General features: G+C 38.3%; 4 protein-coding genes and 1 long non-coding RNA gene across 7 annotated transcripts in view; 3 read left to right on the forward strand and 2 right to left on the reverse strand.

Annotated features, from left to right (window-relative positions):
• Positions 1-2840: 2840 nt before the first annotated feature.
• LOC136256062 (hemicentin-1-like) lies at positions 2841-65607 on the forward strand. Its single transcript, XM_066048984.1, has 11 exons — positions 2841-3056; positions 42589-43902; positions 47626-47898; positions 55469-55774; positions 58340-58615; positions 58664-58954; positions 59018-59329; positions 59377-59667; positions 59745-60062; positions 64925-65197; positions 65259-65607. The coding sequence occupies exons 1-11, from the start codon at positions 2987-2989 to the stop codon at positions 65420-65422; spliced, it is 3888 nt and encodes a 1295-aa protein (XP_065905056.1). The 5' UTR covers positions 2841-2986; the 3' UTR covers positions 65423-65607.
• Positions 10912-13259, forward strand: LOC136256801 (E3 SUMO-protein ligase ZBED1-like). The gene is made up of 2 exons (XM_066049840.1): positions 10912-11953; positions 12044-13259. The coding sequence occupies exons 1-2, from the start codon at positions 10967-10969 to the stop codon at positions 12980-12982; spliced, it is 1926 nt and encodes a 641-aa protein (XP_065905912.1). The 5' UTR covers positions 10912-10966; the 3' UTR covers positions 12983-13259.
• A 9887-nt stretch (positions 65608-75494) lies between the features above and the next one.
• On the reverse strand, positions 75495-77266 carry LOC136256072 (uncharacterized). Of its 3 annotated transcripts, XR_010701302.1 has the most exons (10): positions 76969-77265; positions 76779-76822; positions 76551-76728; positions 76441-76501; positions 76223-76389; positions 76032-76172; positions 75901-75981; positions 75778-75849; positions 75671-75724; positions 75495-75619 (listed from the first exon to the last, which is right to left on the reverse strand). It is a non-coding gene; the product is annotated as an uncharacterized lncRNA (long non-coding RNA). The 3 variants fall into 3 exon arrangements; XR_010701301.1 differs by having other exon boundaries at positions 75671-75849; positions 76445-76501; positions 76969-77266; XR_010701300.1 differs by having other exon boundaries at positions 75671-75849; positions 76969-77266.
• Positions 77267-90862: 13596 nt separating this feature from the next.
• Positions 90863-128982, forward strand: LOC136256466 (hemicentin-1-like). Its single transcript, XM_066049435.1, has 15 exons — positions 90863-91034; positions 99370-99708; positions 100762-101151; positions 101204-101497; positions 102064-102336; positions 102394-102657; positions 102701-102964; positions 121342-121635; positions 121719-121991; positions 122047-122340; positions 124522-124839; positions 127614-127904; positions 127963-128280; positions 128332-128604; positions 128662-128982. Exons 1-15 carry the CDS (start codon positions 90959-90961, stop codon positions 128823-128825), a joined length of 4125 nt encoding a protein of 1374 aa, XP_065905507.1. The 5' UTR covers positions 90863-90958; the 3' UTR covers positions 128826-128982.
• A 6140-nt stretch (positions 128983-135122) lies between these two features.
• The window catches only part of LOC136256838 (uncharacterized), a 173569-nt gene continuing 164512 nt past the window's right edge, over positions 135123-144179 (reverse strand). The window contains exon 34 of the mRNA XM_066049883.1: positions 135123-135319. The gene's annotated coding sequence lies outside the window, so the exon portion shown is untranslated. The remainder of the gene's footprint in view (positions 135320-144179) is intronic.

Raw genomic sequence — 144179 nt, forward strand, 5'->3', positions numbered from 1 at the left:
TATATACAGCTCCTCCATCATTACTGGCTGTATTATTATCAAATGTTACACTTGAGTTACCATCAAATGTGATATGAGATGAAGACCTACAATATACAGCTCCTCCAAAATTGGCTTTGTTATTATTAAATGTTACATTTGAGTTACCATCAAATGTGATATGAGATGAAGACCTACAATATACAGTTCCTCCGTCACCACTGGCATTATTATTATTAAATGTTACACTGGAGTTACCATCAAATGTGATGTAAGATGATGCAGGCAGCATACATTTTTTGACGTTAGGGTGTTTAATTCTTTTGCATGCTCCTATTCTTGCTCCCCACTGCCAAGGTGCTATATATCAAGTTCAAGAACAGGAGAAACGTCAAGCACATGATGAACGGATTCGGGAGGTGGAGAGAGCTTGCAATTGTTTTTCCCCATTAGTCTGGAGGCATGGGACCTACTACAACTACCGACTTTCAGAAACTTTCCTCTATGTTGGCTGAGAAGTGGAATGTGAATTACAGTCGTTTATTCTGGGTTCAATGTCGGTTGTGTTTTTCTTTGTTAAGGTCTGCTGTGATGTGCTTACGGGGTCATTGACTAGTCATCTGATACCATCTACGGTCGATCTGGCCTATTCCAAGTGTCACCTTGAGTCTGGCACCCTCAATTGATTTGTTTCAGTAGCTGGTACCCTCCAGCTGTCCAGCACTTGACAGCCAGTGCTGGGGGTGGTAGGCAAGTTAAGGGCAGTCCATCTAGCCCAGCTACAGAGAAAAAAATTGTTGTCTGAAAAATGAAGTATCCATTATGCTTCAACCCGTTACACAGCAGTACGGATCAAGAACTGTTTGAAATGCATCTCTGCTTTCAAAATAGCCACCATGAAAAATACGGACAATTTCTGTTATGAAGGGAAGCCCTCAGGTGTTATCACCAAATTGACACTTTTCACTGTCAGCAAAGATGAATGGGACACAAAAGAGGACACTGAAGAATGCATTGCACATACAGCGGTATGCCAAAAGGCACCTGTCGGACCGAAGCGACATCGAACAATGAAAAAATCAAGCCCATAGCCTTAGCCATTATCGAGTTACACTTGTCTGAAGGCATCAGTCAGTCAGTCAGTAGAAAATTCCGTTGAATAAAAAAAAATTAAAATTCTGTAGCAACTTGTTGAAAGCGTTTCGGGTTGATCTGATAGCTTGTTTGGGCCTAGTTTTACCTAACCAATACTGCTTCATCGTTGTCTGGGAAAATTGAGGCTGGTTTTTGGGTGATGTTATTTTGTGGATCACGCCTACTCCTGTGTGGTCCCTACTATACAGTACTGTATGATAACCCTTTTTCTAGCTCAGTAGCATTTTTATGCTTCCAGCATTGAGCTTTCAATAACATTTGCAAATTTCATTCAAAATTACCACCCTATTCAATCTCTTAAAGTTAATTTCAAAAAATTTCCTGGGGGAGTATAGCTATAGCCTGGACCTTATACTTCTAATTCTGCATCTTTTCTTGCTCAGTATAGCATTCATACTTCCCAGGTCAGTGTTGAACTACATATTTACAAATTTTGCCATGCACTAAATTTAATCTCAGAATGTAAATTTCTTTAGAGACTACATACTATGACCTATAGAAAGCACATTATGCTTTTACTTGGTTTTTTATACTGTATGGTCAATTCTACCAGTGTCTCCTCCTAGCTCCTAGCAAACTTCCAGACCTGCACACATGTTCCTGTTGAGACTAGCTGCAAGCTCACAGATGCACACAAAATAATATTAAATTTTCTCTGGTGAATACACATGCTGTTCAGTGTAGGCTAGCTATACCCGCAAAGGCAAATCCAGGGTTTGGCAAGGAGGTGAACCAAGTATTATATAAGTGGGGTTGCTGCTACCCTTCTCCCTCCCCATGCAGAAGCTATGTTTGAGGACTGAAATTTTTTATGTACAATTGTTAGCTAGTATCATAATCATTATGTAAAATTTAATTTCTATGCTTTCTAAAGTGGTTTGCAAGCTTTAGAATGCACATATGTAGAATAGCATACAAAGAACTATGTGCAAAAATATCCTATAGCAGGTCATGGGATAGTGTTTCAGATGTAAGCTTTCAGACTCAGTCACATGTAGTGGAAGATTAAATGCGGTGACTGTTCTATTAGAGTATTTGACTGCTCTATTAGAGTATCTCGAATTTTTTGGGGTTTCCCCAACTCCCCACCCCTTGGACCCACCACTGTTATAAGCCACCTCTTCATTCATGCTACTACCACCTGATGAATATATCATCACCTGCATGGCTGATGTATCCATAGCTGGACTGCTAGGCATTGACGGTTTTGCATGCCGATGTACTTTTACCGGCTTAATCTTTCAGAATGAGGCGTCAGTAGTTGGAAAGATCATCACTGTTGTATGAAAAAGTCGAGAGGCCTATGCATGCCTGCATGGCTCACACATCGAATCTTGCGAATTCTTCAGTGTCTTTTAAAATACTCGGGCAATCACTGGATATCTAGCTAGCTTCAAGAAGACTTCTAGCTGAGGAGTCCGCAACTAAACTTACGGGTTTTCGATCGATGTGATTCGGAACCACACTGATTCTACAGCGGATTTCTTGCGTTCGAATTTCCATGCACGTGCCAGGCTTTAAAAGTGAAGGCACGTGCACAATACGGAATACGAAGATTCGAACGCAAGTGAAATCCGATATACAACTGATTCTGTAATTTCACCATTGAATCCTGTGATTCTGAGTGATTCCTGGCGCTAATTTTATTGATTCGTTTCCAAATAAGGATACAAGCATAGAAATACGGAGAAACACAAAGATTTACAGGAAAAGTTAATAAGTTTGTGATTCCTAATTCCAGAATCACCTCTGTTACCATCGACGTGATTCCTAGAGTTGCGGACCCTGCCTCGCTTCTAGCAAGATGTAGTCTGGCGCCGTCCATAGGGCGGACGGCGCCAAACTGAGCAAGATGGTGGCAGCACTCAAGTCAGCTTTGGTGGCAGTGATCTTTCTTTGTTTCAACTTCTGTTCAGGTCAAAGTGAGTACGTATTAGTAATGCACAGCTTTTTCAAGTCTTAGCGTAAATTGTCACTTCTTTGAGACAAGAGTCACTGCATCTGGGGACCAGGGGACTGAATTCAGTCCTAATTATCGCCTGTGACAATAGGTTCAATTGACTTTCACTGCAAAATATAGATAGCCATTAAACTGGCAAACCATTAACTTCACTGTGTAAATCAACAGCTAGCTACTTGTGCTTTTCAGTTTGTAGCCGACAACTTCAGACTACAACTATCACGTGGGTCCAAGGGCCTTTAGATTCTGAGAAAAATCCTATTAGAAAAATTTAGAAATCCTGAAATCCGGAAGTACATGAAAGTATAATTTTGTTTCACAAACTCAATTACAAAGTTCAGAAGTTGGACTTGCCACATAGTCTTCTTGAGTCACAATTTGTTACTAAATCGTGGTGAAGGACTCAACAAAGAAGATAAAAGATTGCTATGAGCAAGGCTTCTAGTCGAACCAGTGGCTGGCTAATTACCTGCTAAATCTATGCGAAGTGCACCAGTGTCTCCGTTAAGGTTCCTGTGGTCCCCTAGTAATTGCCAGGCTGTGTCAGCCACCCTCCCTGGGTGTTTCCTGCACAATTATATAGTAGAGAAAAGCTATCATTGTAAAAATTACATTTTATTTACAAATCATTTGAAATACTTGAATACTGGGACTCTTGTACACAATTTTGCTTTTTTCCGTGAGTATTGGTAACCCCTCACATGAGGTTTATGGCTATTTACTATACTAGTGTTGTCTTTTGTAACATTTTGTTAGTTATATACATATTGTTGTTTGTGTTTGTCAGAGCACTCAGTACATACACAAACAAAATAACAAGTGTTCCACATGTACCTAGGCTGAACACTCTTATAGGATGACCTTTTGTCATAGTACTCTATGTTAAGGCTCATTAAGGTTTGCGCTTTTCTGGCCAAAAATATAACCCTAAAACCAGCATCACAATGCCTTCATGGCACCTTGTCAGGTATAATCAAGCCCAAAAGTGCTTTCGGTACAACCTGAAACACTTCAAAAAGTTGCTACATTTTTTATAATGAATTTTCTATTTACTATAACTGCCTGACTGACTGATGCCTTCAGACAAGCATAACTCGACAACAGCTAAGGCTATGGGCTTGATTTTTTCACTGATTCGGTCCGACATGTGCCTTTTGACATATGTGGCACTTACCTATGTCCTCGTTTGTGTCCAAATTATCTTGCTAGCAGCAGTAGGTGTCAATTTGCAGTAGCTCTGCATGATGCAGGGCTCAAATATTGTTGACAGTCTGGTCAATATTGTGCAATGGCTGGCTAAGTTTATTGTTGTTGGGACATTGTGGCTGGATAATTCAGACAGAATGCTACATTCTGTTGGAGAGCAGCCTTACAAAGGTAGCAATGTTTAATTATGGTGCTCTGTACAGTTTGCATAAGGCTTCCCAAGTCACATGGCAAACAGGGTTATCTTTTACATTGATGGAAATATTATGGTCGTTAATTAGTCTGTGGCTTATTTAGCACCTGTGTGTTAGGAAACAGGCATGCCCCTTGCTATTCTACACTATTATGTTTAACATAGAACTAGTCTGTCATTTTTCACCCAAAAGGCATAAAAATTTTGGATGAGTTACTGTAGTAATTTTGCTCAAAAAGAGCGCTTGCGGTTTTTGATAGCAACTTCAGGTGACAAATAGCATGGAAGTGAAAAGAAAGATTGGTGGCAGTATCAAACCGGAAGTTAACCGGAAGTTGAGTATCTGATGATTGAGAAGCTAAAAGACAAAAATAAAAGCGCACAATAGTTTGTACTGTTTTGTATAGTGTATCATGAAAGTATCAAGGCTCTAGTGTGTAAACTGTAAGACTAGTTCTAGTTTAAAGGGGAAAGTTATACCGTATAGCGGAAATTTTTGGCGGGAGAAAATTTTGGCGAATTGATCATTGGCAGAAATTGGCGAATAATATTTTGGCGAATGCATGGCATTACTTTGCCCACGCAATTTTAATCTGACAGCGTTGGCGACGAAGCTTTGCGATGTCTACGTACAAAGTACTACAGTTCAATGCCTCTGATTCGAATCGACGCACTCTTATGTAAATAGCTAGCTGAAATAAAAACAACGTGCAACGTCAGTAATCGAGACTGGAACGCTGGCATGTGGCAAGCGAGGCAAGGCATTTGCCCATGATGGGCACTGAGCTGAATCGCTCGAGTGAATTTCCCATCTGCCTGAGCTATTAGTCTAATACTGGCTGTGGATACTTGCGGAAGATTAACCACTCACCGCTGTAACAGTATTCACAGAATAAATTAATTCACTCACCGATGAACAGCGTCTACTGCACTTTCAGTGTTTATAAAAATGGCGAATAAAATTTTGGCGAATCCATGCATACTCGCCGAATTCGCCAAAATTTTCTCCTGCCAAAATTTTCCGCTATACGGTAACTTGCATTCTACAGCAAATTTTAAGTTGGATTTTGAATAAAGTGTGTTCTAGTGTTAGCTTATATCCAGTAAGAAAATACAGTATATTTGCCCAAGCCATTTGTGAGTTATGGTAATTTCATGGGAGCCGTACATGAACTGTACATGAACTGTACATGAACTGTACTAAGCTGTTTGTTTATGGTTTATGGCCACAAGCTTTACCTCAAGCCAAAACAGTGATGTTTGAATACCAGCTTACTTGTACTTGTCAGATATGTATATATGAATGTGCAAAATGTATTTATAACCATGTTATCCAATGTTACCTTTGACTTGTGGGATGCATAAATTACTGTTGTACTGGAATAGTAACTGTATGTTACATTAATTTATGACATGGTTACATTACTCATCTTAAAGCTTAACACTGGGTACCAGTACATTTTTGTGTTTTGACGGGACAAAATCCGTGGCAGTTTGACAGTACACTCAAAAAAATTACCAGGAGTCCTCATGATGGCTGCCCTACGTTTGACAGGAATTGTCCTAGTTTTCCATTGTGACTGAACTAAGTATAGAGGTCCTTCTTCTTTATTTGTAACACAGTGTAATGGCAGTGGTGTAGCCAAGGGTGGGCCTGTGCCCACCCAATATTCCCTTGGACAGCGTGCCCGCTTGGTAATGATTATTGCGAACAAGAAACGAATAGTGCATACCTTGACGGCGTCACATTTTCATTGTAAATCTACAGCTAATATCGAGATAAGTTCAATGATCACATCAAGTGATCCGAGTAGTTTAGTGCTTTCTATTTAATGCACAGTATCACGTGATCCAAATTTTAGGCGGGGAAAGAGGAGCACGAGAGGAAGGGGGGAATCCAGATATGGAATACTGAGTACGGATTCTGTTGTTGGCAAGGTTATAAGTAACCAAAAGTGATAAATGAAAATTGAATTCTCTGGTGTTAGCTACCATGTTGATGAGTTGGTTGGAGATGAAAGATGAATTAAGTCATACGACTATCTTGAGAGTCAGGCTGGAGTAGAATGAGTTGTTTACAAGTGTTAAAAGAACAAGACGAAAAGGTGTAATGAGTTAATTTTCATTTTTAGCTTCTATATCATTCATGCAGTAGCATTAGACTAGTGAAGTATGCTGCAGGAACAGCAACGTAGTGTATTATTAGCTAGCTAGATACATTTATGCACTTTTGAAACAGTTTTTAAACCAAATGTTCGTGGAATCCACTAAGGATGGACTTGCATTTTGTGCTCATGGGGTGAAATGCGTGGGTGAGTGTGCCCACCCATCCCTGAAGGGCTGGCTACGCCACTGTGGAATGGGATGAAAATAGCTGAAAATGAAGCGTGATATACCACTTCGCTATTTCAGTAATTGAGTGCATTCAGATGAAAACAATAATAAGCCTGGCACCAGGGTTTTTGATAAGTATTTCAACTCTGAACCAAACTGGCCCAACCCAGACATCTACTGCTCCACCAGTAGTATACCACTGGGCCAATCAGCTTGTGTTTGATGTGTATTAGTCACAAAGCTGGACTAGTGCTGAGATAATTGGAGCAGAGACCATGAGTTGTGTGGGTCATTTTGTGTTCACACTGGGCCAATGGAGCACCATATTGTCTTATCAAATACCCTGCCTGGCATCAGTCTTTGCATTCTAATGCGGTATACATCCACCTAATCTGCTTTGCTAGAAGGGGTGGCAGTGCCAGACTAGGGTTCACCAGCAACAATGTTACAGGAAACAAGTATAGCTAAATTTTTAGGGATCATAGAAATAAAAGTAGTGAAACAAGGGTGGGTGCCTACTAGTGCTATGAACAGTATCTTAAAAAACGGTTATTAACTAGTATTGTCTAAGTCAGCCAATTACTCTTTAAACCAGTTTTGCCCACCCACTTGGTAAACCATAAATTACCCCTGTTGACAAGTGTTACCTGTAGCGTAAATCGGATGGCTGCAGGTTTGAGGCTACTTAGGTCCAGTTATGGATTTTTTCTCCTTTCTCCAATTTTTCAAACACACCTTATATGGCTAAAGTCTTTGAGCAGGCTGTAGGACCAGGTGTCCTACAGACCTTCACCACTTGTGCTGTAAAGCATTAATAAATAAATAAAATAAATAAGTAACATCATAATCTAACCTCAAAGCATGTATAAATATGCGATATAATAACTGTTATTGTAAGACAGGATGTTGATGGTCACTGGTACCACCTTAAAGCTTCCAGCAGGCTTGTTGAGTACCTATTATGTCTGCCAATATCACTTTAACTGATTAACTGCCAGTTATTGGCAACCAGTTAACCAGTTTTGAATTTGTTGTCAGTAGTGATGTGCAATATATTGATAATGTCATGTATCGTGATAAATTTGTATATCGTGATTAGAAAATAAGACTATATATATTGTGATATTTTCGTGACACATAATGCTGTGGTACTTTACACAAAGTTTACTAGGAAGTGATGTGTAACACAATATTGTGAAATAGTAGCAGGAGCAGCCCCCCCCCCCCCCCATTTCAGAATTTTTTATAGTGTCACTCAACATTGAACATAGCTAGGTATCTTAGACATAATTCAAACATTTTTGATACAGTTTATGACTATGTGATATAATAATCATGTCTCTAGCAAATTGTTACCCATATAAGCATAACACAAGGGTAACTAAACTAGAGCACCCTCTACATTTAGAAATCGAGATGCTCTAATAGAACAATGATTTAGTCTAATAAAATAGTCAAGAGTAGCATCATACAGTATGATAGTACTGTATAGTAGGGACCACAAAGGAGTAGGTGTGGCCCACGAAATAACATCACCCAAAACCAGCCTCAGGTTTCCCTAATAACAATGAGGCAGTATTGGTTAGGCAAAACTAAGCCCATACAAGCTTTCAGATCGACCTGAAATGCTTTGAACAAGTTACTATGGAATTTTTTTTTTTTTTAAATTTAATGGAATTTTCTAATAACTGAGTAACTGACTGACTGACTGATGCCTTCAGACAAACGTAACTCAATAACGGCTAAGGCTACAGGCTTGATTTTTTCACTGTTCGACATCGCTTTGGCCCGAGAGGTGCCTTTTGGCATACCGCAGTATGTACAATGCATTCTTCATGGACTTACCAGTGTCCTCCTTTGTGTCCCATTCATCTTTGCTGACAGCAAAAAGTGTTGATTTGGCGGTAACATATGATGGCTTCCCTTCGTAACAGAAATCGTCCGTGTTTTTCATAGTAACTATTTTGATTGCAGAAGTGCTTTTCAAACAGTTCTTGATTCGTACTGCTGTGTAATGGGTTGAACATAGTCGAAAACGAAGCGTAATGGATACTTCACTTTTCAGACAATAATTGATATAACTGTGGTGCATGGCACCATTTCTTTTTTTCAGTATGCGTGGATTGCAGAGGGGCTTTTCGAACAGTTCTTGATTTGAAATGCTGTGTAATGGGTTGAACATAGCTGACAACGAAGCATAATGGATACTCACTTTTCAGATGATAATTGATATAGCTGGGGCATGCGGCGTCTTTTCAGATGCAGTATGCATGGGTTCACCAGTCATATTAATTATTTACAAAAAAGTTAACAAACAAGTACACAAAAAATTTGGAAATTTAAACTGGAGTAGGGACCATAGTACATCGATAAAAAATACTGAAACAAGTTGGAGTAGTCCATGATATTAAATCACAGTAAAACAATAAGTTATAGTTATATCCCGGTACGAGGGTGATATCATTGTTATTATACGAGTCCGAGGCGGAGCCGAGGATGAGTGTAATAACAATGATATCATCCGAGTATACGGGATATAACTGTTTTATATCCCAGTGCGCGAGAGTGCGCAGAAGTTTACGGATAGTAAATTAAGTTCCGGTTTGAGTTCTTGTCACTGTGCTCAAGATTTCGTCCGAATTGTGTGGAGATTCTACTTCGTAGCCACAAGAGAAACCTTACATACTGCCTACAAAACTGTAGCGAAGGGCGGTGTTATGAAGCAGCGGTTCCAGGTACGATTCGCCTTAGTCAGAAATTGGTATGGTGGTGTCGCGTGGTGTGCAAGAGAAAAATAAAGACCAACAAGTGGCTACCATAGTCCAAGATAGAACGATGAAGCTAGAGGAAGTTAGTTCTTCACCATAGTGACCGTTGGGAGTGATTGCTGGAGCGAAAATCGTCACGTACTATTCTTGACATTTGTTAAACTATCGTATTGGTAACTTGTAGTGTTATTGTGTAAAGGATTAACAGTTTTCTTGTAAGATTTAGGTAGTTTTAAGTGCTGTATTGGTATGTTTTGTATCAATATTTCCTTATTTGGCTCTTTGTTCCATTGGTAAACAATGCCATTCGCGGTTATTATGATGTCACGAAAGGGACTAAGTGGCTCCGCAACAGGGTGATAAGTTAGTTATCACTGGGTGATAACTAATATATCGTACAGTAGCAGCGCCGCTTTGTCTAGCTGTATGGTAGTTATAACCCAGAGTGGCGCTTTGATACTCCCACGCACTGGGGTTTAAGAAGTGTTATATCCCTATTGTGCTCACGATACCATAATGGAAATGCACAGTAGGGATATAACACTTCTTATTGTTTTACTGTGATTTAATATCATGGACTACTCCAACTTGTTTCAGTACTTTTTATCGATGTGCTATAGTAGTTGAAAATTTCAATTTTTTGTATACTTGTACTTATAAAACACCGTTTGTCACTTTAAACAACTAAAACACTCATTCTAAATTGAGTTACTGACCCTATCCACACCCTAGTGACTACAGAAATTCTCTGAAGATGAAAAATCATGTAGCTGCACATAGCATTCCAGGATTATCTATATCAACTTAATTTCAGCCAAAATTACTGTAGCTCCAAAATCATTCTCAAAAAGTCAATTTTCAAATTTTTCTTATAGACTGTATAGCTACTGCCATTGTAGCTCAGTAGCATTCATGCTTCCATCATTGAATTGTCATAAACATTTAGCTACATATTTTAGTCAAAATTGCCACCAAAGTAATATCAGAAAGTTGATTTATTTCACAATTTCCTTGATGAAACCTAACACTATACTACGTAGCTAATTCACTACTATTAGCATGCATAGTTGAACTCAGCATTTCAGTCACAATTGCCACCAGATTCTGGTAATCTCAGAATATGTGACCGGGCCTGCGATAATAGGGCATGTGGGCACATGATTTTTGCCTACTTTTTCACACTTTCATCACTCATAACTAGGGGTGGGCGGTATACCGGTATTTAGTTGTTGTGCAATATATTTTTAAAACCGATTAACTAAATATTTAACATTTAAAAATACCGCATACCGATATACCTAAAATACCGGAAATAACCGGTTCTCGAACGGTATACGTATTATTCCAGCTGGTGCTAGTTGCTTGTACGGTATGGCAGAACTCGTTAATAAAACCGGAACGAAGAGTGTAGCATGGGATTATTTCGGTGTAGAGAAAGGTGCTGATGGGAGAGTGGTTGACGATGGAAGTGCCGTTTGTCGTCTTTGTCGTAAACGCGTGTTGGCTAAACATGGAAACACCTCGAATTTGTTTTCACATTTAAAGAATAATCACTCAATAGTGTACAAAGAGGCTATGGACGCAGTGAAAGCTAAGGAGGACTCCACTGAACGACGAGCAAGACCGGTTAATCAACCTACTTATCAAGAAGCGATGGTCCGCTCACAGCCATACGATCGGAAGGGAAAGAAATGGAAGGAACTAAGCGATTCTATTACTTATTTCATAGCCAAAGACTGCTTACCTATTAATACCGTCGAAGGTGCTGGCTTTAGAAAAATGGTTAAAACTTTTGATTCACGCTACGACATTCCAAGTCGCAATCATATTTCAAGAATAGCTTTACCAAGCCTCCATGCCACCGTGAAGCAGCAAGTTAAGCAAGAAATTAGCTCGATAAGCCATTTTTCATCAACAACAGATATGTGGTCAAGCGTGGGGATGGTACCTTATATCAGTTACACCATACACTACATCAATGATGAATGGCAGCTGTGTAATAAGTGCTTACAGACCCAATACTTACCTGAGGATCACACAGGAGCTAATTTGGCAGAAGCAATGAAAGCAGCATTGGAGACTTGGAGCTTGGATGTTGTTAACCAAATTTGCATTACAACAGACAATGGTAGCAACATCATTTCTGCTGCGAGGATCTTGGACTGGCTAAGGCTTCCCTGTTTTGGCCACAACTTACACCTTGCTGTCACTAAATCTGTGCAAGATGACAGTCGATGCAGTCGGGCACTTGGTGTGTGTAGGAAAATTGTCAGTTCTTTTTCAATGAGCTGGAAGAGGAAAAGGGAACTGACAAAAGCTCAGATTAACATGGATGTCAAGCAGCATTCCTTAGTTGCAGTAAGTAAGGCAAACATGTGAAGTATGTTTCAATGTTTGTACAAACATGTTTGTACAAATTAAAAAATGAAATATTTCTCTTACCTGTAGGACTGCCCTACCAGGTGGGGTTCAATGTCAAAAATGGTATCAAGAATTTTGGAACAGAAGGAGCCTATCAGATTAGTGCTGAGCAGTGACCGCACTACTAGCCATCTGGTACCTACTTGGCAGGACCTTGATGTTCTGGAATCAATTGATAGTGCAGTCTCACCACTGTCTGGCTTGACAGACATCTTATCAGGGGAGCAGTATGCTACAGTGTCAGCTGTCATCCCAATGCTGTATTTGTTGGAAAGTGACTTGCTGAAGGAAGGTGCTGAAGATACAGCATTAACTAGGGATATCAAGCATCGTATTGTTGATGACATCAAAGGCCGCTATAGCAGATTAAATGACACCGTGAATGAAATTCTTCAAGTAGCTACATTCTTAGATCCTCGCTTCAAGGTAAAATACTTTGAACATGTGCAAGAAGTTGAGTTGATGTCCATTAAGCAGAAAGTGACTGATGATGCTTTAGAAGTTTGCCACGAACTACAAGAAGTACAGCAGAATAGTTCTAGAGCAGAATCATCTAGAACACAAGAAGTTGCACACTCTTCTCTCCAGCCATCAGCCCCAAAGAAGAAACGTAACCTTGGAACTTTGTTCAAGGACTTTGAGTATAGGATTAGAGAACAAGAACAAGAGCATGCTTCCCCTGTCAATCAAGAGGAGCAGCATAGACAGATTGTGATGAAGGAAATAGATGGATATCTGTCAGGACACAGGCTAGATTTTGAAGAGGATCCACTGATGTGGTGGAAAAGGCAGCAGTTTAACTTTCCAGTACTTGCAAAGCTTGCACAAAAGTATTTGTGTGTTTGTGCCACCAGTTCGGCATCAGAGAGGCTGTTTAGCACAGCAGGAAATGTTGTCTCACCGTTCAGAGCTACTATGAAACCTGACAAGGTTGATATGCTAGTCTTTTTATCAAAAAACTTGTAAGTTTTTCGGCATCTATAAAAGTATTAGCTTTTTATTGTACAACTTTTTGATGATGAAAGACTAGCTTATCAACCTTATAGAACTCATCAAGACAAATAATATTGTTAATTGTGATTGTATACAGTTTACAGTATGACATTATAATTGTGAATAATTAAAACTTGTTCAACTGCATTCCAAATCCTAAAAAGAAGAAGAAACACAGTTAAGCATTATTTGTGGATAATAGTCAGTATCTTGCTTGTACATATTTAGTAGGTATTTAGTAATACCGCAATATTTATAATCAAAATACCATGGTATGATATTGATCAATACCGCCCACCCCTACTCATAACATTTTGTACCATTATGGTATGGCAATGTAATTTTCAGCTCTTAGTAAGCATTTAATTGGTATCACGATGCAAGGTACAGAATGGAAATATACATTTCCAATACTGAGATATGACCTGTAGAGTGATGGGGTGTAGTTTGTGCCCACATGCCCTGTTTTCGCAGGCCAGGTCACATATTAAGTTTTCAAAATTTCCTTAGGGAGCAGCCTAGCCTTTTATAACACTAATTCTGGTTTTTAACTACTCAGTAACCAGAGTTGGGGTCGTTACACTAAAAATGTAACTAGTTACATATTACTCGTTACTTTTAAGCGATGTAGCACGCTACAGTTACATATTACATACTGAAAAAAGTAACGAGTTACATATTACTCGCTACTCTGAGGGCTGTAACTAGTAATAATATTAAATATTACATTTGTTCATTACAAACTATAAAGTAAGTCCAACCTTCTAAATACAAGCTACCAGCCTGCAACTACTAGTGACAAGAGGGAGACACGTGTTTCTCTGGTGTAGTTCAGCCACAAATACCTACTTTGTTGTTGTATCTTGGCCTCAGGGCACTCCCCATACACTATCATTCTTTGTCCATGCCTATAATGCTATCTCCAGTCTTGTCTGGACCCAAAATTCAATCAATCACGTGCCTGGATACAATGCGCCTTAAAAGGAAGTAATGCATTGTATTCATTACAATTTCCGGATGTAATATCCGTTACATATTACTCGCTACTTTTTCATGTAACGTGTTATATTACTCGTTACTGTAAAAGTAATATTATTACGTAACGCCAACTCTGTCAGTAACTATACTATTAACATTCATACTTCTAGTGTTGAACTATCAAAAAATTTCAGTCAAAATTGCCACCAAATTCAATATCAGAACGTTGAATTTTCAAAATTACCTGGCATGCCCCGAGACTCCCCTTAGCTCATGCTTCACATTTCATGGATTGTGCTTCACACACTGTGGAGTGACTTCTATCTGTGTGCCCCCCCTCCCCCTCTTAGCAAAATCCTGGATCTGCCCCTGAGTAGAGTGTGCATAACAAAAATTACAACTGTAACACATAACAAATTTTACCATGGAGTGTTAGAAAAGCAAATATGTGGTGTGTAATTGGATTATTCATGGTGAGGTTGAGTGTCTTTCATATAACTATAGTAATAATTTTCATATAACTATAGTACTAATATTAGTATATGTAACTGTCTCAGCAAAAACCCGTCTAGTTTGCACAAGCATGCGTATTGAGAAATCGAAATTTTAAAATAATTCGTAAAATTATGCATGCTACAAGAAAAACCACCCAAGCTTTTATCGGGCCAGTACTCAAATAAGGAAGACTCAAATCAATTAAAACTATACTTACCTACTCATGGGGAGTTTGAAAATCTTTGTTTCATTTCTGCAGCCCCAATGGTTTGCATGTCACGTGCGTTTGTTTACAAAGTGGTAGACTTAAACAAAAGTATCGCCATTTCTTCAACAAAACCGCCTTCATATGCCTATGCACAAGTGACTGCAAGGCTAAAACTACACCTTGGTTGATCTGCCAATCCATGGTGAACATTGTAAGCCAAATTCCAACTTGTAGACTAATCCAAATGGGAGTTATGGCTGCGAATGCAAGTGCCTATATTTTATTTTTAGTATAGTCACTGTACAAATCAATTCCCTTGTTCTCCCTACTTTCTAGCGCTGTAATTCCAAAACTACTCACAACAGAAGGCTGAAACTTTGGTGAACCATTCCTTGGACAATGCAAATAATGCTGAAATATATATTTTTTAAATTGGAGTTAAATTCTCTATTGCAGTAGCTGAGTATATATACGAACAGAATGATGATCACGATAACAAGCAACAGTCAATAGTACAATAGCAATAGAGTTACAAGCAATAGCAACAACTGAAAACATATGCACAGCCAGAACTATTTATAGTGTACAATTATAATCACGTGAGCATGCGTGTATGCATAATTAGTTCAGTCAAATACCACATCTCCTCCCTCACTACTGATCAGGTACCCATCTTTGAGTTGGTCTGCGAACTTGGGAGGATCTGCAAAGAGGACGAGGAGTGTCCAGAACAGGTCTAGCATTTGTGTCAAGATTATTGTCAATGTTTACAGGCACCATTCTGGTGTGAAATTAGTTTACATGTCTTCGCCAAATGACATCAGATTGATCTTCTAATTGTACATTACATTGCCAAGACATTCAGTGACAGTTGCTTGAGACCAATGCAGACCTTGAAAAAAATTTCAAGCCCAAACAGCATCGCCTACTCCAAACTGACATGGCTTAGTGTGGCTGTCATAAATTGACTTCTGTGACTCTTGGCAGTGTCAGTTTGACATGGATGTAGCAGATCAAGAACAGTTCGTAAACGTCTGTTGTTCAGTAATTCAGATGGTGGGCTGTTGGTAACTGTATGTGGAATTGACCGATACTTAGCAAAGAATCAATGACTACATCCTGAAGCTGGGAAACAGTCTTCGGATTGGCCTTGTCTATACTCTTCTTAAAGGTCTCTACTAGTCGTTCAGCTTCACCATTGGAGCCGGGATGGTAAGGAACAATTGTATCGTGTTGAATACCCCTTGAGCTACAAAACTGTTCAAATTCTTCTGACACAAATTGGGTACCGTTGTCTGAAACTATCATCTGTGGTAAGTCATGTGTGGTGGAAATCTTTCTCAGCTGCTGAACTGTGGCTCGGGCTGTAGTAGCAGACATGGCATAGACTTCTGGCCATTTGCTGTATGCATCAATAACTAACAGCCACATAGTATCTTGATATGGGCCTGCATGGTCAGTGTGCAGACGTTGCCAAGGATTTCTTGGAGTATCCCACTGATGTAAAGGTACTCTAACTGGGTCTCATGCTGATTCTTAACAGTTTGAACATGATTGCACTGTTTTTTCAATGTCGGTATTGATGGTAGGCCACCACACATGGAGTCGGGCTAGAGATTTCATGCATGTTATCCCTAGATGTCCTTCATGTAATAGCTTCAAAACAGCTGAGTAGTATTTCTTTGGGATGACCACTTTCAGGCCCAACAGTAAGCAACCATTGAAAGTACTCAAATTGAGACGGTGTTTGTAAAATGGCTTGATGTCATTGCGAAGTGAATTAGCTGAGTTTGACCATCTGCACATTGTAAAATTGTAAACTTTGACAGTACAGGATCTTTAGTGGTTTCTTGGCGAATATCTGAAGCCTTAATAGGTAACTGAATCAATTGTTGCTGTTCAAGTAAACATACAGTGTTTTGTGTTTTGTCAATCCATTCTGTGTCCAGCTCTAATGGTAGCCATAGGTATAGGTATAGGCTGACAGGATAATTTCCCGAAGTTGCAGTCTGCTTAAGATCATTTCAGGAATTCCTTTTCAGGATCAAATATTGTGAGCAATGGCGTGTGGTCAGTGAATAGACAGAACTTAAGACCCAACAAATATTGGCGAAACTTTTGTACGCCATAAACAATGGATTTAGATTTGTGCATACTTTTTCTCTGTTGGACTCAACTTGTGGGAAAGCATAAGCCACTACTTTCTCTGTGCCATTGGGTAATGTGTGGAAAATGACTGCTCCCACACCAACAGAACTGACATCACAGGCCAGGCTCAATGGCAGCTGGGGGTCATAGTGGCTAAGTGAATCTATTGGAAGTCAATGATGCCTCAATTGCATTCATAGCTTGGGAGCGTCTATTGGTCCACTCCATTTAGCATCTTTGTGGAGCAGGTCATTCAAGCATGCACACTTGGAAGCTAAGCCTGGTGTAAAGTGGTCGTAATAGTTAACTATGCCCAGAAAGGAGCAAAGTTCTTTAGGATTATTGGGCTTAGACATGTCTACAATTGCCTTGATCTTCTCAAGTATGGGCCGGATACTTTCTTTGTCAATTATGTGGCCTAAATACTGTACTTGGCTCTGAAAAATACTTGCATTTCTCTCGTTTGAGATGAAAACCTGCTGTCTTCAGTCTCTCAATAGCTTTCTGGAGATTAGCAATGTGTTCCTGGTCAGTTTTTACTGTCACGATAATGTCATCGAGGTAGCAGACTATGCCAGGAATGTCTGAAGTTGTCTGATCAATTATCTTTTGAAACAATGCTGGGCACAGTTTAAGCGAAGGTTTAGATACTGGCACAAGCCTTTGTGTGCATTGACCACTATAAGTTTCTTTGGTTCTTCATCTAGTGTAATTTGCAAATAAGCATCAGCTAGCTATAGGTCAATCTTAGAAAACTTACTGCCTTTATTCAGAGACTGAAACAGTTCTTCAGGCAGTGGTAGTGGGTATATGTCGGTCTTCAACACTGGGTTGATTGTGATTTTAAATCTCCACATATACGAACTTTGCTCCCTGGTTTCCTTACTACAACAGGTGTGGCCCAATCAGAATGGAAGACTTTCTTAATAACTCCCTGGTTTTCCAGCTGGTCAAGCTCATCCCCAACATTTGGCTTTAGAGCAAAAGGTAATTTGCGAGGTTTACAAAACTTTTGGGGTGACCTCATCATTGAGCACTAGATTGGCTTTTAAGGTAACACAATGTCCCAGTTCAGGACTGAAAAACTCTGCATTGACATCAAGCACATCCTGGAGAGTTCTAGGCGAGGGGAGCTCTACCACTGAAACTATGCCAAATTTGGAAGGATCAATGGAAACATTTAATTTTGTCTGACCATAGCATCCCAGAATGTTTATGCCATTCTTAGACACATAGATGGAGTCATCTAGTCTCACTACTCTGGCTTCAAAATAGCCTAATGGATTGATTGGCTGGCCCTCAAACACATTCAACAATTTAGTCAAATGACAAGGGTTGCACAAACAATTTTGTGGTAGACTGTAGTCTGGGTTTGTCTAAATCAAGCCATGTTTTGGAATTCACAAAAGTGAGAGGGGAAGCTGAGTCAACAATTAATTTCAATAGTCTTTCAAATTCAGGAAATTGTAAGGTTTGAAATTGTTGGAGGAATGTTATTCTCCTGTTGTGGATTTGAAAGTGGCACTACTGCAGAATCTGGAGATTGTACTGTGGGCTGTACCACCCCAGCTGTATTCTGATACACCTAGTGTATATGCCCATGTTTATCACAACTGTGGAACTTAGCATTTCTGAATTTACATGTACTACGTACGTGATTACCCCCACAACTTGCACACACATTATTACCTGATCACGCTGGAGGCAGACAGGGTAGAGGTGGCTTCTTCGACACATGAGTGCCAGATCTCTGCTTGACGTGTTTGTTTTTGGTAGCTGTCACTGAGTTGCTGTTGCTAGTTGAACTTCTGTCAGCTCTTTTGAGCGGTTTCTCTCTGCAGCTTCAAACATCAAGGCCAATTGAAGTAGGTCTTTAATGGCTTCTTGTGGTTGTTTGTTACTAGCTGCTGTAATAGGCATTCATTCTTGAGACCCACTACGAATCTATCACGTAAATTATCAACTAGTTGCTGTTCTGTCCAGTCACAGGTAGCTAAAAGGCGATGCAGTTCTGCAAGATAATCAGTTAGTGATTGGCTGTCTGACTGCTTGTAGTTGTAAAAGGGATATTGCTCTACTAGCACTAGTCTTTTAACTCCATACTGAGCGTCTAGCTTTGTTTTGACAGCTTCGTATGCACACTCCTCTGGTTTCTTGGGAGCACACAGGCTACATAACACCTTGAAGATGTTTGAACCAATAAACGTGCAGTAAGCAGCTCGCATCTTGTCAGTGGCGTTGTCACCTTCAGTGCATGGGCTAATCTTTAACCATCGATCAAATTGACGACTCCATGAGTCCCATTCCACTTTTGACTCACTGAACGGTTGAATTGAAATGGACGTGGCTATCCTCGTCGCCAATTATGTACGTAGCAGCGTTGAAACCGGGTCGGGTCAACTGGGTCACATTTTCTCTGGGTCATCCGGGTCCGACCTGGTTTACAAATTATCCGGGTCTGACCTGGATTGGATCACGTTAGAAACGAAATTGTTCGTTTGATGACGTGGAAACTTATAAACGCTATCGCGTTACCAACATACGCTCAGCCATGCTCATTTATTAGTAAGTACAGTATGTAGCACAAAACTGAGGGTATCTATGGTGAGGGGTAGCTATTGTCAGTAGGTGATGACCTTTTTTTATTTTTTTTTGGTCTTCAACCTACAGCTAGGCTGAAGTTGCAATTCCAAAGCGGAATCCCCCTTTTTAAAAGTCTCGATCCGCCCCTGTTTACTCAACATGAATCGAACGCTCAAAACGTAGTCTCGCTCGCTTGAGACTAGCCAAAACATAGCTCTTATCACACGTCTTGGCTTTAATTAATCCGGGTCAGTGGGTCATCCGGGTCAGCAGTAGTGACCCGGTTTCAACGCTGGTACGTAGTAGCCGAGTGTATATACGAACAGAATGATTATCACAATAACAAGCAACAGTCAATAGTACAATAGCAATAGAGTTACAAGCAATAGCAACAACTGAAAACATACGCACAGACAGAACTATTTATAGTGTACAATCACAATCATGTGTGCATGCGTCTATGCTTGATTAGTTCAGTCAAATACCACATCTATAGTGTAACTTGTTGTGTCACAGTTGAAAGGTGACTTGTTATATAACTGAACTCGCTACAGTAGTGATGTACCGATAAGGGATTTTGCCAATTATTTGATTAACTGATATTTAAATTCACATAATGTTGAAACCAATAACTGATCTGATGTTTATGTTTACCTAAATTTCACACGTATTTTGTAAATTTGCCACTTTAAAACTTTGTTTCATCTTATTGTTATGAAAACAATAACGTCAGGATCAATAATATACCAATACCAATATTGTTGAAATTTGGCTGATAACCTGATCTCTGATTATTCATCGATTAATTGGCACATCACTACTCTACAGAGTGACTTGTAACATATCTTTACAAGGTGTACAGAATGATTTGTTACATAGAGCTGTAACTGAGCTGTTCACAATGTGACTTGTAACATAGCCGAAGGTTCTCATTAATGTACAGTAGCTACCTAATTGCTTCAATACGGTGACTGTACAATTAGAATATCTTGATTGCGCTCTTGCTACACGTGGTTGGTTTTCACATTATAACTCAGTAGATTTTGTTCTGATTCTTCTGTACCACTGAAGGCCTTTTTCTGTGATGATTTATATCCATCTACTTATCAATTTTTAGCCCATTTCCTAAAGCAGTTTGTTGGTTAGCATGACAACAAATTAGACCGTGTACTTGTTACACATTGTTGAGTGTTTTGTATTATTTCCATGGCTATTATCCTGATTACTTTCAAACCACTGAAGGTTTGCACTATGATGGTTACATATTGATTTTCAAGTTTTTCCTTCAAGCGAAATACTCTGTAGGTGTGACAATGAATTGCATTTGTGATTTTTAAAAAATTACATATAACTTACTTGTTCTTTATCTACCCTTTTCCAACTTTGAAGTAATAAAATCAATAATACAGTTAGCTCTCATGAGTTATAGCAATTTTTCTAAGTGGTGTAATGAAGAAGAGAAAATGGAGAGAACATGAACTTTGAAGTAACATACAGGGATGGCTAGGTGAATTTAGCTCAAATTTGGAATTGAAGGTGCCCTATCTGAAGGGAGTTTACACAGAAAGAGTGGTTAGTTTCCGTTCAGACACTATCAAGGTACGGATTCATGAAAAAGGCATTTTTTCTCGGTTCCTGTATAATACAAACATGTCTATCATGTGCCCATACTGGCTGTACCTGGCCACATGACATGACACGTTGTCTTGTGTCCTGATATCAAGACACACGATAGTGTGTCGTGCGGCCCAAAAAGCCGGCGTGCCACACCGTGAGTATATTAACAGGAAGAAAGAAAACGCAATTTTCACACCTATGTAGCTCTGTGATCCCTTATCCGATTGGAACCAAATTTGCTAGAGACGTGCCGCCCAGTTAGGGGAGGCTACATACCAAATTTGCAGAAAATCGCTCTAGCCATTTCCAAGATACGAGCGAACAAAATTTCGTTTTAATTTCTTCATTTTTTTCTTCTTCATCTTCATTTCGCACACTTCGCAAAATTCGCCATAAAACACGAATGTGTGCTCAGATTGGGCTGAAATTTGGCACATTTAAAGGGCTCATTAAGGCGGATCTCTGTACCAACTTTGGTAGGAATCCGATGAACGTCTACGGAGTTATGACCGATTATTTGCGTAAAATAAGGTCGAAGGTCTGTCACGCCTACAGGGTAAACCCCTTGGAGGAATCAGTTGAAAATTGATATGTAGATGGAGCAACCATCGTAGGAGTGCCTTTTTGTGGTTTGAAAGGAATCGGGATAAAGACCATGGAGATATGACACAAAACCCAACCTGTGTCAAAATTACGCGATCGATTTTTATGAATAAAAAAACTATTAGTTTTCGTATCTACCAGGCAAACTGCTTAGAGCAACGAGCTAAAAATCAGTATGTAGCTGGAATAATCATCATAGAAAGTTCTTGCAATAGTACAGAAGAATCGGATTACAAATCTCTGAGTTATGATTCGAAAGGTAACTACATGCAGCAAATGCGAGATCGAGATACTCTAATAGAGAACAGTCACCCTAATAAAGCATTCAGCCGCATTTATAATTTACTCAGTTATATTACATTGCAAGTTATTCTGTAGGGAGTTCAGCTACAAACAAGTCACCCTGTAGTCAGATCAGCTAGAAGAAGATACCTAATAGAGAGTTCAGCTACAAAGAAGCCATCATGTAGACAGTTCAGCTCAAATAAATCACCCTGTAGAGAATTCAGTTACAAACAAATTATGCTGTAGAGAGATCAGCTAGAAAAAGTTACCTTGTAGAGAGTTCAGTTACAAAGAAACAATCATGCAAAGAGTTTACCTCCAAACAAATCACCCAGTAGAAAGTTCCGCTATGAACAGATCACACTGTAGAGAGAAACAAGTCATCCTGTAGATAGATCAGCTAGAAGAAGTCACTTTGTAGAGAGTTCAGCTACAAAGAAACTACCATGTAGAGAGTTCAGCTGCAAACAAATCACCCTGTAGAAAGATCAGCTAGAAGAAGTTACCTTGTAGAGAGTTCAGCTACAAACAAATCACCCTGTAGAGAGCTCAGCTAGAAACAGGTTGCCTGTAGAGAGTTCAGCTAGAAGAAGTTACACTGTAGAGAGTTCAACTACAAAGAAACTACCATGTAGAGAGTTCAGCAGCAAACAAATCGCCCTGTAGAGAATTCAGCTACAAACAAATCACCCTGTAGAAGGATCAGCTAGAAGAAGTTACCTTGTAGAGAGTTCAGCTACCAACAAATCACCCTGTAGAGAGTTCAGCTAGAAACAAGTCACCCTGCAGAGATCAGCTAGATACAAGTCACCCTGTAGAGAGTTCAGCTAGAAGAAGTTACATTGTAGAGAGTTCAGCTACAAAGAAACTACCATGTAGAGAGTTCAGCTGCAAACAAATTGCCCTGTAGAGAATTCAGCTACAAACAAATCACCCTGTAGAAAGATCAGCTAGAAGAAGTTACCTTGTAGAGAATTCAGCTACAAACAAATCACCCTGTAGAGAGTTCAGCTAGAAACAAGTTACACTGTATAGAGATCAGCTGGAAACAAGTCACCCTATAGATAGTTCAGCTAGAAGAAGTTACATTGTAGAGAGTTCAGCTACAAAGAAACTACCATGTAGAGAGTTCATCTAGAAACAAGTCACCCTGCAGAGAAACAAGTCACCCTGCAGAGAAACAAGTCACCCTGTAGAGAGTTCAGCTAGAAGAAGTTACATTGTAGAGAGTTCAGCTACAAAGAAATTACCATGTTGAGAGTTCATCTGCAAACAAGTTGCCCTGTAGAGAATTCAGCTACAAACAAATCACCCTGTAGAAAGATCAGCTAGAAGAAGTTACCTTGTAGATAATTCAGCTACAAACAAATCACCCTGTAGAGAGTTCAGCTAGAAACAAGTTACACTGTAGAGAGATCAGCTAGAAACAAGTCACCCTGTAGAGAGTTCAGCTAGAAGAAGTCACATTGTAGAGAGTTCAGCTACAAAGAAACTACCATGTAGAGAGTTCAGCTGCAAACAAATTGCCCTGTAGAGAATTCAGCTACAAACAAATCACCCTGTAGAGAGTTCAGCTAGAAACAAGTTACACTGTAGAGAGATCAGCTAGAAGAAGTCACATTGTAGAGAGTTCAGCTACAAAGAAACTACCATCTATAGAGAGTTCAGCTGCAAACAAATTGCCCTGTAGAGAATTCAGCTACAAACAAATCACCCTTTAGAAAGATCAGCTAGAAGAAGTTACCTTGTAGAGAGTTCAGCTAGAAACAGGTCGACCTGTAGAGAGATCAGCTAGAAACAAGCCACCCGTAGAGAGTTCAGCTAGAAGAAGTTACATTGTAGAGAGTTCAGCAGTTTAGCTGCAAACAAATCGCCCTGTAGAGAATTCAACTACAAACAAATCACCCTGTAGAAAGATCAGCTAGAAGAAGTTACCTTGTAGAGAGTTCGGCTATAAACAAATCACCCTGTAGAGAGTTCAGCTACAAACAAGTCATCCGGTAGAGAGATCAGCTAGAAGGATCACCTTGCAGAGAGGTCAGCTCCAAAGAAATCACCCTGCTTCATCTTTTCTCCTGTAGTAAAGAAAAAATGACAGGTTAAAAAGCCCTAAAGCCGATAGGCCGGCTTTGGGGTATACAAATACAAAAAGAAGTGAAATCTAATCCAAAACAGCCAAGCTGTAAAAAAAGTGTGCGGCCCTGAGAAAGGCTATGGTGAAAAAAGATGTGAAATCCAAGGTGGCGGCCAAGAAATGGCTTTGATGGTAGGTTAATGGTAAAAATTTTAATAACAACAATTCAGGTGAATTTGGTGCCGCTTGGTCTTGGCACAAAATTCACCTGAATTGTCGTTATTAAAATTTTTACCATTAACCTACCATCACAGCCATTTCTTGGCCGCCACCTTGGATTTCACATCTTTTTTCACCATAGCCTTTCTCAGGGCCGCACACTTTTTTTACAGCTTGGCTGTTTTGGATTAGATTGTATCTACACAAAGCAGCCAAGCTGTGCAAAAGATGCTGCCTTCAGAAGGCTGGGTGACAAAACTTGTAAAATTAAGAATCTGGCAGCCAAGAAATGGCTGCAGTTATGTTAATGCTAATAAATTTTAAATATTGATTGTGGGCTAGAATATTGCTAATAAAGATTTATTATATAATAGCAAAGTTTAAATTTAATGCTGTTTCCATTTGGGTCTGATATTTCCTGACTTGAACAATCCTTTGTTTAGTTTCTCCTTCTCTCAACATATTATCAACACTTGCATCAGCATAATTATTTAGATAGATGCTGTGGCTTGTACCGATAGGTGGCTCTTATGATAATAACCGATAAGTGGCTCTTATGATAATAATTCAAGATTGCACTTTGACTACTATCCTGGTTAACTATTATACGAGCAAGGGCTATTCACTGGTGAAATACAGTATATTAGATAATGGCATGCAGCGTTTCCTTTGATGTGTGGAGGTCTCTTATTTATGAAGAAAGTATCAGGTGTCTTACTGGTAAGACACTTGACTCAATAGGGCAGTTGTTTCCAACCATAATGTGGCCCACAGTAATGCAGTTAGCCTCTTGTGGACAATTAATATTTAGCACATCAGTAAACACAGGTACACTGTTATCTGTGGCTAGTTCAGTGGGGATTAGACCATCGTGGTAGCTGGTTAATCAATAAAAGCCATTAGTTCTGTTTGTGGCCTTTGCCATATTAAAGCATGCTCTGTAGAGTTAGATAGCCATGTTGGCACTGGCTATTCACATTCGCTGCCATTCATATGTATCTATATTGCCTCAAATACACTTTTATCGTCTTTACAGACCTTTATTCACACTCCATGGCTTGTGCAACCTCACTTCTTTTGCTCGCTGAAATACCGTCGGTGTTTACAATGGGAACTCTCTATACTAATTCACTGCTTCTACGCCATTGTCTAAAACACTTAGACACTCGTATTAGGTGTCTGAGGATTAAAAAACCTGAGGTGATGTCAATAATTACCAAGGCACAGGGTTCATGAAGTTTTGGGATTTTCTTGCCAAAAAATACCACCTAAGACCAGCCTCACTATACCTTCATGTCACCTTGACAGTATTGGTTAGGTATAACTAAGCCCATTTAGTGTGATAAAAAAAGACACTTCCAAAAAGATGCTACGGAATTTTAAGTTGTTTAATGGTATTTTCTGTTGACTGACTGAATGCCTGACTGATGCCTTCATACCAGCGTATCTTGACTATGGCCAAGGCTATGGGCTTGATTTTTTTCACTATTTGACGGTGCTTCAACCTGACAGCTGCCTTTTGGCATGCCACAGTATATACAATGCATGCTTCATGGAATAACCCATTTGTGTCCAATTTATCTTTGCTGACAGTGCAAAGTGTTGATTTGCAATGGCACTGCATGACGGCTTCCTTACATTTGTAATGGCTGTTGTCCAAGTTTTCCAATATGACTTGATTGATTGCAGAAATCCTTCCTGTATAGTTCTTCATTTGTACTGCTGTATAACAGGTTGAACATAGCTGAAGACAAAACGTAATGGCCACTTAACTATTTCAGTACTTGATAGTTGATGTGCATGTTCAGATGAAACAATAAGCCTGGTGCCATTCTTTCTTCTAATGTGGTATGCTTGGACTCATAAGTCATAATAATGTTACAAAAAAAGTAAACAAACAAGTAAAGTAGAAGAAAAATTAAGAATTTTAAGTTCGATTAGGGATGGAATAAATGAAGAAAAGTAGTGAAACAAGGGAGGTTGCAGATATACTAGTGGATATTAATCCCTAATTCAGTTGATATACTAGTGGACATTTAATCCTAAATCTTTCATGGACTGAATAGGGATTAAATGTCCATCCACTAGTAGCTACAGTGGAACCTGTGTTAGCGGTCATCTGAATTAAGTGGTCACCTTTGTATAACAGCCATGGTCACGAGGCCCCACATATTTTCCTATACAAATATGTGACCTAGTCTGAGAAAATTGGTCTTATCGCCCATGTCAGCAGATTCGATTTTTCACCTAGGACACACAGCTACATGAATAAACTATCTAATTCCACATTTAAAATCAGCTAGACTTGAGTGGTCTGGTTTTGCTGGCTGCTTTTCCCAAGCCCAGTAGCGATCTGTACGTGTGGTATGAGGCCTTAATGGAGTTCTGGTCAGCCTGGGAATGACTATGTGGCTGTACAGCTCTGTGGTATTGAATAAGTACCGCTGCTGTGAATTTCCTTTCATTTTAGCCAGTTTTGAGACCTCAATAGCTCAAAATGTGGCCTAATTGATCCCTTGGCCTTCCTTTTCAATTTTTGAACACCGTCTTGCCCGCCTTCCAGGGCCCCCGCCTCCCACCCAATTTGCAGCTCGCCTGATACAGTCAACCTGGATTTAAAAGCTATCTAAAATGGCGGGAAACTTAGTTGTTGGCTACTTGCACAGTGGATGCTCTGGAAGGTAAGGAATTGGTGTAAAACGTGGTACACATAGCTTCAGCCATTGGCGAGCTACAACACACTAAATACTTAAAACCAGCATTTCTCGATACTTTTAAATAGGCGATAAGCCCGGTCTTGTCAGACTGGGTCACATATATACATTGTGGTCTGTATTAAGCGTAAGTGGTCACCTGTCTAACACGTATAGCCAAGAATTCACCTATGAATCACTGTATGCGTAACTTCAACTCTTGTTTAGCCATCGCTGCCTTATAACAAACAGTTAGTGGCTTGTTCAGCTAATAATCTGGAACCATGATGGACAATTGGCACCACTTCAAATTATCACACTTCCTGCCTTTCAAAGAATACTATATAATCTATCTGGCTTCATTGTTCAGTGGCCTTTAACAACATTCATAACAAGCTCACCCATCACTATTGTTAGAATATTTATGGTTGGTGTGAGCCTCTTCATAGTAATTACCCTTTTATAACAGTCATAGCCACTGCTGACTGTCCTATGCAGGTTTTTCTCTACAACAGCACTTTTTATTGTATGTAAATGCCAGATATGTTGGCCCCAAGGTGACCGTTATACACACTGTCAGGTTCCACAGTGCTTGTATATTAAAAATTAATAATTTAAAAATGAAGTAGAGATCTAAACAATAAAAACTAGTGAGATAAAAGATGAATGGTGGTATTACAACATAGCTCTGTGGGAAAATCCCTACATTATCATGTCAATTATTTTGTTCAATGCCAAAGTAGGGATTTTCTCATAGAGCTATGTTGTAATACTATTATTCATCTCTTGTCTCACTAGTTTTTATCGTTCAAATCCCTACTTCATTTTAAAATTAATGTACTAGTTTGTTTAGCTTTTAAACCAAGCGCACAAACACAGCCGGCTGAAGGCCGCATGCCTGGTTTACTGAAATTTGTTTTCATAAAAGTGTGTGTGCCTGCCTGCCTGCCTGCCTGCCTGCCTGCCTGCCTGCCTGCCTGCCTGCCTGCCTGCCTGCCTGCCTGCCTGCCTGCCTGCCTGCCTGCCTGCCTGCCTGCCTGCCTGCCTGCCTGCCTGCCTGCCTGCCTGCCTGCCTGCCTGCCTGCCTGCCTGCCTGCCTGCCTGCCTGCCTGCCTGCCTGCCTGCCTGCCTGCCTGCCTGCCTGCCTGCCTGCCTGCCTGCCTGCCTGCCTGCCTGCCTGCCTGCCTGCCTGCCTGCCTGCCTGCCTATCTATCTACCTAGTCTCGCATAGCCAGACCCTTTTCTTTTGTGTGGGGGTGGGGAAAGAAAAGGGTCCGGTGAACATAGTATAGCATCGTCGTTGGGGTATCCCGAGATTGTGGGGATTCTACTGCACAGCTTCCAAATTGTTGTTTGGTGCAAATGACGTGATCTGCGCTGCACAGTAGAATCTCCACAATCTTGGTATAGGCCAACGACAATGCTATACTATGTTCACCAGACCCTTTTCTTTCCCCGCCCCCATACAAAAGAAAGCTACGCGAGACTACCATCTATCTATCTATGTTTGTCCGTACGCACCCACGTGAGCAAAATCGTTAAGTGGTAAAAAGCAGCCGGTATGTAAGAATTGAAAGCTAAATTGTGTTTGTATTAAACTTCCACACGCATAAACTTTGCTCTGCGGTCGGCGGTCTGAAATATGGGTTGGCGAGTCTTCGTGAATGGTCTTCCCTTTCGGTTTTATAGACTTCAAAACAACGTTGAAGGCCTCCTAGGCTACCAGAGATAGTGTATACTTTGAGTTGAAAAGGGAGCATTACCCATACTTATGCGAACAAAAATGAATGGTAGCCTCAAGGATTTCTTTAAACAATTTGCATGAGAAAACATGATAGACACACTATAAAACAGTTGAGAAGATATTTCTGTGCATAATTTGTGGTTTAAAGTGATTTGTTATAGTTACACATCGTTAGCAGCACATAGCAACATAATTACAGGATTTTGAAATAATTCATGAATTACAAAATACATTACATTACAGTGTTTACAAATTCAGTTGAATTAGTAATAGCAACAGCATGAATAAAATTTACATGGTTGATTAATTGCCTATTTAGTTAGAATTAGAACGTATTAACTGCATGGCCACCTGGTTTTTAGAAGTAGCATAATATCAACTTTTTGCTAGGCCACTAATTAGATCAGGAAGTTTACCTAAATCAATATGGTGGGTGGCTCATTATTCACTATTTATGACAATCTTGCATGCACCTGATTGTTTTAATAGAGTTAGCTGAATGCTGTATTAGAGTATCTCGATCTTTTATTAATCATTGATAAGTGAAGGGTTGAAGTCCCTTCTCCTGACATCGGGGTTGGTCTTCCTTTCTCTATGCCTAGCTATGTAAGCTAGTTCATTTGTAACTTCTATACAATTGTTAAACATTGAGATGTTGAAATAATAGTGAAAATTCATAATAATGACCAAATTAGGCAGTGAGACACATAGTAATGCAGGCGGACATTTGAAACATGAAATTAGCAACAAGTGGCCTTATAGCTACAGCTCTGATATGCACATGTGACTGTTTATTAGAATATCGAATGTGGTTGTTGCATTAGGGTGATTGCTTTATTGGTATCTTGAGTGGGCCTCATTCATAGGCATATGAAGCTGAAACTTTGCCAGAGCATACATTTGCTCAAGTAGATTATAAATATTCAATAATGAAGAATCCAAAGAATGAGTCTGGTTTTTGCAGATCCAGTCAGATCTTGTTATAGTCAAATATGAAATCATCGTGTAATACATGATGCATTATACAGATGTAGTTAGCAAGGTAATACAGTATACTTCAATGCACCACTGTACATACTGTATCAACATTGACCACTAGCTAATATATAGAGACATTGAATTACAGTACAGCTCAAAGGTAACGTCGCGAGTATACACATGCGAGTAATGCTCGCATCTTTTCGCGGGATCATTCTTTTGCAATGTACTGTACAATACCTGTGGAATATCGCGTGGATATGCACTAGCCACGCGAGAAGCTCGCCACACATGAGAACACTTTCTACTGAGTTTAGTAACTTCATACAACACTTAAATCACATAAACAATTGTGATCGGTCCCATAATTATGTTTGTGCAAGCCTAGCTAGCTAATTATACAGTAGAATGCAATAAACGCACGCTGGACCCGCAGAACGCAATGGGTGGAATATTTACGAAAATGAAAAAATTCCGTAAATTCTAAAGCGCTTGTTTTGCAATGAAGGAAAGTGATAACACTAAAAACCTTGGTAGCATCGTGCTCCCAAAAGCAAGAGGAGTTCCAAAATCTTTGTTTTGTGTCAGTACTCTCAAGGAGACAGAAGATATCAGTGTTAGTCTTCCTTGCGTTAGACGAGCAGCTCACTATCGCTTTTTCTCACATTCGTTCGCCTTCGCCGGTCCAGGAAGGCCTGGAAGACGAAACTTACCCAGCAATGGATTTGCTTGTTCATGGAGAATTCGATGGTGCAAGTTTCATCTTGGTAGAGGACCGCATCCGTATGTTACATGTTATGATCGTTTTATTAAACGCCTGTAGTTTATTGTCACTGTACAAATCGATTTTTTGCTGTTAGCACTTCGTAGCGCTGTAACTTCGAAATTTCTTGGCTTCTAGAGTTGAAACTTTGGTTGACCATTCCTTTAACTATCTAGATAAAGAAAATACGAATCAGAAAAAAATGCATTAACTGGGGTTCTGTGGCATTACTTGGCGACCAATCCAACTAGGTTTACGGTAGCTACTGCTAGCTACAGTACTGACTGTAGTCCGTGACAGAGTCGAGTAGGTTACCAAGTATTCGGTAGCTACAACACGAGCATTGCAATAGGAGACTTCACAGCTGGCGGAACTGAGCCAGTTCTGCCTCCCAAGACCATAGGTGAGACCTGTTATCTGGTCTTGCGTGATGCTCTCGAGTAAAGTTAGCTATCATGGAGCATTACTGTAGCCTTGCTGCATCCACACGGGTCACTCGAGCGCACGTCATGCGTGTACATGCGACGTTACCCATGAGCTGTACTGTAAGTTATGTAATTACTACAAGCATAACACAGTAGCTATGTACTAATATCATATTTCCTTGTATAAAAGTTGCATTCAAATAAGCACCTGTGTCAATATAAGCTGAGGAATTCCAGCACATTGGGAAAATAAATGCGTGGTATCAAATATAGGCCCAGGCTGTTAATGGAGTCTGTTGATAGTGACTTTAATTCCTTCCCTTGTTGCTACTGTTCTTTCTTCAAAGTCATGTCCTATTGATGAAGAATCAAACCACCACAACTAAAATGAATTGCAATATATTCAAAAATTAATGACTAAGGTGTAGACCAATCAATGGTCAACTGGACCATAATTGGTCAGCTGGCTTACATTGAAATATAAGTCATGGAGGTTCCTTTGATCGTCTGACATTGTTAGCAAGTAATCTAGTTGGTCAATACTGAGCTCCTCACACACTGTCTTTTTAAGGCTACCTGCATTTTATCTTTGAAAATATTTTGCCTAGTCTGTACCGGAATAAATTAATGACAGTTTTCAATGTCCACTGAAGGCCACTTAAGCATAATTTATCTAGTAGCTAGCACTCTAGTGCTATAATAAAATTGAATGCAGAATATCACTTATATCAGTAATTACATAGAATACATAGTTTTTGGTGCCTCCCAGACACCATATACATGTGCCATTCACCTACTACTAATCTGGTGTATCCCACTAAGGCCTTATTTGCCAAATCTTAGACCCAAACAGTAGCAGATCAAGGTGGGTTTCTGTGGTTTTAGTTGTGTCCCTCTTTGAGTTTGGCTTAGGCCTGAGTCAAATATGCTCAAATTTTGCTGAAAATGGTTTCAGGGATTTTCCAAATTTTTCACCTATCATTATGCTCTTTTTTCCATTATACATACATAAAATAATTATCATGCAGCAGTTATCACAAAAACCTTATAGAAGTACAGTACCTTTTTATTTAACTGTTATAAAAATTAAGATATACTGTATGAATATAGTTATGTGTGTATATGTGCGTGTACACACGATAGTGTGTCGTGCAGCCAAGTACAGCCAGTGCGGGCACGCAACAGACAAGTGTGTATTTTACAGGAACCAAGAAAATGCCATTTTCATGCATCCGTAGCTTGATAATGGCTGGATGGAAATTAACCAGTTTTGCTGTGGAAACTCCCTCGGGGTGGGGCACCTCCCATTTCACATTTGAACTGAATCCGCCAGGCCATTACTGAGATATGCGCCTTCAACGTTCGTCTTAGTTTCTTCGGATTTTTCTTCATTTTCTTTTCGCACCACTTAGAAAAATTGCTATAACTTGCGCATGCTTTTCTTTAAATTTGGAGGGCTGTAAGAACGTAATTTAGCATGTTTACAGCCCAAATTTTGTACACTTTTATAAATTGTACAATTAATTTTGTACAGTTTTTAAAATTTTGTACAGCCCAAATTTTGTAATTTTGTACATGGTCTGTACATGGGGTAACCATCGTAGTGCAAACCTTTTGTGGTTTGAAAGAAATTGCAAAAACAGTCGTGGAGTTATAACAAAAACGCCAACCATATGTAAAATGCGCACGATCGAGTTTTGTTAATAAAAAAGTAATACTTGCCACACCTACCAGGTAAACTAGTTAACACAATCAGCTGAAATTAGGTAGAGAGGTAGATAAATCATTTTAGAGTGATCTTTCAGTGGTTTACAAGGAATCAGATTAAAATCCACTGAGCTACACTATGAAAATGAACTAGGTGTAACAAATGTGTGATCGAGATACTCTAATAGTGCAGTCACCCTATTAGAACATTCAGCTGCGTAATAAGTCACTCTATTAGAATGTTCAGCTACAATCAAGTCACCATGTAGAGAGTTCAGCTAACAACATAGGGAGTTCGACTACCATCAAGTCACCTAGTATCAAAAATAAATAGCCCTTTAGAGAGTTCAGTTACAAACAAGTCACCCTGTAGACTGTTCAACTACAAACAAGTCACCCTGAAGAAGCACACAAATCACTCTATAGAGAGTTCAGCTACATTTCAAGTCACCCAATAAAGAGCTCAGTAGAGATCAGCTAGAAACAATTCACCCTATAGAGAGTTCAGCTGGAAGAAAGCCACCAATAGAGTTATCAGCTAGAAACAAGCCACCCTATACAGAATTCAGCTACATTTCATAGAGTGTTTCAGCTAGGAATAAGCAACCCTGTGGAGTGTTCAGCTACAAACAAACTCTTTCAGTAGAAAGATCAGCTAGAAGCAAGTTTTCTTGCAAAGAGCTCAAATCCACTGATTTGAAGTCACCCTGTAGAGAGATCAAATAATCTTGTAAAGAGATTAGCTACATTTCAAATCACCATGTTGAGAGATCACTCGAAACAAGTAACCTTGTAAAGAGACAAGCTACATTTCAAATCACCCTGTAGAGAGATCTGGTAGAAACAAGTCACCCTGTAGAGAAATTAGCTAGAACAATTCACCATGTAGAGATCAGCTAATAACAAATCATTCTGTAGAGAGATCAGTTAGAAATAAGTTACCCTGTAGACAATTCAGCTGGAAACAAGTCACCCGTAGAGAGATCGGCTAAAAAACAAGCCACCTAGAGAGAATTCAGCTACATTTCGTAGAGTGATTTAGCTAGAAATAAGCAACCCTGTAGAGAGTTCAGCTAAAAACAAACTTTTTCAGTAGAGAGATCAGCTAGAAACAAGTTATCCTGCAAAGGGTTCAACTACATTTGAAGTCACCCTGTAGATAGAACAACTAGAAACAAGTATAGCCTTGTAAAAAGATAAGCTACACTTCGAATCACCCTGTAGAGAGATCAGTTCGAAACAAATCACCCCGTAGAGAGATCTGGTAGAAACAAATCACCCTGTAGAGAGTTCAGCCAGTAAGAAGTCACCCTGTAGAGAAATCAGATAGAAAAAAAATCACCTGTAGAAAGATCAGCTAAATCACCCTGTAGAAAGATCAGCTTGAAACAAATGATCCTATAGAAGGAGCAGTTAGAAACAAGTCACCCTGTAGAGAGATCAGCTTGAAACAAATCACCCTGTAGAAGGATCAGTTAGTAGGCACCGGCCTATTATGCCCAAAATTTACCTATTATGCTTTTGAGCACTGCTCAAAAATTAAGCCTATTATGCTCAAAATTATGCTTTCAAAATCAAGATTATGCTCTAGAACTGGCTGTTTTATTAGAGTATATCAGCCTTTCCTGACTGCTCTATTAGAGTAAGTGACTGCTCTATTAGAGTATCTCGATCTTATTTCTGCAAAGTGTAAATAACCAACAAAGAAACGGTTTAACAAGTTATATTACGTATTTTTAAATATGAAATGCACTAATAATACTATTGGCAGTGAATGTTTGCTTTCTTTCAAGCACGCGTATTACGCATTTAATAAATTTTTCAAACATCGTGCCTATTATGCTGGCATTATGCTTGATGCTTTTGGTCACCTATTATGCTTTAAATTATGCTGTCATAATCGGCCGGTGCCTATCAGTTAGAAACAAGTCACCCCGTAGAGTGATCAGCAGAAACAAATGACCCTATAGAAGGATCAGTTAAAAACAAGTCACCCTATAGAGAGATCAGCTAGAAACAATTTCCCCTGTAGAAAGATTAGTCAGAAACAAGCCACCTTGTAGAGAGATCAGATAGAATGAAATCTGCACCGTGTTGCGCTACCAGAGAACAGTGCCATGAAACACCTATGGATTATCCATGAACAGTAAAATAATCTCCATTAACCCTTTCTTACCGAAGTTATTTTGTAAAACTGCAGAAAAACATCAGGAAATGAACTTTTATGGCTTGTGTGATCTTTGCGCGATACGTGAGGACCCCACCCATTAAATAACACGGAACGCTATATACCATATGAAAGCCATCTTTCTCTTCTACCCAAACATCTAAAAACCTTACAACAAAACACATAATTCGCGTACTTTGAAGTGAAGAAAGGCGCATTGTTATTTTTCACCATGGACGCCGCCATCTTATAACCTCCGGTTACATCATACTGTATATTTTTAGAATCCTTATCACGTGAGGAATAGTTTTATCATACACTACTATTGTAGTGTATAGTAGGGACCACAAAGGAGTAGGCGTGGCCCACGAGATAACATCACCCGAAAAACAGCCTCAATTTACCCAGACAACGATGAGGCAGTATTGGTTAGGTAGCACTAAGCCCAAAAATGCTTTCAGATCAACCCAAAACGCTTTCAACAAGTTGCTATGGAATTTAAAATTTTTTTTATTCAGCGGAATTTTCTACTGACTGCCAGACTGACTGATACCTTCAGACAAGCGTAACTCAATAACAGCTAACGCTACGGGCTTGATTTTTTCACTGTTCGACGTCGCTTTGGCCCAACAGGTGCCTTTTTGCATATCACAGTACGTACAATGCATTCTTCATGGAATTACCAGTGTCCTCCTTTGTGTCCCATTCATCTTTGCTGACAGCAAAAAGTGTCGATTTGGTGTTAGCACATGATGGCTTCCCTTCGTAACGGAAACAAGAACGGAAATCGTCTGTATTTGTTATAGTTGCTATTTTGATAGCAGAGGTGCTTTTCAAACAGTTCTTGATTCGTACTGCTGTGTAACAGGTTGAACATAGCCGACAACGAAGCGTAATGAATACTTTACTTTTCAGACGATAATTGATATAACCGGGGCGTGCGTGGTATGGTTTCTTTCGGTATGCGTGGATTGCAGTGGTGCTTTTTGAACAGTTCTTGATTCGAAATGCTGCGTAACGGGTTGAATAAGGCTGACAACGAAGCATAATGGATACTTCAGTTTTCAGACAATAATTGGGGCGCGCAGTGACATTTCAGATGCGAAACGCATGGGTTCAACAGTCATAATAATTATTTACAAAAAAAGTTAACAAACAAGTACACAAAAAAATTCGGAATTTTTAACTAGAGTAGGGACCATTGTACATCGAAAAAAATACTGAAGCAAGCTGGAGTAGTGCACGATATTAAATCACAGTAAAACAATAAGAAGTGTTATGTCCCTACTGTGCATTTCCATTATGGTATCTTGAGCACAGTAGGAATATAACACTTCTTAGTGTTTTACTATGATTTAATATCGTGCACTACTCCAGCTTGTTTCAGTATTTTTTATCAATGTGCTATGGTCCCTACTCTAGTCGAAAATTCCAAATTTTTCTGTGTACTTGTTCTTAGTAGAACACACTATGATTCTCAGAGCGAAAGTTATCAAAATTTAAACAGGTGCAATTGCTTTTGATGTGTGTTTGTGTGTTTATAAGTATTGATAGTTCCCCATACTCGTTCTTATCGCTTTGCGTTAAACTTTATTAGAAACGCCTGGCTACTCAACAAATTGGTGGTTATTTCAACTTCTTAGCCCTTAGAACAAAAGAGTTATGAGTCCATTTATAAAGGGCACCCGTAACATGCATTTTTGGCAATATATTAGCCATTCGGTAATAAAGGGTTAAGTGTCATGAAAGTCGTTTCATTGATATTTCATTGTAATATCCATGCCATGAAATACTCATGAAAAGTGGAGACGTTATTAAAATTTTTACCATTAACCTACCATCACAGCCATTTCTTGGCCGCCATCTTGGATTTCACATCTTTTTTCACCATAGCCTTTTTGAGGGCCACACTCTTTTTACAGCTTGGCTGTTTTGGATTAGATTTTAATAACGGCAATTCAAGTGAATTTTTTGCCGAATCGTAGTGAAACTTGGAGGAGGCAACGCAAATTCACCTGAATTGTTATTTTACCATTAACCTACCATCACAGCCATTTCTTGGCCGCCACCTTGGATTTTCCATCTTTTTTCACCCTGGCTTCTTTGGAGACCGCACCCTTTTTTTTCAGCTTGGCTGTTTTTGATTAGATATATATTACACCTGTGATGAAAGTCAAAAGTGCCGCACTGTGGTATATCACTGATATGCTATGTTTTTTGTGGCCATGCTTGCATAGATATATAGTGTACTGTAACATCACACATTCTGAGCTAAAACGATTGATAGACAAGTGCAATAACAATTGCCTGAATTGACCATGTACTGTACCTGGAAACATCACTCAGTGACTCCGTTTGCTGGCATGAACACTTCAGAAATCTATTGGGTATCCTGAAAGCTACATAACTCCACTGGATAAATGCACTGAAACTGTTACTAACAGGGACTGAATTGCTATCTCTGATCGTTTCATCTACTTATATAGGGTGTAGCATAATAATATTATATTAATATACTAGATGAATAATAAATTTAAGAGGGGAAATAGGGATCACTGAAAAAAGTCATGAAAAAAGAAGGGATCGCTGGGATGGTACTGTAAACTACAAATCCCTATTTTGACTCTGTCATAAATCTTTAATGACATGCTCAGTCAAAATAGGGATTTGTGGTTTACATTACCATCCCAGCGATGCCTTCTTGTTTCATGGCTTTTTTCAGCAATCCCTATTCTCCCTCTTAAAACTTTCAACTTTTTTATTCATCTATTTTATGTACTTTTTATTAATCCAGTAATGGATTTATTTTATTGATAATGAAGACTGTTGTAATTAGTGTATTTTGCATTATGCCATCAACGTTTCAGTACAAACATGAAACTGATCAAATTACAATGTACATACAGACTAAGAGTCTCCTAATATGAACTAGAATTTACATTACTGGTGCCTTTAATAGCTGTCAAATTCAGTGCAAGGATTGTTGTTATACACTTGACTGCATTATAGAGTATTTATGTGACTGCTCTATTATTTAACCTTGGATAACCCGTCCACGTATAATAATTACAGAGTGAAAAAACTGCCTTGCAACAAAATCTTCAGCACAGATTAAGCTTCCTGGCCTATGGTGAGGAAAGATACAAGCAACACACACCAGAAAACCCAACTCTGAATGTGATCTTGTATGACTTCTTGTGCATAATGGCAGAAGGAACGGCCCGGTTTGGGCTGTTTCTATCCATAAACAACATTAAAAATAGGTCATGGACACGCACAATGATTCATTCAGCAAGCCTTGCTACTTCCCAGGATTCTCCTTGTAAACTTCGCTATGCCCATGAAAGAATATTAGTAATATGAACAAACAGGCAAATTTCAGTTTTGTCTGAAGTACACATACTGTTTCCTTTTCACTTGATACTTACGTACTAGTGGACCTATACTCATTGCAAATAACCACTAGAGGGTTGTTTTGAGTTGGAGGATTAGGCCCTATGGAGGATGCTTTCCAAGGTGGTTTTTAGGCATGCGTTCTATTAGTTTTTGCAAAAAAACATGGGCTATCCCTATTATGAACCCACTATCATGGCTCATGATGAACAAAATAGCAAATTTCAGTTTTGTCTGAAATACATGTACTGTTTCCTTTTCCCTTGATACTTACTAGTGGACCTATACTCATTGTAAAGAACCACCAGAGGGTTGTTTTGTAGGTGTGCTTTCTATTAGGATTTTTGCAAAAAACATGGGCGATTACTATTATGAACCTACTATTGTGGTTCATGATATGTGACTGTCTCTGGGAAAACCGGTCTTATCGCCCATTTAAAAGTATTGAGAAACGTCGGTTTTAAATATTTAGAGTGTAGTAGCTGGCCAATGGTGGTAGCTACGCATACCAAATTTTCACACGTTTTACAGCAATTTCTTACCGTCCTGATCATCCACTGAAGAAGTAGTCAACAGCTAAGTTTCCTGCCATTTTAGATAGTTTTTAAACCGAGGTTGACTGTATCAGGCAAGCTACAAAAGGGGTGGGAGGCGGGGGTCCTGGTAGGCGGGCAAGATGGTGTTCAAAAATTGAAAGGGAACGTGTTGGGATGAATTAGGCCAAGTTATGGGCCATTCAGGGCTCAGAACTGGCAAAACTGAAAGGAAATTTACAGCACAGGTCATTTTCCAACACCACGGAGCTGTACAGCCACACACAGCCATCTACTGGTTGGCCAGGGCTCCATCAAGACCCCAGACCACTCGTACGGCTTGCCACTGTGCTTTAAAAAGCAGCCAGCAAAACCAGACCACTTTACTCCGGTTGACTGTCACAGTGAAACTTGATAGCACATTCATTAAGCTTTGTGTTTGTGTGAAAAAAATCAAACTTCCTGCCTTGGGTATTAAGAACGGTTTTAGTAGATCCAGTCACATATATACAATATTTACTTGGGATGTGGCTGAAATATATTCACTCTTCCTTCAGAGCGTGCTATCATACAGTACAGTAGTACTGTTACTGTACTGTAAATTAGGGATCATGGAGGTTAGCACCTTTTCACAAAAAAACATGAACCAGAAACCAGAATGGCCAATACTGCCGAGGTGCTTCATGGCACCTTGGCAGTATTGGGTAGGTATAGAGTCAAGCCCAAAAGTGTCTCCAGAATGGCCAAAAATCTTCAAATGGGTTGCTATGGAATTTTAAAATATATGTTACTCAGTGGAATTTTCTGCTTACTGACTAACTGATTGATTGATTGACTGACTGACTGATCAACTGACCAACTGACTGACCAACCGACTGACTGAATAACTAATGCCTTCAGACAAGCATAACTCAATAACAGCTAATACTACAGGCTTGATTTTTTTCACTGTTCATCATCGCTTCAGCCCTACAGGTGCCTTTTTGCATACTGCAGTACGTACAATGCATGCATCATAGACTTACCTTTGTCCTCCTTTGTGTCCCATCATACAGTACAATAGTACTGTATAGTAGGGATCACAAAGAAGTAGGCGTGGCCCACAAAATAACATCACCCAAAAACCAGCCTCAATTTTCCCTGACGACGATGAGGCAGTATTGGTTAGGCAAAACTAAGCCCAAACAAACCTTCAGATCGACCTGAAATGCTTTCAACAAGGTTCTGTGGAATTTAAATAATATTATTTAAGGAATTTTCCAAGGGAAGTTTCTACTGACTGACTGACTGACTGACTGACTGACTGACTGACTGACTGACTGACTGACTGACTGACTGACTGACTGACTGACTGACTGACTGACTGACTGACTGACTGACTGACTGACTGACTGACTGACTGACTGACTGACTGACTGACTGACTGACTGACTGACTGACTGACTGACTGACTGACTGACTGACTGACTGATGCCTTCAGACAAGCGTAACTCGACAATGGCTAAGGCTATTGTCTTGATTTTTTCACTGTTCGACGTCGCTTCAGCCTGGGAGGTGTCTTTTGGCATACCGCAGTACGTACAATGCATTCTTCGTGGACTTACCAGTGTTCTCCTTTGTGTCCCATTCATCTTTGCTGACAGTGAAAATTGTCGATTTAGCGGTAGTATGTGATGGCTTTCCTTCGTAACAGAAACCGTCCATATTTTCATAGTGGCTACTATGATTGCAGAGGTGCTTTTCGAACAGTTCTTGATTTGTACTGTTGTGTAACGGGTTAAACATAGCCGACAACAAACCATACACTTTTCAGACCATAATTGATATAACTGGGGCACGCGGCATCATCTTTTTTTTTTTCGGCAGTGTTGGGAAAGCTACTTTGTCAATGTAATATATTACATACTACTCTTTACTTTTGGGCAATGTAATAAGTTACAGTTACATATTACTCCAAATGAAAAGTAACTTAATATATTACATTAAGTTACTTTTGCTCTGAGCATGCACCTTTCCTTTATATCTTTCATGTTAGTTACTGAGCTAGCATATAGTAAACACTCCTGTAAATATAGCTACAGGCTTCTTGCACCTGTGTAGAGATGTTCATTGTTTTTACCACTTCAACAATACCTAAACATTGCTGGCTAATCATGTTACAAGTTGTTTGAGGTGTGAGATAATTTTATTATTTGGGATCAGGACAGTAGATTATTGCAGCCACTAAGCTGTTGAGTAACACTAATTGGTTAGTAATGGACCTGGTAATTTGCTATGAATATCGTTACAGGTTTCTAACGAGCTGTAATGGTAACATGTTATGCAATAACTCGTTACTATCATTACTATTATAACAAACTATGAGTTCCTTGAAAGTAACTTAAGTTATATTACTCTGACTATGAATAGTAATGCGTTATATTACTAAATCACAAAGTAACGTGTTACTCCCAACACTGCTTTTGGTATGCATGGATTGCAGAGGTGCTTTTTGAAGTTCTTGATTCGAAATGCTGTATAACAGGTTGTACATAGCTGACAACAGATATTTCACTTTTCAGATGATAGCTGGTATAGCTGGGACACGCAGCACTATTTCAGATGCGGTATGCGTGGGTTCACCAGTCATAATCATTATTTGCAAAAAAGGTAACAAACAAGTACACAGAAAAATTTGGAATTTTCAACTAGAGTAGGGACCATAGCACATCGATAAAAATACTGAAACAAGCTGGATTAGTGCACGATATTAAATCACAGTAAAACAATAAGAAGTGTTATATCCCTACTATGCATTTCCGTTATGGTATCTTGGAGCACAGTAGGGATATAACACTTCTGATTGTTTTACTGTGATTTAATATCGTGTATATACTACTCCAGCTTGTTTCAGTACTTTTTATTGATGTGCTATGGTCCCTACTCTGGCTGAAAATTCCAATTTTTTTTGTTTACTTTTCGTTTTGCTGCCAGCCCAAAGTGTCGATTCATGGTAGCTCGATGGCTTCCATACATTTCATGGTAGCTAACCCAAATTCGCATGAGAAAACACAATGCGCACACACTATAAAATAGTTGAGAAGATACTTCTGTGTTGTGTAATTTGCGGTTTAAAGATAATATACCTATTTAGTTAGAATGGGATAGTGTGAAATATCGATTATCAGCATTTCATCAAAACCATCATAACTTTGTAAGTGAACAACCTATGAAGGTCCAGTTTTCACTGTTCGATAGACCGTTCTTCACTCTCCATAGAAACCGAATTTCGAAGCGCTAGTGGAAGTAATTAGCTTGTTACATCAAACGCATAAAACGGCAAATAAATCAATTATCGTCGAAATGAATCTATTATCAACCACCCAATACATTTCCATATATAGATCTACTGTATTATCAACAGGTTTAGAAACTTTCCGCTCTAACTTTCTGTGGAATTCATGGATTCCCTAAAGATTTTTACATAATATGGGGATATCCTTGGGGAGTAAATGACTCAGGTTTGGCTTTGTTGTGCTGTTCTATCGTTCTGTAATTACGTTATGGGTTTTTGCAGTTGGTGAAAAACCACCAAACTGTTTGTAATAACTGGGTATCTAGGACTAGTAGAAAATATAAAAGAAATACTTTCTAACACTTACCTGTAAAGAAAACCACATGTTTTGCTCTTTCTTTAATCTGTATACTACTAATCTCATAATATTACCGTTTATGTTATGCATGCTTCAATATTGTCGATAATAGCTATATGCGTTGATAATTGGTCGCTTACGCTAGTATTAACTGCATCAGCACCTGGTTTTTAGACGCAGCATAACATCAATTGTTTCTATAATTCCTAATCAAACTTAAAATTCCTAATTTTCCTTATCCTTGCTATATAGTATCGCCCTTTGGGGTGTGTATATTTTAATTAAATAACAATAATAATAGTATGTTATCCTTGTATATGTATTTAATTGATAGGCAGTGATGTTGCTCATTTCTATTTGGGATATTATGCTAACTATTATACTAACTATTATACTACCAAATTATCAGTTACATTAACAGTGAGTGAATCACAGCCAGTGTTCTATTCAATTGAGATACCAGGATTGGGATATTCCAAAAAAGGAGTTATTGCAGCCAATGATAATGTTGTGATAAATCTTCCTAGCAATGTTATGGTATCATCAATTGATGATCAGAACAAAGGAGTGTACATCATGACTAACAGCAGCACAATGACAGTGTTTGGTCAGAATGATGATTCTTTTACTAGTGATACATTTCTTGCATTACCAGCATCATATCTACAATGCTCAGAAGAGTGTGTGTATTATGGGATATCAGTAGCCAGAAGTGTTACAGAACGAAACAGTGATCAACATCAGAGCTCAATACTGATAGTTGGTATAGAAAATAGCACAGTGATGAATTTAACAGTTACAAAATCAGTAAAAGTTCGTGTAAGTGATACCACTTATGACCTCACTCCTGGTACTCAGTACACATTTGTAATCAACTGGTTACAAACAATCCTTATCAGATCACTGGAAGACTTGACCGGAACTAAAATTGCTACAGATAAATCAGTTTCTGTGTTTAGTGGTCATCAGTGTGCGATCATGAAACAAGGAGATGGAGCATGTGATCATATAGTAGAACAGATCCCACCTACCACATTGTGGGGCAAAGTGTTTTATATTGCACCATTGGCCACCAGGAAATCATTCACTATCAAAGTTTTAGCAACCAATACTTCTACTATAGTTGACATATACTGTAATAACTCCAAGACATCTTACTCACTCAATGCAGGAGGTGTTGTATTAAGGAAATACATTCATCAAGAGTACTGTTCTATTCACTCAAAGAAGAAAATTTTTGTTGTACAGTTTAGTCATGGTCCAGATGATGATAGTACCAGAGGTGATGTAATGATGACAATGATACCAGCTGTATCTCACTACACTAACCAGTTTAGTACTTCCACTATTCAAAATCCTCAACAATCAGGGTACAATCACTATGTTAACATTATAGTACTGGCACAATATTATCAACCTGACATGATCTACTTGATATCAGGAGGAGTGAACAAGTCACTATACACACAGGAATGGGTACCAGTTAAAGTTAACAATGTCATTGAAGCATATGCTACAAAAGTGACTATATCAGAAGGTGTGTTTGAGGTCATCCATACTAATACATCAGCTCTGATGACAACAATAGTGTATGGGTTTGATAATAATGTTGGCTATGGTCATCCTGGTGGACTCAGTCTATGTAAAGGTAAAGAGTTTTTTGTGTGCATCACCAAGCTAACAAGATGTACATCCATTAATTTGTGCATGCTTTGATATAACCATTCTGCCATTGCAAATTTTACATAAGTACAGTATCAGAAATGCCCATAGAGCCTACAGCTTTTGCTGTAATGTGCATAGGGATGTGCGATCATGCTGACATAAGTTTGGGCATAATAGGTGTGTATAGGAATTTGGGAATTACATATGCTTGCATTTTGAGGGGATTATAAAGCTTTAACAGTAGGAGAATCTGCATATTGCACAATAAGATTGAGTTACTCTAATAGAGCAGTCAGAAAATTCTAATAGAGGTCACACAGTAGTCACTTATTGTGCGGGCATGGCAATAACAGCTGGAGTGTCAGCAATATATGGGTTGGCTTAGCTGTATCTACAACAACTTGGTAGTGTTCCACCTGCCTTAAACTAGGCTGTAGGTACTCAAAAACATTACATACATGATATATGTATAAAGGGTGCTTCATGTTCACTTTAAACTTTTCATGCTGTTAGACTGGTTTTATAGCCTTCTCTCCAATTATTGATGGTCACACAGTGGCGGATACAGCAGGGTTGCAATGGTTTTAGCTGAACCTCCTCTGAAAATAGCTCGCGCCCCAAATTTATTGACGAAACTTCATACTTTTGCCTTTGAACTTGCAATTACGGCGTTTATCAGCAGGTTGTGACCTTTTTTCTTTTTTTTCGGTCTTCCACCTACAGCTGGGCTGAAGTAGGGTGGAATGTGAAACCCCCTCTGAAAATTTCTAGATCCGCCACTGTCACACATGGGAAAATACAAACACTAATGATGTTTTTCGGTGTTTTGGCTCCTAATTTAAGTTTTAACACTTCAGTGTTGTTAAATGTTAGCATGGCTAGCATTTCTTCAACACATTTGTCCATTTGCTTTTATCATTCCTACTTGAATGTGAGTGTGACATGTTCCAAAATGTTCTATGTACATATGATGCTTCAGTTTAATGAACAATCCATTTCATATTAAATTGTATGCTATTGGTGATATACCAGTTTTATAATTTCATTGGGCGTTGAATTGTTTGTCAGACATGACTCCTTCGCACCTTCTCTACCAAATCACTCTATTTTGCAGATAAGATATACTGTATATTATGTATATTTATGATGATACTACGTAAGTCAAGTGTACGTAAGTGTAATTGTGACCGGATTTGGTTTCTACATGCATCCAGATTTGTAATATTGAAGCACAATAACACAATGTAGGAGTATGCCATCAGTTTGAAATTTTGACCCGTAATTTTACAATGCTATAGAAGAATAGTGTGAAATTTTTAACCTAATAGCATACTGAGTGGTCAAGTTACAGTTGTTTGAAGTCAAAGCATTGGATGTGTGTGGAAGCCTGATTTTGTCAACAATTATACTGTACATGTACATACACTGTACATACCAGTTCAACATCTCTCGTAAAAAAAGTATAAGATTTAACAGTTTATCTTGAATCTACCGCATGTATTTAGAGTTTTTAAAAAAAGCAATTGCTGTCAATGTGCACATGATCACATCATGAAGTTTATAAACAGGTCATTTTGTACAACTGACTGCAAAAGGGTACTTTCCATGGTGGAGAATGCACCAAGGGAAGGTTTCAAAATTCAACTTTCTAATAGACAAAACTGTGCCTTGACCAGAAAAGAAAGTTTTAAAAAATGAAATTAAAAGCACCACTCTTAGTCCATTCCACTAATTCAGTCCAGTAGTCCATTCCAGCCAGTGTTTGTACCTTCGTGGGTACACATGGAGGTTTGCACATTATCCCCCAAAAAAACAATTATCCAGAAACCAGCCTCACAACACCTTCATGATAGCCCTCAATACGACTTGAAATGTTTCAATAGGTTGCTATTTTTTAAAGATTATTCAGTGAAATTTTCTATTGCCTGCCTGCCTGCCTGCCTGCCTGCCTGCCTGCCTGCCTGCCTGCCTGCCTGCCTGCCTGCCTGCCTGCCTGCCTGCCTGCCTGCCTGCCTGCCTGCCTGCCTGCCTGCCTGCCTGCCTGCCTGCCTGCCTGCCTGCCTGCCTGCCTGCCTGCCTGCCTGCCTGCCTGCCCACCTGCCTGCCCGATGCCTTTAGACAAACATAAATCAATAATGTCCAAGGCTACAGGCTTGATTTTTTCATTGTTGGGTGTTGCTTCAGCTCAACAGGTGCCTTTTGGCATATCACATTGTGTACAATGCGTGCTTCATGGACTTACCTGTATCCTATTTTGTGTCCCATTTATCTTTGCAGACAATGCAAGGTATCAATTTGTTGTAGCACCACATGATGGCTTCCCTACATTTGTAATTGTTTGTAACAGGAATCGTCCCAGTTTTCTATTGTGACTGGATTGATTGCAGTAGTCTATCTCGTAGTGTTCTTCTTTTGTAATGCTGCATAACAGGCTGAACATCATGGCCACTGCATGCACTATTTTAGTAACTGATAGTTGGGGAATGCATTCATATATAATCCTGGTGCTATTCATTTTTCTGATGCACTATGAGCAGGTTTACCAGTCATAATACTGTAATGTTACAAAAAGTAAACAAATAAGTACAAGGTAAAAAGGAAAAAATGTGACTGGATCTGCAAGAATCCCACATTTTAGCACAAGCCTAATTTTACAGTAGAATGCCACAACTCATTGGGTAAAATATTTTTGAAATATACAAAAACTCTTTTTGAGCTCTTATTTTGTGATGAAGGAAGGTGTTAATGTCATGCAAAAACCCTAAAGTAAGGGAAGTTTGAAAATCTTTGTTTCGTGCCCTAAGGAGATGGAAGATATGAGTGTTATCGTATTGGATGAACGGTTTACTATGTGTTTTTCTTCACATTTTTGTGGTCACCCGGGTCACAGCAGAGTGTGGAAGAAAATACTTACCCAGCAATGGATTTGGAAAACATGATGGTGTATTTAGTAGAGGACTGCATTCGTATGTTATGACCTTTAAATTAAGTGCATGCAGTTTATTTTCTGCTATCTCTGTACAAATCAATCTTTCTGTTTTTACCACGTTGTAGTGCTGTAACTTCAAAAGTTCTTGGCTTCTAGAGCTGAAACTTTGGTTGACCACTCCTTTGGCTATGTAGATAAAGAAACTGTAATAAAATGGAATTTGAAGAATTTGTACTATCATGTGGGGTTCTTGCAGATCGGGTCACAATTTGGGAATTTTAAGGAATCAAAATATAAAGAAGGGAGGTCGCCTACACCTGAAGATATTCTTATAGTGGACGTTTAATCCCTAATTTCACTCATAGGTATAGACTAAGTTACTAGAAATTTAGAACAAAATCATATACCCATATATTATATTATGTGAAGATACGTGCTAAGCTAAGCGTAAGAAATTAGCTATAAAATTTAAACCCATGCGTGTACAGTACAGTGTCTTTCAATTATAGAAACTCATCGTTTGAAGGCTACCTTTTATGCTCATTAATTTTATTACTGCCATGTTGCCATAATGAAGAGTTAAAGGTGTGTTCATTTCAATGTACAGTATCTAGGCAGGAGAAGGCTAACCTTGTGACTTTAATGATATGCACTAAAATTAATCCAGCTATTGGCTGATTTTTTGAATTTCTTACTTGGTTATCTTCTAGCTACAGTTTAAAGCAGTTTTGTTATTTGGCTGCACTGTGAAACAATTCTGTGTTATTTCTCATATAGAATTATTTCCCTCCATATGCTTATCTTCAATGAGTAATGAAATAGTTTTGTCAACTAACAACTACAATCTATCACTAACTTGTGAGGCAGATGGGGCAACATCATATAATTGGGAGAGAAATGGCAGTAATATTCCACCTGGTGCCATTGGAGTGAACACAAGTACTCTCACTATCATTAACCTACAACCTGAAGATGCTGGTAACTACCGATGTGTGGCTAGCAGTGAAGACCCTTGTTTGTTGTCTAATTATACTTCAATAAAGTTTAATGGTAAGTCTATATGTAAAGTTGAAAAAGTCAATCATCTCACTATCTGTCTTTTTATGTAAATCTCATCAGTGTTAAAGCTAAAAGTAGTACTCATCATCTGGCTATATGCCGAGTTGGTTAAAAGAAGTTTGTAATCACATATTCAATTTACTAGTCAAACTACGTACCTTATGAGTCAAGGTTAAGAGAACTCAGACTTTATCCTCTTTATTGTCAATGGCAACGTGGGGATCTCATTGAAGCTTAGAAGCTATTACGCGGTTATTTTGATGTTGACTGGTCAAGGTACTTTATCCGTGCATCACACAAGAGAACACCGTATGAATGATAAATACAGTTCGTGGTACTCCCCGCCAGCAAAAGTTGTTTCTGCACCAATAATCTCTACTTTCAAAGCAAGTCTTGATAATTATTGGAATGACATAGGATATAGATATGAACAAAAGCTTAGTGCCTAAACTTTATTTTTGATCCAAACTTTATGTTTGTAATCTTTTTTGTATATCCATCCATTAATAATCACATTCTTTTGTCATCTGCAGTATTGGATGCAAAAGTGTTAAGAAAAATTTGCTAAAAATTTGCCTGTTACTATAATGTTCGGTCAATCTTTTTCATTGTGCAGAGGTTTTGTGGCTTACAATGTTGTTTAATATTATTGATACTTACCACCAGTCTTCAGTCGTATTAGAAGTAAAGCACTCATCATCTGACTATAAAAAAAGTTTAGGCTTTTATTGCAGTTTTGTGTACTTTCAGTCAGCATGTTGAAGATCATGGCACAAAACTTGAGCTGTATTCCATTTATTTATTATTTTTATTAAGACTTTACAGCACGAGTGCTGAAGATCTTTAAGACTCCTGGTCCTACAGCCTGTTTAAAGTTTTTACAGAAAGTATGTTTGAAAAGGTAGAAAAAGGAGAAAAAATCCATGACTGGACCTTGAACCTGCAGCCACCCGATTAATGCTCAGATGCTTACAGGAGTCTGCCAGGTGGTCAAGATGCCTTGTCCTCCTTAATTTCAAGCATTGTGAACCACAAGACTAACTGTTGAAATGTTGCACATCTGACTGACATGCTGCTTACACAATAGAACTACAGCCATAACATTCTTAGTGATTAAAGCACCTCCATGCGTGCAATATGTAAAAATAGCATGTGAGAGAGCCTAACATAGCATGAGGCAAAGCCAGTTACTATATTTAGTGTGAGACCATGCCCAATTGCTACTTTTTACATCGTTTGAGCATGGTGGTGATTTAACTAGTTTATTACACTAAACTCAAGGCTGCAAAGAGTGAAGGTGATTCTAAGGAGCACATTATATTTCCAACTGTCTATAGCATCCCCACTACTAGCCTTAACTGATTTCAGCTGCCTAGGGCAAAAGTAAGGGCCATCTCAGTCAAAGTCTTGGTTTTTGCTAAATAAAAAGTCAAAGATTAGTCTGCCTTAATTACAGGACGGCATCATGTTTAGTGAGCGTGACTGTATTCTTAGAGGGATGAGTGGAATTGTAGGAAAATAGGAACAGAAAATGGGAACAGGAATAACCAATGGACTATGCCTGATATAGAAGTCATCACGTCAATATACAAGTTGGATTTTGCAACACAATGTTTCTTTGCAGAATTGTCAGATCCTTCTGCTAAAACAATCAAAGTAGTCTACATAATAGAGTGCATTAAAATACTCTGATGGCCTAGGAATTGATCGACTATAGCTGACAACTAAGTCATCAACACTGAAAGTTAGCAACTCCATTTGAAACCATGAATGCTTCGAAAGTTAGGTATATGAAGGAGTACTGTATATACACAAAGTTTTCTGGTTACTGATAGTGCCTGACTTTGCCTGCTACTTTCACACTCTAAGCATGGCCGCCAAGAGGGAGGGGGTGGCAACTGGGGAATTTTGCCCCGGGCCCCATCAATAGCCCCTTTAAAACATGTTAGAAAGATCGATATACTCTAATAGAGCAGTCAGGTGTACTCTAATAGAACATGCATGTAAATATCCATATGTTAAGGAACTTCATTGGTGGAGTTTTTCAGACATTCTAGCATCATATACATGACCTTATACTGCTATAGCTTTGGTGTTCAATGTATAAAGATATAGAACTCCCAGAGTACAATATAAGGGAAAATTACTGCTCGGACAGAATGGCCAATCAAAAGTAAATTTAATTGGCCATTTCTGAAATTGCATGGCCATAAGATAGAGCTGTACTATCCTAGTGTGCGAAGCACACCCCGCAGTGTGAAGCACAAGCCTTCAAGGGGAGTTAGGGGGCATGCCACCCCAGGAAATTGTTGGAAAAGGGTCACTCTGAGATTGAATCTGAGACCATTTTCAGCTACTTATCACTGAACTTTATGCACATGCATTTTACAGAGAATTAATTGTGTTTATTAGTAATACATGTACAAAATTTGTATTGTTGCATACATATTTTACAAAAAAAGAAACTATGAATCAATGTATTGTACAGCCAGTTTGTAAATTTAGTTAGGCTAAATGTTTGGCTACAAGTGGTGTTGAGTCAACACAGATTGAATTATTATAATAACTATCCAACTAGCTATTTCTCTTGTAAATTGCAATAGATCAAAACTTACTCTCGAACCTGCTGTGTGCAGAACACTTTTATCACCTGCCTTTCTTTTCACTCTCTCCAGCCAGTGCTGCATCTCTACACATTTTCTAACCACGAAATGGCCATCTTGTACTTAATATCGTACCTCCACTTCGCAAATATTAAATACTTTCTTTTCTTCTCCTGGAAAGCACCACTTGTGTAGTCAGTGTAGTGATTGCTTCTTCATAACATCAACTGTAACCCACAATTGATAATTGGGATAAACACGAGGTGCAGTGCTCTAGCTTACGCATCCACATCGAGTCGCATGCTTCGACAGGATCAAGACTTCAGGCAGTGATTAAGTAGCTTCGGTAAGGAAAGGTAACGATACGATAATAATAATAATAACTATAATAATACATGTTATAAAGACTAACGATAAAGAATTATAGTTGTGAAAAATTTGATTGGCACAAATGGCCGACCAACGGCTACATTGATCGGTCAACAGCATCACTTGGTCGGAAAATGGCCGATGGCTGACCGTTATATTGTACTCTGAACTCCAGTATCACTTGGGAATGCAAAATGAACCCATGCTATGCGTGTTTATAATGTTTTGATTGTAAGTCATTCCATTTGTATCAGTGGATTCATGGTTCCTTTACCAGTGGGAATTACAGATGTCTATATGTGTCTCTCTATATGTCTTCTGCTGAGCTTTATCTAGTACTAGCTTCATCCCAGGGGCACTTATAATTATGCAATTATAATTAATGTACTTTATTTTTGCATTAAATGTAGCAATTTGCTGAGTTTTGATTCATTAAAATATTGAAAGTCTCTCAGCAGCTCCCAGACCCCTGCTTCTGGTAACTCAATACTGCTATTGGAAAACCCCTTCAAAAAGTTCCCTGTATATGTACAGAATGTACTAGGAGAGTGGCTATTATAGCTACCTAAAGCTGCATAATATGTTTCTGGGGGGCATGTCCCCAAACCCCCTAGATAGAGCATGCTGAGTATGTGTACAGAATGTTCAGACTTAAGCATGACCAATCCCGTGCATAAAATTAAAGCATGATATAGGGGCCCAACTTTAACTCTTTGCCTTGGGGGGGAGTAGGTTCCAAGGAGGCTTCCCCCTTACATGGAAACCCCCTTAAATTCTCTGGGCAGCCCTGACTCCAAGATGACTCCCATGCATTATGATCATGTTGCCCATAGTCTCCTCATTGGAGCCACCTCAGCTTGTAGTTGCCACATACCTTTCATCACCATGTGATTTTCATGCAGGTATATGTATAGGCACTGCCATAAACCTTAATGAGGTTTTAACTAGTTAATGGAGCGATAAAGCATGCATGTGTGTGTATTTTGACCTCATGAGGTTCCACCACAGCTGGAGGATAGAGTGGGCTGGTGTTTAGCGTTAATTGGAAATGTACATTGCACATGTGTTACAAAAAAAAAGGTGTGAGAATGCATCCCACCCACACCACCTCCACCATGTTTAGGGTAGGCTTTAATTTTAGAAGACAATATCAAAAGGGGGAACAGCTGGAATAGTTTCAACATAATAAATTATCCCTGGGAAGAAAAATATATATTAATGGGGGTGTGAAGAAAATAAAGCATGCACCACAGACAGTCCCAGTTGGGAAACTTAGGAAATCCAACATTTTTTTTCTTTCCATCTTGAGGTTAGCTCAGGCTGTGATAGTGCAGGGTTTTTATTAGGTGTATTGTGGCAGACAGAAATTCTTGTGGCTTTGGAGAATGTTAGAATCCCCAAGCCAAGCCTTCATAGTAAAACATCCTGTATACATTATGTAAGAAATAGTAAATTATTGGAAATAGATCTATTTGAGAATCAATAGAAAAATCCATGGAACCTTGCACACCTACCAAAACAACCACCATCTACGAACAGTGGCAACTAGTTCTCAACAGGGTAAGACCTGCTGGCTGGGTTGAACTAATAAGCAACACTGAATAGTTGAATCTTTTAAAATCAAGGGAGTAGCTAACTTTCAGTACCGCTGACTTAATACCTCACCTATAGTCCACCATTTCACATCCCTGAAGCCAGTGGTGGGATAGTTAACAAAACATTCATGACTACTTTATTACAGTATTTTAATGCAAATGACTGCTCTATTAGGGTGTTTTATTATTTTAGTAGAAGGCGTTGTAAAGAAACAATGTGCTGTAAAAACCAGTGTGTATATTGACATGATGATCTTTTTCAATTGGCTGTTCCCACTTTCAGTTCTTGTCCCATTTTCCAAGAATCAAGACACACGGTAGTGCGTCGTGCGGCCCAAGAAGCCAGCGCGCCACACCGTGAGTATATTTACAGGAAGAAAGTAAACACGATTTTCACACCTTTGTAGCTCCGTGATTCCTTATCCGATTGAAACCAAAGTTGCTACAAAAGTGCCAGCTAGGTAGGGGAGTCCATATTCCAAATTTAAAGAAAATCGCTCAAGCCATTTCCGAGATACAAGCAGCCAAAGTTAGGGTTTTTTTCTTCGTTTTTTCTTCTACTTCTTTTCGCACACTTTGCAAAATCCACCATAAAACACGAATGCGTGCTCCAATCAGGCTGAAATTTGGCACACGTAAAGGGCTCATTAAGGTGAATCTCAGTACCAAGTTTGGTAGGAATCCGATGCACATTCATGGAGTTATGACCGATTATTTGTGTACAATTTGGTCGAAGGTCTGTAACGCCCACAGGGTAAACCGCTTGAAGGAATGAGCTGCAAATTGCTATGTAGATGGAGTAACTATCGTAGGAGTGCCTTTTTGTGGTTTGAAAGGAATCCAGTTAAAGGCCATCGAGATATGACACAAAACCCAACCTGTGTCAAAATTACGCGATCGATTTTTATGAATAAAAAACTATTAGTTTTCACGCCTACGAGGCAAACCGCTTAGAGCAATGAGCTGAAAATCGGTGTGTAGCTGGAATAATTATCATAGAAAGTCCTTGCAGTAGTACAGAAGAATCGGATTACAAACCACTGAGTTATGATTCCAAAGCCAATTACGTGTAGCATATGCAAGATCAAGATACTCTAATAGAACAGTCACCCTAATAGAGCATTCAGCTACGTTTATACTTTACTCCATTATAGAATTATATTACATTGCAAGTTATTCTGTAGGGAGTTCAGCTACAAACAAGTCACCCTGTAGTCAGATCAGCTAGAAGAAGGTACCTAATAGAGAGTTCAGCTACAAAGAAACCATCATGTAGAGAGTTCAGCTGCAAACAAATCACCCTGTAGAGAATTCAGCTACAAACAAATTGCCCTGTAGAGAGATCAGCTAGAAGAAGTTACCTTGTAGAGAGTTCAGTCACAAAGAAACCATCGTGTAGAGAGTTCAGCTGCAAACAAATCTCCCAGTAGGAAGTTCCACTATGAACAGATCACCCTGTAGAGAGTTCAGTTAGAAACAAGTCATCCTGTAGAGAGATCAGCTAGAATAAGTCACCTTGTAGAGAGTTCAGCTACAAAGAAACCACCATGTAAGAGAGTTCAGCTGAAAACAAATCACCTGTAAAGAGTTCAGCTAGAAAAAAGTCACCCTGTAGAGAGATCAGCTAGAAACAAGTCACCCTGTAGAGAGTTCAGCTAGAAGAATTACATTGTAGAGAGTTCAGCTACAAAGAAACTACCATGTAGAGAGTTCAGCTGCAAACAAATCGCCCTGTAGAGAATTCAGCTACAAACAAATCACCCTGTAGAAAGATCAGCTAGAAGAAGTTACCTTGTAGAGAGTTCAGCTACGTACAAACAAGTCATCCGGTAGAGAGATCAGCAAGAAGGATCACCTTGTAGAGAGTTCAGCTACAAAGAAACCACCCTGCTTCATCTTTTCGTCTTCCTGTGGTAAATAAAAAATGATAGGTTAAAAAGCCCTAAAGCCGACCATAGACCGGCTTTGGGGTATACAAATACAAAAAGAAGTGAAATTTAATCCAAAACAGCCAAGCTGTAAAAAAAGAGTGCGGCCCTGAGAAAGGCTATGGTGAAGAAAAAAGTGAAATCCAAGGTGGCGGCCAAGAAATGGCTGTGATGGTAGGTTAATGGTAAAAATTTTAATAACAATAATTCAGGTGAATTTGGTGCCGCTTGGTCTTGGCACAAAATTCACCTGAATTGTCATTATTAAAATTTTTACCATTAACCTACCATCACAGCCATTTCTTGGCTGCCACCTTGGAATTCACATCTTTTTTTCACCATAGCATTTCTCAGGGCCGCACTCTTTTTTTACAGCTTGGCTGTTTTGGATTAGATTCTATTTACCCTTCTTATAGTGTATTAGGGGCTGACCAGTTATGTGTGGCAAGGTGCTTGTGACAATGCCATGAGATGCGATTCAAAGCTTATTGTGTTTGAGACTTTGTTTCACCTGGCTTTAAAATTTGTACAGGGCTTATCTTGTAGTGTTGATCAATGCCATTCTCATGTTGTCTTCCTAAACACTGGCTAAGAAATAGCTTTCAGGTTACTTTAATTCACCCACTGGTGTTTACTTCACAGTGTTGGGTAATTGTTGATTGGCTTTATAAACATTGCATTGTTCTGGTGAAAAGAATGTGTTTGTGTTTGGAAAATTTGTTTACTGTTATAGCTTTCACGTTAATTTGCCTACTAGTGTGTATCTTACAGTGTTGTGCTAAATTGTACATTTGTGGTAAAATTGCAGTATATATACCAGCTAAAGCACCTTGGCAGCAAAACAATAGAGCCAGAGGACATGGTCAGACAGAAGTTGTCTTGAGATTCATACAGATGTGGCTTTGCCCCATGCTGTATTAGTCTCTTGACTCCGTACACACACATGGCAGTGCTTTGATTACAGGTATAATACACAGTAACAAAATATGATCTTTTGTGATATGATGTAATATTAATGTTCTGTATATTATTGTAAAAGTGTTATCAATGCTGGTGTGTTTACTAGTGTCAGTTCCTCCTCCCTACATCATCACTCAACCTACTGATACAAGTGCAGCTGCTCCGTTTAGCGGAGTGTTCACGTGTTCTGCTGGAGGACATGGCCTCCTGGATATCAAATGGTATAGGAGTAATGTTCTGTATGAAGTGTTACCCAGGAAATCAGTAGTCAGACAGATATCCTCACCAGAAATCACTACTAGTACTCTTGTTATTCCCAATGTGACTAATAATGATGTAGGTAGTTATTACTGTGTAGTGTGGGCTGGCAGGCAAGCAGCAGTATCAGAAAAAGTGAAACTTGATATAGCAAGTATGTTATTATACTGTATGTACACTGATACTATTAGTACTGTGTGTCTGTAGGGACGTACGTATGTTATACATGCATGCCATATACATTTCTGAAACCAATTGAAAATTTAACTGCACTAGTTATCTAGCTTCCTTCCAGGTCTTTTATTGTGCAACATATACTCACATTCTGTATACATGATTGGCTTGGCTGTGATGGGTCTGGTATCTGTATACATATGGGAAGAATAGGCATGAAACTTTTTTTTTAAAGATGCGGCATTGTTTTAACTAAAGCCTACTGTGCATGGATTATACTGTATGTAAACAGACTTGCAAAAAGATGTCTCAAAAATCAAATGTGTTTTATATCACGAAAACACAAACATTATTTTAATGATTCCACTGCTATCTTCCTGTTACTCTGTTGGGTCCACTTTCTGTGCCTATGTTTCTCGAGCTTTGTGGATCCATAGTAGATGATCTGACACCCCAATACCACTCTGGCTTTGTTGGAACAGTTCTTTTGAACTCAGCCAAGCAGAGCTAGCACTAGTTGGAGATGCTTTTTGGGACTGTAGCAAGTGCCCTCAGTGGATGGAAAATCTCTTTTGGCCTCAAGCTGGGCCTGGCAACTTCACTTAGCACTTACTGCCACCCCACGTCTTGCTCCTACACGTTTCCTACCCCCAGTACTATCTACATAATGTAACACTCTGACACCTCAGATCAAAGGAATTCCAGAGGATACATTTGCCATGTATACCTCTTTACAGGGAGATGTCTACATGTACACTGTTATACATTGAAATGTATCCCAGGAAAGTGGTTGCACTTCTAAAAGAGCAAGCCACTTTAATCAAAGCAAACATGGATAAAGTAGTGGTACCGCCCTCTGTTTGTTTTATACAAGCTCAGACCGTAATCGATTGTGGGAATAAATGATTGCTCACATGATAATTACCATAAATTGAAGTGTTGCCACAAGAAACACTCGTTTCGGTATCCTTGCCACTCTACAAGTTGGGAAATGTTACTTAAAGGTAAGCTAGTCTTGCAGTGCATTCACAAGCGTTTCAGCACGATTTTGAGTGTGGACATCCCCACATTACAGATGGCTGAGTTAACCACTCTATAATGAAGTTTACCCCTTTAGGTCTTTAGTATACATTGTGATTAGTCTTTAAACAATGCAAAAGCATTAAAAGACTTGTAAATTCCCTGAAATTTGCCCTACTCGACTTTTCCATGATATCTGTAGGACTCGTCAGTTTATTATAACAATCATAGCTACAACGTTACTTACTGCCTAACCATAATCAAATCTTTCAGGCATGCATATATCCAGTGGTTAAACTCGTATTGTTATCAAGGCTATCAGCCTGAATGAAAGTGTTACGTACATATTAGTTGTAACATGGGCACTCGTGATTTGCCTATATATATGCCCACAGCCCTCGGGCTTTGGGCATACATATCAGGCAAATCACTCATGCCCATGTTACAACTATAAATTGTACAATGTGTGGGAAAGGTATCTTTCAACAAATTTTGTCACTTCTGGGCTTGTAATCCATTTTATCATACTATTAAATGTACCCACTATCCTTCATCCTTATGTTATGTATACGCTATTAATTATACTGCAGCACAATAATCATGATCAGCAACACTGTAATAATGTAATTCAACAGTTTCTTTCTTGGACTATTGCAATGATTCATTTGTGGTCACAATTGGCAGAAAGTAATTTGTGGAAAGCACACTAAAGCACGGTTAAAATGTATGACAATTCTGATAAAACTAAAGTACAACGTTTTAACTAATGATTTTAATTACTACTCTTTCTCAAAACTACGTACATTTATCAGTTTTGAATGAGAAACATTTTTCTGCACACATGTAACTTTGTCAATATTTTGTGTCTGTTTCATAGTGAATAGAATGAATAATAAAAACTAGGCTTGAGTACATTATGCTTTTTAAATTACCTATTATTCTTTCTGGCAATTCTTTTTTTATTCACCTATTATTCCCAAAATTATTCCCAAATTTTCCTGGAGTAATTCCTGGAATTGTAAACGTCAAATGGATATTCTTCTGCAGCTGAAAATATAACCACTTGCAAGCATAAAAACTATGCTCAAAGATCAAGATACTCTGATAGAGCAGTCACAACTAAACTTGTCTGACTGTTCTATTAGGGTAAATGACTGCTCTATTAGAGTATCTCGATCTTTTTGCCCGATTTTGTGCTAGCAATGATTGTGGATGTTCCTTTACGAATTTTTCTGTGATACTACATGAAAAATTTGTGAATTCTAATTAATTATTCTGGAAGATCACCCTATTATTCCAGAATTATTCCTGATTCTTTTTACCACCGATTATTCCAAAAATTATTCCAGCATAATGTACGCATGCCTAATAAAAACCTGTTGCACACACACACACACACTACTTTGAAGAACTGAAATGAACATATTTTTCATTGCCCAGCACTCACATTTGTATGTAGTCGCATTTTACATGTACTCTAATTCATCTCATACAGTACCTTATGGGCTTTAAAATGTATATACAGGTCCACCCATTCGACCAGAAGTGGTGGTTTCTACTTCACTAGTACACCTCAGTGTTAATGATTTTAAATTGTCTATGGCATGTGTACCAAACAACAATGGTTTTAACTATAAGTGGGAGAAGAAAGAGGATGATCTCCTTGCAAGAGTAAAAGAAGTCACTTCTCCAAACTTAGTCCTTAATAATCTTCAACCCAAGGACTCAGGTGAATATCGATGCATAGTGAGCAATTCAACTGGGAAAATTATGTCCAAATACAAGCAAATAAAAGTAACAGGTATGATGCTGATATATAATTTTATTAGAATCATTTTTATATGAACAGTATCTCCACCTGATGTTATATTGCATCCAAGTTCTGTAACAGTTAGTGCCACCGGTAAAGCTATGTTTCAATGTATGGTCAAGGGATATGGAAATATAATGGTTGAGTGGAGGAAATTAGATTCTCATCTACCAATAACAGCTACAATTAACAATATTAAATCATTAAACAAAGTAACAAGTACACTGGAGATCAAGGAAAGTATTGGGTATTACAAGGGAAGCTACTACTGCACTGCAAACAATGGTGCTGGAGTTGTAAATTCAACAGTAGCATTTTTAAATGTATCGGGTAAGTGCATACATTTACGGACTACGTACGTAGTTTATATTGCTATGTTCACTTTTTATGTAGTACGGTGTGCAGAAATTATCAGACCACCTGTATTCAATGAAGTATTGCCTGGAGGAACTGCTATATTTCCTTGTTTAGCTTGGAGCTATAGTGGACTAGTATATGATTGGCAAAAGAATGACACTTTACAGTTGCCTTCAAATACAGAACAGTCATTTAAGAGATGGTCATCTAATGAAGATATTGGTTACACTACTTACGTGTATCAGTTAACAGTGTATAATGTAGAGATATCAAATGAAGGATCCTACTGCTGTTTAGCTATTAATGAATGTGGAGTCACTAGAAGTTGTGCATGGCTTGACGTCAAGAGTAAGTTGTGATCTATCCATTTGAAACTGAGTGTAATTGTTGTATAGCTCTTCCACATATAGTCAAGCAACCATTATCTGTTTCCGTCAAAGTTAGCAACAACAGCAAAGGTGTATTGGAATGTCTGGCTACTGGAATGGGTCCTATTCAGTACAAATGGGAGAAGTACCAGTCATCTAGAAATAGTTGGATAAGACCTTCCAACAGAGCTGTGAATATTGCATCACCTAAACTGATATTTAAAGTGATCACAGAAGAAGATGAAGGTGTCTATCATTGTATTACTACCAATCATGATGGTTGTGTAGTGTCCAACAGTGCTACCATTACTGTATATGGTTAGTATAACTGTATTGCTACAGTTATTTTGCATAGCATTTCTAAATACATTGTTGTTGTATACATACTCATATAGGCCCTCCTGTCATCAACTTCATCACCAGTAAATCAGTTGCTCTTGAAGGAAACAAGGCTACCCTGATTTGTAATGCAACCAATGATGTTGATGCCACTACTTCTATACATATTGATTGGTATAACTCTGATGGTGCAAAAATCAAATCAGAAGACAAACATATACTAGTTTACAATGTAACTGATCCGGTTACTGGTCAGGTACAATCAGTGTTATTGTTTGATCCAGTTAACCACACTGATAGTGGAGAATACACTTGTCATGCTTTTAATGATAATGATTGCTACACTGAGGATAAAACTAACCTCACTGTTGAATGTAAGAAACTATTATAAATACACTGTAGCTACATTGTAGTCTATCCATGTGGAAAAACAAAGTGTACTTATCAGGGGCGGATCCTGGGTGGGGGTGCAACCAGTTGGTAGGATAGAGTAGGGGGTCTGGGGGCCCCCCAAAGGCTAAAACTATTTCATATGTTTCAGGACTAAAAGATTTGGTATAGAGTACAGTAGTTTTATGAATAGACGTCTAAAACATACTGTTTTTAAAGTGGACTAAGTGACAGTCATGAGTATAGTTCAGCTAGCTATAAATGAGCTAAAATAATGACATACAAAGGACTATGTGCATTTCATTTGCAAAATACTCTTAGCAGGCCCATGCATATGATAGTGCTGCAGATGCTAGGTTTCATACTTGGCAACTGTAAAGGATTCTCAATAGTGTTATGTGTGATGACTGTTCTATTAGAGTATTTGACTGGCTGACTGCTGTATTAGAGTATTATATTTTGGTGGTGATTGGAGGGGGGAGTGGGTTTGCTACTGTTTATGTATAGTATAGCTACAGTGTGTAAAGTATTAGTACAAATTCCTTCACTGTAAAATTTTCCAGAGAAAATAATAAACACCTTAACAGCTTTAATGATCAGTACCACACTATACTATTACCACACTACTACTATTACTACTACTACTACTACTACTTTTCATTAAAAGAATTACATATACACACAATTGTACAGAGAAAGAACAGAATCATGTACAAGTACATAAGATAATGTTCATTAAATCACATTTGTACACCGTAAGACATGAACAGTTCCAATTATGGCTGCCTTTTGAATGGTACAAAATAAATTGTTAGAAAAGTCTGGGATACGACGAAGGTGAGTAATACAGTTAGAAGATACAACAACTGTACATCCAACCACCACAGGGATAATTATCACCGGCATTCTGTACATCAAGTGATAATCATGTGCCAATGATTGATACTTCTGTAACTTTTCTTGTTCCTTAGAGGGCACATTTACATCAGCTGGACAAGAAACTTCAATGAAGTAGATCTTCTTAAGGTCATAGTCAAATAAAACAATATCTGGGCGATTACTCAGGTGGTGACTGGCAGACTGTAAGCTAAAATCCCACAGGATCTTCACTGCCGATGATTCAACCACAGCAGGGGGTCTATGAGTGAACCAACATGAGGAACCAGGTAAAAATCCATGCAGCCTCATCAAATGCCAATGCACCATTCCAGCTACTAAGTTATGACGATATATATAAATAAGCAGTGGCAGCCAATGATGGACAAGCTGCCAACAAATGAACAACAGATTCTTCATGCTCTCCACACAATCTACACATTATAGAAGGAATGCTCATCTTCATAATCTTAACCTGAAGAACTCTGGTGGTGATGGCCCGATTCTGAATGGCAAGTATTGTAGATTCCGACTCTGAGTGAACATGGCTTTTCAGCCAGCACACACTTCTAGTCTTGTCAATTGAATTCTTGTTTAAAAGTGCATAATACTGACCATGAAGAGGTTTGTCGATGATAGAGGACATTAGCCGGCTAAACTGACAGTCACGAATCAAAGACTTCAGTGAAGAGAACAAGATGTTTTGGAGGTCTGATGTAACAGATAGAGATGTACAGTATTCCCTGGCCCTGAACAACACAGAACTCCGCCTTGGCAAATCACTGTCAATCTCACAGCACAATAAGACCAGAGGGTCAGAAGAAACAGAGAGGTGATGAGCAAGTGAGACTAACTTTCTGTTATACAAGTTCTCAATGTTCACCAACCCAACACCTCCAGCAGAGTGAGGCAAATAAATACGCTCAATAGCACTACGAGGGTGATGATTGTTAGTGGCTGATAGTATCCTCCTTGTGCTAACATCAAATTGCTGGATCTCTTCCTTAGTCCAGGGAACAATTCCAAAGCCAAAGGACAAGAGTGGAACACAAAATGAGTTTGTAGCTCTTGTCTTACGAGGTCCACTGAGCAATGAGCACCATACTAGCTTCAATCGATGGTTATATAAATTTGTAAGCATCTCCTTACTCTTGACACAATCTAGTCCATCAGATTCATAAAAACCCAGGTACTTGTATGACTCACCAACACCCAATACACATATAGAGCAAGCGTCTGATAGGGGAACATCATCAAATGAAACCACCTTTCCCCTCACTACAGAGGACTTTGCACACTTGTCAAGCCCAAAGGTGAGACAAACATCATTGGAAAACATATAAACAGTGTGAAGTAGCCTTTCAAGCTGGATATCCGATTTTGCAAACAATTTAATGTCATCCATATACAACAAATGATTTACTTTTCTCGTAGTGGTGGCCTGATACCCACTCAAGGAATCCAACAGCATACTCAATGGTGTAAGAGTAAGACAAAACAGTAGAGGACTAAGTGTGTCTCCCTGGAAAATACCGCGCTTAATAGAGACTGCTGCCAGCATCACTGGGTCACAAGTAGGCATCCGAAGGTACAAAGTAGTACTTCATAGTGAGAGCAATTGTTCAATACACTGTACTATGGTGGTGTCAAATCGAAATAATTTTAAACAACAAACAATCCAGTTATGGGGTACAGAATCATAGGCCTTTTTATAGTCAAGCCATGCAACAGAAAGTGATCGATTCTTAGACTTGACCTGCTTCCAAATATGACTATACAACAACAAATGATCTGTGCATCCAAGCTCTCCTCTAGCACACCCCTTCTGTGCTGGATGTAAAACATTATTAACAATGCAGTGCCTTAGCACTACTTCACTAATATATCCTGTCCACAGCTTGTACAAAATGTTCAGACAGGTTATTGGCTGAAAATTCTTTGGCTGTTCTGTATCAGAAGCTTTGGGAATTAAAATAGTTTTGCCCTTCGGAAACCATGATGGTATAAGAGACCCATCCTTCAACATGTTGTTAAAATGGAAGACAATCACTGACCTCAAAGCTGTGAATCGTTTAATCCAAAAGCCCTGAACGCCATCAGGACCTGGAGCAGCCCAGTTGCGTAACCTAGACACACAACCATTAAAACAAGCCTCATCAATGACAGACTGCTCCACAATAAATGACTTATCTGCAATCTTGCCCTCAAGGTCACTGAGCCAAGAGGTATCCAAGTTTGCTTTTGCTGGATTCTCAAAAATGTTTTTCCAGAAAGATACTACTACTACTACTACTACTACTACTACTACGGATTTGATAAAATTTAACATGCACCATTGTACAGACAATAATGGTGAAACAAGCAAAGCCTAAGTTACACCACACGTAAATTGATATTATTAAGAACATTAACTGTTCCCAATATGGCTGCCTTTTGTAAGTTAGCAAAAGTTAATTGGGTAAAGGCTGGAATCTTCTCCAAATGTCTCTTCTGGTTATTTGAAACCACTCCAGACACTCCAAACACAACAGGAATAATCACTGCCGGCTGACAGTAAGTTCTTGACATCTCTCCAGCTAATCTTTGATATTTTGTGATCTTCTCATTTTCTTTATCCAGTACATTAATGTCAGCCGGGCAAGAGACCTCTATTGATAAAATCTTCTCTGGAGTCTCCTTCAAAAACACTACCAGGTCTGGACAATTGCTCGGGATGTGGGACACGGTGATGATTTCAAAGTCCCACAACATCTTGATGCTGGCATTCTCAACCACTGGCAATGGTTGGTGAGAGACCTACTACTACTACTACTGCTACTACTACTGCTACTGCTACTGCTACTACTACTACTACTACTACACTATTTAATGATCAGTACATGCCAAACAGCTTTAATGAAGATTATAGAACTTTGCATGGGCGAGATCAAAGGAAAAAGTGTACTTTAAATTTCATAAAGTACACTCTCAGCCAGCCAACTGCTTCATCGACCACAATGAGTGCTTTATTGCACTGCAATAAAGCACTCTTTGTGGGCAATAAAGCACAGTTGCCCACGTGCCTTAGTGTAGGCTAATAGCCTACGGGGCTCGCGCCAGTACGGATAATCACCCAAGCCGGTGAAGGCTGATAGCCTCGCCGCGCTGAGTGATCAATCACCCCAGCCAACACGAGTTCCACCACTGGATTGCTTTTGTAGACATACCTAAATGCTTCGATGGTGGGTGGGAGAAGGTAACGTTGCTGTTACGTTTGTTAATGTAAACGGACAAGTCCTGGAGATATCACGGAAATACTTCACCATGTGACTCACAATAGAATCGATTGTGGGTTGCGAGCAAAATCTGCCAAAGGACGCAATGAATGTCTACTATGCCAAACTATGGTGAAATACACGCGAGTTACTTTGTTAAACTAGTTTGTGTGTGTTCAGGCTGCTAATAGTTCGTGCAACGCTTGTTAATTACGAGTCCTAGTGTATGGTGAAGCTACACGACTAGAAAGTTCCATAAATCATTTAAAGCATAGCCTTGCTTGTGCTATATGAAAAATAAAGTACTCGGCGCTTGGCCTCGATGCTAATGAGGCGAATACTTAATGTTTAAATTTGTCAACATTTCCTGTCAAATTTATGGGACTTGCACTGCAACAGCATAAGTTTTGATAACATGATTTTTGTAAATAATTGACTGTAGTATCTACGTACATGTCTGGTTTTTGTGGCTACACAGTTCAAGCTGTTAATATCATTAATCAGTGGCCATTGGTATCAAGTTTTCTGTGTGCATTTTAACAAAAGTGATATGTATGATGTGTATAAAGGGTGCTGTACTTTTTTCATAATAAGTTTTGGTATGGATCACTTTCTCACAAACCTTTTTATGTTGTCACTGTTGCAGTAGCTTTCATTGCCATGTTAAGCTAGCTACATGTTTTAATATGATTACAATGCTTTGTACTGTTTTCTAGATGCACCAATAATCACTATCACTCCATGGTCTCCATATACAGCCAGTGTTGGGCAGCAGGTGACAATCGTATGCAAGGCTGAAGGACTACCCATCCCTAATGTACAGTGGTATAAAAATTATAAAGCTGTTAAAAAAGTTGCAAACATTCCATTGCAAGCATTGAATGTCCCAACTGCTACACCACATGCTACAGTATACACTTGTGTATCCACAAACAATGCTGGTGGTGTGATGCGCACTACCAAGGCAAATATTTCTGTTACTATCCAAGGTATTTATAGTGTGAGATTACATGCAAATGTTATATATAGCTTTTATTATCTTTATCGCAGCAATCTGCCCTCCATTGAAAAACCCAATCAATGGTCATGTAAGCCTTCAAGGTGGTGGACAGTTTGCTGTTTTCTCCTGCAATCTTGGTTATAGTCTGAATGGTCCACTCATTTTGTGGTGTAGTGGAGGAAAGTGGAATCCTTCTCCACCAGCTTGTGTTTAATCACACCTACATGTGTGTGGTCAGAGACTGAAACAACTTTACTTGTGTGACACTCAAAATGTTTAGTATTGTGTAGCTAGCTATATATCATAAGGTATACACATTAGCGTGTATGATAGCTCTAGATGTATGCATTTAATATTATGTGTCAACTGCTTCTTTCAATAATTAATGCAACATTTAATTTTCACGTACTTTATTTACTAATCTTTTTACTGTATGTTGTTATTAGCCAGTTGGTTTTTGTTAGCTGAGTACTATATTGTTGATACTCTTGACTGGAGCTTGTTACTTCTGTAATATAATTATCTAATCAAAAACAGCCAAGCTGTAAAAAAAGGTGCGGCCCCCAAAAAGGCCATGGTGAAAAAAGATGTGAAATCCAAGGTGGCGGCCAAGAAATGGCTGTGATGGTAGGTTAATGGTTACATTTTAATAACAACAATTCAGGTGAATTTGGTGCCAAGACCAAGCGGCACAAAATTCACCTGAATTGTCGTTATTAAAATGTAACCATTAACCTACCATCACAGCCATTTCTTGGCCGCCACCTTGGATTTCACATCTTTTTTCACCATGGCCTTTTTGGGGGCCGCACCTTTTTTTACAGCTTGGCTGTTTTTGATTAGATATCACTTCTTTTTGTATTTGTATACTGCAAAGCCGGCCTATGGCTGGCTTTGGGGCTTTTTTAACCCAGGTGTTTTTTTCTTTACTACAGTAAGAAGAAAAGAACTTAAAGAAGAATTTTAGTACTTCAATTATTTTTGATTTTATTAGTAATTATACAAATTATATACATATATTTATTACATGCCCATTATGCCCCAAAAGATATTTTTTTTGCAGCTGATCTCTCTACTGGGTGACTTGAAATGTAGCTGAACTATATACAGGATGGTTTCTTTGTAGCTGAACTCTCTACAAGGTAACCTCTTCTAGCTGGTCTCTCTACAGGGTATTTTGTTTTTAGCTGAACTCTCTACAGGTGATTTGTTTGCAGCTAAACTCTCTACATGGTGGTGTCTTTGTAGCCGAACTCTCTACATGATGGTTTCTTTGTAGCTGAACTCTCTATAAGGTGACTTCGTCAGCTGAACTCTCTACAGGGTGATTTTTTTGTAGCTGAACTCTCTGCAGGGTGATTTGTTTGCAGCTGAACTGTCTACATGATAGTTTCTTTGTACCTGAACTCTCTACAAGGTGACTTCGTCCAGCTGATCTCTCTACGGGGTGATTTGTTTCTAGCTGAACTCTCTACAGGTGATTTGTTTGCAGCTAAACTCTCTACATGGTGGTTTCTTTGTAGCTGAACTCCCTACATGATGGTTTCTTTGTATATAGCTGAACTCTCTACAAGGTAACTTCTTCTCTACAGGGTGATTTGTTGTAGCTGAACTCTCTATAAGGTGACTTCGTCTAGCTGAACTCTCTACAGGGTGATTTTTTGTAGCTGAACTCTCTGCAGGGTGATTTGTTTGCAGCTGAACTGTCTACATGATGGTTTCTTTGTAGCTGAACTCTCTACAAGGTGACTTCGTCCAGCTGATCTCTCTACGGGGTGATTTGTTTCTAGCTGAACTCTCTACAGGTGATTTGTTTGCAGCTAAACTCTCTACATGGTGGTTTCTTTGTAGCTGAACTCTCTACATGGCAGTTTCTTTGTAGCTGAACTCTCTACAGAGTGATTTGTTTGCAGCTGAACTCTCTACATGATGGTTTCTTTGTAACTGAACACTCTACAAGGTGACTTCTTCTAGCTGATCTTTCTACAGGGTGAATTGTTGTAGCTGAACTATCTACAAGGTGACTTCTTCTAGCTGATCTCTATACAGGGTGATTTGTTTGTAGTTGAATTCTGTACAGGTGGTTTCTTTGTAGCTGAACTCTGTACATGATAGTTTCTTTGTAGCTGAACTCTTTACAAGGTGACTTCTTCTAGCTGAACTCTCTACGGGGTAATTTCTTTGTAGCTGAACTCTCTATATGATGGTTTCTTTGTAACTGAACTCTCTACAAGGTAACTTCTTCTAGCTGATCTTTCTACTGGGTGATTTGTTTGCAGCTGAACTCTCTACATGGTGGTTTCTTTGTTGCTGAACTCTCTACAAGGTGAATTCTTCTACCTGATCTCTCTAAAGGGTAATTTGTTTGTAACTGAACTCTGTACAAGTGCGTTTTTGTGGGTGATCTCACTGCAAGTTGATTTGTTTGTAGCTGAACTCACTAAAGGGTGATTTTGCTTGTAGCTGAACTCCTTGCATTGTATCTAGTTTCTAGCTGATCTCTCTACAGGGTGATTTGTTTGTAGCTGATCTCTCTACAAGTTGATTTGTGTGTAGCTGATCTCTCTGCAGGTTGATTAATTTGCAGCCGATCTCTACAAGGTATTTTGTTTGTAGCTGAACTGTCTATAAAGTGATTTATTTGTAGCTGATCTCTCTGCAGGTTGATTTGTTTTAGCTGAACTCTCTACAGGGTGATTTACTTGTAGCTGAACTCCTTACATTGTGTCTAGTTTCTAGCTGATCTCTCTACAGGATGATTTGTTTGTAGCTGATCTCTCTACAAGTTGATTTGTGTGTAGCTGATCTTTCTACAGGTTGATTTGTTTGTAGCCGATCTCTCTACAGGGTAATTTGTTTGTAGCTGAACTCTGTACAAAGTGCTTTTTTGTAGGTGATCTCACTGCAGGTTGATTTGTTTGTAGCTGAACTCACTAAAGGGTGATTTGCTTATAGCTGAACTCCTTACATTGTGTCTAGTTTCTAGCTGATCTCTCTACAGGGTGATTTGTTTGTAGCTGAACTCTCTATAAGGTGATTTGTCTGCAGCTGAACTCTCTACATGGTGGTTTCTTTGTTGCTGAACTCTCTACAGGGTGTTTTGCTTGTAGCTGAACTCTCTACAGGGTGATTTGTTTCTAGCTTTTCTCTCTACAGGTTGATTTGTGTGTAACTGATCTCTCTACAAGCTGATTTGTTTGTAGCTGAATTCTCTGAAAAGTGTTTTGTTTGTAGCTGACCTCTCTTCAGTGTGATTTGTTTCTAGCTGATCTCTCTACAGGGTGATTTTTTTTGTAGCTGACCTCTCTTCAGGGTGATTTGTTTCTAGCTGATCTCTCTACAGGGTGATTTTTTGTAGCTGAACTCCTTACATTGTGTGTAGTTTCTAGCTGAACTCTCTACAGGGTGATTTGTTTGTAGCTGATCTCTATACAAGTTGATTTGTGTGTAGCTGATCTCTCTGCAGGGTGATTTGTACGTAGCCGATCTCTCTACAAGGTAATTTGTTTGTAGCTGAACTATCTATAAGGTGATTTGTATGTAGCTAATCTCTCTGCAGATTGATTTGTTTTAGCTGAACTCTGATTTGTTTTTAGCTTATCTCTGTACAGGTTGATTTGTGTGTAACTGATCTCTCTACAAGCTGATTTGTTTGTAGCTGATCACTCTGCAGGTTGATTTGTTTCTAGATAATCTCTCTATAGGTTGATTTTGTTTGTTGCTGATCGCTCTAAAGGTTGATTTGTTTGTAGCTGAACTCTCTGCAAAATGTTTTGTTTGTAGTTGATCTCTCTACAAGGTGATTTTTTGTAGCTGACCTCTCTTCAGGGTGATTTGTTTCTAGCTGATATCTCTACAGGGTGATTTTTTGTAGCTGACCTCTCTTCAGGATGATTTGTTTTTAGCTGATCGCTCTACAGGTTGGTTTGTTTGTAGCTGAACTCTCTACACGGTGATTTGCTTGTAGCTGAACTCCTTACATTGTGTCTAGTTTCTAGCTGATCTCTCTACAGGGTGATTTGTTTGTAGCTGATCTGTCTACAAGTTGAATTGTGTGTAGCTGATCTCTCTGCAGGTTGATTTGTTTGTAGCCGATCTCTCTACAAGGTAATTTGTTTGTAGCTGAACTGTCTAAAAGGTGATTTGTTTGTAGCTGATCTCTCTACAGGTTGATTTGTTTTAGCTGAACTCTCTACAGGGTGATTTATTTGTAGCTGAACTCCTTACATTGTGTGTAGTTTCTAGCTGATCTCTCTACAGGGTGATTTGTTAGTAGCTGATCTCTCTAAAAGTTGATTTGTGTGTAGCTGATTTCTCTGCAGGTTGATTTGTTTGTAGCCGATCTCTCTATAGGGTAATTTGTTTGTAGCTGAACTCTCTATAAGGTGATTTGTTTGTAGTTGATCTCTCTGCAGGTTGATTTGTTTTAGCTGAACTCTCTACAGGCTGATTTGTTTGTAGCCGAACTCTCTACAGGGTAATTTGTTTGTAGCTGATCTCTCTACAGGGTGATTTTTTTGTAGCTGACCTCTCTTCAGTGTGATTTTTTTCTAGCTGATCTCTCTACAGGGTGATTTGTTTGTAGATGAACTCTCTACAGGGTAATTTGCTTGTAGCTGAACTCCTTACTTTGTGTCTAGTTTCTAGCTGATCTCTCTACAGGGTGATTTGTTTGTAGCTGATCTCTATACAAGTTGATATGTGTGTAGCTGATCTCTCTACAGGTTGATTTGTTTTAGCTGAACTCTCTACAGGGTGATTTATTTGTAGCTGAACTCCTTACATTGTGTGTAGTTTCTAGCTGATCTCTCTACAGGGTGATTTGTTAGTAGCTGATCTCTCTAAAAGTTGATTTGTGTGTAGCTGATTTCTCTGCAGGTTGATTTGTTTGTAGCCAATCTCTCTATAGGGTAATTTGTTTGTAGCTGAACTCTCTATAAGGTGATTTGTTTGTAGTTGATCTCTCTGCAGGTTGATTTGTTTTAGCTGAACTCTCTACAGGCTGATTTGTTTGTAGCCGATCTCTCTACAGGGTAATTTGTTTGTAGCTGAACTCTCTACAAGTTGATTTGTGTGTAGCTGATCTCTCTGCATGTTGATTTGTTTGTAGCCGATCTCTCTACAGGGCAATTTGTTTGTAGCTGATCTCTCTACAGGGTGATTTTTTTGTAGCTTACCTCTCTTCAGGGTGATTTATTTCTAGCTGATTGCTCTACAGGTTGATTTGTTTGTAGATGAACTCTCTACAGGGTAATTTGCTTGTAGCTGAACTCCTTACTTTGTGTCTAGTTTCTAGCTGATCTCTCTACAGGGTGATTTGTTTGTAGCTGATCTCTATACAAGTTGATATGTGTGTAGCTGATCTCTCTACAGGGTGATTTGTTTGTAGCTGATCTCTATACAAGTTGATATGTGTGTAGCTGATCTCTCTACAGGGTGATTTGTTTGTAGCCGATCTCTCTACAAGGTAATTTGTTTGTAGCTGAACTATCTATAAGGTGATTTGTATGTAGCTGATCTCTCTGCAGATTGATTTGTTTTAGCTGAACTCTCTACAGGGTGATTTGTTTCTAGCTTATATCTCTACAGGTTGATTTGTTTGTTGCTGATCGCTCTAAAGGTTGATTTGTTTGTAGCTGAACTCTCTGCAAAGTGTTTTGTTTGTAGTTGATTTCTCTACAAGGTGAATTTTTGTAGCTGACCTCTCTTCAGGGTGATTTGTTTCTAGCTGATATCTCTACAGGGTAATTTTTTGTAGCTGACCTCTCTTCAGGGTAATTTGTTTCTAGCTGATCGCTCTACAGGTTGGTTTGTTTGTAGCTGAACTCTCTACACGGTGATTTGCTTGTAGCTGAACTCCTTACATTGTGTCTAGTTTCTAGCTGATCTCTCTACAGGGTGATTTTTTTGTAGCTGATCTCTCTACAAGTTGAATTGTGTGTAGCTGATCTCTCTGCAGGTTGATTAGTTTGTAGCCGATCTCTCTACAAGGTAATTTGTTTGTAGCTGAACTCTTTACATTGTGTCTAGTTTCTAGCTGATCTCTCTACAGGGTGATTTTTTTGTAGCTGATCTCTCTACAAGTTGAATTGTGTGTAGCTGATCTCTCTGCAGGTTAATTTGTTTGTAGCCGATCTCTCTACAGGTAATCTGTTTGTAGCTGAATTCTCTATAAGGTGATTTGTTTGTAGCTGATCTCTCTGCAGGTTGATTTGTTTTAGCTGAACTCTCTACAGGGTGATTGCTTGTAGCTGAACTCCTTACATTGTGTCTAGTTTCTAGCTGATGTCTCTACAGTGTGATTTTTTTGTAGCTGAACTCTCTACAGGGTGATTTGTTTCTAGCTTATCTCTCTACAGGTAGATTTGTGTTGATTTGTTCATTGCTGATCGCTCTAAAGGTTGATTTGTTGCAGCTGAACACCCTGCAAAGTGTTTTGTTTGTAGCTGATCACTCTAAAGGTTAATTTGTTTGTAGCTGAACTCTCTCCACAGTGACTTGTGTGTAGCTGAATTCTGTGTAACTGAATTCTCTAGAGAGTGACTTAATTGTAGCTGAATTCTCTACACAGTGCAAGACTTGTTTATAGCTGAACTTTCTTCAGTGTGACTTGTAATGTTCTGAATCTCTATAGTGATATATTTGCTTAACTCTCCACATGGTGACTGTCTTCTTGCTGAATTGTCTATAAGATTAACTGTTTGCAGCTGAACTCCCTACAGAATAACTTGTGATGTAATAAAATTCTATAATGGAATAAATAAATTAGCTGAATGCTCTATTAGGGTGACTGTTCTATTAGAGTATCTCGATCTCGCATTTGCTACACGGTGTTGGCTTTCGAATCATAACTCAGTGGTTTGTAATCCGATTCTTCTGTACTACTGCAAGGACTTTCAATGAAGATTATTCCAGCTATACACCGATTTTCAGCTCATTGCTCTAAGCGGTTTGCCTAGGAGGCGTGAAAACTAATACTCTTTTATTCATAAAAATCGATCGCGTAATTGTGACACAGGTTGGGTTTTGTGTCATATCTCCGTGGTCTTTATCTCGATTTCTTTCAAACCACCAAAAGGCACTCCTACGATGGTTACTCCATCTACATAGCAATTTTCAACTCATTCCATGAAGCGGTTTACCCTGTAGGCGTGACAACAAATCGATCTTGTTTTACGCGAATAATCGGTCATAACTCCTGAACCATTCATCGGATTTGTACCAAATTTGATGCTAGGATTCGCCGTTGGACTCCCTTTCTGTGTGCCAAATTTCAAGGCGATCGGATTACGCGTTAAGTTATAGCAATTTTTGCAAGTGTGCGAAAAGACGAAGAAGAAGAAGAAAAAAAAAACGAAGAAAAAAAAACGAAACTTTGGCAGCTCGTATCTCGGAAATAGCTGGAGCGATTTCTTTCAAATTTGGAATGTAGACTCCCTTGGCTGGCGGGCAACTGTGTAGCAAATTTGGTGCCAATCAGATAAGTGATCACCGAGATACAAAGGTGTGAAAATGACGTTTTCGTTCTTCCTGTCAATATACTCACGGTGTGGCGCGCCGGCTTCTTGGGCCGCACGACACACTACCGTGTGTCTTGATACTGTAGTTGCAATGGCAGCATTCTCTGATCTCTTATACTGTTGGCCTGTTTTACAGTAGTTGCAAGTATTGTACTAGCTAGTGATATTTTTCATTGCATGCCCATTTAATAATTTTGTCAGTACATTTGGAATATTGCACTTTCAAATCTTATATCTACAATGCTCCCCATATTGGCTAAATCGTGAACATGCAGATACCTTTCAATATTTTGCACCTGTTTTATTGTATTGTACATGTGTAGACTATATGTCCTGGCACTGTAAAATGTTTTACATGTGGCTTTTTGTGCACAAATTGTCTCAGTTTGTACACAAGTTGCAGTGTAGATAACACTTCTTTTGTGTTTGTAATGTAAGCAGTCTAATGTTAGTAGCTATAGGCTTTGGGGCTTCCAATTTGTACTCTGTTACTGTATCTGAGGCTTTAGAAATTGTTCACTAAACATTTTTGGATTTTCTAACAAAATTAACCTACAGTAACTACTGTAACAGTATGCTAGCTGTTATGCCATTCCATTTATGCCACAACTTTTGAGTTACACATCTGATGTTTTCAGGTGTAATACAAGTTGCTGAGAGCTAGAGCATGCAAACTTAGAAGATATACATCTTGACAAACACATACAATTTCTCAAATTTCACCCAGTGATCCCTTGTTCATCTCTCTATTGCATTTAAAACATTATTCATCCTAAGAATCATCTATTTGTACAATTTATTTTACATGAGACATGTACGCTCACTTGTCAGATAAGTATAAACTCAGATATCGTGTGAAAAATGCCACACAGAAAACTGTTTGCCAAAGAATTATGAAACTCAATAGATAAAGGGGACCAAGCAGAATAACTTCAGATTTCGTAGAAATGATCTCTTGCAATAGCAATAAGCTATATATTTATGTGCATAACTCCATTATAATTCTGTCTGATTGATTCTTCAAACACCATCCTATAGCTACGTATATGCTTCTAGTGGAAATAGCCAGTCATCTTAACACTTGTCCTCTCTAGTTGTTCTATTGTGGTGTATTCAGGGGCAGATCCAATGGAGGTTTCCAGAAACTGGTCAAGTATATTTTCAGGCAGTAATTATTAAAGTTGATTTGCAAAGGTATAATGACCGGATTTGACAAAACCAGGCTTCCACATGCACACATATTCAGATATGTGATTTTAACCATAACTCAATGTAAGAGTAGGCTATCACTTTCACATTTTGACCTTTTATTGTGCAATGAAACAATCATGTGAAATCTGTAGGTCATTAGCATACAAAGAAGTAAAGTTACAAGCAGTTAAAGTCAACAAATCGGATGTGTGTGGAGGCCTGGTTTTGTCAAATCCAGTCACATATGACTGTAATAGAACACTAAGTTTAGGATTAGTATATTAAAGTTGCTTTGTTTACCTACATCAACTGTCTACAATCTTATGGGTATATCTCAGAATGTTTAAGACGTGAAATTTTTCCTAGAGGATATCCATGTCTGTTGTATCCTTCAAACATCATACACCTCCACGTGCACCTTTTAACTCTTTAGCTTGCTCCTGATACTATGCCAGCAGAAGCAAGTACAATGTATACGCAGCCTAAATCACTCAATTTCTAACATATGTTTCAGTTTAAAATGTCAGCATTAAAGATTTTTGGTAAACATAATGAATATCAGATCAGTAGCTATAATGCTACGTATATCCAAATTACATACAGGAACATTAGGAGGTGTTTTCCAGAACTTTGACAAGTAGTAATAGTATAGAACAAGGGCAGCTGTAGAAAATTTGGTGACTGCCTTCCAAATTTTCTGTTGCATGCACACTTAAATCTGGAACATGCTCACCCAACAATAGCCTATATGGAATTGGATGGCCTAAACTGGTTGTAGTGTATATAAGAGTTCATAATAAAGAAATGGCCAATATACCTTGTACAAAATACTCTGCCACAAGTTCACAAATTAATGCTTCAGCTGGTATGGAGAACTGCTGATGATGTAAAATACACAATTCTATTGGTAAGAGAAACTAACTGTTGATAGCTGTTGAAATCAAGACACACGATAGTGTGTCGTGCGGCCCAAGAAGCCGGTGCGCCACACCGTGAGTATATTAACAGGAAGAAGAAAATGCAATTTTCACACCTATGTAGCTCTGTGATCCCTTATCCCATTTGAACCAAATTTGCTACAGACATATCATGCCGGCCAGTTATGGGAGTCTACATACCAAATTTTAAGAAAATTAGTCCAGCCATTTCCGAGATACGAGCAAACAAAATTTCGGTTTAATTAATTTCTTCATTATTTTCTTCATCTTCATTTCGCACACTTCGCAAAATCTGCCATAAAACACCAATGCGTACTCGGATAGGGCTGAAATTTGGCACACTTGAAGGGCTCATTAAGACTGTGAAAAAAGCTCAGAATAATAAGGTGTATAACAGTCTTATTATGTTAGTATTGGAATGAAATAGTACAGTATATATTAATAGATTAGGACTTTACTATAACAAGCTTATTGAATACATTTAAGATGGTCATATATTAGAGATTAAATCACTAGTATAGTGCGGTGTATTATCAGACTATACTAAGCCTATTTCAACCATATATTGGCTACTATACTACTGTACTTTTTTACTTTCCTATAATCTGTGGCTACCTTAATTAAATAATTTCTGTAAATATATTTGTAATGAATTTAATTCTGTAAATATGTTAAAACCACAATAGGTACAGCTAGTAAATCAATGTCTCCTTGGCCATGACAGTATCAAATCAATTTCATCATTTATCAGTCTTTATCCAACTGCAGCAGGTAAGACAGTAAATACAATTCACAAGTTCCATTACAAATTACCTGTATTATCATCATTATGTAGAACTCTGACAATCTGTTAGTTGTCTGGTAGAACTGTCCCAAAGATGGTAAATATAATGTTTATTCTGGACAATCGTTGGACTTACAGTTTGTAAAAAACTGGACCTTGTCTGGAAACCTAGCATTACTATGTAGAACGGCGGCTAGGTCCCACAAATCTATTAAAAATGGTAAATATAATGCGTATACTGAACAATCATTGTACTTACAGTTTGTAACAATCTTTTAAAACTGAGACCGACAATCCATGTACAACTAAGACAAGTCTGATAAGACCAGGTCTCACAACCCTAAACGGAGGCAAACATAATTCATATTCTGGATTACTTGGTGTACTTACAGGTGTTATCAGTGAGTCTAACCAGACATAAAACGGCCACTTAGTATGTGACTTTGTTGGGCTAACGTGTTACGTAAGCTCACAAGAAGCATCTGATACACTGATAACCAAGTCCAAGAATCTTGTAATCACTAAGTACAACTGAAACAAGACTAAATATAATATAATTTGCATACTCTCAGTGAACTTACTTTTGTTAGCAATACGAGCATGGTCAGTGAAATAAGGACAAACAAGATGGAACAGGTTCTTGAAAGCACTCAACTCATTTACAGTGCCAGACGAGGTAGCAGCCGTAGTGAAAAACATGAAGAAATGAGATCGGTTCCCAAAAGAAATGAGACCAATTTCCACAAACCTAAACGAAGGTAAATATAAATTGTATACTGGACACTCTCAGTGTACTTACTTACAGATGTTAGCAATACGAAGAATCTCCTAGAATCGAGACCAAGTCTGTAATTCCTACCCTATTGAAAAGAAAATGAATAAAAACACGATCAGGCTTAATGCACTTACAGCTGTAAGTAATTAGAAGATGACGTTGAACAACTCCGTGAAAAAAGAACCAAAATGTCCACACATGGTCGCTACCAGATTCTTTAATGGAAGCAGCTGCCATTGAAGGAAACTAACACTGCAGATGTTGTACACTGACAGCCTGTAGAACCAAGAGGTTCGACAAGAAACTGTACCTCTGAAGAGATAATATACAAAATCATAAGAGCAGACCATGCATACTCTTACCGTTGATGGCTGATGAACTGTGTCCACTCGTCATCCGCCATAAGCTGAGATAACAGGATATAAAACATGTAATACGTACACAGCAACACCAAAGTTGAATCATTTACAGGCCATTGTCATACAATACACAATAAACAATTTAATACGGCTAAACCTATCGTACAAGCTATCATTTTAGTCTAATACTTACTCATCTAGAGCTGTTTTTGATGGCTGCCATTGAAGGAATTGTCCACTTCGCCACGCCACTTCACCACTACCGTGACAGGCCAGCAGGGACAAGCAGGGATGTACAGTTGTGGTCCATAACTATCATTGTGGCTCATTGGACGATGGCGCCGATCGCGCACACTCTCTCCGCGAGATACACCGTCCGAGCGACACCACCACATCACTCACATTTACAACCTATGATACAACAATAGCGACAAAGATGGCGACTTAATTGCATCTAATACGCATGCGCACACCACTGACCCCTTCAATTTTAGACAAGCATTACAGTTTACTACGAAGTTTTGCAGGTGTGCTAGCTGTGCAAGAAAATCTAGATTTGTATGACTCTTAGATTGAATAATTAATTTTTCTGGTATTATATGCTTTGCTATATGAAAATGTGTGCGTATGAAATTATCACAACAAACTGAAGCTAGTTAGTTAGCTCAGTATAGTGATTAACAGAAGTGTAGCTACTTATTGTAAAATCATCATGACTTTGTTTGGTACAGTAAAAAAAATCTTAAGTCACATGGGATGGTGATAATGAGATGGTGAAGCTAAAAATAAGACAATAATGAGATCTGATGGTGAAGCTAAAAAGTTATCACATTTAGTTAAGTAAACAAAGCCATACAAAGAATGTGTATTAAACTAAAGTATAATCTGTTTCCCATAATATAAGATGGGGTTTATACTAAAGTATAAGATAGTTAGTATAATGCAAGACTATACTGAGATTATTTGTATAGTTTAAGCCATTAGATATACCATCTTATATTCCTCTTTTTTCACAGTGTAAGGCGGATCTCAGTGCCAAATTTGGTAGGAATCCGATGAACATTCACGGAGTTATGACCGATTATGTGCGTAAAATAAGGTCGAAGGTCTGTCACGCCTACAGGGTAAACTCCTTGGAGGAATACGTTGAAAATTGATATGTAGATGGAGTAACCATCGTCGGAGTGCGTTTTTGTGGTTTGAAAGGAATTGAGATAAAGAGCATGGAGATATGACACAAAACCCAACCTGTGTCAAAATTACGCGATCGATTTTTATGAATAAAAGCTATTAATTTTCACATCTACCAGGCAAACCGCTTAGAGCAATGAGCTGAAAATCAGTATGTAGCTGGAATAATTATCATAGAAAGTCCTTGCAGTAGTACAGAAAAATCGGATTACAAACCACTGAGTTATGATTCGAAAGGTAGGGTCCGCAATCCGAAAAATCAACTTCTACAAATCAATCCCCCTACCATTGTGGGATGTTCATTGTAGTATCCCATTGCTTGATCCACCATGAAACCGGAGGCACGATTGTTGTCTTCACAGAAATATTGTTTTCAGTATCTCGCAAGATGCAAATTTATTATTTTTAATTTCGTGCTCCACACAAAGGACCGGATGAAACTTGCTACTTAGCCAAATCGTATCCAGAGTTGTTGTAGCTGAAAAGTACGCACAGAAATAAGTAAATGATTTGCCGGGTGCCCGGCAAAGGGTTGCTTTCTTTGAAAAAACAGACAAAGAAATACGAAGTTTCGAATTCAAACTGCCCTATCACCCAGGGCAAGAGAAGCCAACTCTTCCTCATAGTATTTCGATACGGTTGGGTGCATAGTCTGTCTATGCTGTTAGTTTGGAAAAGATCTGAGACTTCTCACCATCTGGGTGACGAGCGAGGGTGGGGACTATTCTACGAAACGGAACGGAATGATGGACTAAACCACGGAACGGAACGCTTTCTAAAATTGAAGCTTGCAACTTACCATTGCTGAAACTTCCCTTATAAGTTAGCAGTGGCATCTCCAGTGGGTGATTAAACATAAGATAAAAAGAATTAACGGATCGATTGTGGGTTTTTGTTGGTTGTCATTAGTAACGAAGTATTATTGTGGGATGAGCTGTATCAGTGATGTTCATCCATACGGAAGGGAACTTTATGTGAGCTGTTTTTCTTATTTAGACTTTAGAAAACAGTCTGGGCCGGTCTTTCAAGTCATAAGTCAGTGTATCAAATAAAGCAAGCAGGAAGATACTGGTAACAGGAAAGAGCCAGCTGAATTAAAACTTGAAGAATTTTGTGCAGTGTGTGAGGAGCAAATATTTTGGCAGACCGCAAGGAGGGTATATTCTGCAAACATCACTGAAGTGTATGCATGGAGTTATTTATATATTAACAGCTGGTGCAGTGGACTAATGCCGTATTCAATAGTGAGCTGATTTTATCTGTTGCACAATTCAAGGATGTGTCTGACTGCTAGCCTTGAATCAGGCTAAATGCCAAAACTCCAAGATCAGCCAAATCTCTATTATAAGCCGCATGTGAACCCATGCCTGTAGCCACCAGGCAAACGCGATTTGGACCAGGATGTGTGTGTAATTTCAATGTATCTATAGTCAGACCTGAAATGGAACACTCACATTAATTACATACCACCTAAGAATCCTAGGATTTCTTAAGTGTAACATTTCACATGCTTCACTTCAAACAAAACAGATTAAATTTGTTTGTCTATATATTTTCAAGTGATTCCCAGTCCAGCTGGTCCATGAAATTACAATGGGATCACATGTATTTGTTACAGTGCGGGCTGTCCTGTGTTGGATCTACTCTAGAGTTGAGATTTCAAGGTAGACTCACTGCCAATGTACTGACACTAGTACTGTTGTAGCATGTTTAAGTGGAGGACAAATGAAATAGTAATGCTAGATTATTTATGTAATTGATATCCCATTTTGATTTGTACTTCCACTTTGCAACATATTCAAGAACAAGAAGCTACCACACTTAATCTCCAACCACTGTCATTAATTAACCAAGATCTCACTAGTCTGTAATTCACCCTACTGTAGTGATTTTATTGATTCATCTGTATGTTTTCTTCATTTTCCTTTGAAGTTGTACCAAGAGTTCATAATAAGGTGGAGTGTCTAACTTGAACGCTTTCACCAAACACCCTGCTTAAAGTAACACCTCGGCCTTATTTCAGAACAAAGGCTTTACCTTCTTCAGCAACACTAATCAACAGTTTTCTATCCCCCAGTAAAGGTGTTGATTTGATGAAAGGTGAACTTTACGCAGGGTGTTTGTACAGGCCATACTGAGAGTTAGACACTACCCCCCATACAAATCAGTATTACGAACTCTTGGTTGTACAGTATAGGTAAACAAAGATAAGTTTCTCTCCCATCTTATTCTAGGATTTCTATTGACAAGGAAAATTCAATTATTTGTATACAGGCTCAAAATTGAGAAAATATAAAGAAAGTGAATTAATATTATACAGTCAGTTTGCTTTTGATATTTAATGTCTCCAACCACAACAAAAATTCGATGAATCCATGCATCTCATCACTGGTCGTCTGAACATTCTGAAAGTGATACCTCACTCAATCAACCATATAATCTGTTTATTAGACTGAATAAAGTCATGATTACCTAAACAATCAATTAATGTTTTATAATTATCCTATTCCATTTTCCTGGAGGTTCCACTGATAAAATGCAATTTCAGCAATGATAGCAGCTAGCCAAGCTGCAAGTTGATTCAGAAAGCATTCCATTCTGTAAAATAGACCCCATCCAGAATTCAACTCAGTACTCAGGCTGAGATATCTGACAATAGTCCACTACTCTGTTAATGAATCATTGATGTTCACACAATATAGCCTCCTTGAGGTATCTGAATGTTTGCTCCTCACACACTGCACAAAATTCCTTTAGATTCTGCTTAGACTGAGTTGATTCAGCTTGTCACCATACTTGTTTCCTTTGTAGTGTAGCTATACACATACTGATTTATGCCGATTAGAAAGGCTGGGCCTCAGACTGTACATTCTAAAGTCAAGTAAGTAAAAATAACTCACATACTAGTAAAAACAAGTCATGCATTAGTTCCCTACTTGATATATCCGAAGATGAACACACTGAGTCAGCTATTCCCACAATTAGTACTTCGTTACTAATGACAACCAACAAGAACCCACAATCGATCCTTAAATTCGTTTTATCTTTCTTGGGGTAACGTTTGATTAGCTACCTGCTGGAAGTGCCACTGATAACTTGTACAGCAATGGTAAGCTGCAAGCTTCAATCTGAGAAAGCATTCCGTTCCGCAGTTTAGTCCATCATTCCGTTCCGTTCCGTTCCGTAGAATAGTCCCCACCACGAGCGAGCGTCAAAATTTTCTGCAGCATCAAAGAATTGTGTCGCGCTTTCTAGCCATTTCCAGCGCTTCTGCAGCCACAACAATCATCAATTATAAACTAAAACTATGGCAAAAGATGTCCCTGAACGTTTGGTAGCAGCGGTTGTCAATTATTATTTCATCCACGGCTTCCACGCCTCGTTCTAAGCTATGCATCAAGGGAGGCAGCAAAATCATCCAAAATTGACTTCACCTCTCACGCTCCACAGCAGCTTCAAATCTTCACTAGATCACCCTACATCACCATTATGCTGCAAAAAATCCAAAAACAAACCGAAAAAAACACAAAATCTTTCATTTTTGATTCGAGCTAGGTGGAGCTTCTGGTGAGCTGCTGGTATACTGCATCAAATGAAATTACAGAAACACCAACTACTACTACTACCAAACGTTTTGATCCATCATTTATCATCATTCTAAACAAAATTAAGTTACCAGTGTGGCATCAGAAGTACTGGAAAGCACTTTGGTACCATTGGGAGAATCCCTTGAAATGACGCACGAACATTTTGAGGTTCTTCACCCAGATGGTGAGAAGTCTCAGATCCTTTCCAGACTAACAGCATAGACAGACTATGCATCCAACCTTTTCACATCACTATGAGGAAGAGTTGGCTTTTCTTGTCTTGGCTGGTAGGGCAGTTTGAATTCGAAAATTTGTGTTTCGTTTTCTGCTTTTTGAGAGAAAGCAACCCTGTGCCGGGAACCCAGTGAATCATTTGCTTATTACTGTGCGTACTTTTTAACTACATAAACTCTAGATAATATCTAGCTAAGCAGCAAGTTCTATCCTGTTCTTTGTGCGGAGCACGAAATTTAAAAAAATAATTTTGCATCTGACGAAATACTAAAATCGATATTTCTGTGAAGACAACAATCGTGCCTCCGGTTCCATGGTGGATCTAGCAATGGGATACCACAATGAACATCCCACAATGGTAGGGGGTTCGATTTGTAAAAGTTGATTTTTCGGATTGCGGACCCTACGAAAGGCAAGCAAATGCGAGATCGAGATACTCTAATAGAACAGTCACCCTAATAGAGCATTCAGCTACGCTTATAACTTACTACATTATAGAATTATATTACATTGCAAGATATTCTGTACGGAATTCAGCTACAAACAGTTAATCTGATAGACAATTTAGCTACATGCACTTAAGTCACCCTGTAGAGAGTTCATCTAGAAACAAGTCACCCTGTATCAGCTAGAAGAAGTCACCTTGTAGAGAGTTCAGCTACAAAGAAACCATCATGTAGAGAGTTCAGCTGCAAACAAATCACTCTGTAGAGAGTTCAGCTACGAACAGATCACCCTGTAGAGAATTCAGCTATGAAAAGATCACCCTGTAGATAGTTCAGCTAGAAGAAGTCACCTTTTAGAGAGTTCAGCTACAAAGCAACCACCATGTAGAGAGTTCAGCTGCAAACAAATCACCCTGTAGAGAATTCAGCTATATACAAACAAATCGCCCTGTAGAGAGACCAGCTAGAAACAAGTCACCCTGTAGACAGATCAGCTAGAAGAAGTTACCTTGTAGAGAGTTCAGCTGCAAACAAATCACCTTGTAGAGACTTCAACTACAAACAGATAACCCTGCAGAGAGTTCAGCTATAGTCAAGTCATCCTGTAGTGAGAATCTTGTAAAGAGTTCATCTACGTACAAGCAAATCACCCTGTAGAGAGTTCAGCTACATTTCAAGTCACCCAGTAGAGAGATCAGCTGCAAATTATCCTGTGGGGATTAATTGACATGTAATAAATATATGCATTATATATATAATTTGTACATTTACTTATAAAATCAGAATGAGTTAAAGTATTTATAGAATCTGCTTCATTTTTTTCTTTTTCCTGTGGTAAAGAAAAAAATATAGGTTAAAAAGCCCAAAAGCTGACCATAGGCCGGCTTTGGGGTATACAAATACAAAAAGAAGTGAAATCTAATCAAAAACAGCCAAGCTGTAAAAAAAGGAGTGTGGCCCTTGAAAAAGCTATCGTGAAAAAGATGTGAAATCCAAGGTGGCGGCCAAGAAATGGCTGTGATGGTAAGTTAATGGTAAAAATTTTAATAATGACAATTCAGGTGAATTTTGTGCCAATTGACCAAACGGCACCAAATTCACCTGAATAGTTGTTATTAAAAATTTTACCATTAACCTACCATCACAGCCATTTCTTGGCCGCTGTCACAGTGATATATGTTTCCCCAGGTAACGTGTTTCCCGCACACATATCCCTAGGGATCCGTGTTTCCCCGCACACATATCACTAGGGATCCGTGTTTCCCACCAAAAGCTGTCAGTGATATGTGTTTCCCATAGCATTTTTTTAAATATTTCACCGCACACACATATCCCTAGGGATTCGTGTTTCCCCGCACATATATCACCAGGGATCCGTGTTTCCCACTCAGATATAGCCATCGTGCAGTAACTCCAAGGTCTATATGGCTAGTTGCAAACAGTACGCGATCCAACCATTCAGTAGATATATTGCTATCTAGCTAATAGACACCCATGCATATTGCATGTATTTAGCTATAGTTAGCTAACTAGCTATATAGCTACTATATAAGCTAATACAATAATTATACTAGCTAGCTATACTAATAATCAGAACTATAGTCAACTTTGTTGCTCTCCTCTGGACCTACTCAATAAGTGTGATGTCCTTGACAGGGGCGGATATAGGATTTATAAAAGGGGGGACTAACTCAAGGTACTAATCTCTTGGGTAGAGGTGTGCAAAGCATGCTGGAACTAGGGGATCTGGGGGCATGCCCCCCAGGAAATTTTGAAAAATAGATGCTAAAATACTGCAATTTGGAGACATTCCCACATAAAATTCATAATATTTTCTGCCTGTAGATTATATATACTGCCTTTAGATTATAGGTATGGCTCTCTGAAGTATTTTGCTAATGGAAAAGTTTGGGTAGGTACAGACAACCAAGTACATGATGCACCCCTCCCACAATTACACAACACTGAATAGGTGCATGTTAGAATAATGTTGAAAGTGGAAAATTTTGAAATTTGAACAATACAAGATTGAATCTGCAGCATTTTCAATGGAAATTGTGTACCTGAATTAAGTATTGCCTCACATATTAACTACACAAGTGGATGAATGAAGCCCTTTAAACAGACCAATGCACTTCATTGTATGTATAGGTGCAGGCAGATTTGGAAAAATTTCATAACAGAACCAACTACATGTTTCCAGTGAATGTTCTATTAGAGTAGTTAGCTGACTGCTCTATTAGAGTATCTCGATCTTGTACACCTCCAATGCTGATCCAGGTCCTTGTCGCATAAACTTTAGCATAAATCCACTGATAATACCTTGGAAAGATGTTTATAAGGTGGTTTTATGAGTATTTGTATTATTAGTGATCATATAATTATGCTAAGACAAAATTTCATTATAATTTTCAGCATATTGATCAAGTAAAGCCTAAATATGAAGGGGGGGCTTCAGCCCCCAAAGCCCCCCCCTGGATCCGTCCCTGCTTGATATGGTTAAGTTTCCAAATCACTGAACAGTATATAACTTGCGATCTCACTAAGGAAATATACAAAGTTCTCTTGGCTGTCACTGTTTGATGCTTGCTAAAGCTGCGATGGAGCAGTCCTAGCATTCTGTATAGGTCTTAGGGATTATGTTTTTGTAGTGTTGATCCCAAGATAGGTCTGATGATATTATAATACCGAGATTTTTATGTGAACTATTTGTTAAAACCTGTGTGTCAGCTATTTTGTAATTATAGTGATGACTTTTGCATTAATATAGGTGGACACTCTTTTTTGGATTAAAGAACATATCATATCTCGTACTCCACAAAGTTGCTGAGTCTAAATCATTTTGATACAGTGAAATATCTAACAGTATTATAAATCTTGGTGTCGTCAATGAATAGTAAAGTTTTACTGATGGTAACACAAGATGGTAAATCATTCATGTAAATAATGAAGTGTATAGGGGTCCCAAAATACTCCCTTGGGAAACCCCAGATAGAACCAGCAAGGGGGTAGATAATGACTGACTGCATGCCAAAGCTGTAGCTACATTGATTAATTATACATAGCTGCAACCACATGATTTACTCTATATAGCTAGAGATAGTATTTTATTGTATACATGTACTTGTAGCTACTGTTTTATTAAACTGATGCTATAGCTACATAGCCAAATCACAGCACAGTTTAGCAGTTATAGTTGAATACCAGTGAATGGCTTGATTTCCTCCATCAACATGTATACTTATAGTATTTATCTAGTTGTATAGGTATGGCTAGCTATGATTATTAAAAGTGCATGCGCGCCTATGCTAACACTACGTACGTTGCACATGACTTTATAAAGGGGAAACATATTACCCGGGGAAACACATATCACTGTGACTTGTAGGTCGCTAGCGAGTTAGTGATATGTGTGCGGGGAAACACGGATCCCTAGGGATATGTGTGCGGGAAACACGTTACCCGGGGAAACATATATCACTGTGACACCGCCACCTTGGATTTCACATCTTTTTTCACCATAGCCTTTTCAAGGGCCGCACTCCTTTTTTACAGCTTGGCTGTTTTTGATTAGATATGTATATATGGTGAAGAGCCTCTATTCTAAAGAACAGAGTAAGGTGTTGATACTCGTGCATCTCAGTTATATAATCAAGACACACGGTAGTGTGTCGTGCGGCCCAAGAAGTCGGCGCGCCACACCGTGAGTATATTAACAGGAAGAAAACGCAATTTTCACACCTATGTAGCTCTGTCATCCCTAATCCAATTTTTTAGAGAAGTGTCGGCCAGTGAGGGGAGTCTACATACCAAATTTGAAGAAAATCGCTCCAGCCATTTCCGAGATACGAGCGAACAAAATTTCGTTTTAATTTCTTCGTTTTATTTCTTCATTTCGCACACTTCGCAAAATCCGCCATAAAACACGGGTACGTGCTCGGATTGGGCTGAAAGTTGGCACACTTAAAGGGTTCATTAAGGCGGATCTCCGTTCCAACTTTGGTAGGAATCCGATGAACATTCAAGGAGTTATGACCGATTATTTGCGTAAAATAAGGTCGAAGGTCTGTCACGCCTACAGGGTAAACCCCTTGGAGGAATCAGTTGAAAATTGATATGTAGATGGAGCAACCATCGTAGGAGTGCCTTTTCGTGGTTTAAAAGGAATCGGAATAAAGAGCATGGAGATATGACACAAAACCCAACCTGTGTCAAAATTACGCGATCGATTTTTATGAATAAAAAAACTATTAGTTTTCGTGTCTACCAGGCAAATCGCTTAGAGCAAGAGCAACGAGCTGAAAATCAGCATGTTGCTGGAATAATCATCATAGAAAGTCCTTGCAGTAGTACAGAAGAATCGGATTACAAACCACTGAGTTATGATTCGAAAGGCAGCTACGTGTTGCAAATGCGAGATCGTGATACTCTAATAGAACAGTCACCCTAATAAAGCATTCAGCTGCGTTTATAATTTACTCAATTATATTACATTGCAAGTTATTCTGTAGGGAATTCAGCTACAAACAAATTGCCGTAGATCAGCTAGAAGAAGTTACCTTGTAGAGAGTTCAGTTACAAAGAAACCATCATTTAGAGAGTTCAGCTGCAAACAAATCACCCAGTAGAAAGTTCCGCTATGAACAGATCACCCTGTAGAGAGTTCAGTTATAAACAAGTCATCCTGTAGAGAAATCAGCTAGAAGAAGTCTCCTTGTAGAGAGTTCAACTGCAAACAAATAACCTGTAGAGAGTTCAGCTAGAAACAAGTAACCCTGTAGAGAGATCAGCTAGAAACAAGTCGCCCTGTAGAGAATTCAGCTAGAAGAAGTTACATTGTAGAGAGTTCAGCTGCAAAGAAACTACCATGTAGAGAGTTCAGCTGCAAACAAATCGCCCTGTAGAGAATTCAGCTACAAACAAATCGCCCTGTAGAAAGATCAGCTAGAAGAAGTTACCTTGTAGAGAGTTCAGTTACAAACAAATTCGCCCTGTAGAGAGTTCAGCTATACAAACAAGTCATCCGGTAGAGAGATCAGCTAGAAGGATCACCTTGTAGAGAGTTCAGCTACAAAAAAATCACCCTGCTTCATCTTTTCTTCTTCCTGTGGTAAAGAAAAAAATGATAGGTTAAAAAGCCCTAAAACTAGCCATATAGGCCGGCTTTGCATGGGTATACAAATACAAAAAGAAATGAAATCTAATCCAATACAACCAAGCTGTAAAAAAAGAGTGCGGCCCTCAAAAAGGCTATGGTGAAAAAAGATGTGAAATCCAAGATGGTGGCCAAGAAATGTCTGTGATGGTAGGTTAATGGTAAAAATTTTAATAACAACAGTTCAGGTGAATTTTGTGCCAAGACCAAGCGGCACCAAATTCACCTGAATTGTTGTTATTAAAATTTTTACCATTAACCTACCATCACAGCCATTTCTTGGCCGCCACCTTGGATTTCACATCTTTTTTCACCATAGCCTTTCTGAAGGCCGCACTCTTTTTTTTACAGCTTGGCTGTTTTGGATTAGATTATATTACCAGGGACGGTTTTAGGGGGTTTCAGGGTTTCCGGAAACCCCTTTGATTTTGGGCTGACTTCAGACCTGCTGTCCAGCCATTTGGCAGCTATCTATTAGCTAATATTGTAGTGATTCTTCACTGTAGCACCCTGTAGAATATAGCACGTGGATTATCATCGGCGGTGGCGGACAATGCTTGTAAGAAAAGATCGAGTACTCTAATAGAGCAGTCAGCCATTCTAATAGAACAGTCACTTGCGTAATATCTTTTGAAGACTGCAAGTAACTACTTTAGAAATATTGTAAAATACTTTCACTTTTCTTGGAGGCAAGCCCCAGACCCCGATGAATACCATTCAAATCTGCTAGCTCAGGGGCGGATCTAGGATTTATGAAAGGTGGGGGGGGGGGCTAACTCAAGGTGCTAATCTCTTGGGTAGAGGTGTGCAAAGCACACTTCCCAGCATGCAAAACATGCTGGAACAAGGGGGTCCGGGGGCATGCCCCCCCCCCCCCCCCCAAGAAAATTTTGAAAAATAAATGCTAAAATACTGCAATTTGGAGACATTTTCACTTAAAATTCATAATATTTTCTGCCTGTAGATATTTTATATACTGCCTTTAGATTATAGGTATGGCTCTCTGAAGCATTTTGCTAATGGAAAAATTTGGGTAGGTACAGACAACCAAGTACATGATGCACCCCTCTCACAATTGCACAACACTGAATAGGTGCATGTTAGAATAATAATATTGAAAATTTTGAAATTTGAACAATACAAGATTGAATCTGAGAGCATTTTCAATAAAAATTGTGTACTTGAATTAATTATTGCCATACATATTAACTACACAAGTAGATGAATGAAGCCTTTTAAACAGACCAATGCACTTCATTGTATGTATAGGTGCAGGCAGATTTGGAAAATTCCATAACAGAATCAACTACATGTTTCCAGTGAATGTTCTATAGAGAGTAGTTAGCTGACTACTCTATTAGAGTATCTCGATCTTGTACACCTCCAATGCTGATCCAAGTCCTTGTTGCATAAACTTTAACATAAATCCACTGATAATACCTTGGAAAGATGTTTATAAGGTGGTTTTATGAGTATTTGTATTATTAGTGATCATGTAATTATGCTAAGACAAAATTTCATTGTAATCCTCAGCATATTGATCAAGTAAAGCCTAAATATGAAGGGGGGGCTTCAGCCCTCAAAGCTCCCCCCCCCCCCCTGGATCCGCCCCTGTAGCTTTATGCTTTAATCTCCACTTTTCAACTTCATTGCCAAAGTTGACCCCCATGCACCTTTTGGCTTGCTCCACTGCCCCTGATTATACTCACCAATACCCATCTACTAACTGATGCTATCAGTGTTCTTGCAGCAAACTTAAGAATCATATCCAAGTGAAAATGCTATTTCTAATTGATACCCATCACTTAATTATTATATTTTGCACATGGTCAACAACTGACTGTTAAGGAAAGTTTCTTGTTGTTAGTAGTTAACCTTCCAAGACTACAGAGCAAGCATATTATTAGAACGTGACTCTGATGGTACTTCAATTAGCTAGCTAGCTACTCAGAAAGAGATCAACATAGCTACTTATAATTAAATGTGCAGCTAACTTGTCTGACAATTTCATTAAAATAATGATATCACAGCAGCAGGGTGCTGATAAACAACTTTTGACATTTGCCATGCAACTAAGTTCAAACTGAATAAAATTTATGCATACCCACAAAACCAACTTGTGATTCTGTGGATGCAGAATAACTAGTTATTTCGCTAAAATATTGGATGATAGTGAGCATCAGTATATCAGATATGTAAAATAACTAATGTGTAGTAGTATAACACATCAAATTTTTATTAAATATTAAGCATTGTAATTATTAAAACCTTGTCAGCATCTGGAAGCTGTGCCCCCAGACCCCTGTGCTGAGTCTTACTACCACTGGAAACCCCCTCCTGAAAATCCTAGATCCGCCTCTGAAATTACTGTATATGAACTATTGATATTATCTGTTGCACAAGCTGTGCACATTATTGCATGAACAGTGATAGTAGTAGCTAGATGGCATCATGCAGCTCCTATGAAGCCACTAGTTGCCATTGACAATACTGAAAGGGAACAGATTTTATTGTGTATATAGCTTAGACAACAATCAAATAAATAAAAAGTTACTGCATGTGTTATAGAAGTTATAGCTATAACCCAATACAGTTGTGCTATTATTACACATGCAGTGATACTGTAATTATATAACTATTATAATACAGTGTAGAGCAGTTGTATACTTAGACTAATTGTGCATGGGTTTTAATTAACATGTCTTGCCATTTGAGCTACAATTATCAGTGATGCATGCTCTCAATAACGATTGTGTAGCTAAAAGTGATCACTTGAGTAAACTACTGGATGATCATGATCCTTTTTACGTGCACAATTGATAATGCATAGCTAATTAAAATTTTTTGAAGGGGGTAGTTAGGGGCTGAGTACGTATACACTGTTAAAAATGAAGTGCTATGGTAGCACCTCTAGGTGCTATTTTTTGACTGGAGCAGTCAAAATTTAGCACTTTTAGGTGCTACCATAGCATTTTTAGGTGCTACCATAGCACATCAGTTTTAACAGTGTACTTGCACAATAGTTTAGCAGCTATACACTGTAGCTGTAGAGAATGAAATATATTCACAGTATACGTAGTGAGCTGCAGCTGTGTAATAGAGGATATGCGCTAACTTTATGACCGAAAACATTCTAATGAAAACGTGATGTTTTCTTACGTCACGACGGTGAACGAATGTATTGTAGGTATGCATAGAAAGTGCGAATCACCAAAACTAGACCAGTTACGCGAGTTTCTCCAGAGCGATGGATTCCTTTATGTGTATAACAGAGTAACTGGCAGGAGAAGCCCCATCCGTAGTTTATGTGGCAAGTTAGAGTCCGAGCCGCATTTGCTACCTGTACTTTTGTATGGGATTCACGATAGTCGTTCACCGTCAAAAATTCTTGAGCACGGCGCAAATCTTGATATATTGATCATTTTTCGTTCAAATTATTAATAGCGCATATCCTTTATTGTCAAGTAATTGTCCAGTGGGGGATTTTAGAAACGAAGCCACCTAAATACCGACTCCTTGTCGCCAACTGAAAGGAGTGACACACCGTACGACAGAAGGAGAGATCTAGAGATGTTGCGTATTTCGAAGTTTGTTTCAAGTGCGGACATAGCTCTTGCTCTTACATATTTGTGTAACCTTGTGGCAGGTGAGTAAATCGAGGTAATAATGTAGTGCATGTTTCCGGCATAAACGCACGTACATTCGCAATTCTGCTCGTCTTGGGAACCAGTCATATAATATTAGACTGCTGGAGCTTTATGGCCACTGGGTGATGCAAATGATATAATATTATAATCATACACGCGTAGACTACTAGATTTGTGCAGCTAGCCAAATCCCTACAAAGAGGCAGAAGATTGTAACTACAGTGCCATTTTGCAATCTACTGTGACATTGCTATACGTACCTGGTCTTTCAGTCAATTCCCTTCCTGGAGGTCCCTACATAGTAGGATGGTGATTAATTAAACGGCAGCTATTTTATGGAAGTGGTTACTGAACCGAAAGGGTTTTATTGTAGATAACCCAAAATAACTGACAGTCGTCCATCTACACAAGTACAAAGCAACTAGTTGTATGTTAGGGTTGGAATGCCCTGAGTATTTGACTTTAGGGCATGTGTCTAGTAGTAGCCCAGAGTATTTGACTTTAGGGCATGTGACAAGTAGTGTTAGGGTTAGTGTCAAGTTCAGCTTTGGTCACCTTTAAGTTACATTCTTCTTATACAGCTTAGACTCCTTCTTGAGTCACATTTATAAGATAGAAAAGTAGGGTAGGTTCGTAGCTAACAGTGGAGCACAGGTTCGTAGCTAACAGTGGAGCACAGGTTCGTAGCTAACAGTGGAGCACAGTAGCTAGCACACTGGCCCAATGCATCGGTAGCCCTGGGTTCAATCCCCAGATGAGCTTTGTGGGTTTTTTTTTTTTTTTCGTTTTAGTAATCCCTTTGTCTAAGTTTTACTGTCAGTTCAATAGCTGGTACGGCTTATTGAACTGACTTTCGGTTCAGTATCCACTGCTTTATTTTGTTGAAATGATAACTTAAGTGTTGGAGAACTTACGCAAATGGCACTCTACTCTACAACATTCATTTTGAATACTGCACATATGCCAAAATTTCTGAAGCACCAGCATAACATGGCCAGTTTGTCAATTATGACATCAAATTTCATCAATGTGGATATCATACATACATTTTTTGTTGCAATTACAAATCATGTAGTCAACAAATAGTTCTCTAATATTTGGTTTGCAGCTATCAAGGATAAGGAAAGCTTGCACATCATTTCCTATAAACTGTCAAAAATATTCTAAAGCCTAAGTCTACATACTCGTGGGCAGGTTGGAGATACTAACACGATTGGCTCTGCACTCTTATTTTTAGTGAATTGCTTTACACATATACTCTAACTTTCACTAACATACATTTCAAACTTTATGGTTGACGTCTCAAATATACTTTATATAGCTATAGATGACTCATTTAGGTGCAGTGTAAGTAGATAACCCTTCTTTGTGTAACTTTTCCACAGAGCTATCCACATAAGAAATCGACCTTTTTCAAGTATTTCACTCAATTGTATAGCGTACATACAGTATAATTATGCTTTATAGGTATTCCAAATACCACAAGAGATAACAGGCCATGTATTGTAGCTACAGGTACATACTGTACTGTGGTAGCTAGAAGCTTACATACTAATTACAACTCTGTAACAAAAGTTCATAATAATAAATAAATATATATATATATATATATATTTATTATAAATTCATGTTGGTAATTAGTAACAACAGTACATATAAACACACAAATATTGATGCCAAATATATTGGTTGTTCATACTGTTGATATATCTTTTTGTGATGTCATATGTTCAATTAAGATTTGCAGTCTTAGCTATTTTAACCCACCAAGGTTAACCACTAAACCAAATCACAGATGATAGGTACACACTAAATAAAACATTCTACATCTGATCACATAGATATCTGGTTATCTCAAAACCACTAATTTAGTATGGGGATAAGTGAGCACTGCAAATTTAAAAATACATACGTTTACAGTGCAGTTATCTTAAGGTCATTGTCCTAGTAGTAAATGCCTAGCATCACATAATATTTTAACTATAATCCTTGTTGCACAACCTGCCAAATTCTTGCAGGATAAAAATAATTATCTTGACATTCCCAACAAGAGGAGAATAGAGAGAGTACAGTTGCATAACACTCAACTTGTGGATCTCTACAATGTCATGCATCTAATATCAAATGTGTCCTTGTATTTGTAATCTAATCCAAAACAGCCAAGCTGTAAAAAAAGTGTGCGGCCCTCAAAAAGGCTATGGTGAAAAAAGATGTGAAATCCAAGGTGGAGGCCAAGAAATGGCTGTGATGGTAGGTTAATGGTAAAAATTTTAATAACAATTCAGGTGAATTTTGTGCCAAGACCAAGTGGCACCAAATTCATCTGAATTGTCGTTATTAAAATGTTTACCATTAACCTACCATCACAGCCATTTCTTGGCCGCCACCTTGGATTTCACATCTTTTTTCATCATAGCCTTTTTGAGGGCCGCACTCTTTTTTTACAGCTTGGCTGTTTTGGATGAGATTTCACTTCTTTTTGTATTTGTATCTTTGGGACTTTTTTAACCTATCTTTTTTTTTCTTTACCACAGGAAGAAGAAAAGATGAAGCAGATGTACTTTAAATATTTCTGATTTTATCAGTAAATGTACAAATTATATATATAATACATATATTTATTACAGAACTCTCCATGGTGGTTTCTTTGTAACTGAACACTCTACAAGGTGACATCTTCTAGCTGCTCTCTTTACAGGGTGCATTGTTTGTAGCTGAACTCTCTACAAGGTAATTTCTTCTAGATGATCTCTCTACAGGGTGATTTGTTTGTAGCTAAATTCTGTACAGGTGATTTGTTTGCAACTGAGCTCTTTACAGAATGGTTTCTTCGTAGCTGAACTCTCTACAAGGTAACTTCTTCTAGCTGAACTCTCTACATGGTGGTTTCTTTGTAGCTGAACTCTCTACAAGGTGACTTCTTCTAGCTAATCTTTCTACAGGATGATTTGTTTGTAGCTGAACTATCTACAAGGTAACATCTTCTAGCTGATCTCTCTACAGGGTGATTTATTTGTAGCTGAACTCTCTACAAGGTAATTTCTTCTAGCTGATCTCTCTACAGGGCGATTTGTTTGTAGCTGAATTCTGTACAGGTGATTTGTTTGCAGCTGAGCTCTTTACAGAATGGTTTCTTCGTAGCTGAACTCTCTACAAGGTAACTTCTTCTAGCTGAACTCTCTACATGGTGGTTTGTTTGTAGCTGAACTCTCTACAAGGTGACTACTTCTAGCTGATCTTTCTACAGGGTGATTTGTTTGTAGCTGAATTCTGTATATGGGTGATTTGTTTGCAGCTGAGCTCTTTAAAGAATGGTATCTTGGTAGCTGAACTCTCTACAAGGTAACTTCGTCTGGCTGAACTCTGTACGTGGTGGTTTGTTTGTAGCTGAATTCTCTACATGGTGGTTTCTTTGTAACAGAACTCTCTACAAGGTAACTCCTTCTAGCTGATCTTTCTACAGGGTGATTTGATTGTAGCTGAATTCTGTACAGGTGATTTGTTTGCAGCTGAGCTCTTTACAGAATGGTTTCTTTGTAGCTGAACTCTCTACAAGGTAACTTCTTCTAGCTGAACTCTCTACGTGGTGGTTTGTTTGTAACTTAACTCTCTGCAAGGTGACTTCTTCTAGCTGATCTTTCTACAGGGTGGTTTGTTGTTTGTAGCTGAACTATCTACAAGGTGACATCTTCTAGGAGCTCTCTCTACAGGGTGAATTGTTTGTAGCTTAACTCTCTATAGGGTTATCTGTTTGTAATAGAACTCTCTACAGGATGGTGTCTTTGTAGCTACTCTCTCTATGGGGTGACTTGTTTCTAGCTGATCTCTCTACAGGGTGATCTGTTCGTAGCTGAACTTTCTACAGGATGATTTGTTTGCAGCTGAACTCTTTATATGATGGTTTCTTTGTAGCTGAGCTCTGTACAAGGTAACTTCTTCTAGCTGATCTCTCTATATAGGGTGACTTGTTTGTAGCTGAACTATCTGCAGAGTGATTTGTTTGTAGTTGAAGTCTCTGCAAGGTGATCCTTCTAGCTGATCTCTCTACTGGATGACTTTTTCTAGCTGAACTCTCTACAGGGTGATCTGTTCATAGCTGCACTCTCTACAGGGTGATATGTTTGCAGCTGAACTCTCTACATGGTGGTTCCTTTGTAACTAAACTCTCTATAAGGTGATGACTTGTAGCTGATATCTCTACTGGATGACTAATTGTTTCTAGCTGATCTCTCTATAGAGTTATAACTTTCTCTATAGAGTTATAACATGTTTGTATAGCTGAACTCTTTACAGAGTGATTTTTTTGATTGGTTGTTGAACTCTCCAACTACACGGTGACTTGTTTGTACTACAGAGTGACTTGTTTGTAGCTGAAGTCTCTACAGAGTGACTTACTTGTAACTGAACATTGCATAAAGTAACTTGTTTGTAGCTGATCTAGATGAACTCTCCACTGGGTAGCTATTTTGTAGCTGAACCCTTTACGCAGTGACTTGTTTGTAGCTGAATTCTCTACAGAGTGACTTGTTGTCTCTACAAGGTGACTTGTTTATAGATGAATTCTCTTCAGTGTGACTTATAATGTTCTGAATCTCTACAGCAACATATTTGTAGCTGAACTCTCTACAGGGTGACTTGCTTGTAGCTGAATTGTCTATAAGATTAACTGTTTGTAGCTGAACTCCCTACAGAATAACTTACAATGTCATATAATTCTGTGATGGAGTAAGTTATATACGTAGCTGAATGCTCTATTAGAGTGACTGTTCTATTAGAGTATCTCGATCTCGCATATGCTACACGTAGTTGGCTTTGGAATCATAACTCAGTGGTTTATAATCCGATTCTTCTGTACTACTGCAAGGAATTTCTATGATAATTATTCCAGCTACACACCGATTTTCAGCTCACTGCTCTAAATGGTTTGCCTGGTAGGCGTGAAAACTAATAGTTTTTTTTCTTCATAAAAATCGATCGCGTAATTGTGACACAGGTTGGGTTTTGTGTCATATCTCGATGGCCTTTAACTGGATTCCTTTCAAACCACAAAAAGGCACTCCTACGATAGTTACTCCATCTACATAGCAATTTTCCGAGGGGTCCGCCACTCAGGATTATGATCGACGTGATTCGGAATCACCGCGTAATTCCAGTTGATTCCTAGATTCCGAACGTTGAATCCTCTGATTCCTCTGATTCTGCCAGCGATTCCTCGCGATTCCTTTATTCCGTCTAATTCCAAAAGGGATTCCTATAATTCCAAATGATTCTAATAATTCCGGCTGATTCCAAGGCTGATTCTGTAATTCCAAGTTGATTCCACGATTCCCTAGAATGGATTCTGTACTATAGGCGAGCCAGAATGGTGACTATCACAGTGTATCACTTTAGCTACCTCTGCTGAACCTACTGGTGAGTACTGAAGTCATGTTAAGTTCCACCCGGCATGGACTCGAGCCGCTGCGAGCCGCTAGAAATTCGCTGGCAATAGCCTATTTTTATTGATTTATTTTATCATTACTGGGCAGGCAGCACTATATTTCTGCGTCTAGCAAAAGTGTCAGTGGACACCATCACAACACTAGCTAACCCTGATGAAAGACCTTAAACTGGATCACATCTTTCCTGACTGGACGTACACAGAGTGTTGTGTGTGGTGGTTGCACTTCCACCCCCTGTGATGTTTTGAGTGGTGTCCCACAAGGTTCTGTACTAGGGCCTCTGCTATTTTTTACATACATAAATGATATCAGTATGCTATTCGTACTACACAGCTATTTGCACAACCACCAAGATGTAGAGTTTCTTTTACTCAAAAGCATTTTAGATCTCAAGCTTCCCACTGGTGGAATGCAGTTCCTAATGACATGTTAACATCTCCAACTTTTCAGGACAATTTATTTTCTTATTTGTGTAAAATTTGTTGATGGTTTTTATGTTTGTAAATTGTTTGCTTAATTGTTTTGTATGTGCTATGTGTGTGTTGTAATTTTTTGTTCAGTCTTTGTGTGTGTGCAGTTGTAATTTATATGTGTATATGTATGCTATTTTTGTGTTTCCTCCTCAGTCAGGGAAGAACGGCATTGCCGACTGACTTGAGGCTAATTTAAAAATCAAATCAATCAATCAATCAAATCGATATCACTAACGAATTAAGTTCTATTTGTCGCTTATACGCTGATGACTGCATTCTATATAGGAGAATTGATAGTTTAACAGATGTTAAAGATTTGCAAGATGATTTACAAATATTGGAGCTATGGGAGAAAAAGTGGAAAATGTCTTTGAATGTTGACAAATGCGTGGTTGTATCTATAACTCTTAAACGAAACCCTATATACTCCAGTTACCACCTTCATGGAGAACAACTTACTGTGGTTCAGTGTGCCAAGTACCTGGGAGTCTCAATTAATTCAAAATTATCTTTTAACCAACATGTGGACAATGTGTGCAAAAAGGAAAAGTCTGTATTAAGTTTTGTGAGGAGAAACTTTGCAAACTGCTCCTGTAAAATCAAAGAATCAACCTGTTTCTTATTTACGTCAAGCCCACAATGGAATATGCAGCTGCAGCATGGGCTCCTTACAGCAGACAGTCAAAAACAAACTTGAGTCTGTGCAAAGATGTGCAGCTCGTTTTGTAATGAATGATTAATATCAAACCAGCAGTGTATCAAACATGTTATCACGTCTTAACTCGAGCACCATTGAAACTCATTTCAAACATTTAAGGCTTCAGATGTTCCATAAAATTATTCATAGCATTGCGGATGTATCTCTTCCTGATTATATAGCTCATAGATCAAGGTATACCAGAAGTAGTGAACTTAAATTTATACAGCCAGACACAGCTATTGATTCTTATAAATACAGTTTCTTTCCTGCTTCAATTTGATTGTGGAACACTCTACCTAGTGATATAAATTGTGACAATATAGATACTTTTAAGGAACTTCTGAAACATGTTACATTGTAATTTATTTTTATAGCTTATATTTGTAGCCTCATGATTTTACATCTATATTGTAATATACTCACCCATATGAGTTCTGCAATAATTATAGTAAGAATGTATTGCAACTCATTAACAAGCTAGTTAACTAAGCGTTAGTATAAGTCTCGTTGGGAACACCGGATCCGGGCCCCACTGAGAACTTGTAGGAGCTGTTATTGAAAATTGTTAGATTACAGGATGTTCTGGAATCCGGGAAACCTCGATCCAACAGCCAGCCGACGGAGAATGAATTAGCTAGTATATAGTGGCTGTAGTTAGCTGCTTCTGCGACGGCTCGCACTCACTCGCGAAGACTTAAACCTCACTAGAAACGCACAGGAACACTCACTGTAATGCACGTAGGCGTATACACAAAGTGTAAAACCAGATGCAAAACAAGTGAGAGTTAGCGTCTTTAGCTTATGAGTGTGTTATACTGTGTTAAACGGTAATTTACGATATAATTTTCATAACATTTACTTCAAAATATTTCTAATTACAAAGTTGATTCCGCTTCAGATTCCCATAATTCCATGATTCCTTGATTGATTCCAGTGATTCCTGAGGTCTTCGACGTGATTCCGAATCGTGGAGGACCCCTCGCAATTTTCAGCTCATTCCTTCTAGTGGTTTACCCTGTGGGCGTGACAGACCTTCGACCTTATTTTACGCAAATAATTGGTCATAACTCCGTGAATGTTCATCGGATTCCTACCAAACTTAGTACTGAGATTCGCTTTAATGAGCCCTTTAAGTGTACCAAATTTCAGCCCGATTGGAGCACGAATTCGCGTTTTATGGCGGATTTTGCAAAGTGTGCGAAAAGAAGAAATAGAAGAAGAAAAAAATGAAGAAAAAAAACCCAAACTTTGGCCACTCGTATCGCGGAAATGGCTGGAGCGATTTTCTTCAAATTTGGAATGTGGACTCCCCGACCTAGCCGGCACTTCTGTAGCAACTTTGGTTTCAATTGGATAAGGAATCACAGAGCTACAAAGGTGTGAAAATCGCGTTTACTTTCTTCCTGTAAATATACTCACGGTGTGGCGCGCCGGCTACTTGGGCCGCACGACACACTACCGTGTGTCTTGATATCTACATGTAGCATACATATATATATTATTGTATAATCCTTCTACTATAGTGTCTGTTCACAGTAGCAGGAGCTCATAAGCACTGCCATGTAGTAAATATGAGTTCCTGACTGTGGTAGTTCAATGATAATGCCATTGTTTGTTTCTTTTAACAGAATTTCTTTGTAGTATTAAAACTGCTGTTCTGTCATTTTAATGCAGTACTACACTATCACATATTATATTTGCGTATATTGAAAAATTACAGGTATCTATGGTCAGTCATATACAGTCAGGGTAGTCAGTGATCCAGCTGGTACGCCAGTCAGTGGATCTACTAACACATTTGAATATCCCATATTGAGTAGTGTCACTCTGACATGTATGGCGAACCATTCACCGCCAGGTGATGCCACGTACCACTGGAATACTGGAGAATGTTACACTAGCATTGCTCATAATGTTCCAACATGTTTTCCTACTGGTCAGACAACAGAAAATGTATCTGGTAATAATCTGTCTGCAGAAGATGCTGGCACTATCACTTGCACTGTAACCATTGGTGGAACTCAATTTACTAGTTCACCATTTACACTTCGCATATCAGGTAGGATATGTATGATATTATTTGTATAGTCTGTACTGTACATGTAATGTAATAGTTCTTATTGTGAGTCTAATATCATAACAGTTGTACAATGCTAATGTTACAGCTGGTATGATATGTGCACTTAACTCATAATGGTTGAGAAGGTAACCAAGAGGATCAAAAATACAAGCCGTTGTTGTATAAATACAATTGTCAGTTTATACTTATGATTCTCATATCACTGATCACATTGCATCAAATCTGACTAAGTTTTGAAGTCAAATTGTACAGTAATTATATTATAAAACCCTTCTTGTATAATTGTATAGCTACAGTAGTATTATATGACTTATGTAGGGACCCGCCAATTATGCTGGCATAATTATGAGCAAAATAGGTGTCTGAAAGCATTGAGCATAATGCTAGCATAATAGGTAGAATATTTGTGTAATAGTATGAATTCTTGCTTATCAAAATAGTGATCACAGAAAGATCGATATACTCTAATAGAACAGTGAGTAACTCTAATAGATCAATCATATAGCTGACTGTTCTAGAGTATATCGATCTTTTCTGTGATATGCATTTTGACAAGTAAGTTTGTGCTTCAGCCACTTATTATTATTTATCCATAAACTGGAAATTATTAGCAAAGCATGAGAACTGAGGCATAAATAATTGGGCACAATTTGAACATAATGGGTAAGTATTGAGCATAAATTTAAGCATAATAGGTAAATTCTTGAGCAGTGCAGCATAGCATAATAGGTAAAACTATGAGCATAATCGGCGGGTCCCTAGACTTATTTAAATGTCAAGTTTATGATATCGACTTATCTGAATCAGTGTCAAAATCATATTAATCGCAGGTCATATAAGCAGACTGACTAACTTACGATTTTTGCATACTTTGTTGATGTTGCTTGAAATGATATATTTATGTTTACATACAGTAACTGGCATGTGTTTGTACATAATAATGATTAATAATTAACTTTTTTACATGTGGTATTAAAATGCAATAAAATGTAATGTAAATTATTACAATAAATTATGTATATATATACCTAGGCATTGCGGTGACTGGAGCAGCAGCCTCTGTTAGTGGTGTAGATTTGACCAATCCAATCAGTGATTACTCATTTGTTACTCAACCCTTTATACTGAACCCATTTGATACAATTTTTCATTGTGCATCTGGACTGGGACCATTTGGTTCTGAACGTAACACTATGCTTGGTGGATGGTACTTTGGTGGGAGTCAAATTCCCATTGGGAGGCATTGTGGTGGTCCTGTATTTGAAGTCCGTGCAGCAAATAATAAGAACTATCCAGGAGTTATCAACTTATACTTGTGTAAAACATTTACCATTGCCCAAGAAGGTATTTACTCATGCAAAATGTCAAACAGTTCAATGATGCAACAGACCATGAGAGTGGGTGTATACTTCAGGGGAAGGAGTAAGTCATGTAATATGTACCCATCATCTGATTCTTTCCTCCCTCTATGTAGCTGCTCCAGTGATAGACCCTCCATCATTATCTGTTGTAAAAGTTGCTGTAGGTGATCCTCTCACATTGGCCTGTACTTCACGAGGTTCTCCCCCAGACACATTCACATGGATGAAGGATAGAGGCCCGTTATTGCAGTCTACTAGTATCACTACTGTAACTCATACTAGCACTAGTGCAGTGTTCCGTGCTGATTACACTATTAACCGTATTACTACAAGTGATAATGGAATATATAAATGTAATGTAACTAATCCTATTGGAAGTGACAGTGAGATCATTGCTGTTGTAGCCAGTAAGTTATGCTTTGTTTGTCGATCATATTGCACTTTCTGTATATTCTTCCTTTGAAACTTAACCCAAGAGGTGCACTAGGAGAAAGTGCACCACTCAGCCATTCACAATACTAAGTTTAATGATGCCCAATAAAACAACTCAGGGAGAGTTGAGATATGTGATCCACGAAAATTAAACTGCAAAAAAACCCTGTTTTCATGGAGCCATGAAAATAAAATCACGAAGATCTTGTGTGTATGCAACCACGAAAATTTCATAGTATGAACATTTTCACATATATGGTATTTCTTTGATATGAATGAAAAGTGGAAGAGTACATCTTATCAGACTGTATTTGTCCCTGACTGGTTGATATAACGCATCGAACTATTATATATATGGACAAAGTGGCATGGATGTATTACTTAAATTGAAGTACTTTTTCCTTATGCACCCACTGGATCCACCACTAAAGCACTGTTGCAGTTTTAGTTAGAGATCATTGTGAAGATAAAAGTACTGTACCATGATTCATAAACTATACATTGCATCTGGTCTATCATGAAGCCTTTTCTTTCTATATAGCTCAAGCACCTCCGCAAACAACCTGCGTTCATCCATTACTAGATTACATCAATTTGACAGAAACTTTTAGATTAAGATGTTCTGCTACTGGACGTAATGTCCAGTACCAGTGGAAAATTGGATCAGGATCATTTCCTAGTAAAGTGACTGGTATAAACACCAATACATTGGTGATCCCAGATGTGAGATCATCTGATAATAACAAGTACACTTGTGTGGCAAGTAATGAAGGAGGTAGTATCTTTGCAGCTATCACTCAACTTAGAGTTACTGGTAAGATCATGATGATGCTATATAGGTGGTAATGTGGATGTTGTATTGGTGATACAGGTCTACCAGAGGTGACAGTGAAACCATCCAGACAGAACATAGAGGTGACACGCACTGCCAATTTTACTACCACAGTGAGTGGTGTGGGAGTTGAGAATTTTGTGTACCAGTGGAGACACAAAGAAAAAATCATTGCTGGAGAGACTGGAGACACTCTGATGATCACTAACGTGATGGAGAGTGATAGTGGAGCCTATCGGTGTATTGTTATTAATCAGTATGGCAATGTTGTGTTTTCAAACCAAGCACATCTTACAGTAACGAGTAAGTTTAAATTTTATTATGTTACAATTTAATAATGTTACAGGAAAGTTACCAATTGTCAACATTAATCCGAAGAATACATTTGTCAGTGTAACTTCTAATGTTGCATTATCATGTGAGGCTGATGGAGCAACATCTTATAACTGGGAGAGACAGAGTGGTAGTATTCCATCTGGTGCCATTGGAGTGAACACTAATACTCTCACTATCATAAATCTACAGTTGAAAGATGCAGGCAAATACCGATGTGTGGCTACTAATGGTAGTGGAAGAGCAGTGTCTGATTACGCTCAGCTAATAATAAACTGTAAGATTTTTGTTCTTGATCATGTGTTTAATTTACAGAGTTTTGGTTGGTTTTACTTTTATGAACTTCTAATATTGTATGTATATACTCATGAAGGAAACCACTCCAAGACTCAAAGTGCAATAATAGTTATTGGATGACATACCATAGTATACTGTAATAGCAATACCACAGACATGAGTGCTTTGTCTGATACCTGTACAGTATAATCATCTACAAACAAACCACCCTGTGGAAAGTTCGACTACAAACAAATCATCCTCTAGAGAGTTCAACTACCAACAAATCACCTTTTATGTGCATGAGCCCAAGCTAGAGCCTGCAGCTCTAGGGCTCACATGTATATGTCAGGGTTGCAGCCACTCAGGCTTGTGCATATACATACTTATCAAGCAACGTACTTGTACCTATGGTAGGTAGGCCTATGTTTTGGTGTTGGAACTACTGTACTAGCCCAAAACAAAACTTTTACTTGGGCTCAAACAAAAACAGACCACAGGCCCTAATACTGAATAGCATTGGAGTCATTTATAGATTTGTGCTCTGTTTGGTTTGCTAACCCAATACTGACTAAAGATGGAGTTACACTGTAGTATATTGGAACACAATTTTTGCTGCAAATTGCATGCACATTAAAGCTATTCACCATACGTGATATCTAGAAAAGTAACAAAACAGCACTATAAACTAACCTTTTATCTTCTTCATGGAATAAAACATGACCATCTTCATTTTCAACTCCACAGCTTACTGTAATTTGATTTTTTTCATTGTAATATAATTTTTTGTATGCTGAAACACAAACGCATTTGCACAACCAGCTGTAGAAATTTTAATTGCATGGCTTTATACTGCCTTTAGCTAATACTGTAACTGTTGGCTAGTTTTCAACTGCAGTAAAACATCAAGAACGTGACTGAATCTTTTACCTACTAATTGTGTAAAAGATCAAGATACTCTAATAGAGCAGTCACATTAAATATCTTCATTCATACTGAAATATTTGTGCAAAAGTTTTGTATATATCATGCAAAGTGATTTGCAATAAATTTAACATAATTCATAATGCTAAATCTCACAATCGATCTTGTACAGTGTCACTGTAGTACAGCAGAAAGATAGAAGTGTCAATAAAAAAAATCTGGAAATGCCTGGAATGCACAGTAAGAAATGGAGGCAGCATATCAAAAATGTATACCTTCCAAGGAGATATATGCTTTGATATACTACCTCCATTTCTCATCAATGTATTCCTGAAGTGTTATATATGTACATCTTCTCTTCCTTTGAAGTAAGGTGTGAAAGTGGTCCATATACGTACCATGGGTGAAAGAAATTTTCTGATATGCATACACCCTGTGGCCATCAGGTATGCATATCTGCAAATCCCAAAACATTCATAGTACGTACATGTATATATACAGTGGAACCTCTATTTAATGTACACTTTGGAACCAACTGATTTTGGTGAAATTTTACGGAAGTTGCCTTTCTTTATCAGAGGTAAAACAGTATTGGTAAAGAAAAGTCTATAGTGACCTCAGAAACTCTCCTTTATAAGGAGGTTGAATGTACAGTGTCCTTTACAGGGAGGGTCCTTTAAGAGAGGTTCCACTGTATACCACTCAGGCGCACTCATGTAATAGATCAAAGGACTAAAGAATACTATATCATAGCCCTGTTGTTTAGGCTTGAGCCAATTATGCTTTGAAAATTTCCTATTATGTTTTTGAGTAGTGCTCAAAAATCCAGCCTATTATGCTCAAAATTATGCTATAAAAACCAAGATTATACTCGAAAGTTGACTGTTTTGTTAGAGAATATCTGCATTTCCTGACTGCAGTATTAGTGTAAGTGACTGCTCTATTAGAGTATCTCGATTCTTACTTCCATAAAGCAGTCAAGAAATGTAACAGGATTTTGGAAAAAGAATCGAAATCGCACATTAGAAGTTTTGAGATAAACGATTTTAAATAATTCAAGTTAGCATAACTTGCCAAGGATAGCAGAGGAGAAGCCGGGGGAGGGGGGGGGGGGGGGGGGGGCTTTGGGGGCTGAAGCCCCCCCCCCCCTTCATATTTGGAATTTACTTGATCAATATGCTGAGTATTATAATGAAATTTTGTCTTAGCATAATTATATGATCACTAATAATACAAATACTCATAAAACCACCTTATAAACATCTTTTCAAGGTATTATCAGTGGATTTATGCTAAAGTTTATGCAATAAGGACCCGGATCTGCATTGGAGGTGTATAAAATCGAGATACTCTAATAGAGCAGTCAGCTAACTACTCTAATAGAACATTCACTGGAAAGATGTAGTTGGTTCTGTTATGGAATTTTTCCAAATCTGCCTGCACCTATGCATACAATGAAGTGAATTGGTCTGTTTAAAGGGCTTCATTCATCTACTTGTGTGGTTAATATGTATGGCAATACTTAATTCAGGTACACAATTTCCATTGAAAATGCTCTCAGATTCAATGTTGCATTGTTCAAATTTTCCACTTTCAACATTATTATTCTAACATGCACCTATTCAGGGTTGTGCAATTGTGAGAGGGGTGCATCATATACTTGGTTGCCTATACCTACCCAAACTTTTCCATTAGCAAAATGCTTCAGAGAGCCATACCTATAATTTAAAGGCAGCATATACAGGCAGAAAATATTATGAATTTTATGTGGAAATGTCTCCGTAATATTTTAGCATCTATTTTTCAAAATTTTCCTGGGGGGCATGGACTCCCCTAGTTGTGCTTCGCACACTTCTACCCAAGAGATTAGTACCTTGAGTTAGCCCCCCCCCCCCCCCCCCCTTTTATAGATCCTAGATCCGCCCCTGGATAGCAAGCACATGTACAAAATTCACACAAAAGATGCATCAATCTATTACCTTTCAGACCACTTCCAGAACTTGTTGTTGCTTGTAGAATTTTCTCCCAAATAAGATAGAAAATCTGAGCAGTTGGATGAGCGAAGTAGCATCATGAGTGTTCACAAAGGGGTAGTGGGATGGGCAAGGGATAGAGTTTAAAATGGAGGCAGACCACAACTGGAGTCCAGACATGAGATTACAGGGCTGTGCTGGCTCCTTAATGGCTGATATGTAGCAAAATCAACACAAAAACATCTGGCCAACATTACGAGGCTGTCCACCAGTAAACCAGTGATTCTTTCCAAGCCAGGTCCTTCACAAGACCGGAAACCACCATTTGAGCATGACACACCAGCCATCTGTTGAAACCAGCCTCAAGTAGTTTGAGTAGTAGTGACGGTAAAAACTATTAGTACGATAGCTGCAGCACATGTTGCTGTCAGACCTTCAGTGCTGGTCACTGTGAAGTGTTAATTAATAATAGATAATGTAGCTATCCACTGGAGGTGTTAATTTGATTTTGCCTGATGTGCAATTTGGATCGGTTTTGTAAAATCTGGTCACAAATAGTAAAAGTATTAATACTGCAAAGTTTTTGATATGAAATGCAGTAATAATGTGCAGTGTGTTCATGTTGTGCAGTATTGTTGGCACGCACATTGCACGATTATGTTCGAAATTATGCCGGCATAATTGGCGCAAGCCTACTGTTGTTTATGCACCAATTGCAACATGTGACGATTGATCGTGTTTTTAAACCATGGGCTAATAGCATTCATATTGTTATTCATATGTTATTGCTTTTCACTGCACAATGCTAGTACTGTATGCTAAAATGTGGGATTCAATTTTTTAATTGTGGTTGATTTTGTACTTTTGCAAGCCTGCTAACTTTTTCAGAAGATAAACTACTTTTTAAGTAGTGTATCTAAAAATATAAACTATTAGCTGTGCTTTGTAACAGTATACCTACATATTTTTGACTGCACATCACAGACATAAACTGGCAATTATTGAGTATATATAATTGAGTGTATGTAAATTGCAAATACTGTACACAACACAAACCCACAACTCCTGTATCACATGTAATGCTTATCTTGGTTGGAGAGACTTAATTGATACCATTTAAATGCGGTATACACACATGAGGTATGAGATAACTGCAAGTTAAGTATATATTTTATTTGTGTAGCCAACCAGTGGCGTAGCTACCATTGAGGCAACCGAGGCAGCTGCCTCGGTAAAAATACTGAACAACAGGCTGAGCAGGCCTGAGTCTTGGCAGCCGGATTTTCTATTCAAACATTACTAGACATTACTGTACCACACAAAATAAAATTTATGGCTGTAGTACTAAGCAGGGCTGGAACCTATGGTGACATGGTGCCTTGCATGGTGCTGGATCACTTTTCAGCTACTTGAATTTGTAAAAGACCGAGATACTCTAATAGAGCAGTTATTGTAATATACTCTAATAGAGCATTCAATAAAGATTATAGCCACTGCTCTCATTACACTGCTTGATTATTTACATTTATGTAAATTGTCTTTACATTACTTTTCCAAAGTTCCAATGAGTCAACTGCACGACATTACATTGACATACATTAGCAGTTACAATAAAAATAATCAGCCCCCACATGCCATTTCAAAACATATATTTTCAAATTTTCCTTGAGGGAGCATTCCCCCAGACTCCCTGGCTTGGCATTAACTATGCTGGAGCATTACTTATGACATGTAGAAAAACACTCAGAGTCTTCTGAAACAGTTTCCTCCATCCAACCAGAGAGTCAACCTGCAAATGCTTTACCACCCATACTTCAAAGTATTTGTGAATCAGTTGAGTCAGAAACAGACCCTCTCAATTTGGTCAATGTATAAACTTTGCCTCGGTAAATTTTTTTTCCTGATTACGCCACTGCCAACACAAAATTAATAGATATATTATGGAGCTTGCTTTTGTACAGCATATGTATTAGACCAATACTACAAATGTACTGTATGCATAGAATGTATCTGGGTACTGTACTACAGTATTATTATGTGATTGTCTCAGCAAAAACTCGCATAGTTTACATGATTTCTGAATTTCTTTTTACTGTCTCAGTATCATCTATAGTGTACTGTCCAAGGAATGGTTACCAAAGTTTCAACCTATATACACACATATGTAATAGTTGTAACATGGGCAAGAGGGCATACATACGTATCAGGCAAAGCCCGAACGCCCATGTTACAGCTAATATGTAACACTTATTAGGCTGATAGCCTGTACAGGGCGATCAATCACCCAAGCCAATACAAGTGCAGCCACTGAATGTATTATATACAGTATGCATACCTAAAATTTTTGATTATGGGTCAGCAGCTAGTACATTCTGGTTACGTTCGGTTATGACATATCCTAGAGATATAATGAAGAATTTCCATTACACGAGTTTAATGTTTTAAACAGTGCTATTGAATCGTTTATGGAAAAACTACGCAGTTCACTAAAGGCCTAGACTGATAAACTTGCTTGTAGAGTGGTTACTCCATGCAGAGTGGTAGCTTCATGATGGAGGTGAGTCTGTATTCGAAAATGTGTGGAAACGATTGTTGAATAAGTTATAGCACTAGTTTTCACATTAGCCCAACTTGTAGGGGTGGCAAGGATAACAAAATGCTCACCGTCTGAGTAGTTTTCATAGCGAAATCCAAGTCGTGTATCCTAATCATGTGAGTGTTATCGATCCCCACAATCGATTTCAGCATCAATGTCTATATAATCACTGCCCAGTTGTAGCCCGGGCTGCTACTTTGATCTGAGGTGTGAAAGTATTACATATATATATATATATATATATATATATATATATATATAATACACGGGCATGAGGGCTTTGTCTAATATGTATGCCCAACTGCCTGAGAGCAGAGGGCATACATATCAGGCAAAGCCTGAATGCCCAGTGTTAAAGCTAATATGTAACACTTATCAGCCTGATAGCCTGTACAGGGCGATCAATCACTCAAGCCAATACGAGTGCAGCCACCGGATGTGTTATATATGCATACCTAAAATTTTCGATTATGGGCCAGCAGCTAGTACGTTCTGGTTATGTTCGATTAGAGTCAATTGCACATGCATTTGAAATTGCATAATATGGCAAAAATCATTCCGTGAAGTTCACTGGTGAAACAGAAGATTCACGGAACGCTTTCTAATCTTTCTTTTGGGTATTTGAACTCGTTCAGTGCTGTTTTCGTGACTGTGTAGCCCTTGCAGGTCGGTCAGACACAATTTACACATTATGCAATGTTCAAAATCATGTGCAATCAACTGTATGATGGACGGACATATCCTAGACATATCACAGAGTTTTCGGTTACGTGAGTTTAATGTTTTAATCTGTGCTATTGAATCGTTAATGGAAAAATTATGAAGTTCACTAAAGCCTAGATAGGTAAGGCGTCTTGTAGAGTGGTTACTCCTTGCAAAGTGGTAGCTTTGTGATGGGGGTGTGTCTGCATTCGAAAACATGCAGAAATGATTGGTGAATAAGCTATAGTACTAGTTCTCACCTTAGCCCAAAATTTTTCAACTTGTTGGATGGCAAGGATAACAAAACGCTCTCCGTCTGAGTGGTTTTCATAGCAAATTCCAAGTGCCCGGCTAGCTGGCCTGGTGGCTCCTTTGATCTGAGATGTGAAAGTGTTACATATATATATATATCTAATCCAAAACAGCCAAGCTGTAAAAAAAGTGTGCGGCCCTCAGAAAGGCTATGGTGAAAAAAGATGTGAAATCCAAGGTGGCGGCCAAGAAATGGCTGTGATGGTAGGTTAATGGTAAAAATTTTAATAAAGACAATTCAGGTGAATTTTTGTGCCGCTTCACAAAATTTACCTAAATTGTCATTATTAAAATTTTTACCATTAACCTACCATCACAGCCATTTCTTGGCCGCCACCTTGGATTTCACATCTTTTTTCACCATAGCCTTTCTGAGGGCCGCACACTTTTTTTACAGCTTGGCTGTTTTGGATTAGATTTCATTTCTTTTTGTGTTTGTATACCAGCTTTGGGACTTTTTAAACCTACGTTTTTTTCTTTACTACAGGAAGAAGAAAAGATGAAGTAGATGTACTTTAAATATTTTATCAGTAAATGTACAAATTATATATACTGTATAATACATATTTGACCGCATTTGCGAAAAGGGGTCTTCCACACACATCCAATTTGCCAAATTTGACAATTGATAACTTCAGATTGGAAAGAGCTATTGCCTTGATATTTGGGCAGTGGTGAGCACCACTATAGCTGAATACATGGTGAAATTTTCAGGTTAATATGTTACTTGAACACTGAGTTATGATCTCCAACATTTACGGAATTGGATGTGTGTGGAAGACCCCTTTTCGCAAATCCGGTCACATATATTGATTACAGAAATCTCCATGGTGGTTTCTTTGTAACTGAACACTCTACAAGGTGACTTCTTCTAATTGCTCTCTCTACAGGGTGAATTGTTTGTAGCTGAACGATCTACAAGGTAACTTCTTCTAGCTGATCTCTCTACAGGGTGATGTGTTTGTAGCTGAATTTTGTATAGGTGATTTGTTTGCAGCTGAGCTCTTTACAGAATGGTTTCTTTGTAGCTGAACTCTCTAAAAGGTAACTTCTTCTAACTGATCTTTCTACAGGGCAATTTGTTTCTGGCAGAATTTTCTACAGGGTGATTTCTTTGCAGCTGAACTCTCTACATGGTGGTTTCTTTGTAGCTGAACTCTCTACAAGGTAATTTCTTCTAGCTGATCTCTCTACAGGGAGATTTGTTCGTAGTTGAATTCTGTACAGGTGATTTGTTTGCAGCTGAGCTCTTTACAAAATGGTTTCTTTGTAGCTGAACTTTCTCCAAGGTAACTTCTTCTAACTGATCTTTCTACAGGGTGATTTGTTTGTAACTAAACTATCTACAAGGTAATTTCTTCTTGCTGATCTCTCTACAGAGTGATTTGTTTGTAGCTGAATTCTGTACAAGTGATTTGTTTGCAGCTGAGCTCTTTACAGAATGGTTTCTTTGTAGCTGAACTCTCTACAGGTGATTTGTTTGCAGCTGAACTCTCTAAATGGTGGTTTCTTTGTAGCTGAACTCTCTACAATGTGACTTCTTCTAGCTGAACTCTCTACAAGGTGACTTGTTTCTAGCTGAACTCTCTACAGGTGATTTGTTTGTAGCTGAACTCTCTACATGGTGGTTTCGTTGTAGCTGAATTCTCTACAAGGTAACTTCTTCTAGCTGATCTTTTTACACTGCATATTTGTTTGTAGCTGAGTTCTCTACAGGGTGATTTGTTTGCAGCTGAACTCTCTACATGGGAGTTTCATTGTAGCTGAACTCTCTACAATGTGACTTCTTCTAGCTGAACTCTCTACAGGGTGACTTGTTTGCAGCTGAACTCTCTACATGGTGGTTTCTTTGTAGCTGAACTCTCTACAAGGTAACTTTTTCTAGCCGATCTTTCTACAAGGTGATTGAGTTTTTTGCAGCTGAACTGTTTACATGGTGGTTGCTTTGTAGCTGAACTCTCTAAAAGGTGACTTCTTCTAGCTGAACTCTCTACAGGATGATTTGTTTGCAGCTGAACTCTCTACATGGTAGTTTCTTTGTAGATGAACTCTCTACAATGTGACTTCTTCTAGCTGAACTCTCTACAGGGTGACTTGTTTTTAGCTGATCTCTCTACAGGGTGACTTGTTCCTAGCTGAACTCTCCACAGGTGATTTGTTTGCAGCTGAACTCTCTATATGGTGGTTTCTTTGTAGCTGAACTCTCTACAAGGTAACTTCTTCAGCTTATCTTTCTACAGGGTGATTTGTTTGTAGCTGAATTCTCTACAGGGTGATTTATTTGCAGCTTAACTCTCTACAAGGTGACTTCTTCTAGCTGAACTCTCTACATGGTGGTTTCTTTGTAACTTAACTCTCTACAGGGTGATTTGTTTGTAGCTGAACTCTCTACAGGGTGATCTGTTCATATCTGAACTCCCTATAAGGTAACTTCTTCTAGCTAATCTTTCTACAGGGCGATTTGTTTGTAGCTGAGTTCTCTACAGGGTGATTTGTTTGCAGCTGAACTCTACATGGTAGTTTCTTTGTAGCTCTACAATGTGACTTCTTCTAGCTGAACTCTCTACAAGGTGACTTGTTTCTAGCTGATCTCTCTACAGGGTGACTTGTTTCTAGCTGAACTCTCTACAGGTGATTTGTTTGCAGCTGAACTCTCTACATGGTTTATTTCTTTGTAACTGAACTCCCTGCAAGGTGACTTCTTCTAGCTGATCTCTCTACAGCGAGATTTGTTTGTAGCTTAACTCTCTACAGGCCGATTTGTTCGTAGCTGAACTCTCTACATGATGGTTTCTTTGTAGCTGAACTCTCTACAAGGTGATTTCTTCTATAGCTGATCTTTCTACAGGGTGATATGTTTGTAGTTGAACTCTCTACATGATAGATTCTTTGTAGCTGAACTCTCTACAAGGTAACTTCTTCTAGCTGATCTCTCTACAGGACAATTTGTTTGTACCTGAACTCTCACATGATTGTTTCTTTGAAGCTGAACTCTCTACAAGGTGATTTCTTCTAGCTGATCTTTCTACAGGGTGATTTGTTTGTAGCAGAACTCTCTACAAGGAAACTTCTTCTAGCTGATCTCTCTACAGGGAGATTTGTTTGTAGCTGAACTCTGTATACATGATTTGTTTGCAGCTGAATTCTCTACATGATGGTTTCTTTGTAGCTGAACTCTCTACAAGGTAACTTCTTCTAGCTGATCTGTCTACAGGACAATTTGTTTGTACCTGAACTCTCACATGATTGTTTCTTTGAAGCTGAACTCTCTACAAGGTGATTTCTTCTAGCTGATCTTTCTACAGGGTGATTTGTTTGTAGCAGAACTCTCTACAAGGAAACTTCTTCTAACTGATCTCTCTACAGGGAGATTTGTTTGTAGCTGAACTCTCTATACATGATTTGTTTGCAGCTGAATTCTCTACATGATGGTTTCTTTGTAGCTGAACTCTCTACAAGGTAACTTCCTCTAGCTGATCTCTTTACAGGGTGAATTGTTTGTAGCTGAAGGATCTACAAGGTAACTTCTTCCTACTTATCTTTCTACAAGGTGATTTGTTTGTACCTGAACTATCTACATGATGGTTTCTTTGTAGCTGAACTCTCTACAAGGTAACTTCTTCTAGCTGATCTCTCTACAGGACAATTTGTTTGTACCTGAACTCTCACATGATTGTTTCTTTGAAGCTGAACTCTCTACAAGGTGATTTCTTCTAGCTGATCTTTCTACAGGGTGATTTGTTTGTAGCAGAACTCTCTACAAGGAAACTTCTTCTAGCTGATCTCTCTACAGGGAGATTTGTTTGTAGCTGAACTCTCTATACATGATTTGTTTGCAGCTGAATTCTCTACAGGGTGATTTGTTTGTAGCTGAACTTTCTACAAGGTAACCTCTGAGCTCTGTACAGGGTGAATTGTTTGTAGCTGAACTATCTACAAGGTAACTTCTTCTAGCTGATCTCTCTACAGGATGATTTGTTTGTAGCTGAACTATCTACAAGGTAACTTCTTCTAGCTGATCTCTCTACAGGGTGATTCGTTTGTAGCTGAATTCTGTATAGGTGATTTGTTTGCAGCTGAGCTCTTTACAGAATGGTTTCTTTGTAGCTGAACTCTCTACAAGGTAACTTCTTCTAGCTGATGTATCTACAGGGTCACTAGTTTGTAGCTGAATTCTCTACATGGTGGTTTCTTTGTAACTGAACTATCTACAAGGTGACATCTTTTAGCTGATCTTTCAACAGGGTGATTTGTTTGTAATTGAACTCTCTACAAGAAAACTTCTTCTAACTGATGTCTGAACAGGGTGAATTGTTTGTAGCTGAACTCTCTACAGGGTGATTTGTTTGTAGCTGAACTATCTACAAGGTAACTTCTTATAGCTGATCTTTCTACAGGGTGATTTGTTCGTAGTTGAATTCTGTGCAGGTGATTTGTTTGCAGCTGAGCTCTTTACAAAATGGTTTCTTTGTAGCTGAACTTTCTCCAAGGTAACTTCTTCTAACTGTTCTTTCTACAGGGTGATTTGTTTGTAGCTGAACTATCTATAAGGTAATTTCTTCTAGCTGATCTCTCTACAGGGTGATTTGTTTGTAGCTGAATTCTGTACAAGTGATTTGTTTGCAGCTGAGCTCTTTACAGAATGGTTTCTTTGCAGCTGAACTCTCTACAGGGTGATTTGTTTGTAGCTGAAATCCCTACAAGGTAACTTCTTCTAGCTGATCTTTCTACAGGGCGATTTGTTTGTAGCTGAGTTCTCTACAGGGTGTTTGTTTGCAGCTGAATTCTCTACATGGTGGTTTCTTTATAGCTGAACTCTCTACAAGGTGACTTCTTCTAGCTGATCTCTCTACAGGGTGATTTGTTTGTAGCTGAACTCTCTACAGGTGATTTGTTTGTAGCTGAACTCTCTACAAGGCGATACTTCTAGGTGATCTCTCTACAGGATTCCTTGTTTCTAACTGAACTCTCAACAGGGTGATCTGTTCATAGCTGAACTTTCTACTGGGTGATTTGTTTGCAGCTGAACTCTCTAAATGGTGGTTTCTTTGTAGCTGAACTCTCTACAAGGTGATTTCTTCTATAGCTGAACTTTCTACTGGGTGATTTGTTTGTAGCTGAACTCTCTACATGATGGTTTCTTTGTAGCTGAACTCTCTACAAGGTGATTTCTTCTATAGCTGATCTTTCTACAGGGTGATTTGTTTGTAGTTGAACTCTCTACATGATAGTTTCTTTGTAGCTGAACTCTCTACAAGGTGATTTCTTCTATAGCTGATCTTTCTACAGGGTGATTTGTTTGTACCTGAACTATCTACATGATGGTTTCTTTGTAGCTGAACTCTCTACAAGGTAACTTCTTCTTGCTGATCTCTCTACAGGACAATTTGTTTGTACCTGAACTCTCACATGATTGCTTCTTTGAAGCTGAACTCTCTACAAGGTGATTTCTTCTAGCTGATCTTTCTACAGGGTGATTTGTTTGTAGCAGAACTCTCTACAAGGAAACTTCTTCTAGCTGATCTCTCTACAGGGAGATTTGTTTGTAGCTGAACTCTCTATACATGATTTGTTTGCGGCTGAATTCTCTACATGATGGTTTCTTTGTAGCTGAACTCTCTACAAGGTAACTTCTTCTAGCTGATCTCTTTACAGGGTGAATTGTTTGTAGCTGAACGATCTACAAGGTAACTTCTTCTAACTGATCTCTCTACCGGGTGATTTGTCAGTAGCTGAACTCTCTAAAAGGAAACCTCTTTTAACTGAGCTCTGTACAGGGTGAATTGTTTGTAGCTGAACTATCTACAAGGTAACTTCTTCTAGCTGATCTCTCTACAGGATGATTTGTTTGTAGCTGAACTATCTACAAGGTAACTTCTTCTAGCTGATCTCTCTACAGGGTGATTTGTTTGTAGCTGAATTCTGTATAGGTGATTTGTTTGCAGCTGAGCTCTTTACAGAATGGTTTCTTTGTAGCTGAACTCTCTACAAGGTAACTTCTTCTAGCTGATGTATCTACAGGGTCACTAGTTTGTAGCTGAATTCTCTACATGGTGGTTTCTTTGTAACTGAACTATCTATAAGGTGACATCTTCTAGCTGATCTTTCAACAGGGTGATTTGTTTGTAACTGAACTTTCTACAAGAAAACTTCTTCTAACTGATGTCTGAACAGGGTGAATTGTTTGTAGCTGAACTCTCTACAGGGTGATTTGTTTGTAGCTGATCTCTATACAGGTTACTTATTTCTAACTGATCTCTTGAATTCTGTTCAGGATGACTGCTCTATTAGGATGACTGCTCTATTAGAGTATCTCGATCTCGCACTTGCTACACCAAGTTGGATTTCGTGTTATAACTCCGTGGCTTTAAGTCTGATTTTTCTACACCATTGAAGAGCCTTTCTAAGATGATAACTCCATCTGTACAGCGATTTTCAAAGCATTACCCCAAGTAGTTTATCTGGTAGGCGTGGCAAGCATAATAATAATAATAATAATAATAATAAAAAGAATTTGCTAATCTCGATTGCGTAATTGTTATACACTGTTGATTTTTTCGCTGTATCTTCTTGGTTTTCAGCTCGATTTCTTTCAAACCACAAAAGGTTTGAGGTTCAATAGTTAACCTATTCACCCACCGATTTTCAGCTTCTTCCCATACGCGGTTTACCCTGTAGGCGTGACAACATATTGGTGTTATTTTTCGTGCATAATCGCTCATAACTCTTTGCCTGTTTATGGTATTCCAGCCAAAGTTGGTACAGAAATGCGCCTTTATACCCCCCTTCTGTGTGCCAAATTTCAAGGCAATCGGATAACGCGTTCGCGTTTTATAGCAGTTTTTGTAAGTGTGCGAAAAGAGGAAGTAAAATAAGAAGAAAAAACGAAGAAACTAAGCCAATATTTGAAGTCGCATATCTCAGGAATGCCTAAAACGATTTCGCTCAAATTTGGAATGTGGAGTACTGAAGTTGGAGGGAATGTACACAGCAAAATTTGTCTTGTTTCATCAAGGCAGCACAGAGCTACGGAGGTGCGAAAATGCGTTTTCTTTCTTCCTGTCAATATACTCACGGGGTTGCGCGCCGGCTTCTTGGGCCGCACGACACACTACCGTGTGTCTTGATATATATATACTATCTAATCCAAAACAGCCAAGCTGTAAAATAAGTGTGCGGCCCTCAGAAAGGCTATGGTGAAAAAAGATGTGAAATCCAAGGTGGCGGCCAAGAAATGGCTGTGATGGTAGGGCAATGGTAAAAATTTTAATAACGACAATTCAGGTGAATTTTTGTGCCGCTTCACAAAATTTACCTAAATTGTCATTATTAAAATTTTTACCATTAACCTACCATCACAGCCATTTCTTGGCCGCCACCTTGGATTTCACATCTTTTTTCAACATAGCCTTTCTGAGGGCCACACACTTTTTACAGCTTGGCTGTTTTGGATTAGATGTCATTTCTTTTTGTATTTGTATACCCCAAAGCTGGCCTATGGCCAGCTTTGGGACTTTTTTAGCCTATGTTATTTTCTTTACTACAGGAAGAAGAAAAGATGAAGTAGATGTACTTTAAATATTTTATCAGTAAATGTACAAATTATATATACTGTATAATACATATGTGACCGGATTTGCGAAAAGGGGTCTTCCACACACATCCAATTTGCCAACTTTGATAATTGATAACTTCAGATTGGAAAGAGCTATTGCCTTGAATTTTGGACAGTGGTGAGCACCACTATAGCTGAATACTTGGTGAAATTTTCAGGTTAATATGTTACTTGATTACTGAGGTATGGTCTCCAACGGTTACGGAATTGGATGTGTGTGGAAGACCCCTTTTCGCAAATCCGGTCACATAATATTATATTGATTACAGAAATCTCCATGGTGGTTCCTTTGTAACTGAACACTCTACAAGGTGACTTCTTCTAATTGCTCTCTCTACAGGGTGAATTGTTTGTAGCTGAACGATCTACAAGGTAACTTCTTCTAGCTGATCTCTCTACAGGGTGATGTGTTTGTAGCTGAATTTTGTATAGGTGATTTGTTTGCAGCTGAGCTCTTTACAGAATGGTTTCTTTGTAGCTGAACTCTCTAAAAGGTAACTTCTTCTAACTGATCTTTCTACAGGGCAATTTGTTTCTGGCAGAATTTTCTACAGGGTGATTTCTTTGCAGCTGAACTCTCTACATGGTGGTTTCTTTGTAGCTGAACTCTCTACAAGGTAATTTCTTCTAGCTGATCTCTCTACAAGGAGATTTGTTTGTAGCTGAACTATCTACAAGGTAACTTCTTATAGCTGATCTCTCTACAGGGTGATTTGTTCGTAGTTGAATTCTGTACAGTTGATTTGTTTGCAGCTGAGCTCTTTACAAAATGGTTTCTTTGTAGCTGAACTCTCTACAGGGTGATTGATTTTTTTTGCAGCTGAACTCTCTACATGGTGGTTTCTTTGTAACTGAACTCTCTACAGGGTGATTTGTTTGTAGCTGAACTCTCTACAGGGTGATCTGTTCATAGCTGAACTCCCTATAAGGTAACTTCTTCTAGCTAATCTTTCTACAGGGCGATTTGTTTGTAGCTGAGTTCTCTACAGGGTGATTTGTTTGCAGCTGAACTCTACATGGTAGTTTCTTTGTAGCTCTACAAATGTGACTTCTTCTAGCTGAACTCTTTACAAGGTGACTTGTTTCTAGCTGATCTCTCTACAGGGTGACTTGTTTCTAGCTGAACTCTCTACAGGTGATTTGTTTGCAGCTGAACTCTCTACATGGTTTATTTCTTTGTAACTGAACTCCCTGCAAGGTGACTTCTTCTAGCTGATCTCTCTACAGGGAGATTTGTTTGTAGCTTAACTCTCAACATTATGGTTTCTTTGTAGCTGAACTCTCTACAAGGTAATTTCTTCTAGCTGATCTCTCTACAGGCCGATTTGTTTGTAGCTGAACTCTCTACATGATGGTTTCTTTGTAGCTGAACTCTCTACAAGGTGATTTCTTCTATAGCTGATCTTTCTACAGGGTGATTTGTTTGTAGTTGAACTCTCTACATGGTGGTTTCTTTGTAACTGAACTCTCTACAGGGTGATTTGTTTGTAGCTGAACTCTCTACAGGGTGATCTGTTCATAGCTGAACTCCCTATAAGGTAACTTCTTCTAGCTAATCTTTCTACAGGGCGATTTGTTTGTAGCTGAGTTCTCTACAGGGTGATTTGTTTGCAGCTGAACTCTACATGGTAGTTTCTTTGTAGCTCTACAAATGTGACTTCTTCTAGCTGAACTCTCTACAAGGTGACTTGTTTCTAGCTGATCTCTCTACAGGGTGACTTGTTTCTAGCTGAACTCTCTACAGGTGATTTGTTTGCAGCTGAACTCTCTACATGGTTTATTTCTTTGTAACTGAACTCCCTGCAAGGTGACTTCTTCTAGCTGATCTCTCTACAGGGAGATTTGTTTGTAGCTTAACTCTCAACATGATGGTTTCTTTGTAGCTGAACTCTCTACAAGGTGATTTCTTCTAGCTGATCTCTCTACAGGCCGATTTGTTTGTAACTGAACTCTCTACATGATGGTTTCTTTGTAGCTGAACTCTCTACAAGGTGATTTCTTCTAGCTGATCTCTTTACAGGGTGAATTGTTTGTAGCTGAACTCTCTACAAGGTAACTTCTTCTTGCTGATCTCTCTACAGGACAATTTGTTTGTACCTGAACTCTCACATGATTGCTTCTTTGAAGCTGAACTCTCTACAAGGTGATTTCTTCTAGCTGATCTTTCTACAGGGTGATTTGTTTGTAGCAGAACTCTCTACAAGGAAACTTCTTCTAGCTGATCTCTCTACAGGGAGATTTGTTTGTAGCTGAACTCTCTATACATGATTTGTTTGCGGCTGAATTCTCTACATGATGGTTTCTTTGTAGCTGAACTCTCTACAAGGTAACTTCTTCTAGCTGATCTCTTTACAGGGTGAATTGTTTGTAGCTGAACGATCTACAAGGTAACTTCTTCTAACTGATCTCTCTACCGGGTGATTTGTCAGTAGCTGAACTCTCTAAAAGGAAACCTCTTTTAACTGAGCTCTGTACAGGGTGAATTGTTTGTAGCTGAACTATCTACAAGGTAACTTCTTCTAGCTGATCTCTCTACAGGATGATTTGTTTGTAGCTGAACTATCTACAAGGTAACTTCTTCTAGCTGATCTCTCTACAGGGTGATTTGTTTGTAGCTGAATTCTGTATAGGTGATTTGTTTGCAGCTGAGCTCTTTACAGAATGGTTTCTTTGTAGCTGAACTCTCTACAAGGTAACTTCTTCTAGCTGATGTATCTACAGGGTCACTAGTTTGTAGCTGAATTCTCTACATGGTGGTTTCTTTGTAACTGAACTATCTATAAGGTGACATCTTCTAGCTGATCTTTCAACAGGGTGATTTGTTTGTAACTGAACTTTCTACAAGAAAACTTCTTCTAACTGATGTCTGAACAGGGTGAATTGTTTGTAGCTGAACTCTCTACAGGGTGATTTGTTTGTAGCTGATCTCTATACAGGTTACTTATTTCTAACTGATCTCTTGAATTCTGTTCAGGATGACTGCTCTATTAGGATGACTGCTCTATTAGAGTATCTCGATCTCGCACTTGCTACACCAAGTTGGATTTCGTGTTATAACTCCGTGGCTTTAAGTCTGATTTTTCTACACCATTGAAGAGCCTTTCTAAGATGATAACTCCATCTGTACAGCGATTTTCAAAGCATTACCCCAAGTAGTTTATCTGGTAGGCGTGGCAAGCATAATAATAATAATAATAATAATAAGAATTTGCTAATCTCGATTGCGTAATTGTTATACACTGTTGATTTTTTCGCTGTATCTTTTTGGTTTTCAGCTCGATTTCTTTCAAACCACAAAAGGTTTGAGGTTCAATAGTTAACCTATTCACCCACCGATTTTCAGCTTCTTCCCATACGCGGTTTACCCTGTAGGCGTGACAACATATTGGTGTTATTTTTCGTGCATAATCGCTCATAACTCTTTGCCTGTTTATGGTATTCCAGCCAAAGTTGGTACAGAAATGCGCCTTTATACCCCCCTTCTGTGTGCCAAATTTCAAGGCAATCGGATAACGCGTTCGCGTTTTATAGCAGTTTTTGTAAGTGTGCGAAAAGAGGAAGAAAAATAAGAAGAAAAAACGAAGAAACTAAGCCAATTTTTGAAGTCGCATATCTCAGGAATGCCTGAAGCGATTTCGCTCAAATTTGGAATGTGGAGTACTGAAGTTGGAGGGAATGTACACAGCAAAATTTGTCTTGTTTCATCAAGGCAGCACAGAGCTACGGAGGTGCGAAAATGCGTTTTCTTTCTTCCTGTCAATATACTCACGGGGTTGCGCGCCGGCTTCTTGGGCCGCACGACACACTACCGTGTGTCTTGATTTGGTGCTAGTACAGTGACTCTTCTGAAAATAGTGTTTGAATTTGCAACCTTACACTGTACATAGTTTAAATTTAGCTTTAAATGTTCAGGCACGTGACAAATCCACCAAGGTATAGTTTTCGTTCTGTATAAAAGTATGATGGAATTTTAGATGAAGAAATGATGACAATCTTCTTGTCTACAAGATCGTAAACAATTTGCTTGTCATTAAAGGTATAGTATTTGAATTTTCCTAGCAGATAAATAAGATGGTTTAATTGATTTGAGACTTGTCTTCTTAAGTAATTACTTGATTAAAACTTCTTTTTTTTTTATATTTGTAGCATGAGTAATTTAAATTGAATAACTACAGTATACTTACATGGGACTGGTCACATGATCAGTGTATACAGAGAATACTGTGTTTTCTTTGTAATCATTTTCTTCCTTATAGATCATTTCCCTGAACTCATTGAACATCCTAGGAGCACACTTGCAGATATTTATGCATCAGTCAGTTTTAAATGCAAGGCTAGACCATATGGAGATATTCAAATCTACTGGAAAAAGGATGGATCATCAAGGCTCCCAGCATCATCTACAGCAACCACTACTAGGTCACATGATGAGATTACTAGCATGCTAGAAATTAATAACATCATTGACTACTATAAAGGCAACTACTACTGTGTTGTAAAGAATGAAATTGGGAAGGTTACTTCCCATGGAGCAAAGTTGAGTGTTAAAGGTATTGTAATATAGCTGCAATCAGTACCAACAATTTCTCATAAGATATTGTGTTGATCACAATGCTTTTTTCTTTCTGTGTAGTTCCTTGTCCAGAAATAATAGACGCACCTCTAAACAGTACAGTATTACCAGGCGAGATGGCAAATTTTGATTGTTTAGCTTATAGCCATGGATCACTGAAGTACAAATGGACAGAAAAAACATCTAATAAGATGTTTAAACCAAACACCATACAAGGCAACAATGTATCTTACACAATTGACACTACACAACCTTCAGATGAAGGGTGGTATTGTTGTGTAGCAACTAACGAGTGTGGAGATGTGGAGGAATGTGCCTGGCTGGAAGTGGACAGTGAGTTATATGAAGAATTGCTTTTACTTTATACTGTCATATATTTTATCTTTAGCTACTCCTGTAATTGTAACAAATCCAAAATCTGTTGTGGCTAAAGAAGGCAAAAATGAAGTGTTCCTTGAATGTTCAGCCCATGATTATGGAATAGGCAACATTCAGTACAAATGGGAAAGATATGTGTCATCTGGTGATGTATGGATAAGTCCTTCTAGAAGAGCTAGGAGTGTCACATCACCTAAATTGATATTCAGTGAGATCACAGAAGAAGATGAAGGAGTTTATCACTGTGCTGCTACTAATGATGATGGCAGTGTGGTATCTAAATCTGCTACCATTACTGTATATGGTGAGTTTAAATACTAGTTAAAGTATACATAACTTTGTGTAATAGGATCATGTCTGTTTGAAATAGCTACATCTACTGTAGCACAACACATTCAAATGAAATAAGTTTGTAAAAGTATCTGAGTTGTCATTGTTTTTTTGTTTGATTATTATACATAGTTATTGCAATTTCTTAGGACAACAAATTATATTTGTAGTAGAAGGGTCAAGCTGCTTGTAAACAAGCCAATGGTTAGCCCATTACATTCCCCCATGCAGGCATGATTCTAAGGGGTTTCAGCTTTTTAAATCAAAAAAATGTAATTAAAACAGTAAGCAAGATTTAAGTCTAAAACAAGGTGTATTACTAGAAAGATAATACCGTAAATTCTCTAAAAATTCGGCATATTTTTAAATCAATAATTTTCGTCTCACCGAATTTCGGCCTATAATTAGATGGTAATCACCACTAATTTTAGTTGATCGACCACTCGTCACAGTATAATTTGTATCGTCGATATTAAGACTAGACAACTCTGATGTTCTCGTCACTGTCAGCATCCATCACAAAAATAGGAAACGTGCCAAATTTTTTATTAGAGGAAATTATTTCACTGTTAGAATATGGGTGCCGAATAAATAGAGGGGCCGAATTTTTAGAGAATTTACAGTAACTTCTATTGATCAAACAACGTAAACTGTTTCTCTCCAGCACACAATAGAGTGATAAGATTTAACTGTGAAATGATTTATCAGAGTGATTTTATTTCATATTTAGTTAAAATAGCTCTAATTAAAATGCTTGACCCCGTTCCTGATGCGCTTTTCTGCCTTTGAGTTGGAAACCAGTCAACAATTCTTTTAGAACTACCTCTGCACCTCCATCTAATTCGGTATGGCTGTTACTATCTATTTAAATGCACATGCGTTGTCAATGCTATAGGTGTATCATTGCCGTGTTTCATATTACCTCAGAGCATGGTCTCTATAGTACATGAGCATGGCACTATGGGATTTAGAGACCATGTTTTCAAATTTGTTGTAGTTTAAATACTATTGGTTAAACACATCACCATTTTATCACACTGAATAATGCAAACTGAACATCATAGAAAGTTGGTAGCAAAGATGGAGTCATGTTGAAAACTGAGTCACTTGTGGAGATGAATCATGCTGAGAGAGATGAAATTCTTGGTGAAGATGGAGTTGTGTTAAGAGATGGAGTTGCTGGTGGAGACTGTCTCAGTGGTAGTAGACTTAAAGCTTTAGAGATTTTTACACACTATAGCCCATAAGGTGTTACAGTAATTGGGATTTAGTCATTTTTGTAGGATGGTTTAATGGGGGATTGCATAACAATGGTTTCAGCAAAAGACTCAAGATGGGAGCCAGGGATTATGTGAGGGTTTCTTGTAGCATTACAGTGTGTTGATCAGATGTCACTCTGTCGTCTGTATCTGGCTATTTTTGCTTGTTGCTATTGTTTGGTCTCTCTGGTCTTTGTCTGTACTGTTCCCTGCATCTTCATCTTCTTCTATCTTCTACTCTTCTTGGGACTCAAATTCAGAGCATTCAACTTCAACGCTTTCCATTGTCTACTATTGTACTAACTATACAACAACACACGATTTTCATTAAGAGAGGCTGATGAGTGGTTGGTAGCATCAAAAACCATAATTTATTGGAGCATCAGTAATCCATAGCATAATTTATCATGTGATGGGAGTCGCTATTGTGTGGCTTGTTCAGGCTTTGCCCAATTACAAAGGATTGAAATACTCTAATAGAGCAGTCAGTGCAGTACCCTAATTGAGCAGTCAATACAACAACTCCAATAAACCAATCAATTGTGAGCCTTAGTTATAACCATTATACAAGTAATTTTATTAAGATTTGCTTCCACATTCAATCTAAAAGGACTAAATTTACCAAGCAAATTTTCATAGGGGGATGCAGAGTGTGCTTCGCACACTGTGCAGCATCTCTCAGCAGAGTGTCCCATTCTAGATTTCCAGAGCCAGACCAGGTATAAATTTCCTCTTGTGCTTCTAAGGGTAGCTGTGTAAATCCATGAAAGATTCCCTACTTTTAATATTTTGTATGCTCATATTGCATGACTAGTATAGCTTGAATCCACATAATATTATAACTTGTTTCTGAATTAGAAATTACTCCTTTTGAAAGACTCATTATATTATTACAGGTCCACCAACCATTGTACACATCACTGATGACTCAATTGTATTTGAAGGGAACAAAACAACCTTGATGTGTACTGCTACTAATGATGAAGATGCTGTTAATCCTCTGACCATTGCCTGGTATAACTCTGAAGGAGAAAAGGTTGAATCAAATGATGAACATTTACTTGTATACAACACAACTGATCCACTTACTGGTCAGGTACAATTAGTGTTATTGTTTGATCCAGTTAACCACACTGATAGTGGAGAATACACATGTCATGCCTTTAATGACAATGATTGCTACACTGAAGATAAAATCATCCTGACTGTTAAATGTATGTTAAAAAAGATCTTCGCAAACTATAATATGTATGAATTAAATTACATGCCGGTACAATTCCACAAAAAAACAGCTAATCTGTGAAAAAGGATGCGGGCTGCATTATTAAAATTTCTTGACAGAAACATAATTGTGACTGTTTCAGTACAAATTAAACTTGTTCGTATAAGCATGCATTTTGAAAATAGTAAAAATTATGCATTATAATGCTATGGCTGTGAATGTAAGCGCCTGTTGTTGTTCAGTATAGTCTCTGCCTAAATCGATTTCCTTATTCTTCCTACTGTCTAACAGTATAAACCCAAAACTACTCACCACAATAGGCTGAAACTTTGGTGATCCTTTGTAGATAAAGCTGAAAAAATTAAAAACAATTTTAAAGTTGTGCAAACAAAGTGGTTTTTTTTGTTGAGACAGTAACAATTGCAGCCACTTCTTAGTTTCAACCTTTTATTTCACAACTGTTTTCACCCAGGCTATTGAGGTTTGCACCATTTTTCTTAGCTTGGCTGCATTATTGTGGATTCATATTTTGCACCCAGTTTATTAAAAGTCACACCCCTTTTCACAGCTTGATTGTATTTGTGTAGATTCACTTTTTTTATTTTATAAGGCCCCAAAGACAACCTACAGCTGGCTTTGGGGTTTTTTAATCCACATTTTTCAATCTACAGACACAATGATGCTTATTAAAGACAAATATTATTGTATTGTATTGCAAGTTCTCTTCGACTATTTGTGTAATATTAATGCTCTAACAGAGCACACATTTTGAAGACTTCTACTAGAATACATAGAATGTTCTAGAAGGGCAGTCTACAGTTATATATTTTAAATATCAAGTAAATTTTAAGAATTTTCGTTTATCAAGTAGAAAGTAAAACAGCCAACACAACAGTGGCTTAGTGGTTAAGGAGTTAAGGATTTGGGTGTTTGGTGTGGGTCCCGGGTTCGAACCCTGGTAAGTTCTTCTAGACATTTTTACCTTGCAGTGACTGTGTTTTTGGAGTAGCGAATATCTCAACCCTGTGATTTTACAGTTGTTTGCTTTTAATTCTGTAGTTTGTCTTTCAAATCATCAAAAGACACTGCTATATGATGATTGGCCTATGTACAAAACAATTTTCAAGTTATTGCCATACGTAGTTTCCCTTTAGCTATGACAAAAGTACAAAAGTTTAACCTTTTGTGTGAATAAATGTTCATAGCACTGTGGATATTTATCAGATTCATAGAAAACTTAGTACGTGAATTTACCTTTATATGTGACTGGATTTTGGAAAAGTGATCCAAATCGCACAACAGAAGTTTCAAGATAAACGGTTTTAAAGAATTCAAGTCAGCATAACTTGCCAAGGATAGCAAGCACGCATACAAAATTCACACAAAAGATGCATCAATCTATTACCTTTCAGGCTACTTCCAGTACTTGTAGCTGCTTGTAGAGTTTCCTGCCAAATAAGATAGAAAATCTGAGCAGTTGGATGAGTGAAGTAGTATAACGAGTGCTCACAAAAGGGTGGAGGGTAGTGGGTGGTGAGGTGGGCAATGGATAGAGTTCAAAATGGAGGCAGACCACAACTGGATTCCAGACACAAGATTACAGGGCTGTGCTGGCTCCTTAGTGGCTGATATGTAGCAAAATCAACACAAAAAAATGTCTGGTGAACATGATGAGGCTGTCCACTAGTAAACCAGTGATTCTTGCCAAGCCAGGTCCTTCACAAGACTGGAAACCACCGTTCAAGCTCTACACACCACCCAGAAAAAAACGTCTGTTGAAACCAGCCTCGAGTAGTTTGCGTAGTAGTGAGGGTTAAAACTGTTAGTACGATAGTGTAACTATCCACTGGAGGTGTTAGTTTGATTTTGTCTGATGTGTGATTTGGATCGGTTTTGTAAAATCTGGTCACAAATTCTCTTTATGTGTATCAAATCTTAAGGCAATCAAGGTACAGTAGGACCTCCATTATTTGAACACCTGTGTGCTAGTTCAATCATAAAAGTGTTCAGATAAGTGAATTTGTTTGGGTAAATGAAGCCTATTTATTAATATACAGAGCTCTGTTATAGAACATACACTTACTCTAATAGATGTTCACGTAATGACGAAATACTCTAATAGACCAGTCACTCGTACTGTTCAGATAATCAAGTGTTTAGATAATCAGAATTCTGATAATTGAGGTCTGCACATGCTTGAGTTCTTTTGCAAAGTGTGCAATAAAAAATTGGCCGTATTGACCTCTTAGAATAAAACTAAGAAAAATTTGATCCATATTTTGTGAATGGCTGGAGCAATATCAATCAGGTTTGCTATGTAGCCTACCCTAGCTACCTGGCAGAAAGTTATATTGCAAAGATGGTGTACTTTGAAGAAGGGATCATGAAGCTATGCATGCATGAAAATCATGTTTTCTTTCATGTTTTGCATAGCAACATGAATAATAATTGTGATCGGATCTGCAAAAAGGGGTCTTATAACCTTTCCAATTTCATTTACTTGACAATCCATAACTTGACTTGTAAGTATGGTACCAGCCTGAAATTGGTCACCTTAGACTCTTAACATAACACTATTCCTGGATGTAATTTTAAGACAATAGGTTAACACATGATGAGTTATGGCTTGTCAAACTTGGAAAGGCTATAAGACCCCTTTTCGCAGATCCGGTCACAATTATGAACCATGTTTTCTTCCATGTATCCTGACATATACACTGTACATGTACATGTATGTCATGATTTAATTATGTCTACATATTTTAGCTCTTCCAGTAATAGCCAAGCAGCCCTTATCTGCTGTTTACAAAATAAACAGCAGTGAAAAGTGTGCCATGGAAATTTTTGCTACTGGTATTGGCCATATTCAATACAAATGGGAGAAATACCAGTCATCTAGTAATAGTTGGATAAGACCTTCCCACAGAGCTGTGAATATCACATCACCTAAACTGATATTTAGTGTAATCACAGAAGAAGATGAAGGCACTTATCGTTGTATTGTGTCCAATCATGATGGTAGTGTTGTGTCAAAAATTGCTACCATTACTCTATATGGTGAGTTTATTTTTTTGACTTTACAAAATCATTTTAGTCTCTGCACAACATTATGTAGGTCCACCAACCATTATACACATCACTGATAGCACAGTTGTATTTGAAGGGAACAAAGCAACCTTGATGTGTAATGCTACTAATGATGAAGATGCTATTAATCCTGTAACCATTGTCTGGTATAATTCTGAAGGAAAAAAACTTGAATCAAACTATGAGCACATTCTAGTATTTACTACAACTGATCCAGGTACTGGTCAGGTACAATCAGTGCTATTGTTTGATCCAGTTAACCACACTGATAGTGGAGAACACACATGTCATGCCTTCAATGATAATGATTGCTACACCAAGGCTACATCTAACCTCACTGTTGAATGTGAGACTACAGTAATTTTATTAGCTTTGTTGTATATCCCTTCTTTATTAGATGCACCAGTTGTTTCCATTTCTCCACCATCACCACATAGAGTCTGTGTTGGTGATTTTGTACTGTTGCTGTGCAATGCTAAAGGATTACCAGTTCCTACAGTGCAGTGGTACCAAGGTAGTACAGCTGTAAAACCAGTACCTGAATTGTCAGAACAAGTGTATTATGTCCCAACTAGTACGCCACACACTACACTATATACTTGTGTCTCAAAAAATATGGCTGGTGGTACAACCCACACAGCTACATTAAATGTTTCTGTCATTGTCCAACGTAAGTAATCCACTTTTCATTGTGTGCTGTTAATTATCATTGAATATAATTTTGTAGCACCATGCTCAGCTTTACCACCTCCACAAAATGGCGTTGTGTATTATCTTCACAATGGAAAATCTGCCGTATTCTACTGCAATGCTGGTTATGTCATACAAGGGCCTCCTATTTTGACATGCAAAGATGGCAGGTGGAATCCTTCCCCACCAAATTGTGTCTAGTCGGAGTCATAGTCACTTTTGTAAAGTAATATAAGTTTGATTTTTCATTTGCTGCATAGAATTTGTAGATAAAACTGCTGCTAATTACTAGTGACTTCAATACACATTGTGAGATAACAATATTATATTATTTTGTTATACTTTAATTGTTATACAGGTTGTGTTGTTAGTGACTAAGGTATAGCAAATATATGAATATTACGCCATGTAGTCAGAAGCCTCTTACAGAAGTTGAATTTAATAATGCTCATGTATGCATACTATGTACATTACTAGATTAAAGTTATGTTTATTTGTTGGTCACACAACTGAAAAATGTTTTGTCTTGTCATTCAGTTCACTGTGTAACAATTGGAAGTGAAATTAATACATTTCAACCCTATCCACTTATTTTCAACTTCTTTCAACAATGAGCAATATGGACCAATAATATAATCTAATCCAAAATAGCCAAGCTGTAAAAAAAGACTGCGGCCCTGAGAAAGGCTATGGTGCAAAAAGATGTGAAATCCAAGGTGGCGGCCAAGAAATGGCTGTGATGGTAGGTTAATGGTAAAAATTTTAATAACGACAATTCAAGTGAATTTTGTGCCAAGACCAAGCGGCACCAAATTCACTGAATTGTTGTTATTAAAATTTTTACCATTAACCTACCATCACAGCCATTTCTTGGCCGCCACCTTGGATTTCACATCTTTTTGCACCATAGCCTTTCTCAGGGCCGCACTCTTTTTTTACAGCTTGGCTGTTTTGGATTAGATTTCACTTCTTTTTGCATTTGTATACCCCAAAGCCGGCCTATGGCCGGCTTTAGGGCTTTTTAACCTGTCATTTTTTTCTTTACTACAGGAAGAAGAAAAGATGAAGCAGGGTGATTTCTTTGTAGCTGACCTCTCTGCAAGGTGATCCTTCTAGCTGATCCCTCTACCGGATAACTTGTTTGTAGCTGAACTCTCTACAGGGTGATTTGTTTGTAGCTGAACTCTCTACAAGGTAACTTCTTCTAGCTGATCTTTCTACAGGGTGATTTGTTTGTAGCTGAATTCTCTACAGGGCGATTTGTTTGCAGCTAAACTGCTGAACTCTCTACAATGTAACTTTTTCTAGCTAAACTCTCTACGGGTGGCTTGTTTCTAGCTGATCTCTCTACAGGGTGACTTGTTTGTAGCTGAACTCTCTACAAGGTGATTTGTTTGTAGCTGAACTCTCTACAAGGTAACTTCTTCTAGCTGATCTTTCTACAGGGTGATTTGTTTGTAGCTGAATTCTCTACAGGGCGATTTGTTTGCAGCTAAACTGCTGAACTCTCTACAATGTAACTTTTTCTAGCTAAACTCTCTACGGGTGGCTTGTTTCTAGCTGATCTCTCTACAGGGTGACTTGTTTGTAGCTGAACTCTCTACAAGGTGATTTGTTTGTAGCTGAACTCTCTACAAGGTAACTTCTTCTAGCTGATCTTTCTACAGGGTGATTTGTTTGTAACTGAATTCTCTACAGGGCGATTTGTTTGCAGCTAAACTGCTGAACTCTCTACAATGTAACTTCTTCTAGCTAAACTCTCTACCGGTGGCTTGTTTCTAGCTGATCTCTCTACAAGGTGACTTGTTTGTAACTGAACTCTGTACAAGGTGATTTGTTTGTAGCTGAACTCTCTACAAGGTAACTTCTTCTAGCTGATCTGACTACAGGGTGACTTGTTTGTAGCTGAATTCCCTACAGAATAACTTACAATGTAATATAACTGAGTAAATTATAAATGCAGCTGAATGCTTTATTAGGGTGACTGTTCTATTAGAGTATCTCGATCTCGCATTTGCTGCACCTAGTTGCCTTTCGAATCATAACTCAGTGATTTGTAATCCGATTCTTCTGTACTACTGCAAGGACTTTCTATGATGATTATTCAAGCTACATACTGATTTTCAGCTCGTTGCTCTAAGCGGTGTGCCTGGTAGATACGAAAACTAATAGTTTTTTTATTCATAAAAATCGATCGCGTAATTTTGACACAGGTTGGGTTTCGTGTCATATCTCCATGGTCTTTATCCCAATTCCTTTCAAACCACAAAAAGGCACTCCTACGATGGTTGCTCCATCTACATATCAATTTTCAACTGATTCCTCCTAGGCGTTTACCCTGTAGGCGTGACAGACCTTCGACCTTATTTTACGCAAATAATCGGTCATAACTCCGTCAATGTTCATCGGATTCCTACCAAAGTTGGTACGGAGATCCGCCCTAATGAGCCCTTTAAGTGTGCCAAATTTCAGCCAAATGCGAGTACGCATTCGTGTTTTATGGCGAATTTTGCGAAGTGTACGAAATGAAGAAGATGAAGAAGAAAAAAACGAAGAAATTAAAACGAAATTTTGTTCGCTCGTATCTCGGAAATGGCTGGAGCGATTTTCTTCAAATTTGGTATGTAGACTACCCTAACTGGGCGGCACGTCTCCAGCAAATTTGGTTCCAATCGGATAAGGGATCACAGAGCTACATAGGTGTGAAAATTGCGTTTTCTTTCTTCCTGTTAATATACTCACGGTGTGGCGCGCCGGCTTCTTGGGCCGCACGACACACTATCGTGTGTCTTGATCAGTATAGGAGAAGGGTAATTTTGTGCATATTCTATTCCCCTAAATCCGCTGAGCAGAAACCTGCCATATACAGTATTTTACATACCATTATTATGTAGTTCTAGAACAGCTTTAAGTTTTGTAACAACTGCAATGTAAAATAAGCTATCATCACAGATACACAATATTACTACAATGTACCTGTAGTCCTTGTAATCCACTTTATATTTGTGCAAAAAAATTAGTAAAAAAATTTTATATGATTTACGTGAATGACTACTCTATTAGAACATCTCAATAATTTCATGTAAGAAACTTTTTGTATAATGTTTGTGTACGAAAATTATTTTGCAACAAAAAGGCAAATTACAATATCATAATCCTAGCAAGAAAATGTTCATGAGTAATCCAAAAATCTTGGAAATTCTAAATGTGTTCTTCAGAATTTCCTGGTATGTACACTGATAAAACTGAATGTTTTGACAGGCAGTTAGTTAAAGCACCTACTTAAAAATTAGTCTGTTGATTGCTGGCAGGTAAAAAAAGACAGTTTAAAAGAACCTTGCTAGGGTTTGGGTTTAAACCAAAGACCTCGCCTCCACACCTAACACCCAAATCTTTAACCACCAAGCCACTTCTAGCTATCTGGCTGTCTATAGCTCACTTAAAATTCTGGTTTAAATCTGCTAACGCTGCTTGAAGTATCTTAGTTTACTACAGTGGTATATCCCCAGTATATGGAACAGTTAATTGTTTGTTATTTTAGTAGTTTTTCAGTAAACCCGCATTCACTGATGTTTTACTGAGAGTTTAAAACTTAGTAAAATAATTATGTTCCATATACTTAAGTTTACTGACACTTTACTATCAGTATAACTACAGTAAGGCATCTTAACAAATTAGTAAACTAAGAACCTTCAAGCAGTGTAATAGCAAACATCAAGAGTCTAAATATTTATGTAGCTAAAATCTTTGAGCAGGCTGTAGGACCAGGTGTCCTACAGACCTTCAGCACTTGTGCTGTAAAGCATTAATAAATAAACTAGTATGCATTTGGTTCTACTTGGGTTACCCCAAGTAGAACCAAATGGACACTAGTAACTAGTTACTCTCTAGAATTCCTATGGATATAATTACATGAAAATAATAAGGAGAAAACATCCTGACCACCCGGTAGACTCCTGTAAGCGTTCAAGCGTAAATCAGATGGCTGCAGGTTCGAGGCTGCCTAGGTCCAGTCATGGATTTTTTTCTCCTTTCTGAACACACTTTATGTAGCTAAAGTCTTTGAGCAGGCTGTAGGACCAGGTGTCCTACAGACCTTCAGCACTTGTGCTGTAAAGCATTAATAAATAAACTAGTGTCCATATTTGGTTCTACTTGGGGTACTTAGAGACAATGAGTTACTCTTAGAATTCCTATGGATATAATTACATGAAAATAACAAGGAGAAAACATCCTGACCACCTGGTAGACTCCTGCAAGTGTTCAAGCGTAAACCGGATGGCTGCAAGTTCAAGGCTGACTAGGTCCAGTCATGGATTTTTTTCTCCTTTTTGCAACTTTTTAAACACACCTCACTGCTTGAAGGTTCTTAGTTTACTAATTTGTTAAGATGCCTTACTGTAGTTATACTGATAGTAAAGTGTCAGTAAACTTAAGTATATGGAACATAATTATTTTACTAAGTTTTAAACTCTCAGTAAAACATCAGTGAATGCTGGTTTACTGAAAAACTACTAAAATAACAAACAATTAACTGTTCCATATACTGGGGATATACCACTGTAGTAAACTAAGATACTTCAAGCAGTGGCACATAAGTAAAACATTCATGTAAATGCATGTACATGTATTCTTATCAATTTACTTCTTAGTAAGCCTTTACACTAGACCTGGCATTATATTGTGCTACACACACACACACACACACACACACGCACACGCACATTTCAGTATACTAAATAAGGATTAATTGACACTTCGTTTTTCAATGTGTACAAAGCCAGTCACAGATTGCAGCTACCCTGCAGCTACTATTGTCTAAAGGTAAATGGATTTGATAGTGACAGACTGTTAGCAGTTAGTTATTTATTTTTTTATTAGTTTTACAACCACACCGTACATGTACAAATATAGTTGATTACAAGACTGACAATGATGACTGGTGATAGTAGGGTGGCTGATAGCTATCTGAATGATTTTAGCACTTTATCAGAATGTAATTAATAATAGCTGGTTGGTTTTATTAAAGTGGCTTCTCTATTAGATTATATATACATCAATTTTAACGTATTTGTGAAATTGTGATATTTGGGGGTCTGAGAGCATGACCCTACCCCTGGAAATTTTGAGAATTATATATACTCACTGAATTTCCACAGTCGGTGGGCATATAGATTTTTTTGTTGACCGTTGTATTAGGGTGACTTCTACTAGGGTATATCGATCTTAATGGAATTTGCATGCAGAATTTAGTAGATTTACTGGAATAAATTTCAGGTAGCTAAGTGTTTGTATAATTATATATTTAGTGTAATAGAATTTATGCAATTGTTCAATAACAGCTTTAGACAATTTTAGAGGGACAAAGCCTTGACAGGGGCTATACTTTTGTCCACCACCCTTGCTAATATAATTATACTATGAAGTGCACATATCAGGGATCTTTTCCACTGGTACATACAAAGTGCTTATGATGTGTTAAACTTTGAGTTCCTATATAAAACCTCAGGACAACACCTCTCTAGTATGTTCTGACTATCAAGGGAAAGATCTAGAGTTCGTACAATAATAATGAGGGAAAATTGAAAGTTTGTTAACTTTTTTGTAACACAATAATTAAGGACCCGCCAATTATGTTCATTATTTTACCTATTATGCTATGCTGCACTGCTAAAAAATTTACCTATTATGTTTAAATTAATGCCCTATTATGTTCAAATTATGTTCAATATTTATACTGTACTTCAGTTTCCCTTGTTGGTCTAATAACTTTGCACTTTACGGGAAAACAGTAAGTGGTTGAAGCACAGAATGTAAATTCTTGCTTGTCAAAATGCGTGTCACAGAAATGATATACTCTAATAGAACAGCAGCTACTGTACCTGATAATTTTATTGGAGTTACTGACTGTTCTATTAGAGTATATCAATCTTTTTGTTTGATATGTATTTTGATAAGCAAAAATTTATGGTAATGCACAAGTGTTCTACCTATTATGCTAGCATTATGCTCAATGCTTTCAGGCACCTATTATGCTCATTATTATGCCAGCATAATCGGCAGGTCCTTAACAATAATCTATAACACTACATCAAAGGAAGGAATGGTGTCAGAGGGGCAACATTTTGTTTAGTTTGATTATTTTGTCCTGGCCTTAGTATGGGACTGTACCAATTTAGACAGATACCATTTGACCTCACTGGAACACCAGGATCCTTCCAACACACCAAGGTACCAGGGTTCTTCTTCTGCCTCGTGGATAAGGTTATGTGTGGTTGTTACAAAGCTGTATTCATGTTTGAATAACTTTGTCAGCCACTCCAAGTCAATATGACACTGTCTGAAGCCACTCCATTGTTTTCCCAGTCACATGTGTTGGTGTTATTTTAATTTGTTTTTGTGCCTAAAAGGTCACATATTTATTTTAAACCTACATGTGCAGTTGTGCATGCATCAACCCTTCTGCAATGCAGTGAGCTAGTAATAGTTACAGTAGTATCGTCTCAGTGAAAGTTATAAATGTGTACAATCTGAAATATGTCACACAATATAAATGTAAAAATTGACCAAACAGCTCAAAATGATGCCAAAGGCTCAATGCTAAAACTAAGTATGTATGGAAAAGTGCAACAATCAAAAAGAAAAATCTCTACATCTACATTGTCTTGATAAGTTTTGAAATCTGCTTTCAACTTCTGTAGGAAAATACAAAAAGCATGACATTTAATTTGTAATGCCACTCAAAGTCTACGTACATTATACATGATAACAAATGCATATGCATACGGTACTTCTTGTGCCTATTTTCTAATCACTTAGCTGCATATATATATATATATAAGTGAATTAGATTTTTATTAACTGGTATTGTAGATAGTCTCTTATTCTCAGTAGTGAAAATGTAATCAAACATCAGACACCAAAAAGCCATTTTATTTGGTATGATGGTATCATAGTAAACTATTAGCATAAAAGTTTTGAAAGCAGTAACTGAAGCACAACTATAGGCCATAAGGCATTTTTTTTGTCAATTCAGGGTGTAAGTAGTATCTAATCCAAAACAGCCAAGCTGTAAAAAAAAGCGTGCGGCCCTCAGAAAGGCTATGGTGAAAAAAGATGTGAAATCCAAGGTGGCGCCAAGAAATGGCTGGGATTTTAGGTTAATGGTAAAAATTTTAATAACGACAATTCAGGTGAATTTTTGTGCCGCTTCACTAAACTTACCAAAATTGTCATTATTAAAATTGTTACCATTAACCTTCCATCACAGCCATTTCTTGGCCGCCGCCTTGGATTTCACATCTTTTTTCACCATAGCCTTTCTGAGGGCCGCACACTTTTTTTACAGCTTGGCTGTTTTGGATTAGATTTCATTTCTTTTTGTATTTGTATAGCTTTGGGACTTTTTTAACCTATGTTTTTTTTCTTTACTACAGGAAGAAGAAAAGATGAAGTAGATGTACTTTAAATATTTTATCAGTAAATGTACAAATTATATATATAATACATATGTGACCGGATTTGCGAAAAGGGGTCTTCCACACACATCCAATTTGCCAACTTTGACAATTGATAACTTCAGATTGGAAAGAGCTATTGCCTTGAAATTTGGGCAGTGGTGAGCACCACTATAGCTGAATACTGGTGAAATTTTCAGGTTAATATGTTACTTGAACACTGAGTTATGGTCTCCAATGTTTACAGAATTGGATGTGTGTGGAAGACCCCTTTTCGCAAATCCGGTCACATATATTGATTACAGAAATCTCCATGGTGGTTTCTTTGTAACTGAACACTCTAAAAGGTGACTTCTTCTAATTGCTCTCCTCTACAGGGTGAATTGTTTGTAGCTGAACGATCTACAAGGTAACTTCTTCTAGCTGATCTCTCTACAGGGTGAAGTGTTTGTAGCTGAATTCTGTACAGGTGATTTGTTTGCAGCTGAGCTCTTTACAGAATGGTTTCTTTGTAGCTGAACTTTCTAAAAGGTAACTTCTTCTAACTGATCTTTCTACAGGGCAATTTGTTTCTGGCAGAATTTTCTACAGGGTGATTTCTTAGCAGCCGAACTCTCTACATGGTGGTTTCTTTGTAGCTGAACTCTCTACAAGGTAATTTCTTCTAGCTGATCTCTCTACAGGGAGATTTGTTTGTAGCTGAACTATCTACAAGGTAACTTCTTATAGCTGATCTCTCTACAGGGTGATTTGTTTGTAGCTGAATTCTGTACAGGTGATTTGTTTGCAGCTGAGCTCTTTACAAAATGGTTTCTTTGTAGCTGAACTCTCTCCAAGGTAACTTCTTCTAACTGATCTTTCTACAGGGTGATTTGTTTGTAGCTGAACTATCTACAAGGTAATTTCTTCTAGCTGATCTCTCTACAGGGTGATTTGTTTGTAGCTGAATTCTGTACAGATGATTTGTTTGCAGCTGAGCTCTTTACAGAATGGTTTCTTTTGTAGCTGAACTTTCTACAGGGTGATTTGTTTGTAGCTGAAATCCCTACAAGGTAACTTCTTCTAGCTGATCTTTCTACAGGGCGATTTGTTTGTAGCTGAGTTCTCTACAGGGTGTTTGTTTGCAGCTGAATTCTCTACATGGTGGTTTCTTTATAGCTCTACAAGGTGACTTCTTCTAGCTGATCTCTCTACAGGGTGATTTGTTTGTAGCTGAACTCTCTACAGGTGATTTGTTTGTAGCTGAACTCTCTACAAGGATTCCTTGTTTCTAACTGAACTCTCAACACGTCAAGGTGATCTGTTCATAGCTGAACTTTCTACTGGGTGATTTGTTTGCAACTGAACTCTCTCAACGGTGGTTTCTTTGGAGCTGAACTCTCTACAAGGTAATTTCTTCTAGCTGAACTCTCTACAAGGTGACTTGTTTCTAGCTGATCTATCTACAGGGTGATCTGTTCATAGCTGAACTTTCTACAGGGTGATTTTTTTGCAGCTGAACTCTCTACATGGTAGTTTCTTTGTAGCTGAACTCTCTACAATGTGACTTCTTCTAGCTGAACTCTCTACAAGGTGACTTGTTTCTAGCTGATCTCTCTACAAGTGATTTGTTTGTAGCTGAACTCTCTACATGGTGGTTTTGTTGTAGCTGAACTCTCTACAAGGTAACTTCTTCTAGCTGATATTTTTACACTGCATATTTGTTTGTAGCTGAGTTCTCTACAGGGCGATTTGTTTGTAGCTGAATTCTCTACAAGGTAACTTCTTCTATCTGATCTTTCTACAAAGTGATTGATTTTTTTTTGCAGCTGAACTCTTTACATGGTGGTTGCTTTGTAGCTGAACTCTCTAAAAGGTGACTTCTTCTAGCTGAACTCTCTACAGGATGATTTGTTTGCAGTTGAACTCTCTACATGATGATTTCTATGTAGCTGAACTCTCTACAGGGTGATTTGTTTGTAGCTGAAATCCCTACAAGGTAACTTCTTCTAGCTGATATTTCTACAGGGCAGTTTGTTTGTAGCTGAGTTCTCTACAGGGTGACTTGTTTGCAGCTGAACTCTCTACGTGGTAGTTTCTTTGTAGCTGAACTCTCTGCAATGTGACTTCTTCTAGCTGAACTCTCTACAGGGTGACTTGTTTTTAGCTGATCTCTCTACAGGGTGATTTGTTTGTAGCTGAATTCTCTACAGGGTGATTTATTTGTAGCTGAACTCTCTACAAAGTGATTTCTTCTAGCTGATCTTTCTACAGGGTGATTTGTTTGTAGCAGAACTCTCTACAAGAGAACTGCTACTAGCTGATCTCTCTACAGGGAGATTTGTTTGTAGCTGAACTCTCTACACGTGATTTGTTTGCGGTTGAATTCTCTACATGATGGTTTCTTTGTAGCTGAACTCTCTACAAGGTAACTTCTTCTAGCTGATCTCTTTACAGGGTGAATTGTTTGTAGCTGAACGATCTACAAGGTAACTTCTTCTAACTGATCTCTCTACAGGGTGATTTGTTTGTAGCTGAACTCTCTACAAGGAAACCTCTTTTAACTGAGCTCTGTACAGGGTAGCTGAACTATCAACAAGGTAACTTCTTCTAGCTAATCTCTCTACAGGATGATTTGTTTGTAGCTGAACTATCTACAAGGTAACTTCTTCTAGCTGATCTCTACAATGTGATTTGTTTGTAGCTGAATTCTGTATAGGTGATTTGTTTGCAGCTGAGCTCTTTACAGAACGGTTTCTTTGTAGCTGAACTCTCTACAAGGTAACTTCTTCTAGCTGATGTATCTACAGGGTCACTAGTTTGTAGCTGAATTCTCTACATGGTGGTTTCTTTGTAACTGAACTATCTACAAGGTGACATCTTCTAGCTGATCTTTCAACAGGGTGATTTGTTTGTAACTGAACTCTCTACAAGAAAATTTCTTCTAACTGATGTCTGAACAGGGTGAATTGTTTGTAGCTGAACTCTCTACAGGGTGACTTGTTTGTAGCTGATCTCTATACAGGTTACTTATTTCTAACTGATCTCTTGAATTCTGTTCAGGGTGACTGCTCTATTAGGATGACTGCTCTATTAGAGTATCTCAATCTCGCACTTGCTACACCAAGTTGGATTTCGTGTTATAACTCCTTGGCTTTAAGTCTGATTCTTCTACACCATTGAAGAGCCTTTCTAAGATGATTACTCCATCTGTACAGTGAATTTCAAAGCATTGCCCCAAGCACCAACCAATTATAATTATTTGTAATTATTATCTAATCAAAAACAGCTAAGCTGTAAAAAAAGGTTCAGCCCCCAAAAAGGCCATGGTGAAAAAAGATGTGAAATCAAAGGTGGCGGCCAAGAAATGGCTGTGATGGTAGGTTAATGGTTACATTTTAATAACGACATTTCAGGTGAATTTGGTGCCAAGACCAAGCGGCACAAAATTCACCTGAATTGTCGTTATTAAAATGTAACCATTAACCTACCATCACAGCCATTTCTTGGCCGCCACCTTGGATTTCACATCTTTTTTCACCATGGCCTTTTTGGGTGCCACACCTTTTTTTACAGCTTGGCTGTTTTTGATTAGATATCACTTCTTTTTGTATTTGTATACTGCAAAGCCGGCCTATGGCTGGCTTTGGGGCTTTTTTAACACATGTGTTTTTTTCTTTACTACAGGAAGAAGAAAAGAACTTAAAGAAGAATTTTAGTACTTCAATTAATTTTGATTTTATTAAATTTTAGTAATTATACAAATTATATACATATATTTATTACATGCCCATTATTCCCCACAGGATATTTTTTTGCAGCTGATCTCTCTACTGGATGACTTGAAATGTAGCTGATCTATATACAGGATGGTTTCTTTGTAGCTGAACTCTCTACAAGGTAACCTCTTCTAGCTGGTCTCTCTACAGGGTATTTTGTTTCTAGCTGAACTCTCTACAGGTGATTTGTTTGCAGCTAAACTCTCTACATGGTGGTGTTTTTGTAGCCGAACTCTCTACATGATGGTTTCTTTGTAGCTGAACTCTCTATAAGGTGACTTCGTCTAGCTGAACTCTCTACAGGGTGAGTTTTTGTAGCTGAACTCTCTGCAGGGTGATTTGTTTGCAGCTGAACTCTCTACATGATGGTTTCTTTGTAGCTGAACTCTCTACAAGGTGACTTTGTCCAGCTGATCTCTCTACGGGGTGATTTGTTTCTAGCTGAACTCTCTACAGGTGATTTGTTTGCAGCTAAACTCTCTACATGGTGGTTTCTTTGTAGCTGAACTCCCTACATGATGGTTTCTTTGTAGCTGAACTCTCTACAAGGTAACTTCTTCTCTACAGGGTGATTTGTTGTAGTTGAATTCTCTACAAGGTGGTTTGTATGAGGCTGAACTCTCTACATGGCGGTTTCTTTGTAGCTGAACTCTCTACAGAGTGATTTTTTTGCAGCTGAACTCTCTACATGATGGTTTCTTTGTAACTGAACACTCTACAAGGTGACTTCTTCTAGCTGATCTTTCTACAGGGTGAATTGTTGTAGCTGAACTATCTACAAGGTAACTTCTTCCAGCTGATCTCTATACAGGGTAATTTGTTTGTAGTTGAATTCTGTGCAGGTGGTTTCTTTGTAGCTGAACTCTTTACAAGGTGACTTCTTCTAGCTGAACTCTCTACGGGGTAATTTCTTTGTAGCTGAACTCTCTATATGATGGTTTCTTTGTAACTGAACTCTCTACAAGGTAACTTCTTCTAGCTGATCTTTCTACTGGATGATTTGTTTGCAGCTGAACTCTCTACATGGTGGTTTCTTTGTTGCTGAACTCTCTACAAGGTGAATTCTTCTACCTGATCTCTCTACAGGGTGATTTGTTTGTAACTGAACTCTGTACAAGTGCGTTATTGTGGGTGATCTCACTGCAGGTTGATTTGTTTGTAGCTGAACTCACTAAAGGGTGATTTTGCTTGTAGCTGAACTCCTTGCATTGTATCTAGTTTCTAGCTGATCTCTCTACAGGGTGATTTGTTTGTAGCTGATCTCTCTACAAGTTGATTTGTGTGTAGCTGATCTATCTGCAGGTTGATTGATTTGCAGCCGATCTCTCTACAAGGTAATTTGTTTGTAGCTGAACTGTCTGTAGTAAAGTGATTTATTTGTAGCTGATCTCTCTGCAGGTTGATTTGTTTTAGCTGAACTCTCTACAGGGTGATTTACTTGTGTAGCTGAACTCCTTACATTGTGTGTAGTTTCTAGCTGATCTCTCTACAGGGTGATTTGTTTGTAATTGATCTCTCTACAAGTTGATTTGTGTGTAGCTGATCTCTCTGCAGGTTGATTTGTTTGTAGCCGATCTCTCTATAGGATAATTTGTTTGTAGCTGAACTCTCTATAAGGTAATTTGTTTGTAGTTGATCTCTCTGCAGGTTGATTTATTTTAGCTGAACTCTCTACAGGCTGATTTGTTTGTAGCCGATCTCTCTACAGGGTAATTTGTTTGTAGCTGAACTCTCTACAAGTTGATTTGTGTGTAGCTGATCTCTCTGCAGGTTGATTTGTTTGTAGCCGATCTCTCTACAGGGCAATTTGTTTGTAGCTGATCTCTCTACAGGGTGATTTATTTGTAGCTGACCTCTCTTCAGGGTGATTTGTTTCTAGCTGATCTCTCTACAGGGTGATTTTTTTGTAGCTGACCTCTCTTCAGGGTGATTTGTTTCTAGCTGATTGCTCTGCAGGTTGATTTGCTTGTAGATGAACTCTCTACAGGGTAACTTGCTTGTAGCTGAACTCCTTACTTTGTGTCTAGTTTGTAGCTGATCTCTCTACAGGGTGATTTGTTTGTAGCTGAACTCCTTACATTGTGTGTAGTTTCTAGCTGATCTCTCTACATGGTGATTTGTTTGTAGCTGATCTCTATACAAGTTGATCGTGTGTAGCTGATCTCTCTGCAGGGTGATTTGTTTGTAGCCGATCTCTGTACAAGGTAACTTGTTTGTAGCTGAACTATCTATAAGGTGATTTGTATGTAGCTAATCTCTCTGCAGATTGATTTGTTTTAGCTGAACTCTGATTTGTTTTTAGCTTATCTCTGTACAGGTTGATTTGTGTGTAACTGATCTCTCTACAAGCTGATTTGTTTGTTGCTGATCGCTCTAAAGGTTGATTTGTTTGTAGCTGAACTCTCTGCAAAATGTTTTGTTTGTAGTTGATCTCTCTACAAGGTGATTTTTTTGTAGCTGACCTCTCTTCAGGGTGATTTGTTTCTAGCTGATATCTCTACAGGGTGATTTTTGTAGCTGACCTCTCTTCAGGGTGATTTGTTTCTAGCTGATCGCTCTACAGGTTGGTTTGTTTGTAGCTGAACTCTCTACACGGTGATTTGCTTGTAGCTGAACTCCTTACATTGTGTCCAGTTTCTAGCTCATCTCTCTACAGGGTGATTTGTTTGTAGCTGATCTCTCTACAAGTTGAATTGTGTGTAGCTGATCTCTCTGCAGGTTGATTTGTTTGTAGCCGATCTCTCTACAAGGTAATTTGTTTGTAGCTGACCTGTCTAAAAGGTGATTTATTTGTAGCTGATCTCGCTGCAAGTTGATTTGTTTTAGCTGAACTCTCTACAGGGTGATTTATTTGTACTGAACTCCTTACATTGTGTCTAGTTTCTAGCTGATCTCTCTACAGGGTGATTTGTTTGTAGCTGATCTCTCTACAAGTTGATTTGTGTGTAGCTGATCTCTCTGCAGGTTGATTTGTTTGTAGCCGATCTCTCTACAGGTAATCTGTTTGTAGATGAACTCTCTATAAGGTGATTTGTTTGTAGCTGATCTCTCTGTAGGTTGATTTGTTTTAGCTGAACTCTCTACAGGGTGATTGCTTGTAGCTGAACTCCTTACATTGTGTCTAGTTTCTAGCTGATGTCTCTACAGGTAGATTTGTGTTGATTTGTTCATTGCTAATCACTCTAAAGGTTGATTTGTTGCAGTTGAACACCCTGCAAAGTGTTTTGTTTGTAGCTGATCACTCTAAAGGGTAATTTGTTTGTAGCTGAACTCTCTCCACAGTGACTTGTGTGTAACTGAATTCTGTGTAACTGAATTCTCTAGAGAGTGACTTAATTGTAGCTGAATTCTCTACACAGTGCATGACTTGTTTATAGCTGAACTTTCTTCAGTGTGACTTGTAATGTTCTGAATCTCTATAGTGATATATTTGCTTAACTCTCCACATGGTGACTGTCTTCTTGCTGAACTGTCTATAAGATTAACTGTTTGCAGCTGAACTCCCTACAGAATAACTTGTGATGTAATAAAATTCTATAATGGAGTAAATAAATTAGCCGAATGCTCTATTAGGGTGACTGTTCTATTAGAGTATCTCGATCTCGCATTTGCTACACGGAGTTGGCTTTCGAATCATAACTCAGTGGTTTGTAATCCGATTCTTCTGTACTACTGCAAGGACTTTCTATGAAGATTATTCCAGCTATACACCAATTTTCAGCTCATTGCTTTAAGCGGTTTGCCTAGTAGGCGTGAAAACTAATACTTTTTTATTCATAAAAATCGATCGCGTAATTGTGACACAGGTTGGGTTTTGTGTCATATCTCCGTGGTCTTTATCTCGATTCCTTTCAAACCACCAAAAGGCACTCCTACGATGGTTACTCCATCTACATAGCAATTTTCAACTCATTCCATGAAGCGGTTTACCCTGTAGGCGTGACAACAAATCGATCTTGTTTTACGCGAATAATCGGTCATAACTCCTGAACCATTCATCGGATTTGTACCAAATATGATGCTAGGATTCGCCTTTGGACTCCCTTTCTGTATGCCAAATTTCAAGGCGATCGGAGTACGCGTTTGCTTGTTATAGCAATTTTTGCAAGTGTGCGAAAAGACGAAGAAGAAGAAGAAGAAAAAAAAAAACGAAGAAAAAAAACGAAACTTTGGCAGCTCGTATCTCGAAAATGGCTGGAGCGATTTCCTTCAAATTTGGAATGTAGACTCCCTTGGCTAGCGGGCAACTGTGTAGCAAATTTGGTTCCAATCAGATAAGTGATCACCGAGATACAAAGGTGTGAAAATGACGTTTTCGTTCTTCCTGTCAATATTCTCAC

Source organism: Dysidea avara, chromosome 5 (genome assembly GCF_963678975.1).
Source record: "Dysidea avara chromosome 5, odDysAvar1.4, whole genome shotgun sequence".
NCBI classification, from domain to species: Eukaryota; Metazoa; Porifera; class Demospongiae; order Dictyoceratida; family Dysideidae; genus Dysidea; species Dysidea avara.

Bases quoted from the DNA above. Each gene is read 5' to 3' on its own strand.
- LOC136256062 (XM_066048984.1), top strand. From the start codon at position 2,987: ATGGTGGCAGCACTCAAGTCAGCTTTGGTGGCAGTGATCTTTCTTTGT. The intron at 3,057-42,588 runs GTGAGTACGTAT...TTTAATTGATAG, and splicing joins CAACTTCTGTTCAGGTCAAA to GCAGTGATGTTGCTCATTTC. The intron at 58,955-59,017 runs GTAAGTGCATAC...CTTTTTATGTAG, and splicing joins AGCATTTTTAAATGTATCGG to TACGGTGTGCAGAAATTATC.
- LOC136256801 (XM_066049840.1), top strand. From the start codon at position 10,967: ATGGCAGAACTCGTTAATAAAACCGGAACGAAGAGTGTAGCATGGGAT. The intron at 11,954-12,043 runs GTAAGTAAGGCA...TCTTACCTGTAG, and splicing joins AGCAGCATTCCTTAGTTGCA to GACTGCCCTACCAGGTGGGG.
- LOC136256466 (XM_066049435.1), top strand. From the start codon at position 90,959: ATGTTGCGTATTTCGAAGTTTGTTTCAAGTGCGGACATAGCTCTTGCT. The intron at 101,498-102,063 runs GTAAGTTATGCT...CTTTCTATATAG, and splicing joins GATCATTGCTGTTGTAGCCA to CTCAAGCACCTCCGCAAACA. The intron at 102,965-121,341 runs GTAAGATTTTTG...TCTTCCTTATAG, and splicing joins CGCTCAGCTAATAATAAACT to ATCATTTCCCTGAACTCATT.